This window comes from Nuphar pumila, chromosome 6 (assembly GCF_984573655.1).
Source record: "Nuphar pumila chromosome 6, dmNupPumi1.hap1.1, whole genome shotgun sequence".
NCBI lineage: Eukaryota > Viridiplantae > Streptophyta > Magnoliopsida > Nymphaeales > Nymphaeaceae > Nuphar > Nuphar pumila.
The window spans coordinates 12,465,550-12,587,022 of NC_143254.1; the positions used below are offsets into that span (position 1 = coordinate 12,465,550).

Sequence of the window (121,473 nt, forward strand, 5' to 3'; positions counted from 1 at the left end):
ACATGCTCTCAGGATCCAATTTAGACTCAAATAATCTCTCTCTCTCTCTCTCTCTCTCTCTCTCTCTCTCTCTCTCTCTCCATATATATCTATATAATACTTTTACTTTTTCCTGTTTTTTGCTCATCTAACCCTCTAGATGTGTTAGAATCTGACCTTTGGATCATGATTTTCTGACGTATATGCAAGATTTTACGGGGGTTGAAAAGTTAACGTTCTACAATGTTTGAAGTTTTTAAACATCAAAAAGCCATATTTTTACATGGAAAACTTTGATCTAATGGTAGATTCCTATTATGACCATGACAAACACATCCATGAAGTTAAATATGGTCAAATCAACTTTCCCGATTGAGTTCCAATTACCACTAAGGTTGCTGACACCATCCTCTTTTATATATATATATATATATATATATATATATATATATATATATATATATATATATATATATATATATATATATATAGTGATTGGTAGCTGCACACGTTATGTGCAAAATGTACATGCAAAATGGGTTTTCTAACCTTTTTTTATTTTTTTTTTAAATACTGTACGTACAGATGTCATCTATGTACTTGATTTTATAAGGATCAGTTCTTGAAGAGTTAGATTCGGACACATGGGTGGGTTTTTATAAGGTTCAAAAAATCTATGGTTCAAAATCTTTGTAAATTTTTGAGACTCCAAATATCATTTTTTTATCCAAAACACATAATCCAAGTGTGGATTCCTCATAAATCGACCATAACCAACACATATTATGGGGTCGGAACTGTGAAGAAAACATTGAAAGAGCAGAAAACCCCATTTAGCACGTATTATTTTGCACCTAACGTATGATCAGCTACCAATTTCTCTCTCTCTCTCTCTATATATATATATATTTTTAAAAATAGTCTTTTGGTTTGTTGGTAAGTTATTATAAAATTTAAAAATCAATAGTTTAAAATTGTTATAAATATTCAAAGCTTGAAAAAATAAAGTGTTGTTTCCTAACAGATCGACCATGTCGAACACATTGTAGGGTCAGATTTATAAAAAACAACTTGAAAATGCCCATTCGCTCATGATAGGCTGACATTAAACTAGAAAAGTGGTAGGCAGTGTCATGACCCGATTCTCAGAGGGGTCAGTCGTGCATATCCAGGTATGTCGATCAGGCCGCAGCTTGAAAGAAGAGGGCTTGCCTGGGGCTGCAGCACACCTGAAGGCCTGCTTGGTTAGCGGGCTTGCGCATGGATAGGGAGTTGCATGCATGCGGTGTGGATCGGGCAAGGTGTGTGGCAGAGGCAGGCGCACAACAAAAGGGGGCGCAGCGGGTTGGGGCTTTAGGGAAGCTGCAGCAGCGTGCGGCTAGACAGAACCATTGGGTCATATGTCACAGGGCAGGGACATGATCAAAGGGGGGGAAGAACACCTTGGAGCATGTCCCGGTGGAGGACACGGTCACGAAAGGGAGAGAGATAGGGACGTGTCCAGGTTAACACTTGAACAAACAAACATACCTGGTCCATGCTCGAGCTACATATACCACGTTGATGGACACAAAAAAAACGATGCACCATGATGTATTCCGTCCAAGCCTGACACAAAAGAATCGGTGGTGGTTGCCCGTTGTCAGCGGGTTCTATGTGAAGCTGTAAGCCAAGGATCAAATCCCGCTGGCACATGGAATCTGTCGTTGCTTTATCAAGCACGGAAGTTGGGTCGTCTGTCCTCAACCTGAAGTTTTACCTTACAGGGAGGCAGGCTCATTAAATAACCCGGTTCTCAATGACAGTTTTCCTAAGTTATTAAAAAAAGACACTAAACAGCCACCACCTTCTCATGGACAATGTGAAAATCAGCCCCTACATGTTGCATCCATGATTACAAATCTCAGTACGGAGATTTTCTGGGGAAAAGTATGATTTTGGTAATAAAGTGTAAATTTAATTTTTTTATACTGAGAATATATAGTGATTGGTTCCTCTTATAGACAATCTAAATTTTTTATTTTTTATAGATTTTTAGAATCTAACATTACAGATGTGATTACTAGGTATCAGCTTTTTGCATCATCTGATTATAACACATGCAAACTGGTTTTTATAAGGATTCAAAATAAATTGCTTTGATTTTTTATAATTTTTGTAGCTCATAAAATCATAATTTTTGTCAATCAAGCTTGATCCAACAATCAATTTCTATCAAATGATCTTCTATATAGATCAATACATCTGATTTACCAAACATACCTTCCTACAATGAAAATCAGTATTGTCCACACTTTATGGAGGGTTACGAAGAACCTCTCTCTCTCTCTATAGAGAGAGAGAGAAATCATAGGTTCAAACTTTATAGACTCAACCTGAGACCACATAGATGTGCTAGTAAAAACGAAATTCAATAGCTGATTCCTAACAAAATGGCCGGACTTGCAAAAAGGAATTGGAAGCACCTGGTTCCTGTACTCTAGTGACTATATATATATAATTCTCCGGTACATACCTCCATACAATGAGTTAGAACTCATAGATCCAAGATGTGATCTACATGTTTGATTTAGTCAAGATCGTCCCTCGGCCCTTAGACCACTGGATTCTGCTGTATAACATGTTTTTTTTGGCAAATCCAAAATTCAACTATTGAAAGCTTTTCAGCTTAAAAATATATATTTTTTGACTAAAAACCGTGATTAAGGGCCGATCTCCACTAAATCAAACATGTAGATCACATCTGATACCAAAGACTTTTGATATATATATATATATATATATATATATATATATATATATATATATATATATATATATATATATATATATAGAGAGAGAGAGAGAGAGAGAGAGAGAGCATGCTAAATGGTTTTTTGGATATTTTTTTGTTTGTTTTTAAATTTTGACTGTATAGGTGTGATCTATGGAGGAATATTTTATACCCAGAGAAATTTTATTTTTACACTCCCCACCACCCACCATCTTACCATCACCACCACCAGCACCCTCCTCCTTTCTCTCATTTTTTCATTCTGTTTTTCTCATGCTATACAAACAAGCTAAAAAAATTCTTTTGGAGAATTTCTCATATGAAAAAACTCTCATAAGCAAAACTTTTTTTCCTATGAGAGTTTTTCTCTCTTCCAAACGTGCCCTAAGTATAGGAGACAAGCAACGCGTTGCATGTGGGCACCGATTAAAACATTTACGCTAATTTTGAATCATTTCACGTGTGACCTTAAAATTTGTAGGATTATTAGTGATGAACTGGACTCTGTATTAGAGAGCCCAACTTCTTTTAATGACTTCTAGAATACCCCAACAAACAAATCAGCCGTCGTTGATGTATCTGACACATCCAAGGACTTCAAAAGAATTATTCTTTTAGGGCATGAGACTAAAAACCTTATTAAGTTCTATAGTTTATATTTGCCCATCTATCTGCCACAATATTGCATCCTATTCTCTTAGAAAGGCTTTCTAAACTTGCTACAACGCTGTCATACCTCTAAGACTTTTTATTTCAAGATATTTCTCTCAATCCATTGCAAGAATGCATCTTAATTATAACCAAGCTTTATACTAGTAATGGCTTTAGCTATAGCCTAGAACTGATAAGATCTTGCTACATTGAATAGAGGGATGTAAACGTTTGATGTGGCCAATACACTAATCGGATTTTGCTAAATGGATTCCGGTTCGAATTGTGAAAAACTCATATCAGATCTGCTTTTTTACATGTAAATGGATTTAGAAATCTGTCAAATTCTGTAGCAAAAAATCAAAACTGCATCCGCAACCAATTATAATCGGATATAGTTTTGGCTTGCCGAACGCAACTAGATGGGATATTCATTGACATTCCTAATTGAATAATGTGCATGTTATATAAAAAGTTAATCTGCTAAGTCCACCAGTTCAATCATATGCTTTGAAGCCATAACAAAATATATATCAGGTTGAGCATTTGGATCATTGTGTGTAGGAAATAACTACTAAGTCTTCATCTTGGACTCACAGCTTTTCCCCACCTATTAATGAAGTAGTGATATATTTTCCCTTTTGTTGCTAATGAATTTACACTTCTTTTTCATAAGGGCCATTATTACTATTTCCAATATTCTCACCTTTTTTTTTTCGATAGGCAAGCTGGGGTTAGGCAGACCCCCCTCCAGTTACACAACATACCATAGGGTTTTGAACTTACAACGTCCAACACATGGTGACGTGCACTAACTCCTAACAACTCCATTACTCTCACCTGCTTTCACTCACTCAACATTTTCAGGAAGTGCCTCCTTTCATGGCTCAAAATTATTCTAACCCATAATTTCTTTTTTTTACATTTTTTCCCTTTAAAATTCCTATAACAAGTTTTTCATTCACCATTTTATAGTTTCTAGCTCATTTTTTAGAGTCAAATGGGTAACGGAACTAACATAGATGCTAATGAAACAATGTGTATACATTTCTGAGAGAATGTGTTTGCTGGTATCAAAGTGATGGTTCAACAGTCGGAGTTGGCACATCTTAATCAAAGATATATATTTTGGGTTCAAATTTCAAACTAGCAGTTGAAAAATAAGAAGAAATTGGTGTTGAATGTGATGGCTTGATGGTTGGGCCTCACAATCCTTGTTGAGAGGTATCTACTTCAATGCCACTAGGCAACCATCCCCTACCATGACAATCAAAAAGGAAAGAAGAAGATGGACGAGCCTTCTCAAGTATTTCCACGTTTCTTCTTGTGGCAGGTTTTTCTGATGTTTTGAGTTCAATTTTAATTTCTTTTTGTTATAATGTGAAGAAACCACCATTTTGGTTCACACATCCACAGTGACAAAAGTTAAAAACGGCAAAATATTGAAAATAAAAAATATAAAAATAATTTTTATAAGTAAATATAAATAAAAATTATTTAAAAATAAAAACCATATGTGTTTTTCATAATAAATCGCTTAAAACGTAAGTATCATGTTTAAATCATGATATTTATGTTTTGATAAAAAAAAACATGAATTTTGAAAATATTGAGAGAAACTGCCGTTTTTAACTTTCAAGTAATTTCTTGTGATATTATCACCAGATTTTCATAAATCTCACGTCGTCAGTATGCACACAGCCCATTATGGGCCAAGAGGTGCCACACTAACTAGAGAGGAGATCCAGGGAGCCCTTAAGTGACCTGACTATGTGACACAACCAATCACATGACATCATTCAATGTTGGGACTGCAATCTGTTGTTGTGGGCGCCATGCAATGGCCTTGTTTCAATGTGGGTAATATAAAGCGTTAGGAGTATTCTCCCCCTACCCATCAAGGATAGTTTCTTCTTGACCTCATATATATATATATATATATATATATATATATATATATATATGAGAAAACTCATATATTCACATTTTTTGTAAAAATAATCTATGTTCTCAGATATGTATCTCTCTGATCCAATATCAAAAACATGTGTTTTTATAATTGTTGAAAATCTAAAATATAGGCCTATAACTTTATTGTTTTGAGTTCGAATAAAAAATCCCTATAGGGTTCTCGCTTTTTAGTTCTAAGACAAAAAAAAATATACACCGCATACAAAAGCAACCGAACAGTCTATCTTTCATTGGACATTTTTTTTCAACCACTCATTAGATCAAGGTGATCTTGACACACCCCAATTTATCTTTGTCATTTTTATTGTTTTTTTCAGATTTCTGACCCATATAGCCGAAAAATAGTATACAGTAATCAGGATAGGAGCAACTGGACTTGTTCATCTCATGTTTTAGGATCATTGTCGGGATTATATCTCAATGCTTGTTCATCATTTTCCAGCAAATCGGGTATCATGCTTAAAATAGTCCTTTTACGTTTAACTATTTGTGGTTTTGATTTTGGCAAATTGTGAGGTTTTTAGAAAAATACTTCATTTTTCCTGTACAGTGCGATGATTTTTCAGAGAGATTTTTGGTAGTTTTCACCAAATGTTAAGCGCCTGTACCTAAATTATCCATATTCAATCTTATATTGAGTAAGGAGCAGGCACCCCAATCCTTACACAGATTCAAGCCCAGGTACTGCATGTATATATTGAATTGTGATTTCCCAGTCTGGATTTGATTTCACAATAAGGTCTGACCCATCTGGACATCTTTTACCGCTTAAAATGAACCCATAATTTTTGGTCTGGCAAGGGTCTCATCTCTGTAATGAAATTGTAACACCCCGATCTGGAACCTCAAGAGTTCGAGTTCGGTTGGTATTACTTCCCAAAGGGAAGAGTGCAAAGCTTACACAAAGAAAACGTGGCTAAAAAAACTTTTCATTTTATTGCATAATCATCTTTTTCTTACAGTGTTCATCATTCATAACCAAAGAAAAGCAATTACATTATTCTCAATGACAAGGAAAGTAAAAATATCAATGCTCTGCTGAAGACAGGAAAACTGCTCACAAGTGATTGAATTAATGTCTCGAACCTACATTTGTAATTAAACAAAAATGGGGGTGAGTCTACAACCCAGTAAGAAATAATTTTAAGTAAATACACAATCAATTTACAATTGTAGTGGGCTCTAAGCCCCTAGTCTTATTTTACTTCTCGATACACCATACATGTTTGTATATTTTAATTACCCCCATTATCAATCTCAAAAACACTCTCTCTCAACTATCACTAGGCTGACTATACCGGTAATAGTCATCTATGGGCGTAGCAATCCTGTAGAACACCCCAATTCTACATGTTGGCCAGACAATGAACCATACACTCCTAGTGGTCCCCGGACCACCAGGCACTGCAGTGAACCACCACAGGGACCCCAGCGGTAGCTAGTCGGGAGGTCAAGCTCTCAATCTCGGCATGGTTCATGCTACATCCTAACCATGATGGTTATCAACCATCCATGATCCTCCAGAGTCACAAACCAGTGTGAGTGAAATCCTAAGTCATAACTAAGTTCACACATTGAACAATATTCTCAAATTCAAAGTTCACTTGTTCTCTCACGAGTGGTGTCATGACTAATCACAAGAATCTCATTCTTAATCTCGTGATGACGTTAGGACTCACACCACTCTCACTTAGCACGCAATGATGTAGTGTCTCTACATCATTAAATCACCGGCGACCCACTCTCCATGGTGGCTGCACTCTGGCCGCGAACCAGGTAGCCCTTGCCACAGGTCGTCACTTTCGAGATTTAAGGGGTACTGCATACTAAACTCTAAATATTCATTTATACTACATGAATGAACTAGATGCGACTCTAATCCAAACTTAACCTCATCACAATGCATGATATTAATGATCAAATAGATATGCAATCATAAACACAATCGCCTTCTATCATGCATAACATTTTAAAACTAACATGCATATCACAATAAACATGTATTTAAATTAACTCATAATGTCAAGCACGGAATCTATGCATGTCATGGTCTCACTCAAAGCTATCATACTAATCACATAACATCTATAGCACTACGATAACAAGCAATGTAAAAAAGGCTTATTCACATCTAAAGTTACTTATAATATCCCTTACCTCAACTGCGGACACTATGCTCTCTCCAAAAATCGATCCTCACAAAGCTTTAACAATGAGATCTGGTCATTAAAGCAACATATTTAGATTAATTCTTGAAACCTCTTACCAAATTACCAAATTATCCTTCCTGAATCTTACTCAAGAAACCACGGTTTCTGCATTACTAGTTTGACTGAATTTCATAGACCAATGAATTCCCTTCTTTAATACAAATCCAACGCACCAAATCTCACTCGATTCTGAGTTCGGAGTGCGAAGATATGTCCATTTTACTTAAATGGATCTCAAGTATCCAAATGGATATCTTGGTACATTTCGGATTTCGGGGCAATTCGAAATTATTTACTGATCTAATTTTGATTTGGATTCACACCCTGTCTGTTTGGATTCAGATCCATTACATAACTGGATCCAAAACTGCTTGACTGGATCCAGAAAAGTCTGACTGGATCTAGAATAGTCTGATTGGATCTGAACCGAATCCATTCTATTCTGACTGGATCTAGGATAGTCTGACTGGATCCAAAACAGATTGAATGGATCTGGACCTGCTTGACTGGATCCTGGACAGTCTGATTGGATCCAGATCTGCCTGACTGGATCCAGGATAATCTAACTGGGTCCAGGGCCTGCCTGACTGGGTCTAGATCCAAAACTGATCCAGTCAGATCTGGACCCGATCAATCTGGATCTAAGACAGGTCCAGATCGAGCTGGGTCTGGACTGTAAACCCAGATCCAGACTCGACTCGTTCGGTTCGGACCTTGGTTCAACTGGATCGGTTCAGACCCGATTCGGTCTAAACCGGTTTGGCTTGAATCGGTCCGACCCGACCCGGTTTGGCTTGAACCGCTTCGACCCAAACCGGTTCACCCAAATCACGTGACCCGGTTCGGTCTGGGAGCGACCCGGACCGACTCGGTTCGGTCTGGGTCGCACCCAGGCCGAACCAGACTTTTTTTTTTAACTCAGTCTGGGCGCGACCCAGACCGGTGGGCTCGGTCTGGGCGCGACCCAGACCGATGGGCTCGGTCTGGGTCACCCCCAGACCAACTTGGTTCGGTTCGGGTGCCCGGACCGAACCGGTCCCCCGATAAAAAGGGCGGAAGGGGTTGTGCCCCTTCCGAACACAGGTGCAGAGGGTCGGCCCCTGCCGAGCCTCTCTCTGCACCCACCAGCCTGAGTCGACCGTCGGAGTCAGCCGCCATAGGGGTCGGTCGACCCCTCTCCCTCTTTCTCTGTCAATTTTTTTTCTGAAACTCGTCGGCAGCCATGGCTGCCGGCTTTCTTTGTTTTTTACAGAAAAGAAACGAAGAAGAAGATAAGGAAAGAGCAGGGGAGGAAGGCGCTCACCTTGCCGCCGCTGCTGTCGTTGCCGTCGCCGGAACCCGGTAAGTGCCTCTCTCTTTCTCACTCCCTTTCTCTCTCTGTCTCTCCCTCTGCCGCTCGTTGTGGTGCGGTGGAGGGAGGCTGTGTGAGGGCTTTTATAGCCCTCACGCACGGTGAGGATAACCCTCACCCCCACGGATTTTGGGGGGTGAGGTTTATCCTCACCCCCTCCCGTTACGCGGTTTCCCCTTTGGGTTGGGGGAAACCGCAGTTTCCTTTTTTTTAAAAAAAAAATTGATGCTTATCCCCTCCGACGACTTTGCCGGAGGGGGGTTTTACAGAAATACCCTAACCATGTCTGGATCCAAATAGGATTTGTTCATGCCCTCTTGGTGGGTGCAGGTCCTGTCTTATTTGGTTGGTGACTGCTCCAGTAATGCAGTAGAATGTTAGTATTTTATTCAAACACATTTAAAAATGTTCCAATACCGGTTTGAACCAAGGGTTTGGTTGAAGAAGGTAGGCCGTTGTGCTCATGTTTGTCTGTCAACATCTATATACATCATACAACTGATTGTGTAGAAACTTCCATGTGATATACCAAAACCTGGAATATTCTTGGATTTTCCAATTGCCTACCATTATTAGGCAGCGTTTGGAATCGCCCATCTGTTCCTGTAAATAGTATAAATTGGAATATTGTGTTGTACTTCACAGTTCCATTGACCATCTTATCTTACCACAGTGGATTAATGCAAGCAATTTATGGAGAAAAAGTAAGGATGGGCTTACTCGACAAGCACCAAATGACCATGCTTTAGAAAGCTTTTGTGCGTCCCTATTCACAAGATGCTTTTTTTCTGTGTTGGAAGAGTTGTCACATTTTCAGGAACTAGTTTAACAAGGCATTCAACATAGGCCTTTGCTTTTGATTTATGGTTCACAAAAGATGGTTCAGGACCACCTACACTACAAGAAAATACGTTGTTAGCGACGGACGTTAGCGACGGAATCTTTCTGTCGCTAGTTAAAGATGGATTGGCGAGCGACAATATTCGTCGCTATTATTACTGAATCTTATGAAAGTAGCGACGGAAGATAGTCTGTCGCCTAGTCCGTCGCTAATTAGCGACGGATGTTGCGACAGACTATTTTGTCGGTACGATCGCACCATTTACCGACGACGTTAGCGACGGAACCTAGGCCATCGCTAAATAGCGACGGATGTGGCGACAAAATATAATCCGTCGCTATTTTCGTGAATTTGATTTTACGTTGGCTTAGCGACGGAATGAATCCGTCGCTAACTTTCGAATAACCCTAATCCCAGGCAGCTTTTCCTTTTCTTCTTTCGCTGCTCCTGCCGTTCGCCGCTCCCGCCGTTCGCCGTTCGCCGTTCGCCGCTCCCGCTCTCGCCGTTCGCCGGTCCCACCGTCCGCCGGTCCCACCGTTCGCCGCCCGGAGAAAGGTAACGCCCTCCCCCTCCCGGTTCACGCAGGGGGTTAACCCCCTGCCGTTTCCGGCAGGGGGTTAACCTCCTCCCGGTTCACACAGGGGGTTAACCCCCATTTTCACGCAGGGGGTTAACCCCCTCTCGGTTCACGCAGGGGGTTAACCCTTTGCCGGAAAACGCAAGGGATTAACCCCCTGCGTCCCCTGCCGTTTCCGGCAGGGGGTTAACCCCCGCGTTTTCCGGCAGAGGGTTAACCCCCGCGTTTTCCGGAAGGGGGTTAACCCCCTGCGTTTCTTGCAGAGGGCTAACCCCCTGCGTTTTTCGGCAGGGGACCCTTGCCCCCTGCCTTTCCGGTAGGGGGTCGACCCGGGCAGGGGGTCGACCCCGGCAGGGGGTTAACCACCTGCCATAACAGGCTGGGGGTCGACCCGCTGCCCGAACAGGGGGTCAGTTAACTCCCTACGTTTCGTAAGGGGGTTAACCCCCTATGTTCCGTAAGGGGGTCGACCCCCTGCCGGAACAACAGGGGAGTCGACCCCTTGCCAGAACAGTTTTTTTTCCGTGGTGACTTCATTTTAAAACAGTGTTTTTTTGTGCAGATTTTTCAACGGAACTCGCTTGTGCCCCGCCACCCGTGGTAAGTAAGTGACAAAAACAATGCAAATCGGGTAAATACCCGTGGTGAGTAAGTGATGCAAGCGCATCACATGTTATTTAATTTATTGAATGTAACACTTTATTGTTCACACACTCACTTAGTTGTTGATATCTAGGACTGCTTTGTTGGAGTTCGGAGATCATGCTGAGCATGATTTTAATGTATGAATATGGAAGTGTTCTTATTTTTGGAGTACGGAGTCCATGCTAGGCATGGTAGTAGTTAGTGGGATATTGGAGTGTGTTTGCTGCAGGTACATGTTTGAGATTTGTTTGATATGAATTATTTCGATGTATTGCAATGTGAGCATTAGAACACATATGAGCATGCTATAATCACATATTCAGTTTTTTGACTGCCTAAGAACACATATGAGCATGTTATAATCACATATTCAGTTTTTTGACTGCCTTAGAGCACATATGAGCATGCTATAATAACATATAGAGTTTTTTTATTGCATTAGAGCACATATGAGCATGCTATATTCACATATAAAGTTTTTTTGCTTGCCTAAGAACACATATGAGCATGATAGAATCACATATAAAGTTTTTTTGACTGCATTAGAACACATATGAGCATGCTATAATCACATATTTAGTTTTTTGACTGCCTAAGAACACATATGAGCATATTATAATCACATATTCAGGTTTTTGACTGCCTTAGCACACATATGAGCATGCTATAATAACATATAGAGTTTTTTTACTGCCTTAGAACACATATGAACATGCTATATATCATTTATGATAGAATCACATATAAATTTTTTTGCTTTGCCTGCCTTAGAGCACATATGCGCATGCTATATTCACATATTCAATTTTTTGACTGCCTTAGCACACATACGAGCATGATTGAATCACATATATAGTTTTTTGCCTGCCTTAAAGCACATCTGAGCATGGTAGAATCACATATAGAGTTTTTCTAGATGCCTTAGAACACATATGAACATGCTATAATCACATATTCAATTTTTTGACTGCCTTAGCACACATATGAGAATGATAGAATCATATATATATATATATATATATAAAACTTTTTGTCTGCCTTAGAGCACATATGAGCATGATAGAATCACATATAGAGTTTTTTTATTGCCTTAGATCACACATGAGCACATGATAGAATCACATATACTGTGTAATTTATTTCATTATATTTTGTTTATCAATACTGACTGTTCTTTTCTTGTGTAGGCTGCTAGCGATAATCAACGTAGTGGAGCTGAAGGGACAGATAAAGACAATGAACAAGAAGACGCACAAAATCTTGGCGATGATTAGAGGACTGTGTTGAAGAAGTTCTATTTTTTTTATGTTTTCTAATTGTAATTGTTGAATTGTAAATAATTAAACTTCTTAATTTTAAGGTGGAACGATTAATTGTTGTAGATTCTTGTTATATGAATTTTTTTGTGTGGTTTGTTTTTTATTTACAGGAAATATAAATTGTACAGGAAATAGAAATTGCTCGGTATTTAATTTTCACATAATTTTTTTTTTATTTTTTTTCTTGTTTGCGACGGATTAGCGACGGAACCATACGTCGCTATTTATATTAATCTAGCGACGGAAGTAAATCCGTCGCTAAGCCGTGGTCGCCGTTTAGTACCGACGGATTGGCGACGAAATATAGCTCTCGTTATTCCGTCGCAATTAGCGACGGACCTGGCGACGGAATAATTCCGTCGCCAGTTAGCGTCGAAATATTCGCGACGTAAGCATACTGTCGCCTCGTTGTCGCGAATCCGTCGCTAACCATGTTAGCGACGGAATGTGGTCGTCGCTAATCTACTGCTTTGTTGTAGTGCTATGGGTGAAGAAAATCAAGTTACACGGAAATTAAGCTTAACTTTGAGGCTCCGTGTGGCTATACTAAATCATATCCCATGTGAGCACAATTCATGTTTGATGCATGTCATATATATGGTGGATAAAAGGTGACCACAATTCAAAGTGCAACCAACATTTAATCAAAAGTCAATAACTTAAGGCCACCAAGTTACTTTTGACATGATTTTCAAATATGACAACTAACTTATTTCAAAAAAAAATATGACAACTAATTAAATTTGATGAACATACTTTATGATTTTAACTATGATAACTGGAGCTGCTTTATATATATATAATCTCACCACACTTCCCATTGGCCTCATTCAAAGTTAAAAGCAGTGCTTGAAAAAGTGATAGCCACCTTTCGGCACTGAAGATAGCAAGTTGACTTAATGTAATACAGAAAAGTAGGTTAATTAAATTGCGTCCTGATAATTATGATTCCTTCTTAAATATGATTGCAATGAGTAAGGGGCACAATTTGCTCGTAAGTGCACACAATTCTAGAGGCTATGTGGGTAGAACTATCCAAAAAGCAATCAACTAGAACTAGTATAATGAGTATTAATTAGTTGAAATCCTGCCCCTTGTGAAATCGTCCTCGTGAAAGCAAACCCTACTTGAACCATAGAAAAGAAGTCCTTAGATGAGAAGCTTAGAAGCCAAGCAACCTCAATTGAAGTCGACGTTGCTCACAATCATGGAAAGGTGCATTGCAGTTGGTGCAATCAAAAGTCAGAAACCAGACTTTAAGAAAAAGTTATCCTTTGCTTGAGCCTATCATGTCAAGAATTGCTTTGCTCTAGTGATTTATTGGTTCTTTAAATCTAACTTAATCTACTGACAAGGATTTTTTTAAAAATCTCAGTTTTCCATAGAAAAAAATTCTCTATCTTTGGAGATATATGACAAGTTTCTCTCTCTCTCTCAATTCGATTTTCACATGGATCACACCAACAAAGGGAAATTTTTAAATATAATTTTTTTCATATAAGAACTTCTCATATATATATATATATATATATATATATATATATATATTTGTTTCATCTGAGATATTTTCTCACTTACAAACGTGGGCGAGAACTGACTTAGGAAAAGGACGTAGTGCCTTATTAAAGCAAAGAGAATGACATGATCACGTGGGGAAGTTTTGCAATCAAGTTTGCTATTCGAGTGCATAACATTATAGTTAGCGTTACAGAACACTCAGAATTCAAGAATTTTTTATCGAAATTACTATTCACTGTATCCAAATGCTTAATTAGGGTGGTTCACATTAAATCTTCATGATTTTTTACTTTTGGAGAGAGAGAGAGAGATGATCAATAGCTCGAGACATGATTAAGAAAGTATTCTTTCATCACATGAAACGTGGCCAAGGGCATAAACTCGTAAACTTTTTAGTGCTAGAAGGGAGGTATCCACAAACTTGGTTATGTTGCCCTTTATGTTTGCTTTTTTTCAATACTTTCTACTAAGTTTTATTAGCTATCGATTTAATTGGCTAGTTTGGACATAGTGATCCGTGCATGTCCGGCACCCTGATTTCTAGTTTATACACTAACTAGCTTAGAGAATTCCCCACGCTTAAGCTACAATTATGCCATGTAAAATAGGTATATTTGCCCTTAAAGAACTGATATATATATATATATATATATATATACATTGGTGCCTAAAGTATCACTAAGAATTCCCCACCTCAGTTTTCAGATATCTAAGATAAATGCATACCTTTTTAACAAATTGCTCAAATTTCGTCCTGAGCAACTTTTTAGGTCACTTAACTCTAATGAACTCTTTTAAATGATCCCCAGCCTACAACAACAACTACGTCTTCATCCCAAAACAATTGGGGTCGGCGATATGAACTAAAAAAGAAAATCATTTTGGGTCTTCCACATGAATCCTTCTCCTCCATTCATTTCTATCCAATGTCATGTCCTCGATGAGGTTCAAAGCATTCATATCCTTTTCTATCATCTTCATCCAAGTCTTTTTAGGCCTACCCCGACCTCTTTTAACTAATATATTTTCTCATTTCTCCATCCTTCTAACTGGAGCATCATTAGGCCTTCGCCGAATACGTCCAAACCACCGTAAACGATTCTTTCTTATCTTATTTTCAATGGATGCAACGCCTACCTTCTTATGTATCTCCTCGTTTCGAATATTATCTTTTATTGTATTTCTACACATCCATCTAAGCATATGCATCTCAGCTATACTCATTTTTTGAATATGATGTCTCTTGGCAGCCCAACATTTCGTACCATATAGTAAAGCGGGCCTAAATGTCGTCCTATAAAACTTTTCCTTTAACCGCAATGGCATTCTATGATCGCACAACACTCCATTTGCACTTTTCCATTTCATACACCCAACCTTTATCCTATGATTTACATCTCCATCAATTTCTCCATACTTTTGAATGATAGATCCCAAATATTTGAAACAATCATCCGCCGGTATTTCTTGTTCACCAAGCTTCACTACACTCCCATCACTACTTTGTTGCTTACTAAACGGACATTCCATATATTCTGTATTACTTTTACTGAACTTAAAACCTCTTGCTTCCAATGTCTGTCTCCAAAATTCTAACTTAGCATTAACCCCAGCTCTAGACTCATCAATCAAAACAATATCATCAGCCAACAACATACACCACGGCATATTTTCTTGAATTGATCTTGTAAGCTCATCCATCACTATAGCAAATAGGAAAGGGCTTAATGCAGATCCTTGATGTAACCCAACCATTATAGAAAAAATGGTTGTCACCCCTCCACAAGTGCGGACATTGGTTACTACTCCTTCGTACATATCTTTAATTATACCAATGTACTTGAGAGAAACACCTTTTTTTTTATTGAGTCCCTAGCTTGTTTATAAAAAATGAACTCTTTAAAATGGCACTCTTAACCTTTTTTTTTCTTTAATTTATTGAATGCCACCTTTGGTAGCTCCCCATTTTTGTAGTTACAATTTAAGAAAAATAAGCAAAAAGGTCAAAATAACTCATAAGGTCATCTGGCAATTTCAGGAAAAGATATGTGATTGTCCAATCTAACCTCATGTATTGTATTGATTATACCCAACTCAAACCGGTGGACCCATGGTTTTGAATTGAGTCCAAAATATAGACTCATAGTGAAAATGGGTCGGGTCTTGGGTATTGTAAATGAAGACAACCGTCCTGACCAATTATGTACTTGGATCCAAATGGTTCTCCATATTTTAAAATTGAACCAACCTGACTATATACCCAAACTGATCAGTATCTAAACCTGTTTCATACCTAATCCATATGAAAGTTTTCAATTGGTAAATATTATATATATTCAATTAAACATTTAAAGATATTGATAAACTTAGAATTAATATGCATTGCATTTTAGTAATCTAAAATTTAATTCATATTTGCATATACTTCTTATTGCCCTTTTGTGATGAAAAGTCAGATTGAAGTCAATCCGGGAATAATAATCGAGAACTCATTGAATTTGATACATTTTGAATATGACATATCATTGGTTTTTTTTTAACTTAAAATATTTGGTTGGAGTGAATATGTTCTTTTATATTCAGATTTTCACATTATTTAAATAGATATTAAGCTTCTATTTTGTTAGCATATAATCTTTTTAATAAACAGCTGATTTCATTAGTTTCTATATTTTTTATTGGTAGGGAATTAGATCTAGCATACTGATTATATCAAGACTTGAGCTGAAGCCCGAACCTGTTAAGACCTGAACCGTTAAAACCCCAACCCGTTAACCTATATGGGTCTACTTTTTTCATCCATAACCAGACCCAAACTGACCCAAGTCAAAAGGGGTCAACTAAAGACCCGACCTAATTATACCCAACCCATGAAATGGAAAAAAGACTATCATATCCTTACAGCAAGAAGTGCCAACTAATTTCCTAGAATGGTTGCACATTTAGTACATTTTGGAGTTTTACCAATCTCCTCCAAGGGTTGAATTAGGGCTGAGAAAAAAAAAAAACATGCATTCTGTTCATGGCTCGGCTTAAATACCTCACTAGAACTTGCAAAATAAGCTCAATAAACTGAACATAAACAGGGTGTGTTCAGCTCGGCCCAATTCATGTAGACTCATTAACTAGCTAGTAAATAAATATATTTTACATCATGGTTGAAGTGTTTGACTTGCAAGCAAATAAGTTTAAAATTCAAATCCTATTGCTCACAGCTTTAAAACCATGTATTTATTTGGCAAATCTAGTTTGAATTTAACTCATTAGGTTTAAACTGAATTTTGAAAAATGCATTATTTTTGTAAACGAGCCAGCTCAAACTCAGTGAATGAAACTTGGGCTTCCATCAGCTCGAACTTCTCTTGGCTGACCACAAGAACAAGCCAAGCTTCAACACCTTCTATTTGGCTCCTTTACCAGACCTAATTTGAATACTTAAGATGTTTCAATTAGGCAATATTCTTTATTGTACATTAGGGCTTACATGATGACATTTTTTGTGTGGGGCTATATATTGATATGTTGTGCTTATCATTCTATTATTTGTTGGAATATTGCATAGTGCTGACGTGCACGGTTTATCTTTTCTTTGAAAAATCATATGCATATTTTACTCATTCAAAATTAGGGCTGGTAAATGAACCAAACAAAGTTGTAACTCAACTTGATTCGGCTCATCATGAAATCGTTCATGATCGGCTTGTATAGCTGGTGGACCGAGCTATAAGCAACTCTTTTAGCTTAAATGAGTCGAGCTCAAAGACAAGGTGTTCAGCTCGGGTGAGCTCATATAGATTTTTTTAAAGAAAAATATCATTGATAAATAGATAAGCATACCCAAACGATGAGATATCATTTGGTAAGCCAAATACATCAGAAAGATGGAATAAACAGAAAGATATCATTAGAACATAAAAGCATCAGGGTAAAACCATAAAAATAACCCCCCGCCCAGCCATCAATAGTCATTTCTGTATCGATCAGGAGCAGAAATCCACACATCTGAAGATCCCTTACGAGAAAAAACCATCACCCTGGACAAGGAACCCATCCACCAACCATGGACACAGGAGCAAGAGCATCTCAATCTATTGAATAGTTGTTGCAGAAATCGCACTATAAAACGTCCCCCTTCAATGATCATCTTTTTGAAAAAAAAAAGAAAAGAGAAGAACACTTGGTTGTTAAGAAGATTTAGGAAGTATAGCAGTCTGAAAAAGATCCAAACAGTCAGGCATCGACTCCCAAGAAAAAGAGATTCAATCGTCTGAATTCCATCAACACACACACACACACACACGCACACATCCATATATATCGTAGGGTAAAGCTTTAACATTACTATATTCCTGTTCAGAACAAACCAGACACACAAACTTTCATTCACCCCGACGATGACCAAGGTGCTGTGCGATTATCACTCCCCTGGGAAAAATTGCATCCTTCCATCTAATATTTACATCCCCCAATACTCAATTCCTCAATGTACTTACGAAAGAGCATTCCCAAAAAATGATGATGAACATCTTTCTCATGGCAATGGCAAAAGTGACATCGACTTGTCAAGTAAAATCCCTGCTTTTTTCAACCAATCTTCAGTTTTAATTTTATCATGAAGAATGAACCACCTTATTAGTGAGGCTCGATACGGCAAGCCACTCCCCTATAGTGCATTTTTTGGCATCCAAATGATTGATGGGTCATTTATTGCCAAGTATAGAGAAGCAGTGGAATAGCTAGCACCCATCTTTAGTAAGCTGCCAAATCAAACTATTCGGGGTCTGTGACAATGAGAGTGAGTGGGAGTAAGATATAATAGTGGTCCATTGTCCAAACACTTCCTCTGAAGGATCCCTTCGAAGAGTAATAATTCATTCATTCATTTGTATGCGTTAAATGGACAGCTTTTACCAAGGCATAGTGACCACGGGCTGCTTGCTATGACCTGAGGAAAATTCATCTCAAAAAGACTTTCACCATACCACACATCTTGCCAAAAAAGTACTCCCCGCATAACCAATACACACCCTAAGGAATTGATAAAAAATAGCTATTACTTTGATCCAACCCTTCCAAATACCTTAAACTCCCTGCCACCTATAATTTGTGCTCTAATTCCATGGCCAATCTGAAAGTGCATATTTTTTTCTAAAACACAATAGAAAGTGTGTTATCCCTCTTGCAAATCCTCCAAAGCTACTTAGCAAGAGGTGCCAAATTAAACTTATGAATGTCTCTAATCCGTAAACCCCAAAAACCAAAGGTTTGAAAATATAACACCACCCTACCAACGCGTTAGTCTTTCCATCCAAATTCTCATTCCAAATAAATTTTGCAAAAATCTTTAGAAGCCTTTTTTCTACCTTTCTTGGCATTTTAAAAATATGAACCAAGTGTAAAATCATGGTAGACATGCTACACTTAACCAGTGTTATGCGTCCCGCCTTGGATAATAAGTGCACTGCACAAGATTGGATTCATGCTTGGATCTGGTCTTTCATCCCACTCCAATGATATTCTCTAGAGACTCCAAGGTGGAGAGGAAGGCCCAAGCATGAAAAAGGTAAAGAACCAACTGCGCAGTTAAAAAATATGGCAAGCCAAAGCTTGCTTAGAGCCAACTCATTGTCATTGAATACCAAAACTTGCCTTTTACCCCCATTCATTTTTAAACCTGATATCTCACCGAAACATTTCAAAATTAAATAACTCACATTACCAACATGTTCTCTTTGGTAGCCTCACCAAATACTAAAATGTCATGTGAGATTAATAGAATTAGAAACCTTACACCCATGGAAAATCATGGTTTCTTGTACTGAATTTATCATCACTGATAATGCTTCCATTGCTAAAATAAACAATAAAGGTGAGAGCGGGTCACCTTGTCTCAACCTCTCTTAGGCTTAAAGTGATCGCCTCAAGAGAATCTGCCTGAAGTAGGCCCCAGCCCAAGAGATCCATTTATTACAGAACTCCATGCATTTCAAACAGTTTAATAGAATTTTCCAATCAAGAGAATCGAACGCCTTCTCACGATTAATTTTCAAGACAAAAGATGACGTACCTCATTGGTTTATGGAGTGGATGGTCTCGTGAGCCATAATGCATGACTCGTGTAATCTGCGGCCAGCAATAAAAGCAGTTTGTGTTGAGGCAATAATAAAGCTTAAATGAAGCTTTAATCTTGATGTCAAGGTTTTAGATATGATCTTGCAGCAAAAACTAATCAAAGAAATAGGTTGGAACCTCTCGATATCTTCTGCATTAACTTTCTTAAGAATCAGAATGATAGCCGACCTACCCAAGATATATACTTGGAATACTTGCATCATCATGAAAATTATTTATCATTAAAAGCAAATCATGCTCAACACACTTTCAATTTTTCTTAAGAACTCAATGGAAAAACCAGCCCAAAGACTTGCATTGGGAAGAGTCCACACCACTTTTCTAATCTCCTTCAAGCTAAAAGCAACCTCCAAACTGTCTCTATTAGCACTTTCTAGCCGAGTGAAACTCATAGATGACACACTATAAGGAACCATGACCGTAATGGAGAAATTGTTGAAGAAGTATTTTGTAGCTTTTGTGAGCACAGTAGGACCCTCCCAATGTTGCCCCTCAATGATTAAAGTGGATATTCCTCCTTATTGTAGATCGATGCACACATGAAAAAAAAATGTATTTACCTCTTCCGCATGCAGCCAATGTACTTTGCCTCTTTGTTTCAATCTAATATTTTCTTGGTAGATTTCATTGCCAAAGCCTCTCTAGTCTCTATCAATCTCATTACCTCAACTGAATTTTCCACTCTATCGTTCCTTTCTTGAATGGAAAGTAGTTGATCTTTCCATCCTCTCATCTTTTGAAATATTGTTGTGTGCCTTTCCTTATTTCATTCTATTAATTTCCCATGCATGAAAGAAAGTTTGGCAATAATTCATTGTGCAACCTATCTCGCCTGTGTATAACTGTTTAGTTATACACTGCCGGTCCCAAGCCCGGATAAAGGAGGAGGGTTGCGGTAGGCCTGTGACAGCCAGCATAAAAACTTAGTCATACCCTATGAAAATGAACCAATATGAGAATTCCGTTGAGGCGTTCCCTACTGAGCGACGCGCTGTACTCTCTAGGCCCGGAGGCAATGATAAATGGGCAAGGGTTGCTAGGTCGTCGCCCAGAAGCGACGCGTCACACCGGTGCCCGGGTGTGTTGTCAAATAGGCAAGGGTTCCCTCACTTTGTTGGACGGGTGGGGGTAAAGAAGTTAGTCCAAGACCATAAAATTAGGTTAGCCACTTGGAACATAGGGTCTTTAACTGGTAAGTTGGTAGAGTTAGTAGATGTTATGTGTAGGAGAAAGATTGATATTTTATGTCTACAAGAGACCAAATGGGTATGTGAGAAAGTAAAAGTGATAGAACCTTGGGGATATAAGATTTGGTATTCAGGAATAAATAGGAATAGAAATGGAGTAGGGATTGTTATGAGTCGTCAGTTTATAAATAATGTAGTTGAGGTCCGTAGGAAGGGTGATAGAATTTTACTTATTAAATTAGTATTAGGTACGGATATTATTAATATTATTAGTGTTTATGCACCTCAAGTAGGTTTAGATGAGTCCATTAAGCATCAATTTTGGGAAGATTTAGATGGAGTAGTACAAGGAATATCTTATGGAGAAAAGCTTTTCATCGACGGTGACCTTAATGGACATGTAGGCATTAGTAGGGATGGATTTGAGAGTATCCATGGAGGCTATGGTATAGGAGAAAGAAATGAAAGTGGAGCAAGGATTTTAGATTTTTGTTTGTCCTATGATATGATCTTAGCAAACACTTGGTTTAGGAAGAGGGAGTCTCACCTAGTAACATTTAAAAGTGGGGTTAATACGAGTCAGATAAATTTTTTCCTACTTAGAAAGAGAGATAGGGGTTGTTGCATCGATTGTAAGGTTATACCGGGAGAAAGTGTAGCTACACAACATAGAGTCTTAATTTTAGATCTTAGAATTAGACAATGCCGTAAAAGGGATAGACATAGGATAGATCTTAGAATTAAGTGGTGGGCACTGAAAGGAGCTAAACAAGGAATGTTTGTAGAGCAGGTAGTTAAGGAAGTTGATTGGTGTCTCGAGGAAGATTCAGAATCAATGTGGAATAAGATAGCGGGTGGCATGAGAAAAGTGGCTAAGGAGGTATTGGGTGAGTCTAAAGGCGGTGCACCACTAGGTAAGGATACATCATGATGGAACGAGGATGTCAAATTAGCTATTAAGGTTAAAAGAGAGTGTTATAGAAATCTATGTAAGAGTCATGATAATGAGAATTTAGAGAAGTATATGATAGCAAAGAAGGAAGCTAAGAAAGTAGTTCGAAACGCGAGGGCTAAGGTATATAAGGAGGTTTATGACAAGTTGGATACCAAAGAAGGCGAGAAGGATATTTATAGGCTTGCAAAGATGAGAGATAGGAAATCAAGGGATTTGGGTATGGTTAGATGTATTAAAGATAAAACACAAAGGGTTTTAGTCAAAGATGAGGAGATTAAGGAGAGATGGAAAGATTATTTTGATAAGATATTTAATGATAGTCATGATCAAGATCTTGGAGACTTCTTCATTCCTTTTCATGAGATAAATCGTGACTTCATGCGCAAGATTCAAAAGAAAGAAATTGCAGAGGCTTTGAAGAAAATGAAATCAAGAAGGGCAGTTGGCCCAGATGGTATACCTATCGAGGCTTGGAAATACTTGGGAGAGAAAGGTTTAGAATGGTTGACAAATCTTTTTAACTTGATTTGGCGAACAAATAAGATGCCTAATGAGTGAAGGAAGAGTACTTTGGTGCCTTTATATAAGAATAAGGGTGATATACAAGATTGCACAAACTATCGTGGTATAAAATTCATGAGTCATACTATGAAACTTTGGGAGAGGGTGATTGAGTCTAGGTTGAGGAAGGTTGTCATGATATCGGAGAATCAATTTGGTTTTATGCCTGGAAGATCAACTATGGAAGCTATACATCTTCTTAGACAACTTATTGAAAGATATAGAGAGAGGAACAAAGATTTGCATATGGTTTTTATTGATTTAGAGAAGGCATACGATAAAGTACCTAGGGACGTTCTCTGGTGGACAATGATGAAGAAAGGTGTTTCTCTCAAGTACATTAGTATAATTAAAGATATGTATGAAGGAGTAGTAACCAATGTCTGAACTTGTGGAGGGGTGACAACCAATTTTCCGATAATGGTTGGGTTACATCAAGGATCTGCTTTAAGCCCTTTCCTATTTGCGATAGTGATGGATGAGCTTACGAGATCAATTCAAGAAAATGTACTGTGGTGTATGTTGTTTGCTGATGATATTGTTTTGATGGATGAGTCTAGAGCTGAGGTTACTGCTAAGTTAGAATTATGGAGACAGACATTGGAAGCTAGAGTTTTTAAGTTGAGTAAGAGTAAGACTGAATATATGGAATGTCGGTTTAGTAAGCAACGAAGTAGTGATGGGAGTGTAGTGAAGCTTGGTGAGCAAGATATACCGGTGAATGATTATTTCAAATATTTGGGATCCATCATTCAAAAGTATGGAGAAATTGATGGAGATGTAAATCATAGGATAAAGGTTGGGTGGATGAAATGGAAAAGTGCAACTGGAGTGCTGTGCGATCGTAGAATGCCATTGCGGTTGAAGGAAAAGTTTTATAGGACGACTATTAGACCTGCTTTACTATATGGTATGGAATGTTGGGCTGCCAAGAGACATCATATTCAAAAAATGAGTGTAGCTAAGATGCGGATGCTTAGATGGATGTGTGGAAATACAATAAAAGATAAGATTCAGAACGAGGAGATACGTAAGAAAGTAGGTGTTGCACCCATTGAAAATAAGATGCGAGAGAATCGTTTACGGTGGTTTGGACATATTCGGTGAAGGCCTAATGATGCTCCAGTTAGAAGGTTGGAGAAATGGGAAAATATATTAGTTAAAAGAGATCGGGGTAGGCCTAGGAAGACTTGGATGGAGATGATAAGAAAGGATATGAATGCTTTGAACCTCACCGAGGACATGGCATTGGATAGAAATGATTGGAGGAAAAGGATTCATGTGGAAGACCCAAAATGAATTTCTTTTTTTGGTTCATATCGCTGACCCCAATTGTTTTGGGATGAAGGCGTAGTTGTTGTTGTTGTTGTTGTTGTTGCAACCTATCTCGCAGAGTTAGGCCCCTTATTCCACCATTCACAAATCTTATCACGGATATCTGTAATTATCAACCACCAAAGTTCAAAATGAAATCCCAAACTAACATGTTGGCTAATCTCCCCCCAAGATAACCAAATTGGTGCATGATTCGAAATTGAGACAGGATCCGCAAAGGCTGTCATATCATGCAGAGCTTCAATCATAGGAGATGAAATAAGGAACCTATCTAATTTGCCCAATATGGGTGGATTTCTCTTATTAGACCAAGTATATTTGGACCCTCTCATTGGGAGATCCGAAAGGTTTCCAATACCCAAGAAAGAAGAGAACCGATGCATATTCCTTGAATAGTTTACACATTTGTTTAAATCCTTTACTCTCAATAAGGCATTAAAATCTCCTCCCACACCAAAAGAACGAAGTCCTGATCTCAAGCAATTCTCTTCATACATTCTCCAACTCTGCCCAAAATAATTCTTTCCAATCTGAAGTGCATGGTCTATATATCGTAGTGAGTAAGAATGGAGGGTTTTGATTATGAAAGAACACTGAAATCGAAAAATTGCCAATAAAGATATTTGACCCATCTACCTCTCGCCCGCCCATTTGTAGGCTTCTGAACATAGTTGCAATTGTGCCATAATCCATCTACGCAATTTTTATCAACCGTTCTCAATTTGGACTCTTGAATACAAATAATATCTGATCAAGATAGAAAAATCTGCTTCTCGTGACTACCCAGGCCACGAATGTTTCACATTAGGATTCGCATTAATTAGAGACAAAGACAATCTCTTATATTGTAAATTAAAGGCCATTAGGGAGTTAAGTGCACCTCTTGGGTGAGGATAAAAAACATATATTTTATATGTGATAAATATTTTAAGCGTAATATATAAAAAAGCGGATGCATGAAAAATATATATACATGTAAAATATGAACTAATAAGTTTAATATATGAAATATATATGTTTTAAGTGTAATGTATATAAAAATTATATATTCTATGTATAAATAACGTATATATTTTTTTTGCACAAGTCAGCTCATGTTCTGCTTGTCTTGTTTAGGAGCGAAGCGAGCTTGAGCTTAGCTTGGCTAAGCACAAGTATGAGCCGAGTAACGAGCTCAGTTCACTGATAAATGAGTGGAGCCCAATATGCCCTGTTCGGTTGGTTGCGCTCATTTAGCAGCCTAGCACCAAAACTAACAAATGTAAGTAGGATAAAACCATTGAAGGAAAAGAGGCACATATGTAGACATTTATGATTAATTATATGCAGCAAAGCATAATTCACCTTTCGCTTTATTCCAATCGCAAAAAAATTTTGCACCTCGACTTTTTTCACACTAAGAACAAATGTTTGGACTTTAGCAATTATTAGAATAATACGAGAGAGAGAGAGCAACCATACATTTGTTTAGAAGGTATATATCTCCATTTATTTATACCTCATAATAGATAATAGACAAAGATACAGCTTCTTGGGTCTAGGCTATTTGGGTCCTACCTGTGTATGAAATGCCATTGGAAAGGGTATTATTTCCTTTCAATGAGACTTCACCACATCACCCAAATGATTGAGGCCTAGCTAGGGCCTAAAATGCCTAGGGGTCAACATTGATTGTTCCTCCTCTCTATTGAACTAACTGTGCTGAAAAGGACTGGACCTGCTTGCCGACACTCAAAGAGCAGTAGCCCTTATCCCTTCAATAAGTGCGTGTGGAACGCATGGGTCTCTGTATCAAAATGTGTGGCCAAACATATCCTTTTCAACCCCCAACCCGTTCAAGATCTAGTACAAGACTTTAGTTACACGGCTTTCAATTGAACGTTCGTTTGCTCGATAATTAGGGCATAGTAATATAAAACACCTCCCTCTCTCTCTCTCTCTCTCTCTCTCTCTCTCTCTCTCTCTCTCTCTCTCTCTATATATATATATATATATATATATATATATATATATATATATATATATATATATATATATATATATATATATATATATATATCACCAATGGGTTGCCAGCAAGGTGGTTGCCAGGATACTGAAATGAAGACACCAGATCAAACCCGGCTGGCACATGGATATATTTGTAGCTTTCAGAGGTGGGCCACATAGAGTAAGGTGATTGTGGGGCCCCACTAGGGATTTTCCTCACTTCGACAAGGGTTTCTCATTATATATATATATATATATATATATATATATATATATATATATATATATAGAGAGAGAGAGAGAGAGAGAGGAAAAATTGCTATAATCAATTGTACCCAGTTGGAATCCCATGTTGCAAGTTATTTTGACACAATAACCTCATAGATGTATTCAATTTCAACACAGTGAATTGAGTATAATTGACTCCTGGATCATGTTTTTTTTTTGACAAAAAACATGCTTTTATAAGCGGAGAAAAACAATGCATTCATAGCAGTTGATTTTTTTATAGCCATTAAAAATTGTACACAGGTCTGATTTCAGCAATCTAAAAGCCAGTTCCCACTAAATAAACCATGTAGATCACATCTATAGTGTTAAATGTGAGAAAAACAAAAACAAAAAAAGCTTTTCCACTACTTTGCTAGGTTGTATTTACAATGTAGCAAATATATTGCATTATATATATATACAAAAATTGTTAGCTGCTCACTCGTTAGATGCTCAAACAAAGGTCACTCATGCTGAGCATCCATCACGCCGGGTGAGCGACCTTTGTTTGAGCAACTACGCATCAATATATCAATATATATATATATATATATATATATATATATATATATATATATATATATATATATATATATATATATATGTGTGTGTGTGTGTGTGTGTGTGTTTGTGTGTGTGTGTAACACAATTTTTTGAGGCACTAACTTGTGAAGCAAATAAATGGAATAGACACTTCACCCGCAAGGTAGGACGGCTTATGGGTGCAACAGCTGGTAAAGAAACTATTTTCCTGTTAGGTTAGGTACCAATACCAACAGATATTTGGTAGGTACACGTAGATGTGCAACACATTTCCTTATCAAAGCAGTAGTGAGAAATACCAACGGGGCTCAGCTTGTCTGGTACGAGTAGTTAGTGCACGTCACCTTTGTGTTGGGAGGTTGCAGGTTCAAAACCCAATAGACACTCTGGTTGGAGAGTTTTATGTTAAGCATTATTCTCCAAGTTTTTTTCATTTTCATCAATTCTTTTGTATGTTCGCCTTTTTCCCCCTTCAATTTCTATGCGAGTTTATTGGAACGTTTTATACAACAATATTCCTATAGAAATCAAGCACAGACCCCAGATTGCCTTTAAAAAAAGAAAAGAAATTAAGCACTGGCCATAGTGACAAATCTAGTGATCAGATATGAAAATATCGTGAGAAATTACCTGAAAGTTAAAAACGGGAATTTCTCGCCATTTCTTCTTCAGAAACATAAATATCATGTTTTAAATGTGATATTTATGTTTTTATTGGCTATTTATCATAAAAAAAAATCACGTGTTTTTTTAAATATTTTTACTTTATTTTTTATAACAAATTTTTATATTTTTTATTGCCGAGATTTTGCCAAAAACAGTAGATTTACAAAAAAAAAAATCGTGAGTTTGTAGCGGATGAGATTTTGTCTATTTTTACTTTTGTTACTGTGCCACTGAATTAAAAAATTTAACAAGAAAATGTGTAATAATCAAATTACATAATGGCATAAAAATGCAGTTAATATGCAAAACAGTTTTTTTATGCAAACGCATTAACATGCACAATAAAATATTGTTCAAGAAAATAAAAAAACAGCATAGTTTGTGTCTTTGCTTAAACTCACTTTGCAAGCTGCATGATCTCTTCTAAAACGGATGCTTAAAGGGCTCGTTTGTTTCATGCAATTTTCATGAAAAATTGTTGAGCTCTGGCATTCCTTTTCCTCCTTTCTCACAATGAGCGAAAGTGTCATACCGGCATAAATAGGCCTCAGTTTTTTCACTACCTACTACTGTTCATGCACAAATCCTTCCATAACTCCTCCCTAAGAAAACATAAAATATTCTCGGTTTGATCGATTCACTTGAGAATCGGTATCAGCCGATTTACCTGAATCGTTGGCCAAACGATTCAGGGCGGATACCGATACCGACAACATTACCTTTTACTTAGGCCTACACACATGAGCTGCCTCCTTGGGGTTTCAAACTCGTGACAACGTGGTATGCATCACCCCAAATGCGACCGTGATAAGATTAGGTGCATGCAATCACATAGTACAAATGCAATGTGCCAATGCACCTGATCACCATACATTTGCTATTGGGCCCATGCCACTCTAACAGGCTGTATAACAGAAGATAGAAAGTGATCAAACGGGGGAGGCATATTGGTTTTGTGCAATGTGATTGCACCTGATCCTGACTGTCAATTCGCCGACTCGATGGCAGTGGATCGGGGTGGGGGACGGATCAGGACAAGGTCTTCACCCCTGCTCCATCTCAAAATTCTACCCTCCATCCCCGCACAGGTTTTGACTTTAACCTCCATCACAGGCAAGGCCGGGTGAGAGAAAGTGTAAGTCCATCACCTTAGGGGTTTTGATTTTAACCTCCATCCCAAGGCACATCATTGCTAGCTTTTAGTGTGAAGTTAGCAAGATAATAACTGCTAAGGCACATCATTGATAGCTTTGCCTGTTTTTTTTAATCTCTGTGCCATAAAGTAATACACGTTTATTGTAAGTTTTTTTCTCGCACTAACTTCCTTTTCGTTTTTCAATTATAATAACTAACAACCTGATTTCTTTCAAAAAAAGAAAAACTGACAACCTGATCAACATAAGTAATAAGCATAAGATAAACACATGAGTTAGAAAATATAATTAATGATACTAGCTAGCACAATTAAATAATATTCTTGTGCAAAATTTAAAATGTCTAAAATACACTATGACCTAAACATACCAGATACCAAATATTTTGTTATTGTATCGTTTATATATATTTAGCTTTATGTGAAAAACTTATTTTCTATTTGTAACTGTAATAATATAATGATTAAAATATCCTCATGACACAAGATGAGAGCAAACATGAAATACGCATGAAGGAGATGCATGCTAAGTTTTAAAAATCATTAGCAGAACATTCATGAATACATCAAACCACAAATTTGGATCGAATGTGGACAATACCAGATCCAACTAATTGGATATTGGCTAAGTGGACTCGAATATGGTGAAAAGCTCATAACATATCTATTTTTTTTTTCACTTTGAAACAGATTTGAATATCCATCAGATCCGAATATCTGTCAGTTTTGACAGCAAAAAATCAAAACAATATATATCTATGAAATATTTAAAGATCAAAAAATCATTTCTTTTTAATTTAAAAAAAATGATCTAAGTATCGCTTTCTAACAAATCAACCATACCCAACATATCTGCAGGGTCATATTACTGCAAAATTTAAGGCAATATTCAAGTAATCCGTTTACTCAGGTTAGTCTTAAAATTTAAGGCAATATCAATAAATTAAAAGCCCTGTCATGAAGTTGGTGGTGTGAAACTTCTGCCGGCATACAAATATCTTTAAAAAACACGTGGGCTGAAACTGCCAATGAGGCAATAAAAACATGTGATAAACAAGAATATTCATTGATGTCAAATGACTAAATACTCACATTAATTGGAAGATGGAGAAGAAATGCGGTTCATGTGGGTAACAGCCCCTTTGATGAATTAAAATCACACATCGTGCTGGTTGGAGCAGCATATTTATTTAATGAAAACAAATTAAGAACTAAAACTAAATAAAGGAAAAGAAAACTAACAATAATATCATGAACCACTGATATGCTTTTGTAGATTAGGGAGAGATTATCGTGGATGAACCATCTCACCCAAGTCAAGCCTTTTGACACTCGAAAGGTTTGCGTGAATGATTAAGCCCAATTTGCATCATTCACTTGTTTGGGGCTTAATGCATTCCGATTAGCTGGATAACAATGATTTTATTAGATTAAGAGTGCAATTTGGATTAGTCATTCTCATGGTATTTGCGACTTAAATCCATATTTCATGCATAACATACCTATACAAAATATGTCAAGTGTTATTAATGTGCTAATGTAATTTGCATCATTAGGATATGAAACATTAATCACAATGACACCCAGAGAAGATCAGTCTTGTTTTGCCAATTTCACGTTACAATAGTAATATTAAACATCAATACAGTTTATTAATATTACCAACATTCAGGATAAGGGTGTAGTGATACTTAACCACACTTGTAAAATAGAAAGACATCGTCACAAAGTTATCAACCTGATAAAGGTCCCCAAATGGAACTTTCCGAAGAATGTAGGGGCATTTTTGTCATCTTCATCTGAGGTTAGACCGACAGCTCACTCGAATCAGAGAGATTGGAAGTATGCTGGACTGAAGTGGCAACCTCGTGAGTTTCTTAACGTGTAGGGTTGAAAGTAAATGGAATGTTGCATACGGCCTGTTTGGTACTTCTCAGTACCCAAGCCTGAGCCGGCTTGAACAGTGAACCAAGCAGAGACGAGCACCGTCAACGAGGGACGAAACGTAGTCCACCCTTATCCTGAATGTAATACGCAACGGCTACAAAAACGTAAACGCCTCCAGAATAACGGACACTGCACTCTTGTATAAGGATGGCAGTGGACCGGGGCGGGGACAAAGATCTCCACCCTGGCTCTGTCTCAAAATCCTGACCTTCATCCACGCCTTCATCCTCGCACAGGTTTTGATTTTAACATTCATCTCCGTTTTCATGTCTTTCATCTCCGGGTCCAAACGCGGGGAGGCGGGGCGAAACTCCATTTTCTTTCAGTCTATTGTCATTTTTAAAGAAGGATTGGAGACGGTGGGGATCGAGAGGGGGACGAGGCAGGGCAGAGAAAAAATTAAGTCTATTCCCCACTTTCATTTTCGCACAGCTTTTGATTTTAACCTCCATCCCTGTTTCATGTCATCCATCCCGGTCTAGACCGGGTAAGGCAGGGCTGCCCCGTTTCCCTCGGAAGCAGATCAGGTCATGCTGAATATGAGCGTTTTTGCTCATGCCCTCATCGTAGCCGTCTGTTTGCATTTTGGATGAATGCCACGTGGTTTTGTTGATTTTTGAGCTTTTTTTTTTTTAAATGCAAATACGATGGCCACGATGTCAGCATCAGCAAAAACGCTCATGTTCAGCATGACCTGATCTGATTCCGTTTACCTTGGTCTACTATCATACTTGCTGGATCGAAACGTTGTGTAGGAAAATATCCAAAATGCCCTTAACGTGGAAGGCAATTGGTCTACGGTTGAAACTTTCCACTTAAAAAGAAACTCGGTTGAGCTTGAGACTCGGAGCTGACCCGAGCCGGGTTCAGACAGTAAAATATGGATGATTTTACCAAAAGCAATTCAAAGACTGACATTCTCGTTGGACTCGCGAGAAAATCAAGTATTCTTTTTCAAATATATCATAATAATTTAAATATGCTTACAATTTTGAAATTGTAATATATTTTTAATTATAAATGCATTGAGATTTTGTTAAAAAAACTAAATTTTTTATTTATTGCAAGTTTTTCGCCAGCCAAAGAAAATCCCAAAGCATGAGATTTGTGGTTATAGCTTGATGCATCCGATTCTTTAAAAATGTCATAAGCAATGTCATAGTGGCCAATCTCATGGCAACATTACTGGGTACATCACATTAGAAAGTAAGTCTCACTAAAATCAGCACCATGTGATTAGTGTTATAGACCTTTTTTTATAGGTAATTAGTGTTAGAGACCTGCTTAGCCAATTGCTAATTAGAGATGTAAATAATTCTTATTCGGGTTGAATGTAGCCAATACTAGATCTGACTAGTTGAATATTGGTTTAACGGATTTGGATTCAAATTTGGATGCAGAAAAGCTTGCACCTTGAGATCCGATTTGGATACCCATTAAATCCAAAGATCTACCAGATTGGTAGCAAAAATTGAAGTCGTGTCCCAATTCGAATATATTTTGGATATAGCTTTGATTTACTGAATCCAATTAAACCGAGATGAATTTGGTTAGATATCAGATAAAATCCGATCCATTGACATTCTGGATCTTAAGCGCAACCCTCTACCGAGTTTCTAAAAGTTCAAATAGTTCCGACTTCCGAGTTATCGGTCCGACTCGGTTATGCCGACTGCTTATAATCGAGATTCCAACTCCAAGCAAGTTTCGAAGGTAAAATCGTCATTCGAAAAAAAGAAACAACTTTTTCGTCATTTCATCAAATTAAAAATAAATTTAAAAAAAGAAAATCGTTGGGAAAAAGAGTAGACAAAGGAGAGTGCCCTATATTTGGGGGGAGTCTCTCTCTCTCTCACACACACAGAAGGAATCAGAAGAAGAAATCGACCTCCCCATTTCTATTCCCTCTTCTCCTCTTCGATTTTTCGGGGATTTTGAGGTTGTAGGATTCGTGTTTCGCGGCGCCTCCTCCTCGCCACCGGGATTTCCTCTACGTATTCTCCCCGTAGGTGGGTCGTATGCTGGAATGTAGAGCGTGCAGATGAATTGGAGATGCCTAACAGTCTGAGGAGCACGAGGCCGGCCCGGCCATGGAGGCAGGACTGCTCTCCTTGATCGTCGGTGCCGATTCCGGTGCTTTTTGCATGAGAGATCTGGTTCTGACTGTAATCTTTGTGAAGAACTGGTCGCGGGTCAAGAGGGATTGCGGACTAGTCATCCGGAGCAGGGGTCGGTGGGGGAAATGCGGCTGAGAGGCCGTACCGTCCAGTGAATTCTCGGTTTTTTGGGGTTCATTCGGAGCCGGAGGTAGCGAAATCTGGGACGAAAGCGGGAAGGTTCCATTTTGATAGGTTTGGGAACAATGCAGCAACAAGATCAGAGGAAAAAAGTGAGTTTTTTTATCGTTTTCAAACAGGTGTTTGTTTAATCGAGCTTTTTTTTTCTAGTGTGCATTTGGTTCGATCTGGCGGGTTTGTAGAGCTCAGGGATTGGCGGGTGTGCTGAATTGGTTGTTTTGTGCTCCTTCCTTTGTGGATGCTTTTGGTGGTGTGGATCTAATAAATTTTTAGGAATAATCCTGTGTATCTGTCTCCATCTTACCAACATGATTCCATTCTGCTAGAAGAAATAATTTTTGCAATTTTCGCATTTGATTCTTGTTATCCTGATGGTTTTTACTTTTTTGTAGATGGGTACCGGTTCGTTTTCACTAATATGCTTTTGTTTACACTTTTTTTTGGGTCACAGAACAATTGAAGTAGATTTTCTTTTTAGAAGGTTCGCATTTGTACTTTTCACAAGTGGGTTTTAGAAGAAAAGTTTGCTTGTGAAGAGCTGTTCCTTCCTTTTGGCTTACCTTGCTGCTATCAATAGCCATCGTATTGGGTCCTCAAATTTCCCACCGTTTATATATATATATATATATATATATATATATATATATATATATATATATATATATATATATATATATGGGTCCGTGCTAAATGGGGTTTTCAGCTTCTCCGGTGCTTTTTATGCTGTTCCGGACCAATAAATGTGTTGGGCATGGTTGATTTACTAAGAATCCACACCTGGATCATGTGTTTTCCATGAAAAAAATGATATTTGGAGCCTTGAAAATTTACAAAGATTTTGGACCGTTGATTTTTCTAACTTTATAAAAACCCACCCATGTGTTGGAATCAAACGCTTCAAGAGCTGATCCCTATAAAATCAAGTACATAGATCACATCTGTACGGTCAGAATTTAAAAATAAAATGAAAAATGCCCGAAAAACCTATTTAGCACGCTGTTTAGCACCAAATGGGTTTAGCACCGACCCGTTACTCTCTCTCTCTCTCTCTCTCTCTCTCTCTCTCTCTCTCTCTCTCTCTCTCTCTCTCTATATATATATATATATATATATATATATATATATATATATATATATATTATTTCACCCCTATGCTTGTTTTGAGGAGTTTCTAACATTTTTGCGGGTTTTTTGTTATGTTTGATCCAAGGGTTATTATCAAAAATGTATTATATATATATATATATAACATTCTCTTTTTAACGATTACAATACCATTTTCTTTTGTGTAAGCAGGAAAAAGTGATTGTAGTACTAGTGAGCTTTGGAGGATAGAAATCTCATTTCTGTGTTTCTTTCAATTATTGTGTTATTTGGTTTTTAGATCCATTTTCTTCTTTTGAGATGAGTTGGTTTTTTCATGAATAGCAGTTTATATTGGAAGCATTGCAGATGGAAAATTATACAGATAGTTTTTTTTTTGAGAGTGCTATGGGGTCTTTCTAGTTGGGATGCCATCAGTGATTGATGTCATTGGTGATGGATACGGTGAATGATCAGTGTTCTCCTTGGTGGTTAAATCCATTAAGTTTTTCTGAATCGTACTTGAACAAACTTTTGTTACAATTGCTAATTGGTTCTTAAATTAAATATAGAGCTATGTAACAGGCAACGACAGATAAACATTATGTTGCATGATTGTGGTTCTTTGTGTGATTGCTGTTTTTTATTGTGCAATATATCTCCCTTTGCTTGCCTTTTTTGTTTGCTTCCACTAAAGGCATTATCGGGCCACTGATGGACCCTTTACATTTCCTTATGGTTGGCCTGACTGGTTTCTCATTGCCTTCAGAGTACTGCAGAGAGGAACTTCTTCAGAGAGTATGGAGATGCTAACAGATATAAAATTCAAGAAGTCATTGGAAAAGGAAGCTATGGGGTCGTGTGTTCTGCCATTGATACACATACAGGGGAAAAGGTAGCAATAAAGAAAATACATGACATTTTTGAACACATCTCTGATGCAACACGCATCCTGCGGGAGATCAAGCTACTTAGGCTTCTTCGTCACCCTGATATTGTTGAAATTAAGCACATCATGTTGCCACCATCAAGAAGGGACTTTAAGGATATTTATGTTGTTTTTGAGCTTATGGAGTCAGATCTCCACCAAGTTATCAAGGCAAATGATGACTTGACAAAGGAACATTATCAGTTCTTTCTATATCAGCTGCTTCGTGCACTGAAGTACATCCACACAGGTATGCACTACACAGGCATCTTTTTCTAGGAGAGTTATGGGTTTTGCACATAATGATGCATTGTGCTAAAAGCACAGCCTTGCCTTCTGAACAATTAGTACTTGACATGTGCCTTACTTCTTCGAAGTAGAATATCATCTAACTGATGAAATAACTATGGATGTACACTTTTGTGAAACTTATTGGCATGTACATGTGTAATATCTGAATGTGATGAGGAGCATGCGTTAGCAAGTTAGCATTCATTGACTAGTTCTTTCACTCCCTTAATTTGCCTTTCACAAATTGGGAAGGCTTGTTAACAAGGTATATAGTGAAAACGTACATGATGAAAGTGTGGTAAAGCAAAAACAGAGTCACATGGCATTAGACTATATGAAAATGTTATTTGATTTGTGAGGAGGGTAACTGGTTGCCCAAAAGGTAAGGAAGTAAGCATGACAGTTGAGCACAGGAACTTAAAACTGGCAACAGTGACAATGAATGTTATGCATGTGTTCTTAGCAATAAACTGAGAGATACTGCAAGCATCGACTAAGAGAGACAAATTCTTAGGTTCATGTTTAGTGCTTTTTGACAGATGATGCAAGTTTAGTTATTTCCCAAGTGAGCATAGGGTTGTTTTACACTGTGCAGCCGGTGAATGATGTTTGTTTAAGTTCCAATCCTCTGTGTTGTTTCTCTCATTTATTATGTATAAACAAGAAAAAATCTGACTTTTTAGTGGGAAATGTTCACATTAGTTGATAGATGTCATCCTAGAGAAAGAACCTGATTGTCCTTGGCAATAAGGTCGAGAGTGAGGCATCTGTGAATAGAACTTGTACAGCTCCTTACTAGGACTTACATATGGAAGGAGTTTAAAGGTCAGGAGGCTCTTCAAGAACCAAAATACATATTTGGTTACCTACCTAGAATATAGCCCATCTTTGAGGTAATTATACCAAGATGCATGGCCACTGGCTAATAGATGTAATTTTTCCACTAGGAGGTGAATCTGTCGAACAGTCATTTGCCACTCACCAATACGTGATATTATGTTTGGTCTTTGTTATCTCAAAGTGAGAACTCAATAAGATGGTGCTTGCCTTTACCCTATGTATTTTAGTATATAGTGTCCAGAAGCACATGCATGATTGAGACCGAGGATGAATAAGTAATCTGGAGGGAGTGAGAGGCATCTTTTGGTTTGTATTGCATGTAATTTCACTAAATATCCTTGTGGAGGCATGAGTCACTGTGTAACTCAGCATTTGTTAGGGGCAAAAGGATGTGGCAACCTTGTTAACTTGTTAGCATCTACTGAAAGCTGTTCAGAAAAGTTGATGGAAGTAGTCTGTAATGAAGAACGAAAAAACAAAAAGAAATAACTGTAAAACTACAAAATATTACTCTATGCAGTAATGATGGGAACAAGGTATCAAACAGCATTTGATTGGAAACAAAGAAAGTTGTAGCAATAATTTTTTTCTAACCAAGGTTTTAGTCTAGGTTGCACTTACTTTTATTCTTGTGGTATATTTTATGCTATTTTAATAAGGTGAGGACCAACTTTGGTGCTTTGTTCTAGCTCAAGTCTGCTATCTGTTTGAATTAATAGAGCTTCCTGTTGTTAAAAATAATTTCATTGCCTCCTTGGCTCATATCTGTTAATCAGGACTCATTATATGATTTTCTCTGATGACTGTGCATGTGTTTGTAATCTGATATGGTGGTTTGTTCTTACTACAGCAAATGTTTATCATCGAGACTTGAAGCCAAAGAATATACTCGCAAATGCAAATTGCAAGCTCAAAATCTGCGACTTTGGCTTGGCTAGAGTTGCATTTAATGATACTCCAACAACAATATTCTGGACGGTATGTTCTTAATATTGCAATGCAATTAATTGTTTCACACTGCATTTATTGTTCTCTTAGTTATCATCTCCGCTGTTGTTTTGACATCATTGCACTTTCTTTCTTTTTGGATTAATTTTAAATCCATTTTCTTTCAAAAAAATAAATTTAATCTTTTGCAGGATTATGTTGCAACAAGATGGTACAGAGCTCCAGAGTTGTGTGGATCATTTTTCTCCAAAGTATGGGTTAGCCTGGTCCCTGTACTTCTACCAAATTTTGGATTTAAATGCATGAGAAAAATCATAATTTGTTTCTCTTCAATAACAATGCATTGAATTCATAGGAACGCTTGTATCCTGGAGCTTTTGTTGTTGACTGCATGCTGGATATATTCCTTTTAATTATGAAAATTTATTTTCTTGATTACTTGCAATTTCTTGCAATCCGATACAATTTATAAACGGATGTATTTCTTTGTTTTTAATTATTTTGATCTCTTCTAGATATATAAATTCTTCATCTTTTCATTTGAAGTCTATTAACTCCATAACTTGATGATTGCTACATTATCTGAAAATGATTCTTGGAAGAGTTTCATAATCACTATTGAACTAATATACTGACAAGTAAATTGCCTGAATATCTTATGATCTCTAATGTGCTTTCAGTTTGGAACTTTTGATAAAAATAATAATTTGTTATTCTAAGCCAGTCTCAGAATCTAAATTTCAATCATGGGATAGGTTGTCACACTGGCACATTAAGATAATGGCTTAATTCCAACTTGGAATGAAGTGAACTGGAGTTGAGGGAATCAGGAAGGAAATTGCTTGGAACTTAACATTGTACTAGTACTATACTAATATGGGAGTCACTAGTCACTGTAAACCATAGAATCTCATGCATGAACAAGCCAAAAAACCTGCATAATACCAATCCGAAGTTCAAGTCATTTATATTATGCATACAAATTCTCTCCTTGCTTAAATCCCACTGAAGCAAATTGTGAATTAGTGCTTGCTTCTTTCTTGCTTTTCCAAACCCCAATCCACCCACAGACCGCAGCCTTCTGTTTTTTGCTGAAATCATTTTAATCCAGTCTTAGAGAAGATATCTGTATATAGATAGGTGTAGAAAGATTGTCTGAAAATTGACAGGCATTCCGAGCTGATCCCTAGTAGGAATGTACAGTTGAGTTCCTGCAGGTCTTCTGACAATGCAAGTTTGACTTGATCTGGAATTTGGTAGTTGATCCCTAGCAGGAATTTTTAGTTGAGTTCCTGTAAGTCTTTGACAATGCAAGTTTAACTTGGTTTGCTTTGCAATTTATGTTTTATCATTATCAGTTGCATCATTGTTTCGAGTTACCATAACTAGGGTTGTTTTTCCCTCCTGTTAACCATTTCCTGTTCATTTTGTTTAGTACATCCGTTGCATGATACTTTTATACAATAATTATTTGTATGCTATTACTCTATCAGGTAAAAGTCTCTTTTTGGTTTTAAACTATAAATATCTCGTGATCAAGCAATGCATGTTCAGGTCAATACTCCAAGTTGAGATTCCTGTCTCATTCAGGTACCTGTATTGAGATTGGTGCTCGATTTGGTTAGCATATTCATACTGCACAATGGTATTTTATCTACATTTTGATCTTGTAAATGATCACGACCTTTCTGGTTTTGTAGTACACTCCTGCCATTGATATTTGGAGCATTGGTTGCATATTTGCTGAGGTTTTAACAGGGAAACCTCTTTTTCCTGGAAAAAATGTTGTCCACCAGCTAGATTTGATGACAGACCTGCTTGGAACACCTTCTCTAGATACTGTATCTCGGGTATTTATTATTGCTTGTAGTAGTCGCTTCAAGAATTAGTTTTTTCCAAATTGTGGTACAATCTGCTTTTAGATATCTAACTGTATTTGGTGTGTCTCTGTGATTCCAGGTTCGTAATGAGAAGGCTCGGAGGTACTTGAGTAGCATGCGAAAGAAGCAGCCAGTGCCTTTCTTACAGAAGTTCCTGAATGCAGATCCATTGGCCCTCAAGCTACTAGAAAGACTCTTGGCCTTTGATCCCAAGGATCGGCCAACTGCAGAAGAGGTATGCGTGATGCTCAACTCAAATAAAACAAATAATTTTAGTTGGATAGTGATTATTTATTGCATAAGCCATCCAAGTATGATCTTTTTAAGTAGATATGGACTGGTTGCATGATGCACATGTTATTTGTGACGAGTTCTGTTGTGTATGGGTATTCTTCTGAATTATCCCTCTATGCAGAAGCATGCATGTTCTTTATAGGCTAATGTTTTCTTCCATAGTATTGATGCACGTATGTCTGGGCAGGCTTTAGCAGATCCCTATTTTAAAGGTCTGGCCAAAGTGGAAAGAGAGCCATTTTGTCAGCCAATCACTAAGATGGAGTTTGAATTTGAAAGACGCAGAGTAACAAAAGAGGATGTTCGAGATCTTATCTTTTGTGAGATCCTGGAATATCACCCTCAACTTCTCAAGGACTACATGAATGGAACTGAAAGGGCAACCTTTTTATTTCCTAGGTGCTTACATACCCTTCTCTTCTGAAATTATGTAAAATTTACAGTACTGCCAATCATGATTCCTGAATTTATGTCGTACAGTGCTATTGACCAGTTCAAGAAGCACTTTGCTCATCTTGAAGAACATGGTGGTAAAAGTGTACCTGTGATTCCCTTAGAAAGGAAACATGTCTCTCTCCCAAGGTATGTAGGGTTGGTCATAGTTCAGTCATTGTCAAGAGTAAAGACTTTAGAGAAGCTCAACTCCTATATGAAGCCACATTTCCTTTATTTGTATGTTATGATTTAACTTCTCTCACTTCACTCACTATACCACCTCTGTTTTGCCCAAACAAACCAGCCATATTTTGTTGTAAGCTTGATTGGTTGCGCTTTTTTTTTCACAATGATGAATTGGTTTCCTCTACTTTCAGATCTACTGTTGTTCATTCAACTTCAATTGCTCCAAAGGAACAAGTACCTATGGCTCCATATAGAGATCGATCTGCCGAAAGCCAACATGCAGCTTCCAACAACTGTACAGAATCAGCCCGGATGTCTACCATTTTGTCCAGAACTTCTCAGGCCCCGCAGAGGGTCATACAAGGTAGACGTCTCGTACCATTATTGGACACTTTTAAAATTCACACAGGATAAGAAAATCCCATTTAAGGTAAACTGGGTAACCCACAACAATATATGTTGTCACAGGAAGCACAATGACATATATATATATATATATATATATATATATATATATAAGGATAATTTGCTAACCTCATGGATAAGGAACTTTCTAGTTGGGACTCATAGAGGGAGGTTTTTCTGACCAAATCTGACCCCATGGATGTGTTCAACATGGTCAAAATAGTAGGAATTGACCCTTGGATCATATTTTTTCAATGTGAAAATAATTTTTTTAGGGTTGAAAATATGGTACACTGTAGGCCGTTGATTTTTCAACCCCCAGAAAATCGGGCATACACATCAGAAAAAAATTATCCAAGAGGGTCAAATGTGCAAAAGAAATAAAAAAAATTTAACAATTTTGACTGGAGGGTTCCTTACCCCATAAGGGTAGGAATCATATATATATATATATATATATATATATATATATATATATATATATATATATATATATATGGTGCTATTGAAGGCACTGAACTATTCAGTATAAACCTCTTTCATATGTTTTAGATTTTTTTGTAGATCAGACCTTATGGATGTAGAAGGTTTGTTTTGTGTGTGTGTACATATATAGATGGAGGGAGAGGGAGGGAGAGAGAGATTGGTTCCTCGTAATGGTAGGAGGGTGCGGATGGTCTCAATTTTTTATTTTCTCAATCCTTTTTGTGGAATTTGGCCTTACAGATGTGCTCTACGTGGTTTATTTAGTAGAAATGGGCTGTTTGAATCATCCAACTAAGGCATGTGAGCAGGTTTTTATAAGGATTCAAAAATCAATGGCACCGAATTTTTATAAATTTTAGATCTCATAAAATCATATTTTTTCATCAAAAAGCATGATCCAACAGTCGATTCCTATCAAATAGATCTTGTTGAACACATCATCTATGGGGTCTGATTTATCAAAAATCAATGGCACCGAATTTTTATAAATTTTAGATCTCATAAAATCATATTTTTTCATCAAAAAGCATGATCCAACAGTCGATTCCTATCAAATAGATCTTGTTGAACACATCATCTATGGGGTCTGATTTATCAAAAATGGCTTGAAGCATTGAAAATCAGTATGGTCCACACCATGGTTGCCAATCGAGGAAGCGGGAGTGGGAAGCGATACGGGAAGTGGGAGCAGGAAGTGAGGCACTTTCAAAATTTTAGGAAGCAGGAAGCGTGGGACAACTTAGAAGCGAATCACGAACCGTCTCGGAAGCGACCTAGGAAGCGAACCGGAAGCGAGGGGGGAGCAAAAAAAAGAAAAAAAATAAAAAATAAATGAAAAAAAGAAGGAAGCGAGGGGGAAGCGCGCTTCCTAAAAAAAGAGACGCTTTCCCATGCATTTCGGAAGCGCGATGCTTCGCGCTTCCGAAACGTGTATCGGGAAAGCGCGCTTCCCCTATGGTATAGGCGCTTCCGATAACTCTGATCTACACCTTATGGATAGTTAGGAGAAACCAGTTCCTCTCTCTCTCTCTCTCTCTCTCTCTCTCTCTCTCTATATATATATATATATATAGAGAGAGAGAGAGAGAGAGAGTCACTAGAATATGAAAACTGAAATATGAGAACTAGAAATATGGGCATTTTCAATACTTTTTTTGCAAATCCAACCATGTGGATGTGCTTGGCATCATGAATTTGCTAGGAATAAACCATTGTATTGTGTATTTTTTATGAAAAATGTGAGTTTTGAATGCTTGAAGATTTATGAAGATTATGAGCCATTGATTTTAAAACCTTAAAAAATCTTGTTTATGCATCAAAATTGGATCATTCAGGAGTGTGGGTTCTTATGAAACCAAGCATTTACATCACATCCACACGGTTAGATTCAAGAGAAAAAAGACAAAAAAATCCATGAAAATCGTGGTTCACACATTAGTTCTCATATTTCCAGTCCTCTCTCTCTCTCTCTCTCTCTCTCTCTCTCTCTCTCTCTATATATATATATATATATATATATATATATATATATAGTGGTTCTGAACCATCATTACATATGATGGTTTGTTTACATGGATCTAGCCATACAGGTGTTTAACATGATTTATTTACTTAGGAGGTTTTTTTATGTCCAACCCACCACAAGATTCAATTTTGACGTGGTGAAAAACTGATGGCTCACAATTCATATGTATGGTTTTAAAATAGTATAAAACATTACACGTGAGTCAACTTTAACACATAAAACCAGTAAGTTGAACATGCTAAACATGATCCAAAGGTTGGTTTTGGAGATCAGATCTATGCAAATCAAGTGTGTGGTTCAGTACCACAGTAGAAGCAATCATGCATGCATGAATTAGCCCCAAAGGGGGTTGGCGTAGTAGGATTGGGCCTTGGTTATCATACCGGTGGTCAAGGTTCAAATCCTGTGGGCGTCACCTCCTTGCATAAGCAGAAGCCCAGCATAGGCCCTGGGGGCAAGGGTCCTAGCCACGGAGTTTTCTCCCCCTGGGGTCAATCTATGATCTTCCCATTGCCAGGCTGTGAGTTTCTCCGTGTAACTAAATAAAAAAAATCATACATGCATGAAATTGATATAGCAGAGACATGGATTTGGTGATATGGGTGCTCTATGTTACATGACAAATGCTCAAAACCGAAGAATATTCCAACTTCACAGTAGAAAGAATATGCTAAGGGCATGACTGTACAAATTTATAGCGTTAAAATACCCAAGAATTCATATAGTTCAAACATTACTTGACATGGTTATTCCATGATCATAAACTATGTACTGATGGTGCAGCTAAACCTGGGAAAGTTGTTGGACCAGTTCCCTGTGAAAATGGAACTACCAAGGATGCTTATGACCTAAGATGGCTGATCAGAAGTGCTGTCCTTCCTCCCCAGTATGCAGGTCCAGTCTCTTATGGTTTCCAAAAAGTGGGGAGATCGGAACACTATGAAAAGGAGGCCACCGAGCCAGGGAGGGAGTTCATAGCAATCAAGCCAAAGTGCATATCACATAATGCAGTTACAAAAGTTGCAGACGATATAACCATAGACATGAATGCATCGGCATTCTACCTCTCACGTGCTGCAAAATCTGAGGTGGGCGAGGATCGAATCATTGCCGAAGCAAACCATTTGCAGGCCAGGTCACAGTTGAATGGAATGGCTGTTGCTTCTAGTTCCAGAAAAATTGGTGCCATTCAATATGGCATGTCGAGGATGTACTGAGGATTGTCTTTACGTCCAGCCCAAGGAGAAAGCTGAAGGAGAAGATAAGCTTCAAGCTCAGAGGCTTCATTTTTAACGAGTGCATGAGCAGTTTTTATTGGGTTGAGAATGAAACAAAAGAGGGAAAGTCGTTCATCATGGAAGTCGTTCAGAATTTTGGTGGGGCCATTCCCGGTTGCATGTCAGAAGAGCAGACCTGTGAGTCTGTTATGGCCCCTTGCACATAGAGAGAAACTTGGAATCCTACGTGTATAATTACTGTAATCAAATTATATGTTCTACTTGAGTTCATCTTCCTGAAAGTTGGCCCCAGTAATACGTTAACTGTTCGTCTGTTTTCCTTTTAGGCTCTGTTGAAAACTAGCACCTGGGATGGGAGTTTGCATTTGGCACATACATTGTCAAACTACCTTTGTGGTGGATGTTTCTAGTTGCTGGGATGGCAGTCTGCATTTCGGAGAGGAATCAAAACTGACTCCCCTTTATATTTGTACTTAAGAGTGGATTTGGTACCTTTGGGTGAGGACCTCCCTAGTTGGAACTCATAATGAGAGGTTGTTTTGGCTAAATCTAACCCCATGATGCGTTCAGCATAGTCAAAATAATAGCAATCAACTCTTTGATGTTACTGGTACATTGTAGTCCATTGATTTTTCAACTTATGTCAAAATTTTATGCACATTGAAACAACATGATTTAAGCACTAAGTTCTATTAACCCAAACATGTAGATCACATTTGGAGGGTTAGAAGTGCAATATATATATATATATATATATATATATATATATATATATATATATATATATATATATATATAGAGAGAGAGAGAGAGAGAGAGAGAGAGGGAGAGAACAGTATATCAACGAACAGCGTCACGCAAATGTTGGCCAGGAGGATAGAGTGATGGCAGGGGAGGGGGCAGCTGTGGCTTGGGGTTACAGCAAAGATAGGACGGGGAGGGGGAAAGAGAGGCAGGAGTTCCGGTGGGCTTCAGCAGAGAGAGAACGGGAGGGGAGAGATGTGGATTGACGAGGAAGAATGGGAGGGGTTCGATGTTCAGCAGAGGGAGAACGGGAGGGGTTCGCTGTTCAGCAGAGGGAGAACGGGAGGGGGTCAACGGGTCCAACAGAGCATTTTTCGGTCTGATCCTTGCAGAGAAGAGGGAGGGTTTGGTAAAAGAGAGAGAGAGGAAGGGGGAGCGGCTGGGTTTGTGGGGGTTTAAGTACCCCAAACACTGGCCAGATTTTAGTCAAAATTGGGCAGCCAGCATTCGACGCTATTCAATGATACACCTCTCTCTCTCTCTCTCTCTCTCTCTCTCTCTCTCTCTCTCTCTCTCTCTCTCGATGATACACCGTTTGGGGGAGGGGGGCGCATCCTACACAATTTAGGTAGAAGCGATGATAAGAAATCTGACAACTTTTCATGGAACTGGAAAGGCATCCTCTATATATACAGTTGACCGTCAATCAGCAATGTGCAACATACAGACTTCATCAGGAGAGCATAAGTGCAAAGAACTGTAAATTGAAGAACGCAGAAAGTAAGAATTGGGCAGCAGGGGATGCACATCTACCCACTCATTGTCAACCTTCTGAACATGTGAAATCTGCTTCTCCAAGGCAAAAAATTGGAGTTGGTCCATCTGATTAGCCCACCTCCTTATAAATGCCATGGAGAATATCATGTCATAGAAAAATTCATCATCCTCACCACCAAAAATTTTAATTCCAACATCTGCTTCACATGCATGGGTGTGCCCCAAAAATAGGGGATGCCCAGCAACGGATCTTTTACTCAAGTTGAACACCTGCAAAGGGAAGGAATCAAGTAGTAATCTAAGCAGCAGGCTACTGGAAACACAAACAAAGAAGTCAACCAAGAACTTGCTCTTCCTCATTTTTCTGCACCTAACACAGAATCGGATATATAGGAAGTTCCATTGGCGACAAATATGGTCATCTCTTTCCTAAAGTTCTAAGCTGAAATAAATTGAAGAGCATGTTTACCAAAGATGGTCTGTAATAGTTATATTCAAACTGAGAGCATACACACTGAGAAAGGTCAGAAGGGAAGTAAAAATAGTCAGAAAACAAGTCATGATGTGTCCAAAAGCTAGAATATAGCAACCTTCAACTGGTAGACGCTTTAAACTACATCTAGAATCAATGAGTAAGTGTTGCAGAGCTTCACGATTTCTGTCTCTTAGCGGAAAATATTAAAAAAAGTGAAGTGCCATTTACCCTCACCACTGAACAATCCCATGATCAATCTTCTCTCTTGTCATTTCCATTCATGTTCAAAAAAGACATTCAGCTCTATAAAGCACCTCTGACAATGCACAGATGTTCCACCTGTCTCGTATAAATCCTAGGCAGTTTGTTTTGCGTTGAGCTGATTCTGATTCTAAACCGAGCTGGGTGTAGTCCGTTTACGAAAAACTTGACTCCAAAGATCAGGTCTGACATAAGCAGACATAGGAAAACAGGCGTTTTAAAGACATATCCTAAGGTAAAGAAATCCTTTGGCATTCCTTCTATATATGCAAGCTGGATAATATGTCACCTTGATACGCTCCTTGCCGGAGAGGCAGATAGTGGACTACCTTTCTTAGCATGTTCCAAGTCTAACTGCTTCCTAGGTGATGGGAAATCTGGACAGAGGGACACTGCTTTGTTCGAGGATTTGCAGACGTCAGTACAGGACATAAAGTGGGAAGAAAATGCAATTAACTAAGGCTTCAAAGGTTATATGTCATTGTTGATAATCAAAATAATTGCTACAAAATTAGTTACCATCCTCTCAGGGGTTTACTAGATCTGTTATGCCCATATCTGTGTACATTCCTAGTATAGACTATAGAGGTCATTTGTCTCTAACAGATATATTAAATAAAACAACTCAAAGTTTGCAATTCCAGCATGAAAAACAATGGGCATATTACGAGTGGTATGATCAACTGCAAGAATAATTGAACTGTGTCTCAGCGATGATCATGAATACTGATGAACTCAGTAACTAAGATCATCAAAACATTTATCAACATACCCAATCTGTCGTGCATAATACCTTGGATGGTAAACTTTAGAAATAAAAAGCTCCATCCATTTATTGTGTGTTCATATGTTAAAACATAATTAAACCAAGTCAGAATAACTAAAGAGGGATAATACTAGGTTCCTGTAGATTCTTACCTGCACATATTGTATACCAATTTGGCTAAGATTATTTACAATTTCACGGGTTGAGAATAAGCTAAACATGCTCCCAGATCCCACTGGTGAATGAAGTACTTCCCATGGAGTTTTCAAAAGCATCTTGTACTTCTTTCCTTCAACTGAAGAGTTACTAATAACTGGAAGCTTCTCTTCTTCAAATATCCAGACCTATGCAAAAGAAAAAAAAACACACGCAGTTACATCTACTAGAAAAAAAGTCCAAAAGAGAGAGGAACCAGACAATCAAGTCACTTTAAAGTAGAGTGAGAAGTGCTGCCTCAAGGTGTATAGACCTTGGATATAAGTAGATTGGCATGATTATTTTATAAAGCTAATACCAAAGAAATATGCTTTCAATATACAACAACAACAACAACTACGCCTTCATCCCAAAACAATTGGGGTCAGCGATATGAACCAAAAAAGAAATTCATTTTGGGTCTTCCACATGAATCCTTTTCCTCCAATCATTTCTATCCAACGCCATGTCCTCGGTGAGGTTCAAAGCATTCATATCCTTTCCTATCATCTCCATCCAAGTCTTCCTAGGCCTACCCCTACCTCTTTTAACTAATATATTTTCCCATTTCTCCAACCTTCTAACTGGAGCATCATTAGGCCTTCGCCGAATATGTCCAAACCACCGTAAACGATTCTCTCGCATCTTATTCTCAATGGGTGCAACACCTACCTTCTTACGTATCTCTTCGTTCCGAATCTTATCTTTTATTGTATTTCCACACATCCATCTAAGCATCCGCATCTCAGCTACACTCATTTTTTGAATATGATGTCTCTTGGCAGCCCAACATTCCGTACCATATAGTAAAGCGGGTCTAATAGTCGTCCTATAAAACTTTCCCTTCAACCGCAATGGCATTCTACGATCGCACAGCACTCCAGTAGCACTTTTCCATTTCATCCACCCAACCTTTATCCTATGATTTACATCTCCATCAATTTCTCCATACTTTTGAATGATAGATCCCAAATATTTGAAATAATCATTCACCGGTATATCTTGCTCACCAAGCTTCACTACACTCCCATCACTACTTCGTTGCTTACTAAACCGACATTCCATATATTCAGTCTTACTCTTACTCAACTTAAAACCTCTAGCTTCCAATGTCTGTCTCCATAATTCTAACTTAGCATTAACCCCAGCTCTAGACTCATCAATCAAAACAATATCATCAGCAAACAACATACACCACGGTACATTTTCTTGAATTGATCTCGTAAGCTTATCCATCACTATCGCAAATAGGAAAGGGCTTAAAGCAGATCCTTGATGTAACCCAACCGTTATCGGAAAATTGGTTGTCACCCCTCCACAAGTGCGGACATTGGTTACTACTCCTTCATACATATCTTTAATTATACTAATGTACTTGAGAGAAACACCTTTCTTCATCATTGTCCACCAGAGAACGTCCCTAGGTACTCTATCGTATGTCTTCTCTAAATCAATAAAAACCATATGCAAATCTTTGTTCCTCTCTCTATATCTTTCAATAAGTTGTCTAAGAAGATGTATAGCTTCCATAGTTGATCTTCCAGGCATAAAACCAAATTGATTCTCCGATATCATGATAACCTTCCTCAACCTAGACTCAATCACCCTCTCCCAAAGTTTCATAGTATGACTCATGAGTTTTATACCACGATAGTTTGTGCAATCTTATATATCACCCTTATTCTTATATAAAGGCACCAAAGTACTCTTCCTCCACTCATTAGGCATCTTATTTGTTCGCCAAATCAAGTTAAAAAGATTTGTCAACCATTCTAAACCTTTCTCTCCCAAGCATTTCCAAGCCTCGATAGGTATACCATCTGGGCCAACTGCCCTTCTTGACTTCATTTTCTTCAAAGCCTCTGCAATTTCTTTCTTTTGAATCTTGCGCATGAAGTCACGATTTATCTCATGAAAAGGAATGGAGAAGTCTCCAAGATCTTGAGCATGACTATCATTAAATAGCTTATCAAAATAATCTTTCCATCTCTCCTTAATCTCCTCATCTTTGACTAAAACCCTTTGTGTTTCATCTTTGATACATCTAACCATACCCAAATCCTTCGATTTCCTATCTCTCATCTTTGCAAGCCTATAAATATCCTTCTCGCCTTCTTTGGTATCCAACTTGTCATAAACCTCCTTATATACCTTAGCCCTCGCGTTTCGAACAACTTTTTTAGCTTCCTTCTTTGCTATCATATACTTCTCCAAATTCTCATTATCACGACTCTTACTTAGATTTCTATAACACTCTCTTTTAACCTTAATAGCTAATTTGACATCCTCGTTCCACCATGATGTATCCTTACCTAGTGGTGCACCGCCTTTAGACTCACCCAATACCTCCTTAGCTACTTTTCTCATACCACCCGCTATCTTATTCCACATTGATTCTGAATCCTCCTCGAGACACCAATCAACTTCCTTAACTACCTGCTCTACAAACATTCCTTGTTTAGCTCCTTTCAGTGCCCACCACTTAATTCTAGGATCTATCCTATGCTTTCAATATGTTTGACTAAATATGGTTTTGCCAATTGTTAACCCATTGATACCTCTTATGAATAGAAAGTTTTCTCTAGAAAAAGTGAAGCCAATTGCAAATCCTAAAATTTGTAAAAGCGTCCACTGTTGAGGCATGTAAAAGCTCTCTCTCTCTCTCTCTCTCTCTCTCTCTCTCTTGCCAAAAATTTATACTGCTTTAGACATATTCCATCTGCAATAAATACTCCACATGATGCACCTCCATTCTCCCTCTGATGATAAATGACCTATACTTGGTCCAGTGATTAAAGTATATAGGTAGGTCAATTCTTTCCCTTAGAGCTGTACTTGAGAGTTTTCTGCCTCATACGACCAAGCAGTCAAACTCTTTTATTAGCATACCATACTACCTGTCTAGCTGAATGAGACCCCTATTGGAGATCTATGCCATTTTTTCTCAGATTAGCCAAATCAAATAACTTAAAGAGGTTAAGTTAATCACGAGTTTCAAACTCTGATTCAGATCAATAATCAGTTTCACCTTATATATATAGTCACAAATATTAGAAACGGCTATATCTCGGCGAGGCTATTTCTCACGATATTACTGGTTTGGTGATAAATCTCGGGAAAATCTCAGGACTTAAATAATAACAAAAATAACAAAAATAAGTAAGAAAATTTCATGTTTAGACAAAAAAGTATATAAATAATAAAAGAAATAAGTAAAATATGTAAAAGAAAGAAGAAAAACATATTTAAAATAAAATAAAAAAAAATAAAAAAAGTAAAACTAATTGATAATATCACGATAATATCGTGATATTAGCACGCTAATATCATGATGTATATAAATTTCTGATATTTTACCTTTAATATCAATTTTCCATAATATCACGATATATATATATATATATATATATATATATATATATGGAGTAATGTTTGCTACCCTCGTGGGTTCCAAAACTCCTAGTGAAAAACTTCAATTATTTATTTATTTATTGCACATCTGATCCTCCACATCTACATGTTTGGTTTAGCAGAAACTGGCCCTTGGATCATGTTTCTTTGACTTGTATGTCTGATTTTCTGGGGCTTGAAAAATCAATGGCCTACAATGCAGGCCCAAAGAAAATACTCGTTCACAAGCTTGATAAAATGATCATCTGTACATATATAGGGAAAATATTTGCTACTAATGAAGGTAAGGAACTAATGAGCTAGAAATCATAAGTACAAGTTGTATCGACTCAATTTAACCACATAGATGTGTTCAGCATGATTTGTTTGCTAAGGATCAATCCTTGGATCGTACTTTTCTGATGTAAAAATGTGATCTTTTGAGTTATGAAATTTTGGCACATTGTGGGCCATTGATTTTTGGACCCCTTTAAAAATCTAATTACTTGTCATAATCACATGATTCAAAACAAGTTTCCTACTAAACAAACCACATAGTTACATCCATAACATTTGATCTACAAAAAACTGGAAAGAAAATAGTGATTTCTACTCATTAATTCCTTACCTTCATTAGTAGCCAATATTTACCCACATATATATATATATATATATATATATATATATATATATATATATATATATATATATATATATATATATATATATATATATATATATATATATATATATTTGTGTGGCATTGCATCATTTAGGAGAAGAATTTAATGTCATATAGAAGGAAGAATGTATAGCCCATTTAAGCATATATAGAAGCAAACATATTGCATTAGCAGCAATTGTTTCTGAAATAGTTTGGACAAGAAGTCTTCTTATGGCTATTGATGATTCAACAATCCACAGTTTATTGCAATAATAGAAGCATGCTAGCTTTGGCTGCAAATCCAGATTTCCATTATTGTTCGAAGCATATTCAAATAAATTATCTTTTTGTTCATGACAAGGTAGAATATGGAACCAAGGATGATTTTATCAGCCTAGAATATCATGTCGCAAATATTTTCCTCAGGGTTTTAAAAAGACAAGTTCAAATTTTTTTAACATGTTGTACATGTTTAACTACAATGTACAATTAGAAAAACTGGACCTAAATTTTTCTACCAAACTTGAATAAATGGGTTCATATCAAGGGAATATTTCTCCCAAACAATTTACATCTTTAGTGAAAGTTTTAGGTATTAAGAAGATTTGGGAGGATACATCGGTTTGCTAGACAAAAGGCTTCCTTTCTTAGGCAAGGACAAAAGGGATTTGATAAGGTTAACCTAGCAAACAAGAGAGACAAATACACTCCTAAAATTGCATCACCAGCAAATCAAAATGACTTTAGATTTCTAATGTATTTATTCAGAAAAAAGGAAAAGAAGAATAACAACGAATCTACACAGTGACTGAAAACACATTCTAGTTAACTTATCCATGACAGAAAAAGCTAGATATAGCAATTAAATAAACTTTTGATATGAAACAGTATACAAAAGGACATTCTGAAGCTTGATGATGAATTATCATATCAGAAGCGGCAAAGTATAAGTGAAGCCAGTACTTAATCTGATAGGTGAAGAGAAAGATATTTATTTCTAGTTTCAGACAAATAATTTCAGCTACATTTGAAAATCATGCAGAGAATAATTCCAATCTATAATTTCACAATCAAACAGCCTTAATCAATAATAGATCCAGATAAACATGAATTATGCTAGAAATAAGTTACACACTGATCCTACAAAATTTTTGAACAGATTTACAAAGTATCTCAAATTATAGACGGCTGACCTATGGAATGACTTAATAAGGCAGAAATCCATACACAAATCAAGTAAAAAAAATTGCCAGAAAAATACTTGCCCTTAAAAGATTCCAGAGAAGTGCAAAAAAAATTCAGAATGCATAATAGGCCCACATAAAAAATCTGGAGAAGTCATGTCAATTGTATAGGAGACAAAACACTGTAAGAGATCAAAGAGTTTCAGACCTTTTTCTTGTCTAAACCATAATAGTCGTGATCAGCCAAAAAATCCTTAAACATCTGCACTTCATCAGCAGGACAGACCACGACCAATGCAACAGGAAGATTCTCTTCTGTCTGTATGCCATTAAAGCCACATCATCAAGAAAAACATATTTATGGGGACACCCAAACACAAACTATATATATAGGTGGTAGCTGCCTACGACCAGCCTACTGGGCTCTTGAAGGGTTTTTTCCATGTTTTCCTTAAATCTGACCATACAGATGTGTTATACATGCTTGATTTTATAGGAATAGACTCTTGTATTGTCCAATTCTGACATGCAGGTAGGTTTTTATAAGAATTAAAAATCAATGGTCTAAAATTTTCATAAATATTCAAGGCTTAAAAAATCATGTTTTTTTATCAAAAAAACATTATCCAAGTCTCATTTCTTAGCAAATCGACTATGCCGAACACATCTGCAGGGTCAGATTTGCAAAAAACAACCCCAAAATGCCCATTCGCTCGCGGTAGGCCAGAAAAGTGGTAGGCAGCTACAACTTTTCCTATATATATATATATATATATATATATATATATATATATATATATATATATATATATATGACTAATTTGTTTAATTTTAAAAAGTTGGAACTGGCATCTGTTATCTTCTCTGGTATATCCACATTCCTATGAACAAGCTAGCAGGCCCTAAACCAAAAGCCAAGGGATCATTAATGATGAGATACGTGAAAGGGAAACTAAAATTTCTCTTTAGGCAAAATGACAGAGGCTAACATTCAAAGCAAAGTTTGTCAATAGGCACTCCCAATAATGCACACACACACATATCAATTTGTCCAACTTTAAACTAGTTATATTATTGTTACACTATTAAACCAATTGAAATGACCAAAACAATCATAAAGCAATACCATTTTTTCAATGTACATAGTTACTTTTCTAGGGTCAGAATAGTTATTTTCACTTTCACATTCAAATTACTGAATTAGACAATGTTATTTTTTGAGAAATGAATTACCTTTTGTTTCCCTTCAAAACAAAAGACTCATTCTATTTCTTTCTACAAAAGTTAATTATATCTTTTTCCAAATGGGTTGTTTTTGTCATTTCAATTAGTTGAACGTTGCCGACATTACTACAACTAGTTTAAAACATAGTCACAGATATCAGCGATATTTTGAAAATACCGTGATATGATGGAAAAATGATATTAAAGGTAAAATATCGTGATATTTTCAAAATATCGGAAATTTATATATATCGTGATATTATCGCATTATTATCATGGTATTATCGCAATATTGTCAATTAGTTTTACTTTTTATTTATTTTTTACATTTTAAATATGTTTTTCTTCTTTCTTTTACATATTTTACTTATTTATTTTACTATTTATGTACTTTTTTGTCTAAACATGAAATTTTCTTATTTTTGTTATTTTTTTAAGTCTTGAGATTTATCACCAAACCGATAATATCGCAAGAAATAGCCTCGCAGAGATAAAGCTGATATTGATATTTGTGGCTATGGTTTAAAATAAGATGTGTGTGTGTGTATCTACGTATGTATGTATGTATGTGTATATTTCCAAAAAAAACTATAGATTAAAACAAAATAAAAAGGAAAGTGCCCTATATGCGTGTTGCACACCCATCATAGTCTCTTCTAACGAAAGAAATGACTCCCGAGAAGTTAGTTGCCAGAACCACCACAACCTTGACACGCTCGCCATCTTATAGGACTACTAACTTTGATAAAACCAATCTATTACATTTGCAAGCTTCTATGATTTTCCAAGCTAACATAAGAAATGATTCATCTTAAACAGCAGCTGGGCTGTCACACAGACACTTCATGTAGCATGAGTATCATGTGCAGTTATAATCCAAAATTTTGATTTTATTCATTTTCTGAGGCTTGGCAGTGAGATTATCCCATTTAAGCTCTAAAATTTAAAGTTACTCTAAGATAGAGACAACTCTAAGAACAATACCTTACAATAGACAAGTTAGCCCAGGTAAACCAGCCAAACAAATTGAGATGGCCCTATTCAAGCTTGGTGGCTTGTTCTGGCACAATATCAACTCATGTAAGCTTCATTGTGTTATTCTAATATTGGTTTGAGCTTGGTATGTCCCAGAGTTACCGGAAGCTTCTTAGATAGTTGGGAAGCTCACTTCCCGGAAACTCGCTTCAAAAGCGCGATATTCCTCGCTTCCGAAACTTGATGAGAACCTCGATTCCCCACGCTTCTCCTATGCTTTCCACACGCTTCATTTATTCTTATTATACGTTCTGTTACTCGACTTTTCATGCTTTTTATGTGTTTTCTCTGACTCTTCTCACTCACTTCCATGTGCTTTCGCTAAATTGGTACTTGGTAGCCATCATTTTTAGATTTTGTTAAAAATTTAATTCTTACACTAAAAAATCATGAAATTTAATATTGGTCCTATGTCACATGGGTGCGGGTGAGGGGATTCGGCACTTCCAAAAAACCCGGGTGCGGTAGGGGCAAAAATGTAAATATATATATATAAGGGGGGTCCGGGGGTTCCCCACGGCGCGGGTCCCGCTGCGCGGTCAGTGGGTGGGGGTCTAGGGGGGCCGCCCCTGGCGGGGGGTTATAGGGGAGCAGCGCCCCCCCCCCCCCCCCCAAGATTTTTTTTTAAAATTCCGCAGCCCATTTCATAGGGAATTTTTTTTTTTAAATCCAAAAAAAATGGACCGAAATGACCCTGGGTGCGGTCAACGCACTCAGGGTCGGGTTGACCGCACCCGCGTCGAGTCGCATCGACGCGGGTGCGGCACCCTGCTAGCCGAATCCCTGTTACATAGTATTGGTCACTTTTATTTTAGTTTTTATTTGTGTTTTATTTTGATTCTCATTCAATTCTTATATTTTTTTTTTCTCGCTTCCCGCTTCCTATATATTTTAAAATGCATCGCTTCTCGCTTCCGCTTCCCGTATCGTTTCCCGCTTCCGCTTCCTAGTCAGGCAACCTTGGTATGTCCTACCTAATTTGAGTATCGGCTCGATATGGACCATATTATCTTTTTCTTTATTTCATGTTTTGTAGGGATTTATCTGAAAACAATTTCACAGGTAGAACTTTATCATCATCTTGTCCACAGTGGAACTTGTAAGGATACTCTTTTGTTAATATTGCATCCCTCGTCTTTAAGCAGCATCATTTGTTTTGCTTTGTGATAAAATATGCTGCTTCTCATTTCTTCAGGAACCTGATATCCAACTTCTCTTCCACAGACAACTCGTAAGCTATTTATTTTCTTTCTTCTAATGCAAACTATTCTGATGCTAATGACCAGACCAGTTCGAGTGACTTGATACGTATTGCTACACAAAGCATGATAAAAATGATGATACTCTAGTTTTTTTCTTCTAATAGGGCACCTGCATGCTTTAGAAAGGATTACCCCTGCTCTACTTTATCAAACTGTAAGTATGGTAACTGATCATCTTATAATTTATTTAGTGGATGGATGTGGAATTTCTTATGTTAAGACAGGTTTTTAGAAGAATCTAAAAATCAACATTCCATACTGCAGCAAAACTTTGCAAAAGAAAACAGTGAGAACAACTACATTGAGGAATCGTATTTTTTGACCTAAAATATTATAAAAGAAACTAACAGTAGAATAATACCTTCATTAGTTCTTTAATATTTAAAAGTAATGCCTGAAGTTCAAAACAGTTGGCAGAGGTTGGGACATTTTGCCCAAGGGAGCCGAGCTCCAAGTGATCCCCTTGTTCTCTTCCATCAGCAATTGCAAGAACAATAGCAACTTTCCCCTGCAAGATAAGTTCAACACCTGTTTCTCGTAGTTCCACACATCCATTTTGTTTGTTGCTACTTCCACAGTGGTGAAAACTGCTCATGGATATTTTCAAAGTCTTCTTCAATAGTTCAGCTGAATTTGCCTTAATAAATTCACCCAGGTAACAACTACTGCCACATTAAAAAAGAAAAAAGTAACACACTCCATCAGACGAGATTTAAAATGGAAAAACAAAACCATATCCTGATATTTTGAAAATCTCACAAACTTTCACTTACCATGATAATATTACAATTTCCCTCATGATGTTCCAAAACAAATTACACTAAAGCCAAACATATTTCATGTATAGTTTACCTTTTTTCTTTTTCTTAAAGCTACTAGAGCTTTCTTGCTGATTTTCCATGAAAAGCATTTTTATGAATATCTACAAAGATATCTGTCCCAACAAGCTCCTCAGGATGACATCTGTGGTAAAACAATTCCTATCTCTGTTGATCCAAAGAAGTAACTTATTAGATTATGTTTCACGTTCATGCCCATCCACACTGTTTATTGTTACCCTTAAAGCAGCACTTTGATGAACATGAAGGGAGATTTTATCCAATTAAAAAGTTCTGGTTGAACCACAAACTTATTCATTTGACAGACCCATAAAATAGTTCTGGTTGAATTACCACACTTGTTTCACTTGATAGTCCTATAAAACCAATACATTTCAGTAATTTTCTGACCTGAGAGATAAACAGCACAAACCAAACATTATAATATTCTCCTTTTTCAATTTCCAGCTGAATCACCAAATTATTCACCTGACATTCCCTACAGCCTATAGACAGTAAACAATTTGTACTTTATACAAGATGTAAGTTATAGAAGTGAAGACTAATAATACTTCTTTCTGTCAACGACAAGAACTTAAAAGAGGAACATCAAGAAAAAGGATAACACTTTTCCATCCACACACGCACGTGTGGGGGTGCACACATGTACATTTCATATTTCAGAGAAGCATATAATGGTTCACAGAATTTGAGGGCATCCAGTGGTTTTTTGACACTATAAGCACCACACCATTATTATGTATAACTAGAAAAGGAAAGTTTCAGCCAAGTCAACTAAGATCAAATAATCCAGCCATATCTACAGAAACATATTCTATAATCTGTAAAGATAACAAAACTGATAGAAATGGCACAAGTTATGGGGCAGTAGATGTGTCTTTGATATCAGTTTTGTACCTCTTCTTACTTGTGCAAAATAAAAGTACAGAGAGAGAGAGAGAGAGATGTTTCAACATTACCATGCTTTTGGTTTTGACATATCCTGCAATGCATGTTGAAACAACTTCAAATTCATATCTATGATCTGATTTGTCAGCAACAACTTTTGACTCTTATCCCCTGATGATAGTCCATCCAAGATGTGTTGCTGTCCAATTTCAGATAACTTTTTTTTCGCAGCAACAAGACGCTGTTGAGTCTTTTTCCTTTGCTTCCACTCCTATAATATGACTGTGCATTAATTGAGAACAAGAACTTATGCAGAACTACAAATACAGATCAGTCATCCAATGTATACCCCAGCTGAAATAGATTCTCCAATGAAAGTTTTCATCATGGCATGAGATAAAAAATGCAACCAGCATTAAGAAGAAACTGTTGCAATTCTTATTAACAATAAAATGACCAATAATAGAAATAATAAATCAATGAAAAAGTATATTTTAAGTGAATGTTATTGAGTGACTTCAATTGACTGGCTTGGCAATGTCCAATTTCTTGACTCCAAAGGGTTCTTCAAACTTATACAAAAAGAGAGGAAGATGATGTGTAGGAAGGAACAGAACGAATCTTTGTTGTCATCCTTTCAAAATCAGGAAAAGAAGAGCGCTACATTTCCAAGAAGTAGAATGAAAATCCCCAACTAAAGAATAAGACATTAAACAACAAATAACATATTCATGCCATTTTTGAATTTTTTTAAGGCAAATCAAATTTGTATCGGATTACCCTCACATAAATTTTAATAGCAGTTAGGTGGGTCATTAAAGCAGAAAAATAGTTATACTTGAGGTTTTCCTATCTTCATTATTTGATGAATATGACAGTATATCTCATACTATTCAAAACTGGAATACCTTATGAAGTAAAGTGTAAGGAGAAAGAGTATCAGTGAGGATTGTGCGAGTATATGTATGTACGTACACATGTATGCATGCATACATGTGTCAATAAAGAGGAGATATTATTTCACAAATATCCTTATAGATGATTTGTCTACAGCCCCACCCCCTTTTCCTCCTTCAAGTTCATGAATAGACTGGCCTTGAGAAACCAATTTTGATGCACAGAAAATGTTTTAGTAAACAAATCTTCAATTTGATCTTTGTCAAAGATAAATCTCGTTTTAGGCTATTCTTCAATTTTATCTCAAAGTATTTATCTGACGATTCTGACCCAATGTGGTTTGTTTTGTTGTGATGTACTGGATTAACTGATATTGCCATTGCACTTTTATTGTCAATATAAAAAAGAGCAAGTAATTGGTTGCCCTAATGTTGTCAGCAAATGGCAAGTCCAAGACATTTCTGCTATAGTGGCTGTAGTAGCTCTTTACTCAGCCTATTTACTAGATTTAGCAATTGTTCACTGCTTCTAACTATGACATGAGATCAAATGTTGCCCCAAGAATACACAATATCCTACAGTGGCTTGTCGAATCATCAGGTCTGCAACCCAATCGGCTTTTGGAAATGCAATAATGCATAATGGAACCAATGAAGCTAAGATACTTTATAAACCAAACCATCATCCAATGTAGCCTTTATGTATCTAAAAATTATCTTCATGGCTTCATGACAACTCTGTTTGGAAAGTGCATAAACTGTGAAGCTTGATTCACAGCAAAACACTATGTCTGGTCATGTAAAAGAAAAATAATGCAGTGTCCCTAAAGTATTTTCTGCACTTCTAGCGAAGACACTAACTTACTTTCACCATATATGAGGTGCATATTCACAGCCGCAGATGTCAAGCTGGTTTGCACTCTGACATTCCAAATTTCATTATTAAATCAATTGCATACTTTTATTGAGAGAGATTTAGACTTGTCTTGCAATCCATTTCCATTCCAAGAATTGACCAAGCTCTTTCATTTAAAATTTATCATGCAAGAGATGCTTGTCTTAATGTATATGATCTAACGAGCTTCTTGTAATAATCGTATCATTAACATTCAAAGGAATAAGAATGTGCTTTTTACCTCTTTGTATGAATAATGAATGGTCAACAGGCCTCCAGCTAAAATCATGAGCACACACATCAAAAACTATCAAGCCATGCAATGCATGTGACACTTGACTTTAATAGATAAATGGCCTTATTCAGTCGACAAAACTGTGTCTTGAGTTTCCACCATGATATTCAAGTAGTTGTTCCATATAAACTTCTTCAAACAAATCACCAATTCACCATGCAAGAATGTGTTCTTTACATTCAGTTGTTGCAATCCCAGCCATAATCCAACCGCCATAGACAAAATTATCCGTATAGTGCCCATCTTCACAACTAGATTGAATGATTCATCATAATCCAGTACATGTTCCTATGTGTATATTTTGGCTATTAATCTTGCTTTGAAGCACTCTATGCTTCCATCAGATTTGTGCTTCACTTTGTATTCTTATGAACATCTAACTATTAGTGGGCCTATTGGTCCTATCCACAATTTCCTAAGTCTAACACCTCTGAAGAGCCTCCATTTCTTCAATCTGCATCGATGCACTTGAGATTGTCCTTTGCTTGATATAAACTTGGGTTCAGCCACATCTTGAATAGCTGCCATAAGGACCTAAAATTCAGCTGAAAATGAATCATAACTGACAAGCAGTTGACTCTTTTTAAATGTTGAATTGTGGACTGATTAACATCATTCATGGTATAAAGTTGGGCAGCTTGTATTGACTGGGATTGCTCAACTAGTATTGACCAGAATTCTTATCTGCCGTCACATCCATAATAATTAGAATTTCATTCAATAGAGTCTGCCCCAGAGTTACCGGAAATGCCAAGGCAAGTGGGGAAGCGCATTTCGGAAGCGCGAAACGTCGTGCTTCCGAAACGCGCTGTGAAGCACCATTTTTTTGGGAAGCGTGTTATATCTTTTATGGGAAGTGTGTTTCCTTTTTATGGGAAGCACGCTTCCCCCTCTTTCTTCTAGTATTTGTGAAAATTATTCTTTGAGTGTACTCTTACATCTCTTTGTAGTGAGCAGGAGCAAGATTGGTATTGCATTCATATGGATGAGAGTTTAGCTGATAGCAGACTACTAGGAAGTAGATGCATAAAGTCAAGAGCAGGTTGAGCTGATATATGATCATTTCTAAGCATTGATTACTTGATTCAAGTTAAAAACCTAATCAAAATCCTTCTCTATTAGTTGAAACAGCCCTTATAGCTGGAGTAAGTGGTGATCCATACTTGTTAAGGTGAACCATTCATGTATTCTTTAGTTGTAGACTGGGGATCCTAGCTTAAGGCATACTCTTCAATGACTAGGGAATTGCCACAAGGTTTGATGTATTCTGCAGATCAAGCATTCACAAATAACATGACCCCACTTCATTTTCTTGTAATGCTTGAACTTGTATCTTAGGTCAATTGGTGCTATAAAAACAGAGCCAATCTGCTATTCTGGTACCTGAGGCTGCTACTACGGGGAAAGTGAATATTTAATCACTGGTGGGATGAGTCAGAGTTGGAACAGAGATATAAGTAGCATATATATTGTGTTTACTTTTATTTGCTAGTTTTGTCACTTGGCTCGCTTCCCCCATTTATGGTTCTTTTTTTTGTATTTTGTATATTTTGTATTTTGTATTTTTTTATTTTAATTTTAATTTTTTTTTCCTTTTCTCGCTTCCCCCTAGCTTCCTAGGTCGCTTCCGAGATGATTACTGATTTGCTTCTAAGTCGTCTCACACTTCCCGCTTCCTAAAATTTTGAAAGTGCCTCGCTTCCCGCTTCCGCTTCCCGTATCGCTTCCCGCTTCCTCGACTGGAAACCATGGTCTGCCCTGTTTTCTGAGTGAGCAGTTATATTTCTCCTGTTAATATACATTAGAACAAGCCTTATTCTCTGAGTGATGTACATGACTAGTTGTTGATTCTTCAAATTTCAAGTCTCGAAATCTAGATTCTTTTTAAAAAGCTGAATACTTTGAGTGCCATCTACTTGCTCTTTTTCTTTTTCACTTCCCTTAGTTATCATCACAAACAATGAAGGCATCAGATCAAGCTTGAGGCCTTGTTAAAATCAATTTAGACTTGACTATTGCCCGGTTTAGGCCCATTAGAAGGCAACCCAGTTTGCTGTTTTGGGGTTGGTTTCAAGTCCATTCCTTCCATATGAACTGCGAGTCTTCTGACCCATTTATGCCTGCAAGGACTTTGTGTCAATCTTTCCAGACACAATTAACCTAGCCTCATATTTATTCTCATTATATAATAGATTATTTGGACAGATTTCCAGAAATATCCTTAACGTGAACAAAAATTATAGAACTGCCTGTAATACCCGTGAATTTTATCAGATAAATAAACTTGAAATTATGTTCTTAAGCAGGTACAGGGATATTTTTGTCATTTTATTTGTTTATTCGTATTTAGATTTTGGATATTTTGTTTGGATCTTTAATGTTGGATCCCTAAATATCTTGTTCGGAACTTCGATTTTTCCATTCAGATCTTAGATATCGGATCACGAATATTTTAATTGAATAACCAATAAGGGATTTTAGGCAAATGGATCGGATCTCTAGTATTGGATCCTCAATATCATGATCAAATTTGATATGGGATCCAGGACGAATGTGTGAAAATCTCTATAAAAAGAGATTTTGTCTATAAACACAATACTAGAAACACAAAGTGTGCACAAAGGCATAAAAGAAGAACTCTCACAAGTGCACAAAGGCACGGATACAAATGCACAAACGTAAAAAAATATCAACTTCAATATCTTGGGTCCCAAAAGGGGGCTTTACAAAAGTGTAAGTTACAAGGGGGTAACACCCCATATTTATAATACAAGGGAGAGAGGGAATGAGGGAGTGTTGGGCTCCCAACGGCTCTAAATAGAGTTGTTGGGAGTCCAACAACTCTCTACTTTATGCTTTTTGACTTTGGTCAAAAAAGCATAAAGCCAAATAAGTCCAAAAATAAACTAAAAAAGAAAAAGAAACCTAACCTAGTTAAATAAACTAACCTAATCCTAACTAAACTTAAAAGGAAACTAAAACTATGAGATTACATATTAAATTATGTTACATTATTTAACAGAATGGAGTGGATCCATGATATTTAAATCAGATTCTTAATAAGAAAACTTCTATATCAGACTTATAACACTTTATGGGGATTCATAATAATCTATGCGATGTTCAGATCCACAATATTGCATTTGGATCCTGGACATCGGAGATTTAAATATGACAATGATCCAATTAGAAATTTTATGTTGGATCCATAATAGTGGTCTAGATCCATGTATGGTAATTCGGATCCATAGTGAAGAAAATTTTGGATCTTTAGATCCGTATTTCTTAAGAGGGTTTTATGATTTCGATGGATCTTGGAACCATAATAAGTGGTTGAGATCCATGATAATGTATTTGGGTCCAAAGAAATCTAGTTAGAGTTTATATTTAAATATTAATACCTTAAAAATCTAAAAGAAGATTCAGATCCGCGGATGGATCCGGATAGGCTCAAGAGTGGACCCAACTGTTGGTGGGACGCGGGTCACGAGTTTGGTCGACCCAAACCCGCACACGTATGTGCGTTAAAAATGCAATAAGGAAGGGATAATAACGTGTGTTAAAAACAATAAGTTAAAAAAAAATGTAAGGTTAAAAGAGAGGATTATGCAAACCCTAAAAAGGGTTTGCTCATGAGTTAAATAAGAAAGAGGCTGCGTGTTTTCACGCAGCCGCTGGAGAAAATGGGTAACCGACCCCTTCTCTCTTCCCCACGATTTCCTCGGTTTCCCCCTTCTCCTCCAACTCTCGCTCCTTCACCTCTTTAAATCCCCCACTCTCTCGTTCCTCCTCTCTCACTCATTACCTTCCTCCTCTCTCTGTCGCACAACTTGAGGAAGAGCGCACGACGGCAGGGGAATTCGGCAATAGGGGGAAAAGCTGCGAATAAGGTAGGTTTTACTATTTTTTTCTTTAGGGTGTACTGTGGGTCGAGCGTGGTGTGTGGGCTTGCCGTGAGCCCCAAATCAAGAAAAAAAAGGGGTTCTGAGTTTATTGTTAGTATAGAAGTGTTGTTTCATTCTTTTACTGTTCATGTAAGATTCATAATCAACGTCGATTGTTGTTTGTGTCTGAAAAGGGGTTGCACAATCCCCTCAATATCATGATGCCATGTTTACTTAAATATAGCAAAGAAAAATCTGCAATTACTTCTTCGTAGTTCTCGTTAGAAAAAAAATATGTAAAGATCGCTGGTAGTAGTTGCCAGTGCACGTCTTTTGTAGTGGGATGTTGCAGGTTCAAAACTCAATGTATGTTTGTATGTTGAATAATAGGTTGAGACTCCTATAGTGTGGTTTTCATTGTTGATAGAATCTGTCAGCAATACTTGAAATACTATCAAATATGGAGGGCCAATCTTGAAAACAATTTGTAACAGGTTAAATATTCAGATGAGGATTTGGCCTTGATTTATACGTGGGAACCCGTATTCGGTGGGTTTTTGTTTTTGATAAAAATTGATACATGATGCCTTTGTTCAGTCGGTTATGTTGGTACTTTGATTTAAGTAATGCGTGTGAGAGTAGAGTGTCATGAAATGTAAATTTTTCCATATTACTTATTTCTGAAAATGTTCATTTTAGCTACAGTGTTATGTGACAGCTAGAGAGGGATTGTGTTATTATGATCTTCAAAGTTCTTTTTTGTGAGGTTTTGGAAAATCTTGTTTTGATCAACCCTGTCAATGGACATCAAAGTTTCAAACACTCAAATGTTACCTACTGTTGTTCCCTTTTAAACAAAAAAAAAAACTGGTTTCTTGGAAACAGTCATATTGTGCGCTTTCTTTGGATATGGAGAGACTAAAAAAGGGTTTAGATGTTTTGACTTCAACAAGGATAAACTATATATAAATAGAAATGTTTGCTTTCTAGAAAACAAAAGTTTTTTTAAAATGTGCCTAAGAAAGACTATGAGGACTCTTTTTGCTTGAATTATTGCCTCAAAATAAGGATAATTCTCTATTTGAGAAAAATTAAGATGAAAGGCCTCAATCAAATTAGGATGATGAAAGTATTGAAACCGAAAGAACTAGCATAATTCAATATAGAAGACAAGAAAACGATAGTCAACCAAATGCCTTAGAAAGATACTCCACCTTAGAAAATCAACAATCTGGAGGAGTTAGAAGATCAAATAGGACTTCTAGACCTCTCATAGATTTGCCTCATATGAGCCTTTTTCACCACAGCTAAAATTTTGTCATATTTTGAACCTACTACATATAAACAAGCAAAAGAATATCCTAAATGGATAAAAGCTATGAATTAAGAATCTGGGGCACTCAAAAAAATCTATGACTTGGGAAATATATAATTTACCTAAAGATAAGAAAACTATAAGTTGTAGATGGGTGTATAAAGTCAAAACTAAAAGTGATGGGACCTTAAAAAGAAACAAAGTCAGGTTAGTTGCCAAAGGGTATGCACAAGAATACGGGATAAATTCTGATGAGACATTTGCACCAGTAGCTAGGATGACTTCAGTAAGGACCCTCATTGTTGTTGTTGCTATTAAGGGTTGGCCTATCTATCAAATGGATATAAAAAATGCATTTTTAAATGAAGACTTAAAAGAAGTTTATATAGATTCACCTCCTGGATGTGAAGTCTCCTCTGGTAAAGTACTTCGATCGAGAAAGGTTCTTTATGGTTTGAAACAGGCACCCAAAGCCTGGTATGATCGCTTTAGTTTTGTTATGTTAAAGCTTGGTTTTAAATCTTATTTACCAAAAAATCTGATGCAAAGATTGTTATACTTTTCCTGTATGTTGATGATATGATCATTACAGGTGAAGACAAACAAGGAGTAAAGTATATTAAATGTATTCTTAAAAAATATTTTGAAATGACTGATCTTAGATTTCTTAGATTTTTCCTTAGAATTGAGGTTGCTTATTCTCCTAGAGGATACTTATTTTCTCAAACCAAGTTTGCTAATGATATCATTGATAGGTCAAGCATTCCTGATGAAAAAATGGTGGACACACCTGAAGTTATTAATGCCAAGATGAAAATTGATGATGGGGTACATTTGGATGATCCTACTCCATATCATCAAATGATTGATGCCTTGACTTATTTAACTATTACTAGGCCTGATATTGCGCATAAAGTTCATACTGCTAACCAATTCCAACATTCTCCCACCATAGTTCACATGAGTGTTGTGATGAGAATTGTTAGATATTTACAAACCTCTACCTCTAGTGGTCTTTTGTTATCCTTCTCTTCCTCTCTTAAGTAGATTGCTTATTCTGAAGCAGATTGGGGAGGAGATCCAAATAATCAACACTCAACTATTGGTTTTTATATTTTTTTAGGTGATTCTCTGGTGTCGTGGAAGTGCAAAAAGCAACAGAAAGTATCTTTATCATCCACTGAAGTCAAATACCGTGCAATGGATATGACAGCATCAGAGATCGTTTGGCTGCGAAGATTACTCGAAGACATGAGCATTCATCTTCAAACATCTTCCAGACTCTGTTATGATAATAAAAGTACAATATACATAGCTAGCAACCATACATTTCATGAAAGAACCAAACATATAGAAATGGATTGCCACTACGTGCGTAAAGAATTTTTGAGGCAGACAATTAACCTACCTTATGTTACTTCAAATTATCAACTAGCAGACTTCTTCACCAAGGCGCTTTCATCACCTTGATTTTATTTTCTTCTTGAAAAACTTTTGGTGATCACACCATAAGTTTGAAGGGGGTGTTAAAATGTATTGTGTATATGATAAGATGTGTTGTATATGTATAATATATATATATATATATATATATATATATATATATCCTTTTTGTGTATGTAAACTGAAATACCCATCAAGGGTATTTCAGTCATTTCATCGTTGTAATAGGTGTCAGTCCACTAGGGATGGACTGACTTCCTTTTTTATTTTCTTTTTTTATTTTCTTTTTTTATTTCTTTATTTTTTGGTTTTTTGACTGTTGTAAAAGAGCTGTTGGGAGCTGGTCCAACAGCTAGTTGGGTCAGTCCCGTGTGTATTGGAGTGCCTATTTAAAGGCACTGAATAAGAATATTATTTTTACTTGTGTTCTTGCTCTCTTTTGAGAGATTTATGTGTTAGCCCTTAGTGGCTCATTGTAATTGGCCCATAAGTGGCTTGTGTATCTGTGAATGTGCACACTTGTAGCCCTTTTATGGCATTATGTTTGTGCACTTGGTATTTCATTACAGAAAACAAACACCAGAGGCACCATCAAAGAAAGCCAGCATGAGAAGAAGAAACACAAACAGGTAAGGCACTTTCAGATATTAAGAAGGTAAAGTACTTGTGCTCTAAATGCATGTCAGTGTTAGAGGCAGTTAGTATATTTTTAGAAGGGGTTTTGACTGTCTATAAACATTTTGAATTAGTTATGTAATTTCATCATTTCAACATTTATTTGGAATTATCATCACATGTATGAACCCTGTCTGCATAGATTGGATCAAAAGTGATCGAACTATTACTACATTCTCTTGTCTTGAAATGAGATAAGATTATTCATGTGTTACATGTCTAAGGATCTAACTTTAACTAAAAATCACTGGGTGGATTCTTCAATTCATGGTCAATGATTTACGCCACAAGATTTTATTGTTTCTTTCCACCTCATCTAGCACGTTTCAGTATCAAAACGGCCATAAGGTACTGGTCACTATTCAGTGGTTTTAGAGTAGGACTTGGTAATTTCAATATTAGTTGTAGTATTCTATGTTGGCAACAGGTGTGTCTAATATGCATAGAAGGCATACTATGGATGCTTGTCAGCACATAAGTCTAAAGCTACATCAGATCCAATGACAAGAGGACAAAGGGACAAACCAATGCTGTCTACTTCTAGTGATTCATTTATTACATGACATGCTACACTTACACCAGCTCTATTGGGCATTAATTTTCAAGGAAGCAAAGATAATAGCTGGTGCATAAATTTGGGAACAAACAACTACGTGGCAAGTGATTCAAGTGTGTTAAAGTAACTATTTGTCAACAATAAAAATGTCATGACTGTATGTAGCATATTACATCCCATCATGCTTTTTGAAGAGATGCATGTCTCTGTTAGAATGTGAATGCAGTTGCAGGCGATACTTTCCTCCAAACATAGACAAAATCAGAAACACAAGCCTGATCATGCATGCTGCTGATAGGACCTATCCATCTATTTTGTGGGAAACGAGTTCAGTGTTTCAATGTCAAATGCATCACCTTCATAGTTCAACTTGTAAAAAGCTACCATTAGGAAGAACATGCAGGCATAATAAGACACAGAAGAAAATAGGAAATGTGGAAAGCAATACATTTAGTAACTCATCCATAACGAGATGGAAGATGTTGGAAAGAAATGCAACTTCATTGAGTGATGCATGCATAATGAGATACAACAAAACACTGGCAGATGTGGGTAAGCAATGCAACTTCATTTAGTGATATATTATAGCAAAATCAGATACCAGCTTTGAGAACTTAAAGGAACAGGTCGAACCAGCTGCCTTCTTTCTTTCTTCGACCTCCCATGAGGATGCAAGTTTAACTCTAGAAGGCCCTCTGGAGGGGTAATCAACATATGCCTTTGGTTGATGTCTACATCAGGGACAATCGCTTCAACGAAAGGAACCCAGACAAGTTGGCCAGATTTACTTGATGTTGTATCCGATGAACAAGAATAATTATGAATCTCTTCAGCTGGGCCCAGCATCACTTGTAAAAGATCACTTGCACCAGAATTGAATACATCAACTACAGTACCCACAAGCTTTTTGTTATCCTAAAGGAAAATGAAAATGTCATTAGAGTTTGATAGGAACTCTTTTAAGTCATGGAAACAGGATCAACCATAAGAAGTCGGCAACCATTTCGATAGTATAGTACAGTACAAAGATAATTCAAAAAATTAAAAAGAAAAAAGAATGAATCCCCAAAGACAAAAGAAAAGCAAGAATACTTTAACTTCCTCCAAAAAAAGAAAAAAAAATGTGCTCATAAAAACAAATAAAAGGTTGCTTCTATTCAATACCAACTTATAAAGGCATTAATCAAGAAATATGAGCTCTCTTAACTGAGATGATCATCATCAAGAACATCAGTATATGTCATACATATATGGGTTTCTGTCTAAAGCTAAACCCCTGGTCAGCTTGACCTCTTTCATGTTGCAAGTCACTACCTCCCCCAAGGTTCCACCACCTTTCCTTTTCATAATTCCCTCAACATATACAGAAGCAATGTTTCACCACAGGTGTTATTTTATCCCTTCATAGAATATCCCCAACTATAGAAGTTGAGCAAAAATTTCTTTTGTTTTCGCTCTTATCACCACCACTAAACCTCCTCTACTATTTTAAATCCTGTTTTAGTCATTTATGTTGTTCTAGATATTTCAAAAAAAAATGGAACAAAAAGAATAGACTCATCATCATTTGTATTTTCACAAAGAATATGCATGTACGACCTTATTGGGGAACTACATATGCTTCCCTGTGCCTTATGAGGAAGAAAAATATCATATAGTAGTGCAATAATAGATGCCAATATTGAAAAGAAGTCATCATTCACATCTGGGTTTGGATATTGAATCCCGACCCAACTCGAGTTTATTTAGTCACATGTTCATTAATGGTTCATTGTAATTTAGCTTGCTATGTAATGGGTATTTTCGTACCCTAATATTTGTACCAGCCTATACTTAATGATAAGCCATATACTGCAGAACCTAATTGGTGATTCTGCAGCAGCCACGTTCTCTCTCCTATTTTATTCTCTCTTCTTGTGGTTGAATAATGAAACCCACGATTTATATCATGGTATCAGAGCAGAAGATCCAACCTTGAAGATCGTGTTCTTCTTATGAGCATCAAGCCGAGTTTCTTTGTCTTCTTCTGAGGTATCTCTCTATCGGTTCATATCTATTCTTCCTGCCTTCTCTTTCTTTCTATTGTTTTTTTATCATTCTTTTCCTTTTATTCCAAAATCCAAAGTCTTGGATTTGCTCACGTTAACCTTCTTTCTTTCCCCTGATTTCCTCTTCTCTTATGGTTCTTCTTTTCATATTGCTGCACGTGGTTTCACTTAAACAACAAGTTTACATAGTCACGCAAGATCGGATTTGATCTATGTGTGATTTCAAAGGTTGAAATCACGTCAAACTTGTTCCCTCTACTTTTCCAAATTGACGTCAGATCAGATTCTGATATGGATGTGATCTTAGATCTGCCTTGATTAACTGATATCACTTTTGAACTTATTCCCCTCTCTGCTTTGGATTTCTTCTCATTTGGAAAAGAAAACACGTTATTTTCAAGGTAACGTGCTTCTTACTGGTTGAATTTTTATTTATTTTTTATTCAGAACAATTTTTACTGCATAGTTTGGTTTTCTATCTCGGGTCTGCAGATAATCAAAAAAAAAAAAAGCAACCGAGTTCTCTGAAAGTCAAATATCTGTTCTGGATTTTATTTGTTTGCTCTACAGTAAACCTTCTTTCTGGCCTTTTTACTCTTTCTTGTTTTTGTTTTCTCTTGTCTCTCATTCTTTCTTGTTTTCGCTTTCAATCGACTATGGATCATTTTCCTCTTCTCAATCTGGTCTTTTTTCCAACTTTCTCAGTCAAATTGTGTCTGAGAAACTGAATAATTCTAATTTTCTAACCCGAAAGAGATAAATCATCACATTCATAAGAAGTCAAGATCTTTCTGGGCATCTGGATGGCTCTGTTCTTGTTCCTCCAGAGTTCATATCACAAGAGGGAAAGAATGGGGAGGGTGACCCTTCTATTACCTTTGTTAGAAATCCAGAGTATATATCATGGATGAAGCAAGATCAGGTTTTGGTTGCCTACATCACTTCCACTCTGTCACAGGAGGTGCTTGTGGCAATCCCAGATGACTCTTCTCAACTATGCAGTTATGGCATCGTCTTGTTCAGACGTATTCTCAAATTTCTCAGGTTAGAGTTCTATTTTTAAAGAAAGAGTTTCAAATGCTGAGAAAAGACTCCATGACTGTCATGGAGTACTTAAACAAAATGAAAACTATCACAAACCAGTTGGCCATCGTGGGTTGCGCGGTCAGTGACAAAGATATGGTGCATCAAACTTTGAGCGGGCTGGGACCCGATTATCATATGATGGTTACTTTCTTATTGTGTTTGTCAAACTTACCTACATTTGAAGATCTTCGTGCTAAGCTCTTACAGTATGAGATAACTTTGAAGAGATTCTCTGAAGATATTCACACTCCCATTAGAGCACAAGACGTTCTTGCCACAGGAGTTACCTATAGTCGAGGACATGGCAGGTATGAATCTCGAGAAATAGGAGGTCAAGAGAAGAATGGACAAGGAACTCGTGGAATATTACCTACACCCAATATTCCTCCTAATTTACAGAGGCAAAGGACAATACCCACTTGCTTTCTATACAACAAAAATGGGCACGTCAAAGCTAATTGTTGGTTTAACCCTCAAAATAGAGAAAAGCAATCAAACACAAGAAAGGGAACAGATAAATTGAAGAATAGTGGAGAAGTCAAAGAGTTGTTATTATCTGCCTTGGCTGAATTGAATTTAAAACAGAATGATCAAGGCACTTGGTATGTTGATTCCGGTGCAGCCACTCATGTCACTGGTGATGTTGGTAAGCTCCTAAATCTTGTTCCTTATGTTGGTAGAAATAGTATAGTCACTAGAGATGGGTCTCATCACCATATTTCGCACATTGGAAACTTTATTATTCCTATGTCCAACTCTTCTCTTGCTCTTTCAAATGTCATCCATTAATGCTTTAATTGAGTTTACTCTTTTTTCTGTTCGTGTCAAGGACCTTCACACGAGGGAAACGTTCGTTGAAGGAAAACGACAAGGGAATATGTACGTGTTCCAAGAGAATCCTTCCACTCGTATTCAGCCTATTGATTACACCTTGAAGCTCACATCACCATCTCTTTCAGTTCCTCTTGAGAGTGTTTTTAGTCTTTCTGAATGTATTGAGTCGAATCTTTGGCATGGTCGTCTGGGTCATTGTAGTAGTTGTTTTATTGAAAAGCTTGTTTCAAGCAGTCTTATTCCCAAGTCAAGTCTAAATTTAAGTGACGATAATAAAAATTGTTCTAGTTGTCTTCAGTGTAAGAGTCATGTTCTTCCATTTGATTCTATTAATAAAAGAGCTTCAAGACCATTTGAAATTATTTGTTTTGATGTTTGGGGTCCAACTCCAGTTCCTTCCATGTTTGGCATCAGATATTATCTCATCTTTGTTGATAGTTATTCTCGATATACATGGATTTTCTTTATGAAATGTAAATCTGAAACCTTAAAGTTATTTCAGAATTTTCATTCTTTTGTTCAAAATCAATTCTCTGAGAATATTATTTGTTTCCAATGTGATGGAGGGGGTGAATTATCTTCAAATGACTTTATTAATTTCCTTCAAACAAATGAAATAAGTAGGCGAGTGTCTTGTCCTCGTACATCTCAATAGAATGGGATTGCTAAACGAAAGCATCGCCATATTGTCGAGAGTGCAATGAGCATGATGCATGATGCATGATAGTAACCTTCCAGTTACCTTCTGGACAGAGGCTTTCCATTCAACGGTCTATGTCATAAACTGATTGCCCATGAATATCTTGAAAAACAAATCACCTTATTTTTCTTTGCATGGTGTCCATCCCAACTATCATGATTTGCGTGTATTCGGGTGTGTATGTTATGTTCATGTTGACAGTTCAATGCAGCACAAGTTTCAGGATAAGGCCTTAAAATGCAGATTTGTGAGGTACGTTGATTATTATAAATGGTACAGATGCTATGATCCCATGAGTAAGCGTATCAAAATATCCATGAATGTTGTATTTGATGAGTTAAATTTTGACTATAATGCTAACACTTTTCCTAAAATTGAAGTTTATCACCCTTGGTTGAACTCAGATCTCTTTTCTAGTGTTGATGATGTTTGTTCTTCAGAATGTAATCAAAGAGATGAGGAAAACAATGTCCGATGTTGCACAAAAGACTCAGGCAAGTGTGATTTATGAACCACTATTGGCTCCCGAAAGGTATAAAGACATTGTTTACTCTTGACGTGAGAAGGAGATACTCCCCAACTCTAATCAGGAGTCTTTTTCTGTTTCTATTTCATCATCTATTCTCATAAGGTCTACCCGGCCTCGACATCCTATTGATAGGTGGGTTAGTTATGAGAATTTCACGATGGATTTTTAACTCTTCTTAACCTCTTTAGGTAAGGAAGATCAACCCACAACATTTTATCAAGCAGTAAATTCTAAGAGATAGATTGAAGCTATGAATGAAGAAATGGAGGCTCTCCATGAATGTGGCACTTGGGATATTGTTCCCAAACCACACGATCGAAATATGGTTCGGTCAAAGTGGGTGTATAAAATAAAGTATAAGTTGGATGGTACTATTGAGCGATACAAGGCTAGACTGGTTGCCAAGGGCTTCACACAGAAGCAAGGACAAGACTACGATGAGACCTTCAGTCCGGTTGTGAAAATGGGTACTATCTGAATCATATTATCATTGGCTATTGAACACCAATGGACTCTCAGTCAACTAGATATGAAAAATGCATTTCTATATGAAACTCTTAGGGAGAAAGTATACATGGAGCAGTCCACTGGGTACACAGAAGGGAACTCCAAAGAATGTGCAAGTTAAAGAGAGTTATAGATGGTTTGAAGCAGGCATCTCGATCTTGGTTTGATAGTTTTTCTCTTGAAGTAGAAAAATATGGCTTGAGTCGATCTCTTCTTGATCATTCTCTTTTCATATTCAAATGCAAAGATATAGTTACCCTGTTATTGATATATGTAGATGACATTATCATTACATGTAACTCTAATGAACATATTGAGCAGGTTAAAGAACTCCTGAATCACATATTCAAGATGAAGGATCTTGGCAAACTACGATATTTTCTTAGAGTAGAAGTTGACAGGACTACTGAGAGCATGACACTTACCCAACATAAGTATATCATTGATGTTCTCAGCAAGGCAAGTATGACAGATTGCAAGCCTCTAAGCACACCTAGTGTATTTCATCAAAAACTCAATTCTCAAGATGGAGATTTGTATGAGGACCCTACAGGATATCGCAGAATAGTAGGGATGCTTCAATATCTCACTTTCACTCGGCCTGATATTGTCTATTTTGTCAATCAGGTATCTCAGTTTATGCATGAACCGCATATTGGGCATATGGAAGTTGTTAAACGCATTCTTCGATATTTGAAGGAAACAATTGGAGATGGTCTTCTGTACAAAAAGAGTATGAATGGCCATCACATGCATAAACTTCTTACATAAACTTCTTACTTACATAGATGCAAATTGGGCAAGAGATCCAGATAAGCGTAGGTAAGTCTCAGGATACTATGTTTTCATTGGCCTAAATCTTGTCTCTTAGAGCAGTATGAAACAAAAGGCCATCGCCAGGTCAAGCACAGAAGCTGAATATAGATCAATGGCAGTTGCTACAGCCGAAGTAACATGGATGAGACACCTGTTGACAGAAGTAGGATAATCGATATCTAGGTTTTTTCTCTTATGTGACAATCAAAGTGCCATTAACATGTCATTTAATCCTATCTACCACAGTCGTGCAAAGCATATTGAAATTGATCAACATTTCGTAAGACAGAAGGTTGAAGAGAAGGAAATTGAACCGGAATTCGTTCGGACTGCTGATCAAGTCGCTGACTTGTTTACAAAAGGGCTTATCAATGACAGATTTTGGACATTAAAAAGCAAGTTGTTCATAGTTTAAAACCATGTACAACTTGAGGGAGGGTGAAAAGAAGTCGTTATTCACATCTGGGTTTGGATCTCGGATCCCAACCCAACTCGAGTTTATTTAGTCACATGTTCATTAATGGTTCATTGTAATTTAGCTCGTTGTGTAATGGGTATTTCGTACCCTAATATTTGTACCAGCCTATACTTAATGATAAGCCATATACCGCATACCCTAATTGGTGATTCTACAGCAGCCACGTTCTCTCGCCTATTTTATTCTCTCTTCTTGTGGCTGAATAATGGAACCCACGATTTCTATCAAATATACCATGTAAATTTCAAACAGAGACAAGCATTTAACTAGGCTAGGCAGCCTCCAGAAATGCAAGATAACTGACCCAACTGATAATGAAGAACCAAATAACTAGCAATTAAGACATTAGAGAGTATTATGAAATCAACACTCAAACAATTTATAATTGTTCACTGGAGTAGGTAGAATGATCATATCATAGGAATGGCTAGATTATTTTTGTATCGTAGGCAATTATAGGCGCAACTAGAATGATCTACCATATATCTTTGGGAACTTTTCAAAAAGACACCTAATGTTTGAGCAATAATAAAAAGCACACCAAGTTTTGGATATTGTTAAAAACATGCCTAAATGCATGCTCCATTAATAAAATACGCAATTTTGTCAATTCAACTTGGGTAATCACTAGCCTAAGTTGAGTCAATAAGATAAAGTTACTAATTTACCCTCAAAACAATATTTTTATTTTTGAAAAAAAAAAATCAGACACACCTAAAGTTTTGGCAATAATCAAGAATACACCTAAGTTCTGGCAATTGCAAACACATTTAAGGGCAACTTCAACAAAAGTAAATGCTGGGTTTTTTCAATTAACCATAAGAATAGTTTAGGTGGATTTTTAACTATATTGAAAGCTCAGGTGTGTCTTTTATATTTGCCAAAACTTCAAGTGCTTTTTTTAAAATTTACTTGTATGTTTTGACTTGTTGAGAATGAATTGCATAATAATAGCATCGTGAGATGTCCCTTGCTAATATTTTTTATTATATTAATGCTCTAATGCAAGGGTTGCTAGGTCGTCGCCCAAAAGCGACGCGTCACACCGGCACCCGGGTGTGGTGTCAAATAGGCAAGGGTTCCCTCACTTTGTTGGACGGATGGGGGCAAAGAAAATAGTTCAAGACCATAAAATTAGGTTAGCCACTTGGAACATAGGGTCTTTAACTGGTAAGTTGGTAGAGTTAGTAAATGTTATGTGTAGGAGAAAGATGGATATTTTATGTTTACAAGAGACCAAATGGATAGGTGAGAAAGCAAAAGTGATAGAACCTTGGGGATATAAGATTTGGTATACAGGAATGAATAGGAATAGGAATAGAGTAGTCGTGAGTTTTTATAGATAATGTAGTTGAAGTCCGTAGGAAGGGTGATAGGATTTTACTTATTAAGTTAGTATTAGGTACGGATATTATTAGTGTTTATGCACCTTAAGTAGGTTTAGATGATTTCATTAAGCGTCAATTTTGGGAAGATTTAGATGGAGTAGTACAAGGGATATCTTATGGAGAAAAGATTTTCATCGGCGGTGACCTTAATGGACATGTAGGCATTAGTAGGGATGGATTTGAGAATATCCATGGAGGCTATGGTATAGGAGAAAGAAACGAAAGTGGAGAAAGGATTTTAGATTTTGGTTTGTCCTATGATATGATCTTAGCAAACACTTGGTTTAAGAAGAGAGAGTCTCACCTAGTAACATTTAAAAGTGGGGTTAATATGAGTCAAATAAATTTTTTCCTACTTAGAAAGAGAGATAGGGGTTGTTGCATCGATTGTAAGGTTATACCGGGAGAAAGTGTAGCTACACAACATAGAGTCTTAATTTTAGATCTTAGAATTAGACAATGCCGCAAAAGGGATAGACATAGGATAGATCCTAGAATTAAGTGGTGGGCACTGAAAGGAGTTAAACAAGGAATGTTTGTAGAGCAGGTAGTTAAGGAAGTTGATTGGTGTCTCGAGGAAGATTCAGAATCAATGTGGAATCAATGTGGGTGGCATGAGAAAGGTGGCTAAGGAGGTATTGGGTGAGTCTAAAGGCGGTGCACTGCTAGGTAAGGATACATCATGGTGAAACGAGGATGTCAAATTAGCTATTAAGGTTAAAAGAGAGTGTTATAAAAATCTAAGTAAGAGTCGTGATAATGAGAATTTGGAAAAGCATATGATAGCAAAGAAGGAAGCTAAACGAAATGCGAGGGATAAGGTATATACAGAGGTTTATGACAAGTTGGATACCAAAGAGGGCAAGAAGGATATTTATAGGCTTGCAAAGATGAGAGATAGGAAATCGAGGGACCTGGGTATGGTTAGATGTATCAAAGATGAAACGCAAGGGGTTTTAGTCAAAGATGAGGAGATTAAGGAGAGATGGAAAGATTATTTTGATAAGCTTTTATGGAAGTCATGCTCAGGATCTTGGAGACTTCTCCATTTTTTTTCATGAGATGAATCGTGACTTCATGCGCAAGATTCAAAAGAAAGAAATTGCAGAGGCTTTGAAGAAAATGAAATCAAGAAGGGCAGTTGGCCCAGATGGTATACCTATCTAGGCTTGAAAATGTTTGGGTGAGAAAGGTTTAGAATGGTTGACAAATCTTTTTAACAAGATTTGGCAAACAAATAAGATGCCTAATGAGTGGAGGAATAGTACTTTGGTGCCTCTATATAAGAATAAGGGTGATATACAAGATTGCGCAAACTATCGTGGTATAAAACTCATGAGTCATACTATGAAACTTTGAGAGAGGGTGATTGAGTATAGGTTGAGGAAGGTTGTCATGATATCGGAGAATCAATTTGGTTTTATGCCTGGAAGATCAACTATGGAAGCTATACATCTTCTTAGACAACTTATTGAGAGATATAGAGAGAGGAACAAAGATTTGCATATGGTTTTTATTGATTTGGAGAAAGCATACGATAGAGTACCTAGGGATGTTCTCTGGTGGACAATGATGAAGAAATGTGTCTCTCAAGTACATTAGTATAATTAAAGATATATACGAAGGAGTAGTAACCAATGTCCGCACTTGTGGAGGGGTGACAACCAATTTTCCTATAACGGTTGGGTTACATCAAGGATCTACATTAAGCATTTTCCTATTTTTTATAGTGATGGATGAGCTTACGAGATCAATTCAAGAAAATGTGTCGTGGTGTATGTTGTTTTCTGATGATATTGTTTTGATTAATGAGTCTAAAGCCGGGGTTAGTGCTAAGTTAGAATTATGGAGACAGACATTGGAAGCAAGAGGTTTTAAGTTCAGTAAGAGTAAGACAGAATATATGGAATGTCGGTTTAGTAAGCAACGAAGTAGTGATGTGAAGCTTGGTGAACAAGAAATACCGGTGGATGACTGTTTCAAATATTTGGGATCTATCATTCAAAAGTATGGAGAAATTGATGGAGATGTAAATCATAGGATAAAGGTTGGGTGGATGAAATGGAAAAGTACAAGTGGAGTGTTGTGCGATCATAGAATGCCATTGCGGTTGAAGGAAAAGTTTTATAGGATGACAATTAGGCCCGCTTTACTATATGGTACAAAATGTTGGGCTCCCAAGAGACATCATATTCAAAAAATTAGTGTAGCTGAGATGTGTATGCTTAGATGGATGTGTAGAAATACAATAAAAGATAAGATTCGAAACGAGGAGATACGTAAGAAGGTAGGCGTTGCATTCATTGAAAATAAGATGAGAGAGAATCGTTTACGTTGATTTGGACATATTCGGCGAAGGCCTAATGATGCTCCAGTTAGAAGGATGGAGAAATGGAAAAATATATTAGTTAAAAGAGGTCGGGGTAAGCCTAAGAAGACTTGGATGGAGATGATAGGAAAGGATATGAATGCTTTGAACCTCACTGAGGACATGGCATTGGATAGAAATGATTGGAGGAGAAGGATTCATGTGGAAGACCCAGAATGATTTTCTTTTTTGGTTCATATCGCCGACCCCAATTGTTTTGGGATGAAGGCGTAGTTGTTGTTGTTGTATTAATGCTCTAATGCAAAGTGAGGCTTAGGTGCCAATGACCATACTTCACCAACCAAGCCTGATCTTCATGATAAACCTAACATGGAGAAAGGATACTTCTCTTTATTAAAAAAAACTAAGATATTCTACAACCATATAAATAAATAAATGTTTCCGCCATCATAGAATTTCAAAGTCCCCAATTTCTCTTGCAAACTATTCATGACGTCTTCTGTTCCAATGTGAAATTGAAGCGAGTTGATAGAATTACGCATTGCTCTTTTATTCATCTACTAAATGATTATGTTGTAAAGGAGAGAGAACCATCTTCAGATCAAGAAATAAAATCTATTTATCATACAATCTCATTGAAACGAAGTACTACTTCATTTCAACACCTTCTAAGTGCCCACTGTATTCAGAGCCAATAAGAATTCAGTTCAGCCTTCATTTACTTGATAACTGTCATATCATACCCCTAAATTAAAACTTCAGCAAGGACTTATGAGTTATGACCCCATAAAAATGGGTCTTCACCTTATTAAAATAACATTACTTACAGACAAAAAAGACAGTAATTATCTGCCTCTAAGAGCAAAAGATACTTTGCATTAAACAAAAACAAAAGGTACCATATTAGATTTTTGCATCTTATAGATCTCACAGCCAGGCAATAAAAAGATTATAACAATGAAATTTAATAAAAGGAATATACTAAATTTTATAAACAGAAGTGGAGAGAGAAAAAAAAAACATAGATAAAATAATCAACTGGCCCTAACAAAAAAAGACGAAATGCAGGCAATATCATATACAATTAGGATGTATAACCAAATTTGATAGGGAGTATGAAGAAAAAGTTTTGAAGAACTTGAATCAAGTGGAAAGGAAGGTGTGTGGATGTTGTGACACCAATATGAATGAAAGAATCTCAATACTGCAATTCCAATTAGAAAAAAAAGTCACATAAAAATACAAGCATCTTTTTATTTCATTCAGACATTCAAACCTTCAAAAAGACCTTCATGCCTATGAGATCAGGGATGTAGAAGTCGCCATCCTCCAGTGAAGGCCTATCATCTTCCTTAACAAGTAGAGTTGAGCCCACAATTTCCTTTGCCTGTAAAAAAAAGACATTAATGGCATAAGTCATGATTAGATGTAATAATTGCATGAAAATAAGTTCCAATAAGCCTTTGGTTTTTATAGTTGAGTGCAAAAGTTGACATCTAGACCATAACCTGTCAATTAACTACAGCCTTACAAAGTTACAATCTTGAGGTATGAATCATACTTCAGCTCAAGGCTTATGCTTGGGATTGAGGATAACCTGTCACTTGTCAGTCAACTCCAAACCTACAATCTTGGGTCATGGACCTGACTTCAGCCAACAACTTTTTCATTTATTCCTTTTTCTAGAAATAAAAAATCATGTGAATCATCCGATGACTACTACTGCTACCACACATTCTCCTTCATTAGAACAACATAACTAACAACCTATTGGTTAAGTGCAGTAGTCTAACCTAATGTAAATAACTTTAATGAAACACAAAAGCATCAAAACTCAGAAGCACTTACTGAGTTTGTACTCTCAATATATTGAAATTTCATGTCATTATACTTAAATTATGGCCAGAAATATCAATGATTAGTTGAAGTTAAGGGATTTTCATAAGATTAGGCCTAATAATTTGGCACTTGTCTCACAACCAAGGGGAAGTACATGTAATTTGAAACAAGATTTACAGAAGTTTTTAAAGCAAGACCAATTGCAAGGACATTCAATAAGAAACATGGATTAGAATTATGAAGTGATGCCCAAGCTAGTTGCGAGATTGTATCCACATGCATTGTTGTTTTGCACCTGGACACCAGCGGAATCTTTGAGAGTCAAATTTATCAAATATGGCTGTGAGTGTGCTTTGGCCATTGATCTGGGCAAGTTCTTCCTCCATAGAAATTGCTCCAACCTTAGATTGACCAGCATGAGAACCTCAAGAATTATTATCACTCCATGAATGACATCCAATACTAAGGTAGATTTGAAAAGACAAGTAGCTGCAACAGAACACTGCTTGAACCAAATGTTCACGTCAACAGCAATAATTTCTGGGGAACAAAGACAGGACATATACCACAACCAAACCAAGAAAACATTCATATTGTCCTCAATTTATTTGTGATCTGTGGTTTTGACCACTCCCACTCTTGGGCAGTGGAACAACATATTCTTGTTCTCCTCCCCCAAATGCCAGTATCACCCTTTTGTTCTTTTATAGATCCTTAATCAATAAGTTAAGCATTATATGAACCTTAACCCATGCTTTTGTTATCGAGAATGTTATCTTCAATGCTACCACACTTATCTTTTACCATTATAATTAATAAGCATTTGATTTTCACATCAATGGGTGTCAAGAAGTTCCTAATTTGACGGAATTGTTTTCTGTTTCCGCGCAATGGAGATCTCCAGAGATAGACTGGAGTCGACAGTAATTTCTATGGCTCCCTATGTCCCTCTTAATTCAAACTCAAACCAACAAATCTAGCACCCAAATCAAGATGAAGCATTAACATTCCCAAAATAAATCTCCCTAACTACAACTCTTATACTTTAAATGCCTTCCTTCTGGTGTTGGATCATGCCAGATGCAAAGTCTCAAAAGAAAATGAAATTCAACTCCACACAGATATGTACTTTCTAGATTACTTGTTACCACCCATCACCTACCTCTGATAAATATTATTTTTTGTTTCCTGTTAGAAAAAATGATACAGGAGCAGAGCGACACATATCCAGATCCACACGGTCTAATGGATCATTTGAGATCCATGTTAGTTTAGTTTGGATATTTTTTATTTAGATCATTTCGTAATCGATATTGGATGCTTATGCCTAATCCATATCTTAATTAAGATAAGTTTTATCTTTTAAAGGTTATCACTTTAGGGACTCTATTAGGATTAGAATTCTTCCCTTATAGGGAAGGCCTAGGAGGTTCACAGTTCAAAGTTTATGAAATTATTGAAATTGTTATTCTTTCAGTTATTTCAATTTTCTATTATTTCCTGCAATTTCTTTCGGTATTTCATGTTTTTCTCGGTTTTTGAGTGTAGGAGTAACGTAGCATAATTTTATCGTAAATCGAGCCCTCTTGGTTTACATCTGTTGGCATTAGAATGTTCCCTCATAAATTGGGCCCTCTCGGTTTACATCAGTTAGTATCAGAGCCGAAATCCTTATCGTGTTTACGATACTGGATAATGATCATGCAATGGACCGCCTCGTGAAATCAAGGTCAGCACATGACGAAGCAATGATCTTTATGATGCAACATTTTTCGGATATGCCATGCTCGCGAAGATATCGATGTGCATGTTCGGATAAGAAACCACCAACAAATCCACTACCACCATCGTTGGTGACCTCTCCTCCACCATCACCTGGCCCTTCTCCTATCTCCACCCAACACCACCTTCAACGTCGAACTTTGCTCCCCTATCCACCACCGTCACCGACAAACCCACTACCACCACTGCTAGTGATTGTCTCACCACCATCACTTCCTCCTCCACTCACTCCACTTGCTCCACCGCTATCATTGGTGTCGTTGTCATCAGTGTCATCGTGGTTGTGCCCTACGCCACCGACGGAGGGAGAAGGAAAGGGAAAGGTCATGATCCTCCCTCCCCTTTCGTCTACTCTTCTCTTCCCAAAAGACCAAGGGTCGACCATCGGCTCAGCAACCTTCGGCGACCTTCCACTGGACGAGACCTGTAGGCAGGAGCCCGGCCCACCGAAGGGATGTTCCTTTCCGTTGCTTGCGGTGGAGGGCCTCCCACCGAGTGGAGGATGTCAGACCCCCAACTCCATCGTGGAGTCCCTTATTGACAGTGAACTCGTTGCCTGTGGGCTCCCAACTGTCGTGCATCCGCCATTCGGATCCCACTAGCTGGCACACCTCCTGCCCAACGGAAGCGACATGGGCGAGGAAGAGATGGTGGTAGTGAAGGTTGCCTCCTCCATCGTCGAGTTGCAATAGACGTCCAATGAGTGGTTTGTCATCATTGGAAGGATCCCGAATGACATTCAGTTGTCGGTTGAATCCAGCTTGTCGACGCCTCCTTTGCCTGCCATAGGCGACGTAGGAAAAGCCGACACAGTGGTTGTGTAGGGAACCTCCACCAGCGATCTCAGCTCGGGAGGAAAAAATCATTGGCGAGTGAGGGAGAGAGCCCCCACCGTCCGCGAGCTCGTCGGACGGGTCAGGCCGGTGGAGGCAACCCATCGGCAGTCGGCCACCTATCTCCATTACACCAGTGGTGACCGACGGGGCTCAGGAAACCGTCTCACGGGTTCCTAAACCAGGTAGGGCACCCCATGAGACGGTTCTTGGTCAAGTCGTCTCCCAGAACCGGTTCGCACCAGGAACCGGGTTATTACCCAATTCCAACATGCAGAACCTAGTTCCAGGTATTTGGGCCTTGGATTCAAGCCGGTTTCAACCCCAAATGCCCGGGTTTCCTAGTACTGTGGGTTTGGGTCAGAGTGCTCCACCCATGGATTGGGCCCAAACCGACCCCTTTATAACTGGGTTTGGTTTTGGAGCGCGTCGACAACATCGTTTGGAGCACAAGACGATAAAGAGAGGGATCCAGATTGTTTGGACTTCTTCATATTGGATCAAACCCACCTTAGAATCATTTGATCCAGATCAACAGAAGAATCCAGAAGGCTACGGATGGTTCGGGAAGAATAATTCGAGCTTCCAGATGCATATTAGAACAGTTTGGGCTATTCAGTTTGTGGACCCGCATCGATATCCAGTTTTATATTATGAACCCATAACCAACAAGGAGGAACGGGATTGGAAGAAGCATAAGTGGGATCAAGACTTGAGGGCAAGTTTTCACAAACCAGAGGAGAATGATGCAGGAACATAGTGACACACATCCAAATCCACACGGTCCATTGGATCATTTGAGATCCATGTTAGTTTAGTTTGGATATTTTTTATTTAGATTATTTTGTAATGGTTATTGGATCCTTGTGCCTGATTCATATCTTAATTAAGATAAGTTTTATCTTTTAGACGGTATCAGTTTAGGGATAATTAGAATTCTTCCCCTATAAATATGGGAAAGGCATAGATTCTATTAGGATTAGAATTCTTCTCTTATAAATATGAGAAAGGCCTAGGAGGTTCACGGTTTGGAGTTTATGAAATTATTGAAATTGTTATTTTTTCAGTTATTTCAATTTCCAGTTATTCCCAGTAATTTTTTTCGGTATTTCTTGTTTTCTCGGTTTTAGTAAGTAGGAGTAGTATAGCATAACTTTATAGTAAACCGAGCCCTCTCGATTTATATCAAAAAAAGCTCCGTATTTCTACACATACACAAAATTAAGTGAAGAAAAAAGGAAAACGAACACCATGCTCACCTTCTCAACTGAATCAATCCCCTCAAAACTAAGAATCCAAGACTTCTGTCCAGGGTGGCCTCTCCCGGCGACGAGCTCAACTTCGCGAATAACTTTCCGTCCCAACACCCGGCTCCTCAGCCATCTCTTCCCAGGCTACAATTACAAAAACCAAACTCAAAGATTGAACCAAAGAAAAAAAAGGGAAAACCTATCAATTTGGAATGGATTCCGCCAAAAAAAACACCTAAATACCATCTCGAGTCGCAATTCCGGAAAATCGGTCGATGGTTTCACCCGAATCTCCCCATTGAGGCCATGAACATTAGCGATATAGCCAATTTCAATGAATTCCGAATCATCTTCATCGGTTTCGACTTCATGAATCCCTATAACAAGAACCAACGAAGCAAAACATCAGAAAAAACCGAGAAAAGAATCCAAACAACTAAGAAGCGAACAAGTGGAAGGATGAAGTGGGGTTACCTCTACTCTGCAAAGCACGAAGAGAGAAGGAAGAATGCAACGTTTGGCCTGATGGGTGAGTGAGAAAACGTAGATTAGGACCATTTTGAGAAGGTGGGTGCTTGCTGAATCTGTGAGAAGGGAAGGTTGGTCTCTGAAAATGAGGAAGAGGAGTGGGTTTTGAAAGGAGGTGATTTGGAGATAAGCTTGAGCAGGCCATGGGCTCTCCCAAGTGGTGAGCATGAAGATTACTCTGAGTAATCGGATTTTTATAGCTGCTTGGAGATACGTGATGCCGTTAGGGGGCAAAGTGAATCGATCTTTGTCTGATTCCGACCCGACCGAAGGTAATTTGGGCAAACACGGTCCAAAACCCTAATCTCCATTTTCTGAACTGGTCGGATTCAGAACCAATAATGTTGGGTTCAGTTCGATCCGGGTCAGAATCCAGCAATGAATAGGTTTAGAAGCAGGTCGAAGCCAGGTCTGACCCGACTTGCTTTGTCTATTTCACAGAAAAAACAATGTACTCGACCAGTTTTCTACAGATCCAGTGTTATAGAAGTTTAGATTATATCCAGATCTAGAATTCTGTGTTCTGAATTGGAATTGAATCCAGAACCGAATCCATTTATTAAAAGTTGGAGCAAAGTCGAAGCAAGTGCTTGAGAAATGCTTGAATGTGTGAAACACATAGGAAATATAAAAAAGGAAGCCAATAAGAAATAACAATAGAATGGGTAGAGAATAACATATAAACTATAGTCAAAACTTAATTTTTGAATAAATTATGGTTGTTATAAAAAAAATATTGATTACATATGTAGATTTTGTAATAAAAGTATGAAAAAAGAATGTTGCAATTCTTTTAACATGAGAAAGACCATTACATTGTCAATGAAGTTCAGGCTATGTTTTCTTGCCTTGATTGGAAAGTTGTGTTGTGGTTTCCGCCGCTCTCATAATCTCTTGCTGTTTGGGAGAAGTGGCATTGCTGAAACAATTTATTGAGGATGGTGTTGACAGTCCCAACACCACATTTCAACACCTTTCATGATACAATGTTTTTGACAACTCCAACTCTCTATATCACACGTTGGCCAAACAATATTTTCGCAACACACTGAAACTGTGCTTCTATCTCATTGCAAGGTTCCCAAGGGTAACTTCAATTTTATAGAGAGAGACTTAGGATATGTTCAGGTGCCTCAACTCTACAGATTCAGAATGATTTCAAATCATTCTGATTTTAAATCCCAGGGCAACCCATGAGATTTAGAATCTCAAGGGTTGCTGTGATATCAAATCAAAATGATTCGGTTTCTCTGAGAAAGTGATTCTAAATGATCCAACGGAACGTCCCCATAGGCTTCTACAACAACAACAACAACTACGCCTTCATCCCAAAACAATTGGGGTCAGCGATATGAACCAAAAAAGAAATTCATTTTGGGTCTTCCACATGAATCCTTTTCCTCCAATCATTTCTATCCAACCCCATAGGCTTCTCAAATTTCAAAATTGAATTTCTCTTAATACAGTAGAACATTAAGGTTGTGTTTGGGAGCCGTGCATTGGGGTGCAAAAATGGTTTCCATGTTTTGTCAAAACATGGAGTTGAGATTCATGGTACTACCAACTCCAAGCTCATGTTTGGGAGCGCAACATGGTAGTTTGGACATTTTCATGAATTGGTGTTATCTCCCAAACATGTGTGCATTTCTTAAGTCAAAGATAGTTGACAATTTAATATAATTTTGGGTTGCTAGAGTCAAAGACAAAGTAAAATTTGGATGAATTTGACCATTTTCCTTAATGCAAGGAGTTTCAACAGGTTGGGCCTGGTTCAAACCTGGGTGGGATCTGAACCCAAATCTGACTTGCTGATGCTGGTACTGGGTCCGAACTTGGGTCTGATCAGACCCACTATAAGAAAAAATATCAGTCACATAAGAATTACATGAGCCAGACCCAGTTCATATAGGGTTGCAAATGGATCAGATATTTGTTCCGAGTCTGACATATTATGTCCAGATTTGGAACCTTTAAGATAAATCTGAATATGCATTGAATTCAGATTTGGATCCATTCAATCAGACTAAGATCAATAATTTAATTCAGATCTGGAATTTATCTGAATCAGAATCTGATCCAATCAAATTTTTTACGGGTAAATAGCTTGTTTTTCCTTTATTTTTTCCATATCTAGTTTTATCACTTGCATTTCAGATTTGGATTCAACCTTACCTCTTCGGATCTGATTCCGATCCAGATTCGGATTTGGTTCTACTCTTTGCATTTCAAATTTGGTTTTGGATCTTGCAGGATGCTACCTGAATCTGACTCGTTTCCACCCCTAGGTTCATACCCGATAAAATGATATTTTTTTATCATTTTCCCATTGAAAATTGCAGACCTTAACGAAACTAGAATGCAACCTGAGTTTGGTATGAAGTTTCCCAAGCCATACCTGGCTCCATGTACTAATTGAACCCTTTGGGTCTGACCTGGATTCTAGTTGGATCTCTTTCTTATCACCAAACCCTGACCTTATTTAGTTTGGTACGTTCTGTTTCTGGGTTAAACCGATCCATTGGCGCCCTAGATATAGGTACATGATTGAGCCATGAAAAAACTTTCATCAAACCCAATTGCATCACATTCGTTAACACCCCAATCCCACCCGTTGTACAGGGTACGTAGTTGTTTTGCAAGATGTGGGTTCTTAAGATAGTCAAAACAGTTCAGTTAAACATCATGTTGGATCCACTGCAACTCATCAGAATTTACAAACTATGGCATATAATTAACAATGGCGAGCGACTAAAGCACTTAATAAACATCAGTTAAAGTTTGCCCACCAAAGGAGTTTTTTAAGAAAGACCTAAATTAACAAACATAGCTATATGAACAACCTGCTGAAAATTATATTTACAAAAATTAGTAACCATTCAACAAGCTCACACAAAATTAAGTGATAAAAAGAATTAAAAAAAATATCAGAAATATAGACTTCAGCTCTCAGCTCCTGTGAATCTTCCAACAACCTTCCACACCTCTGCTTACATTACCGAGGACAATCCACGAAAAATTTACAGATCTCCTTGCAGTTTTGCACTTGTATTCTAAAGTGAACACCTATTTACACAATGGCACGGTTCCATCCTTGTGAGAATGAACTCTTGTTTGATTGTCATACGCAGGGGGCATTTTAACAAAAAAAAAATTGCCTTTTTGTATAGAAAATTCATAAATCCTAGGTCACTTCTTTCTTGGCTTTCGGTTTATTTTTTAAGTCAGTCCAATTCGCTTCCCTTCTGGCTTTGGAGATGATTTTTAGTTTGCTTCTAAGTGGTCCTGCTCTTAAAATTTTATAAGTACCTCACTTCCTGCTTTGGCTTCCCGAATAGATTCAACAACTCTGAGGCAGTCAGACGAAGAGATGGCCTCACCTGAAACTGGGATACCTGCTCACCTTCTTCCACCACTGCTGTACCTAAAAGAGAATAAAGTTAGTCTGTGTGCTAGAAAAAAAAAGAGGAAACAGCCACTAAGGGGGAAGGGGATTTGGGATGATATCCGATCTACTCGATGCATAAATAAAAACAAGGAAAAAGTGGGACTGCAAATGGCTGATTTGGTTTTGTTGCTCCCGAACCCTCTTTGCAAACAAAGAAAAAAAAACAAGAACAAGAAACTTTGCAAACAAACAAAAACTATGGTTTGACAAGGAGGAAACAGAAAATCGTCTCTGCACCAAAAAAGAAAACCTCTTTGCAAAAGCAAAAGAAATAAATAAAGTTAATAAACAGAAAAACCGAAAAGAGAACAGCATACCTTTGTTATCCATTGTTTTGGAGGTCGTAGCTGCTCTCCAACCCTGTTTGCAGAAGTTATGTCGGACAAAGAGGAGAAGGGGGTAGCCAAAGAGGGAATTTTTTGTTCATGGATTCCGTAAAACCCACCTCGTACGGTGGATGCGGAATCATGTGTTGGGAAGCCCATTACTCATGTTTTGATGAAACATGGTTCCCAAACGTCAGAGTGCATCGGCGATTCCGCAAACCAGCGCCCATGCACTCCGATAGTGTTCCCAAACACAGCATAAAGAATCATGGAATTTCAGGCATTCAAAGCAAGCTTCTTGGGAAACAGACTGATGGTTTTAGAAGCTTCTGATAACTAAAACATGATACACTTATCCGTTACAAATAGTGCTGAAGATGGATTTGATGTGGATACAGTTCCTGAAGGTATGCCTTGCTGCATATGTGCTCCCTAAGAGTCAACAAGTACAGTGCAATCATCCTAAAAGTAAACAACAGCAGCACTCTTCTACATTATCAGAATGAAGTTGGTAAATGCCCTTTATGCACCTACTGTTTGGACTTTTTGCAAGTGTAAATGCTTATCGTCCCAGCACCAACAGCTCTATAAAGTAGTAATGCCCACATGCTTGTGGACCTCAAATTCTCCAGCTCCTTCCCATCTCTGCTACTCTTTCATTTTAGGCCATTTTTCCAGCAACTACTACTGTTGTGCTCCCTAAAGATGCATTGCCCACAAAGTCTGGCTACCTACCAATCAACAAAAAGACTGGACCAACTAGCCTCTACACTTTCTATGAAGCCTCCCAGCCTTCCCCTGATTCTATTTCCCAGACTCCACTTTTCATCTGGCTCCAGGGTGGGCTTGGATGCTCCTCCATGACTGGAAAATTCTTCGAGCTTGGTCCATGGAGTTCTCTGCTTACCATTGCGCAATCAGGTAGAAGAATCCTCCGGTGCATGGAATCTCACTTTTCAGACTTTTGTTCGATAATAATGTGACTGAAACAGGATTCAGCATTGCGATGGAGCAATCCGAGATACAAGAAACCAATTTGGCTGCCCAGCATATCTACGTTCCTTTCCTGTGCTACTCTCAATGAATCCAACTTTCCAATCCCTAGCAAGAGTGATGCAGGAAAGTACATTCCAGCCTTTCCACACCATGTCCTGAATAAGAATTGGATGTGAAACCATACCACGGATAAATCTCCCGGCATGGGAAGGGATTGACTGACACATAAAGCCAAGTGGTGAGACATGCTGCATACTCCTTTAGCCTAGTCAATGGGAAGCAGAAGTCATATATGAAGAAGATTCAAATTTCTACTGTGGAACTAATCAATTCAAATTTCTATAGTGGAACTCATCAAACTTGAAAAAGGGCGGGAAGCAAAGGATATGAGAAACCAACGATTAAGATATCTTGAAAATTTTAGTGTAGTAGCCAAACTATATGACTGGAGGATCAGGCCCCATGAGAAATTTATGGTGGGGTCTTCCCCAGAAAATGAAGCTGTCAAAGCGGCATTCAGTATGCTCTTTCATGGATGCTGTAATCTGGTTTCCTTGGCAATGCATGAAGATGTGATGAAAAGTGTAATGTTTAAGGCTCTGGCGACGAGGATCAGGAATCAGTTTCTAATGGTGAAGATGAAAGCATAGAAGGTGAAGAATTCAGTTGGCATGCTCAAAGATGGCAAAAGTCATGTAGTGGTAGCCAGTGCAAGGCACTTTTGTTGCGGTCTGACCCCGCTACTCCCAAGATCTATGCCGCGTCACGTCTTTTATACTTGCACGCGAACAGCTGACCTGCAGCTAATCTCCTGTGCAAACCTAAATAGTCCCTTCACAACGTGTGTGCATGAACAGTCCTCAAAATTGAAGTTCCTCAATTAGCAAAGTGCAGGCCATCACTAGGTACGTCGGAAGAAACTAAGTGATTGTCGAAAATGTACGTACGGTTAGCTGGAAATTGGCTATCGCATCAAGAGGCTGAACTTCGAAGTTACTTTCAGAAGTGAATTCACCTCTTATTTTGACGTGGAAATACTCTATCTAATAGCCCTCGACCTAAGGAATCTGACGAGCTATCAACTGGCCAAAATAAATTTTGGAACAGAAAAGACGTTCAGGAAGCCTGATTTCCAGTAAAAACTAGGTGAACTTGATCGGTGATGCGATATTCTGACCCCTGAAATGATGATGGATATGCGCCAATTAAGCTCTGTGATAGACGGATGCAGGTGTATCATCCTTGCACAGGTGCATCTTCCATCGAAGTCCAGCGTACATATAAAGTTTCAGCATTTCAAAAATGCAGGAAATTACATAAATGAATTCAATCACAAGCATTTGCCTATTGACTTAGCTCGGCTGGGTCAATCACATCATAGGTTGTATATCTAATTCACCGTAATTTGTAGTTCAGGAAGCAATTATGAACAACTTCAACCTATAGATCGTTAATGCACTTATCTGATATGAGTTTTAAGAGGACCGTGAGCTTTGGAAAGCTCAGGCGATGCATCTGAGGCATTTTGCAGTCTCCAACAGTGATTTTCGAGGAATTAGCCGGCTGATCTCTGCTTGGCTCGGCTGCAAATCACGTTCTGGCCCAAATTCACGATCTCTGCCACTTGAACAGCAGATCTGAAACTTGATCAACTGTACAATGGCTTGAAGCAGCGATCAGATTCATCGATTTGGAGAATTGGGCTATCCGATCAGTTAACCATCCACTTGAGTCTATTCTCACGGTGAAGTATTAGTGCAAAGGCCTGAATCAACTTTACTAGAAATAAGAAAAAACTACAAAAGTAAGAGGAAACATGAATATGAAATGGTTTGAGTCCAGGACCGAGTCGGCGTCAGACCCAGTCCACCTAGAACCCCAAAATAGGTTTGGGTCCTGGACCAGGCAAAGTCAGGTCGAGACTCAAACCCGATCCACCCAGAAACTCGCTAATGGGTTCAAGCCCGGACCGAGTTCCGTCGGGTCAAGGATCAAACTCTATCCACTTGGAAACTTGCTCATGGGTCCAAGCTAGAACCGAGTAACGTGGCTCGGGATGCACTCTACTTATAGTGCTATAATGAAAACCCGACCCCCCACCTTTCCAAATCATTTTTTTTAGGGTTATGCCCCCTCCACCTTTCCACCATACTTCGCCCCGAATAGCCTCCACCGACGGTCAGCCTCAGCTGTTGACATTGGCCAGCTGTGGTCGGCCTTAGTCGTCCATCGATGGTTGCAACAATGAAAACAAAATAAACTAAAGGCGAGGGTGGTTTTTCTGCCTCCGCCACCCCCAACCACCATCGGCGGCTAGCCTCAGCTACTGACGATGATGGTCGACCAACGTCAGCCTTAGCCGTCTATCGGCGGTTGCAGTGGCTAAAACAGAAAACACTAAAAAAATATTGGGGAAAGGGACAAACATTGAGCGACGACCTGGTTTCTAGTGACCCTTCTCACAAGTGGCGACCACCACCAATCTCTGTGGGTCTGGACAACATCTGTTGTCGACTCACAGATGTTGAGTTATCAGCCAACTTCTCTTCCCTCATAGCCGACTTCTCAATCTGAACGGGAGTCCAGCGAGGGAGAAGACTTTTCTGGCTAGCCCTGCATGGATGTTAGTACACCCACACATGACACACACAACAAAAATGCAGTGGAGTGGCCCCATAATCCAATGTTAGATTAAATGGTCGGAGAGAACAATACTTAACAGAAGTGGCTATTGTCGATCTGAACGAAGCTTTGATGGAGGTGGGTTGTCGGCATTCTCCTCAACCAAATGATGCCCTCGATGAGCTCATGCCGCTATGTCGAAAAGTGAGCAGGACTCTTGAACCCCAGAGAGAATGAAAAACTGGTATCACCAATGTAACTCTCATCAAGCTCCCATGGTGGCCTACTTATAGTGTGAGATTGGGTAGTGGGAGGACCACATTTATGGTCTACTTGTTGGGATAAACCACCACATTGGTACTGGTTACCCACGATGTGGATAACGCTCCCGCACAGAAGGTGTTCCTTTCGTTAAACCCGCACAAAATCAGGGGGAAACAGTTGCACAAATTGTTCCCACTTTGTGCCTATAAAGGGGTATCATGATGATCGACAAATACATAGTGAAAAATTAGTTTTCATATACAGGGAAATACGAGAGAGGATTTAGAATCTTACATCTCCATCCAGAGTATTTTCATCCAGTCGCAGGAATCGGTCCTGCTCACCGACTGCATCCGGCAGACTGCGCTTGTGGAGTGCCGCAGTCCGGCTGAGGAGAAACCAGTCCTTGCTTCAATCAACCTCCACTTCAGTCGACCTCCACCACCAGTAGAAGTACTCCTATGGATGCCTCAGGTACGCAATCCTCTCCTGCTGATTTGTTGTTTTAACACAGTGTTTGCTTTGTTGTGTTTTCTCTGTCTCAACGCAGGGCCACTGCCATTAAAGGAGGCGATCCTGGACGACCCCAACAATGGGTTATGGGCCACCGGGTCAGACTCGGTATCCGATTAATGTCGGGTCTAACACAGATCCAGTTCAAGTCGAGTCTGACCCGAATCCAATTCAAGTCGGTCCGACCCGGATCCAGTTCAAAGTCGGGTCCGACCTGGATCCAATTCAAAGTCGGGTCTGACTTGGATCCAGATTGAATGGGTTCTGACTCAGCCCTTTATGGGACCGGTTCAGAGCCATTTTTGACTGGTTCCTTCCAGTTTCTCATCGGTTCCAAGATGCTAAGACTCTGTTTTCATAAATATAAGAAAATACATGGATTTTGGCATGCAATTATAGGGTTTTTATGAACCTTTGTTCATATTTGACACTGATTCATAAGGTTCAGAACCGGTTCAGACCCTTGGATAACCGGTTTGGGGCTATTTCAGACCGGTTCAGATTGCTTTCAGGTCGGTTCTTGTTTAAGGACCCAGGGTTTTACCCATTTAAGTTTGGCTTTTGTTATTGTTCATGCATTTATTTGAAATTAAGCATGCATAAATGATTGTTTAATATTGACATTAAGGATAGTTAGATGACTTAGTGTATTCACGTTGCCAAAGTGACTGAATACACGTATGTCGTCAAAGAATTTCAACACTATCATACAGTTTAAGCCGATATTAACATTGTACTTAGATTCGTGAAACGATAAACGACCCAAAGGTAGTTTTATCGTGTTTGGAATTTAAGTAGGGTGAAATAAGGTAAATGTGTCGAGATATATCACACATGTGTATCCAAAGGTACCTTATGTCGATGGTCTAACTTCACAAGAACCTTAGTTTTACCGAATATAGTAGGTAGGCGAAGTGGTTTTCACGTGTCAGAGCTCTTACCAAAGTAGGACTCTAATGATCCCCTTCACTCGCCTGAAAATAAGCATATTAAGGGCCTTTATTATTTTGCTTTTTCCATTAAATTTTTAGTCTCGTACGAATGCCTTTTTGATACATGTCTTTTGTCATGCAGTTTCGAGTTCTGTGATTTTCAATGGCTCTAGTTGTATAGTGTTTCTAGATGGATCGAATTTTAGTGATTGAAAAGAGAGTGTACTTTTTATATTAGGATATATGGATCTGGATCTTGCCCTAAGGATAGATGAACCCACTGCTCTAACTGATCAAAGCACTGCTGAAAAAAGAGTGCTTTTGAAAAGTGAGAGCGCTCAAATAGACTTAGCATATTGCTTTTGCAAACTAAGGTGGCTAAAAATATTCGTAGTGTCATACCACAATGCATGACAGTTAGAGAGTTTTTCAGTGTTATTGAAGCACAATTTGTGAGTTCAAACAAGGCTAGAGCTAGTATCCGGATGTCTAAACTCATATCTATGAAATATACTGGAGGGAGAAACATTCACCAACATATTTTGAAGATGAGGAACATAGCGTCTCAGCTAAATGACATAAAGTTCACCATCTCTGATTCTTTCCTAGTGCATTTAGTTCTAGCGTTCTTACCCTTGGAGTACGGACCTTTCAAAATCTCTTACAACACACATAATGATGAATGAATGTTCAATGAACTTATGTCCAAGTGTGTTGAAGAAGAAGAAAGGTTGAAAGGGGAGAAGGTGCAGAGTGCACATGTGGCTTCTCATGCATTCAAGGTAGGACGAAGTAAGAATGCATTTAAAAGAAATGCTAGGAAGAAGCCCACAGGGGATAAGACATCCCAAGGCAAGCAATCTGACTTTGATCTCATAAAGTGCTTCTTTTGCAAGAGGAAGGGACACAAGAAGATAGATTGCATAAAGTACAAAAAGCAATTGGAAAAGAAAGATAATTTGTCATTTGTTTCTCATGAATGTAATTTATTATAAATTTCTGAAAATAGCTGGTGGATTAATTCCGGTGCTACTGTTTATATTTTTAACTGTTTATAGTTGTTCCTGAGCAAAAGGGAACCAACAATGCATGAGAAGAGCATATATTCAGGAAACAAGATGCGTTCACATGTGAAGGGTGTTGGAACTTACAAGATTACTCTAGATACAGGCGTAGTTTTGGATCTTCATGATGTCTTTTATATTCCATCATATAGTAGGAACTTAATTTCAATTTCAAAATTGGATAAATTTGGATATTGTTTTAAGCTTGAAAATTCCAAATTGTTCATTTATAGAAATTCAATTGAAATTGGTTTTGCATCAGTTTATTATGGTTTGTATAGATTGAACGTGAAGATCTAAACTCAGGAGTCCCTAACTTCTGAATACGCATTGGTTGGAAATAAATGTAGCTTGATAAATAATAAATCTTACATGCTTTGATATCGAAGGTTGGGTCATATCTCTGAAAGGAAAATAAAGAGACTCATAAATGAAGGGATCTTGAAATCTCTAGATTTTACCGACAATGACCCATGTGTTGGCTAAGCATACAAACACATATAAAGAGGGTGTCAAACGCAGTAGTGAGATAATAGAGATAGTTCACACAGATGTATGTGGACCTTTTACTCCCTGTTACACAGTCGAAAAATATTTTGTCACCTTTATTAATGACTATTCACAGTATATGTATCTCTACTTGATTTTTGAAAAATCTGATGTTTTTCAAATGTTTAAAGAATCTAAGAAAGAAGCATAGAAACAAACCGATGAAGTTATTAAAATTGTCAGGTCTGATAGAGGTGGCGAATATTATGGTAGGTTTACTAAGATGGGGCAAAGGGAAGGACCATTAGCGTGATTTTTCAAAGAGGAAGGCATTGTGAATTAATATACCATGACTGATAGTGCCTATCAGAATGGTGTAGCCGAAAGGAGAAATCGTACGCTTAAAGAAATGGTCAGGGTCATGTTGAATTATTCAACACTTCCCGTAAAGTTGTGGGGTGAAGCCATAAGGACTGCGGTGCATATTTTAAATAAGGTTCCTATAAAATCTGTGTCTAAAACTCCTTACAAGTTATAGACAGGTAGGAAACCATCTTTATCTTATATGCATATATGGGGACGTATTGCAGAGGCTAAGTTGTATAAACCTCACATTAAAGCCCTTGATCCAAGAACAACCAGTGGATATTTCATTGGTTATCCAGAAAGATAAAAAAGGTACAAGTTTTATTGCTCATCTCACTCACCATAGATTGTTGAAACGGATAAGGCAAAATTCTTTGAAGATTTAGTAGGATTAAGTGCACTTTAAAACCTTGGTTTTGAGGAAGTACAGGATCCAGTTTTGTCACATGTTAAGAAAAACACTGAAAGATACCGCATTATTATTCCTAAAGATGATGTGGTTGATCATTCGATTGTTGATGCAAAAATCCAAAGTGAACCTATTGTGGACAATGTGGTAGAGCACGAATAGGATGATCAGGTTCAATCTGAACCTGAAGAACGACATGTTTAGGGATCCACAAGAATTAAGAGATCTGTCATACATTCTGATTATGTGGTGTACCTTCAGGAGCCTGATAATTTCATAGATATGGATGATGACTCGTTGACTTTTATGGAAGTTGTGGAAAGCAAACAATCTATACAGTGGATAAAATCCATAAAAGAAGAGTCAGACTCTATGACTAAAAATCAAGTGTGAGATCTTGTCAAGTTACCTAAGGGAGTGAAGCTCGTAGGGTGTAAATGGGTCTTTAAGACCAAGAAGGACTCCAAAGGTAATATAGAGAGACATAAAGAAAGATTGGTTGCTAAAGGATTCACCCAGATGAAAGGCATTGACTATAATGAGACATTTTCTCCTATCTCAACTTAGGAGTCAATGAGGATAATTTTGGCCCTCATAGCTCATTATGACTTAGAGCTACACCAGATGAATGTAAAAACAACGTTTCTTAACGAGGATTTGAATGAAGAGGTATATATGGATCAACCTCTTAGTTTCTCTGAAAACAATCATCTGGTTTGCAAGCTCAACAAATCAATATATTGACTTAAATAGACCTCCCGATAGTGGTATATTAAATTTTTTCAAGTCGTCGTAACTTTCGAGTTTACAAAAACATTATTGATCAATGTATATATCTTAAGGAAAGTTGGAGTAAGTTTATTATATTGATGTTGTATGTGTATGACATTTTACTTGCAAACAATGATATAAAGTTGCTTTCAGAGACAAAATAGTTTCTTGCATCACATTTTGATATGAAAGATATGTGTGAGGCTGCTTATGTTCTTGGCATTGAGATCCGTCGAGACAGAGCAAAAGGGTTTTTAGGACTCTCCCAGAGATCCTATATAGATAAGGTGTTAAAGCGATATGGGATGGAGAATTGTTCTTTTAGTTTAACACTCATATCAAAAGGTGACAAGCTGAGCCTAAAGGATTGTCTACAGGATGATATTGACAAAGCATAGATGAGTGCTTATCCATATGCATCAGTTGTTGGCAGCTTGTAGTACGCGCAGATATGTTCTCAACCAGATATTTCTTTTGCAGTAGGGGTGCTTGGAAGATTTCAGTCTAACCCAGGTTTACCCCATTAGAAGGTTGCCAAAAAAGTCTTGCGGTACTTGCAAGAGACAAAAAACTATATGTTGATGTATCATAAAGTTGATCACCTCGAGGTCATTGGCTACTTAGATGCGGACTTAGGAGGATGCCTTGATAGTAGAAAAGCTACTACTGAGTACGTCTTCTTATTTGTTGGGGGCGCGATCTCTTGGAGGAGTTGGAAGCAGACGACCATTGCTGCCCACACCATGGATGCAGAATTCATAACATTGTACGAGACTACGTCGCAGGCTATATAGTTAAAGAATTTCATATCACACTTAAAGGTAGTTGATTCTATTGAGAAGCCATTGATGATCTACTGTGATAATGAAGCTGCGGTGTCATTTTTGAACAACAACAAAAGTACTACGTCATGTAAGCATATGGAATTGAAGTATTTTATTGTTAAAGAAAGGACGAAAAATCATTTAGTGCATATTGTTAATATTGATACCAAAGAGATGATCATTGATCCTCTTAATAAAGGGCTAGCACCAGGATTATATTCTGAATATGTAATGAGGATGGGCTTGTTAAACTCTTTTTTGACATATGCATATAAATAAAGTGATTACTTTCAGTTCATGATTCTCATTATTTTTGTTGTTAATCTCATAAGGATTAGAGATTCAACTAAGAACCTATAGAATAGAATAAAAAGGTCATTTTATTCGTCAAGTTATTCCCATAAGATTTTCTGGTTAAGGGTTTATCGTCGGAACAATTGGAAAATGTTGGGATAAACCACCACGTTGGTGGTGGTTACCCATGATGTAGATAACGCTCCCCCATGGAAGGTGTTCCTTCCGTTAAACCCACACAGAATCAGAGGAGAACGGTTGCACAAACTGTTCCCACTCTGTGCCTATAAAGGGGTATCATGAGCGACCCCCAATGATCGGCAAATACAGAGTGAAAAATTAGTTTTCATATACAGGGAAATACGAGAGAGGGTTTAGAATCTTACCTCTCCATTCATAGTATTTTCATCTAGTTGCGGAAAACGATCTTGCTCACTGACTGCATCCGGCAGCCTGCGCTTGTGGAGGGCCGCAGTTCGGTTGAGGAGAAATCAGTCCTTGCTTCGATCAACCTCTACTCCAACCGACCTCCACCACCAACAGAAGTACTCCTATGGTTGCCCCAGGTACGCAATCCTCTCCTGTTGATTTGTTGTTTTGACACAGTGTTTGCTTTGTTGTGTTTTCTCTGTCTCAGCGCAGGGCCACCGCCATTAAGGGGAGGCGATCCCGGACGACCCCAACACTACTCTCATAACTGTAACCATAACATTCAAAAACCGATAAGCTACATCCGCTTTGTCCCTTGGTGTGCCCGGGTGAATATGAATCACATCTAGGTTGTATCCGATTCAAAAAATCCAACACCCTACTGATAAAAGGATTGCAAGATGAGTAATGGAGGAAGGCTACTAAGGTGGTAATGAAGATGAGGTTACTGAATTCGGGAAACCATCTAAATTGTATGTGGCTAAGGAGATTTCGGTGCAGGGACATTTTGCAAGAGAAAATAATGAGGCAGATTGTTTTCCTTTTTCTTCAGCAGACACTCTGCCTTATGGTTTTAATCCTAACCTTTGCCAATTAGTTGATTGTTATTAATGTATATGCTGATTTACAGTGCAGAAGCACGAGTACCAATATCAACAACTTTTGGGGAGCTCTCTCTCTCTCTCTCTCACTCCGATAATCATCAATAAATTAAGAATATCTGTAAGAAATACTGAGAAATATACAGAACATACTCCATTCATTTTGATACATCAAGGCAAGGTAACAGAAAAAAATTCCTAACGCATTTGTGCAGCTGATTCCACAAATTTCAAATCATAAAAAGCCAAACAAATCAAGCTGCTATTTTTTTTTCCTTATCCCCTCCTAGCAAGAATTTTCAGTATACAAGGAGCTAATTCAGACACCCACCTATGAACTCTACGCATTTTGATATCTTGCAAAAATTTTTAGTTTACATCAAGCGGGGATCATTCATAAGCCCATTAATTTATACAAGGGTGGCTACTCCACAACATCAGTTATTGGAAGTAATTCATCGCATGAACATAGCTGAAGCCGCTTTCTAGATCGATTCTTCTTCAGCTGTTAGAAATGCAACCATAGATAGTTATGCTTTTGCTGCAAAATATTATTATTTACAGCATTTTTAGCATCCTAAAACATAAACCTTCCAAAAGTTTGCACATCCAGTTGGGCTTTTACTCCGCCGTCAGTTTCAACTGTGAACCATCCTAAGATCTAAAGATGAAGTTTGGGATGGGCGAATCCAAAAGCACCTCACTCTCATCTTCCAAGATGTTCTAGCAATATCCAAAACCAGCATAAAGATTGCACAAGTCTCTTCCGAGCAAAGCATTTTTTTATTAAGAGTCATGACATGTCAAGCAGCTTCCATTGGAGCCTCCATCAAAGCTGTTTTTTGCTTTGAACCTATCCAACCAGGCCACTCTATTTTCAGCATCCGTTTCATGGCTCGAGAAAGTATTTTAAAAGAACAAACCATATAAAGAGGTCAAACCCAAGTCCATAGCAGTCTGCCAATCATACCGCTTAGAACATATACAGCACTGCTATTCACGTCTTACCAGTAATCTCCACATGAACATTTACCACCATCAAAATGATGAAATCGGTTAGAGTCCCTTAAGATAATCAATTGCCCAGTAATCTTAGATATGTATTTGATTGCATTATGGCAATCTGCACATACTCTTAGGTTCTTAATCACCCTGATAGGCCTTCCTGCAGGCACATTCAAAATCCCAAAAGCAACTGCTAGTTTTTCACTGTGGTACCTGAGCATGTGCTCCTTCTCTTCCTCTTCCACATCATGCAATACCATCTTCGTCGATGAGACATAACCTTTCTGCTTCATTTTCAGATCCAATTCCTCTAGGAAAGCATAGATACTCTCCTTTTCAGGGTGTGCAGTATCCCCAACAGAGAATGTGTGCACTTTGTTCTTCACCTCAATCCAACTGAAACCAGGCACCTTCTTCACTCTTCTCTCCCTCATCATGTCCCTCAACCTGTCCACATCAGCCCACCTACCATCTATTGCATAAAGATTAGAAAGAAGCACATACATTCCTGCATTATCTGGTTCCATCTCAAAAATCCTTTCAGCAGCAATCTCACCTAATCTTGTGTCCCCATGAATCCTACTTGCACCTAGCAAAGCACCCCACATAGTTGCATCTGGCTCAAAAGGCATATTTTTCATGAGTTCTTGGGCCTCTTCCAGTCTACCTGCCCGACCAAGGAGGTCAATCATGCAAGTGCAGTGTTGAGGAGTTGTTTCTATTCCATATTCAGCTTTCATCGTGTGAAAGTAATTCATTCCCTTATCTACCAAACCAGCATGGCTACATGCTGACAGGACTCCAATCATGGTGACATCATCAGGCTTAGTATCTGCCATCCTCATCATTTCAAAGACTTCAAGTGCTTGCAATCCAAATCCATGTCTGGCATAACCTGCAATCATTGTGTTCCAAGTAACCGCATCCCGTTCTAGCGTTCTTTCAAATGCTTCATACGCTTCATCTATGCTCCCACATTTGCAGTACATGGCAAGAAGTGCATTTCCTACAAAGTTACCCATCTCATATCCAACCTTCACAAGGAGACCATGAAACTGCTTTCCACACTCAATAGCTGCAAGATCAGCACAGGTGCTAAGAGCACATGTAAAAGTCGATCTATTACTCCGCTCTCCACTGCGCCTCATTTCAATAAACAGCTGCAGGGCATCTTCTCCATGACCATTTTGAGCATAACCAGCAATCATTCCAGCCCATGAGATAGAGTCCCGCTGAGGCATCTTATCAAAAACCTGTCGAGCAAGATCCACATTACCATTCTGGGCATGACCAGTGATCATCGTGTTCCAAGAGCTAATGTTAGGGCAAGGCATTGCCTCAAAAAGCTCCTGTGCTTTCACCATTTGTCTGTTCTGGGCATATCCTGCAATCAAAGCATTCCATGAAACCTCATTTCTCTCAGGCATTTCATCAAACATTCTTTGAGCGTCCACAAGCCTGCCATTCTGCACATAACCAGATACCATAGCTGTCCAGCTGAACACGTCCAGCACTGGAGCATTGTGAAACAGCTTCTCAGCTTCCAAAAGTTCACCATTCTGCGCATAACCAGTAATCATCGTGTTCCACGAAACGGCATCTCGCTCGGGCATCCTGTCAAACAATTGCCGTGCATCATCCAATCGGCCCTTCTGAACATACCCACCCATCAACGCATTCCAAGAAACAATATCCCACTTCGAATTCGACTCAAAAAGCTTACTCGCTGACTCGATCCGGCCATTTTGAACGTACCCCGTGAGAATGGCATTCCAAGAGATCGAATTCCGAACGGGCATCCTGTCAAACAATTCCCGGGCGTCACCGATATACCCGTTCTGGGTATACCCCGAAATAAGCGTATTCCAGGACACGATATCTCTTTCGGGCATTTCATCGAACAACCGGCGCGCAGCTCTTAGGTTCCGGTCCCGAACATACCCAGCTATCATCACGTTCCAGGAGACCAAATCCCTCTTGGGAACCCTTTCAAACATCTCCCGCGCAGATTCTATCCTACCATTCGAAGCGTAGCCGGATATCATGGCGTTCCACGAGACCGTACTTCTCTTAGACATTTCGTCAAACAGTTTGCGAGCGGATTCGCACCTCCCGTTCCGCATGTGGTCGCTGATGGCCACGTTCCATTTCACGATCTCCGCATCATATGGTGAGGAGTGCTTCTTGCGGCCACCACCCCTCGATGGTGATGCGACGGCTACATTTCTTGAAACAGAACGCAGCCGCAGCGCCAATTTTCCGTTGGCTCTATGGATCATGACCACGATCGCATTCTGCAAGCCAAATCCAGCGGGAAAGTTTTGTCACTTAAAATCATGGGTTTTTTTGTGGGGTGAGGTAAAAGGGAAAAAAAGCTATAAAAGTTCTTTTATGCAGCTCCACTACGCTGACCATCCATCTCAACGTTTCTCCAGATGGACAACGCACACATCTCCACTGAAAATGCCAAATCTCTCGAGTCGAACACCTTGGGTTTGTGTTTGGGCTCAACTTGTTTAAGCTAAACGAGCTGCTCATGAGTTGGCTCACCAGCTATATGAACTGATCGCCAACGAATTCGTGACGAGCCGTGCTCTCGGTTGGTTTACCAGCCCTACTCCCATGTGAGCTGGCGTAAGGTCATTTTCCTTCACAAATAGCATTTTCAGGGGGCATGGGCGTCGTACACCCATCGTTCTGCGGGCTGTACGGTAGTGTATGAAACCTCGTACATCCGACTAAGCACCACGATGCGCTCAGCCGGGACCCCAAACACGCATTGTAGCTACAGTGCATGTTCAGGGGAGAACACGCAACACCCTCTCCCCCAGGAGTGATCTTGTGGCATTTTTCACTCACCACTTACTCTCATTTGGGGATGCAATACAATTGACTGCCCAGAACAATTGACCTCTCTCGGGGTCGGTAGCCACAAATATGGATACAAACATAAATACTAGCAATACGCACTTCGTATGACACTTAAATCACAAAATGATACATTCCTCCAATAAGGTTCCATGAACCATAATCATATATTGAACTTAAACATTTATCGCATGCTCTCAATATTTTTTATCATGTAGCATTTCAATCACATCATACAGAAACATATTACACTACGCATCGTATCATTACCATCAAGAACATTGCATTCCTCAAATAGGACCTTGAAGCATGTATCACTAAGTATGGTATCTGTTGAGGACCTGATCTCCAAAGGATTTTCTGTGTATGTATGATTAAGATCGAGTAATCCGGCTAGAGCGGTAGAATCTCTATGAGGAAGTACATTGTCCAAGAGCAGGTAGCCGCAAAGACGGTGAAATTCCTGTGAGGAAGTGTGTTGTCCAAGATCAGGTATACCATCTAGGGTGATAATTCCTTGTGAGGTCGTACATTTCCCAGACCAGGCGATCTGGTGTGGAACTTGTGAATTTTGATTACCATAAAAGTTATGGTGAGCTGTGATCTTCTAATATTGATTAAAATAACCAGTTATGAATCTATAGATTTGGCTTTCTGTTATAACATGATTATATGCTGGACTCAGATGTGAGAATTATATCTTTATTAATTTTAGATCTTGATAAAAGATCATGTTTTGGACCTTCTATGGAAAGGTGGGCTTTTCTGAGAAAGTATGACGCCTTAAGTGAGTCATAACAGGTGACACTTGACCGCGTAAGGCCTTCAGGAATATGAATAAATTAAGGTTATTCAGGACAAAGAGTTTGTTAGAAATAGTGAGAGCGACAAACGACGTCTTGATAATGATACAAAGACCCCCATTCAAGGAACGAAAACAAGCTAGAGCAATTTTTCGTAGTGTCTCTTCATCCTTGTCAAATCAAGTAGAAGATAACGAATAAACATTCTTATAGTCTTCTGCTAAACCCTTTTTATGGCTCTGTATAAACTCTTACGAAGACAAAAGTTTATTAACAAAATCACACATACATTTTTTTTATCGGGTTGTTGGCTTCAAACATTTCTCAAGAACTCATTATGTGTTCTCCTGGTCACTTTAAAATCATACATGTTTGGGATCACACAAATGTTGTGCATCCTTATTAACATCGATTAACTTAGACTGTGATCTCTGCATATAACCTTCACATGAAATTTTGAGGACGAAATTCTTTTAAGGGAGATAGGATGTAAAGCCTGTAAAAAAAATATATGTCGGACACGTGCCGGGCACATGTCAGACACGTGTCGAGGTTGGTCCATTGTGTCAGATTCGAATTTGAGTTCGGACCCGAGCCTGACCCGGGCTCTTGAACCTTCGAGAGCCTGCATCTTTAAAAGATGTAGGCTGAGAGGGGCGAGGGGTAAAACCCTGCCTAGTCTCTCTCTCTCCTCCCGTCTCTCCTATTTCTGTCGGTGACTACCGATCACTAGTGACCTCCTGTTAGAGATCCTTCATGTCATCATTCTCTCTGTCTCCTCTTACATCTCGTCCCCCTTTTTCCCTCTGAGATTTCTTGGCAATCAGTGCCTCCTGTGACCGTGGCCTCCGGCGACACTGCTGTCGACATCCTCCCCCGACCTTCCACCTTCGTCGCAACCCTCCACCTGGTGTTACGACAGCCCCTGCGAGCGACCCCTGACTCCTCTCTTCTCTGACTACCTAACGTCGGCGAACCTAAGAGCATCTTCTTTGTCGTTTGCTCCCCTCTCTATGTGCTCGCTCTGTTCCACCGCAACCTTTCCCCCTGCGAGTCTCGGTGACGAGACCCTCGATTCTTGACCTCATCAGCTACATCCTCTCCTTTCTCCGTCCCTTTTCGCCTATCAAAAGAGGTCCCAACACCGCAGCCACCACCATTGCCTATGCCATCCTTGGACTCCCCCGTCGTCGTGGTCTTCTTAGGTAAACCCCCCCCCCCCCTTTTCCATTTGTTGGCGATGGACCAAAGCCACCATCGTGGGTGGCTCTGGGTCTACCAGGAGGGAGGTGCCGAGCACCTCTCCTCGTTGTCTTCTTTTTCTCCCCGTCTTCGCAGGGAAGGGGTTGGGCCCCTCCCTGCTGTCCTGATTTCACATAGGAGGGGTCGAGCCCCTCCCTAGTGCCTTGTTTCTGCAGGGGTGGGGCTGAGCCCCTCCCTGCCTTTTCATTTCCACAGGGTACGGGCTGAGCCCTATCCTTGGTCCTTCTGTTTGCATGGAGAGGGTCGAGCCTCTCTTTGCCCCGTCTCTCTTGCGTTCAGCATGTCTGTTGCCCCTGGCTTGCTTGCTCACTCCTTCGGTCGTTGTGATGGTTTGCGGGTGGAGTTGCAGGCTTGCTGCTCATGCATTAGTGCATGAGTAGTGTTGGCTGTGATGCCCGACATCGTCATGGTTGGGAGCTATGCTAGCTTTCCACGAGGTGCTTGGGAACTTGGCCTCTTTGCATGTCCATCGTGCTCATATCTATGTGCACGACTGGTGTTTTTTGGATCTTTGTGTTGCTTTTCCCTTTGTCGCAGCTGAGTCATGTACATACTCAGTATTGCAGCTTAACTGCAAGGTTCCTTGTGCCTCGCATTGTCTTGCAGTTTTGTCTGGCCACACTACAGCACGCTTCAACATGCTATTGTTGTTGGTTCCCTTGTTGCTATGTAGGCTCTTGGATGTTCGGTATGTGTTGGCTCAGGTGGGGAGTCAAAACAACTCTCCTACCTGCACTGACATTTTCAATGTCATAATCGGTGGATGACACTTCGCAGTGGCTCGACCTTTGGGACAGTACTGTGGTGTTTGCAAGGGATGCTCCATGTCTCTATCTGAGGCTGGGCCCCCAACCGCTGCAACCTATCTGACAGAGCAGAGCCCTCTACCCCTTTTTGTTTTCCTGCCCTTACTGCCTTCTGTACGCCCCTGCCTCTATGCCTTTCGCAGGACTGGCATGTGGCTGAGCCCCCTACTCCTCTCTGTTGATCGGGCATACAGGGAGCAAGGTTGCCTGCCTCTGCCCCTACCTGCCATCTTCTGCCAGCAAGGCCCTGGCAGAAGGGCCTTGGTTGTTTCAGCAGACAGAGAGCCAAGAGTTCCCTGCCTTCGTTGCAGGGAGTTGAGCTCCCTGCCTAGCCGTGTATCGGGGTTCGGTTTGGCGACCATTACGGGTCTCTCCGGAGCCACCTATTGTTTTTTATCATGCCATGCTAATGCTTTTACGCTTGCAGGTTACACGACAGAGCCAGATCGCTCTCCGAACCTTGAGTGCATGCTTACCTACGCCACAGGCGTACGATGACCCACAGCCCCTCAAGGTAGGGGATTCTTGCATAAAAGGACAATGAACGGATAAATGCTAAAATAAGGAAAGATAATTAAAAATGAAAGAGGACAATGATATATGTATACGTATAAAATATATATGTATGTCTTTTAACTCAAGGACGCGGTTTCACGATCCTTGTCCTCTTTACTTTCCTTGCATTTTCCTTTTCTGTTGTCACCGTATTATATGTGCCCAGGCTTTTAATTCCTGTCTTTTAATTCAAGGACGCGGTTTAGCGATCCTTGTCCTCTTTACTTTTTGACACTTTCTTTTCTGTTGCCCTGCGCTTTATGCGCCATGGCTTTTTACTTGTCTTTACTTTGTTGACGTGCTATATGTGCCTAGGCCTCTGTTGTGCATTTACTTTCTGTAGTTTCTTTTTTGTTGCCCCACGCTTTTTGCGCCACGGTCTTTACGTTTTATCTCTTTTAATTTCTGCACTTTCATTTTTATTGCCCCACGCTTTATGCGCCAAGGCTTTCCTTTCTGTATGCTCTCTTACCTTTCATATTACTCGCTTACATGTCTAGTTAGCCGATGTACGGTTTCGTACCTCATGCACTGCCTTGGGTATGTCACTTGCTTGTGTGATTGATTGGTCGAGGTACGGTTTCGTACCTCGTGCATTACTTTCAGTATTCACGTAGTTGCTCAGCTGTTTAGTTGAGGTACAGTTTCGTACTTTATGCACTGCTTCTGAGGTTTTGCGCTCGACACACAGTTTTGCACTTTGGGAATCGATCATACTTTATCGTCACATTGTAACGTGCACGTGCTTACTCTTTTGTTAGCTTGCACTCACTGAGTGCAGCTTTGAGCATATTTCAACCTGTTCATTTGTCTTAAAAGACACGATGCACACTTATGCACTTGGTTCTTCAAAAAGGATGACTTTTAGGCACCAACCTATTTTCGAAACGTATAGTTTCATAAAGCAGATTTTTAAAGCCTTCTGTGAGATAGCGACTGAATATCCCAAATCGATGCATTTGGGAGACATGTTTTACAACTTTAATTCGTGTATTCGATGCAACTCAGATAACCCTGTTTAAGGGCATGTGCATGAGATGGGCGAAGGTTCTACTGAGGAACCTGCGCCATCTCTAGATCATTGTTGCATCACCTCTAATGCGAGACCTAGCTATTGGGTTTTCTGGCCAAACTAAGATAGTTGGCACTTTTTATTTCTTCACGAGATTATTGTTGATGGATTTCTTCTGAGAAATCCATGTCCCTCTCCTCATAGTTGTACCTTTAGTCATGTACGATATGTTTGGACTACGAGGAGCAGGATGATTTCACTCACCACTTACTCTCATTTGGGGCTGGCAAATGAGGAGAATGAACTGAACAAGGCATTTGAGATCAAGCTCAGCTTGGCTAAGCTCTTAATGAGACAAGTTGAACACGAGTTGGCATGTGTAGAAACAGTCTTTTATACATAGAAGGTTATATATATATATATATTACCTATACTAGAGAGAAACCTTTTTTTTAGAAACAGTCTTTTATTCATAGAAGGCTCGGCTCCGTTCGCCTTCAATTCTTTCTTTTGAACCTTTTTTTAGAGAGAACATAAATTTTATTGTTGTAGCATAAAAAATTAACAGGTACAAATTACAGGAGTGATAAGAAAACACTGACATGTAAAAAACACTACAACTTCTTTAAAAAAAAGTAAGAAGCACTACAGCAAAAGAGCACAACTGTAGAAATATTATAACTATACTATTGAGTTTTGAACCTGCAGCGTCCCAACACAAGGTCACCTGCACTAGATGCTTTTACCAGACAAGTGGAGCCTCCGTTGGTTTCTTTTGAACCTTACCAAACAATTTTTGACATTGAAAACTCTCCAGCTCTAATCCGCATCGTCCAGTTCCCAAGCATTGCCTTATAATGATAGAGAAAGATGGATAAATTAACTGATTATTCGCCATAGTTGTTCTTTTTCTTTTTCCTTTTTTTTATTTATTTCTTAAAGAAACCACATCTAGGATCAAATACCGGATTGTATTGGCTCAACTTGTCATACTTAAAGTCATCATTCCAAAGGCAACCCTTAATTTCAGGGCCTATGTTGGAGACGTCTAAGAGGAGTTTGCTCATCTGGCTTGGAGACGGCTCATGATGTCCCAAGTTGAAGGGGGCATCACGAGTATGAAAGCTAAGGAATGCAATCTTGTCGGTAGAACCAAGATGGGCAAACTCCTTTATGGGTAAATGGTGTTGGATCCTGGATTGGATCTAGAGTTAGATTCAGGTAATAGATTTAAAATATAAATCTAGGTAATTAGATTCAATGATCTAGAGTAGTGTGCTAGGAATCCAATGACCCATTTATGTAGTGGGCCATTGAGATATGAACCACTATTATAGTATAAGACTCGTGTTTAAAAAAAATTGTTTGGATCCAAGTTGGATCCGATCAGATCCAGAAGGGAAGTCAACCTTGCTGTCGACATCCCCCTTTTTCTCCTCCCGTCGTTTATTTAAACCCTCCCACAAGGGGGTTTTCTTTTTAACACCCGACCCTCTCGTCTTTCTCTCGAACGCTGGCACACCCTGACCCTCTCATCTCTTTCTCTTGCACGTTGACACAATCCGACCCTCTCGTCTCTCTCTCTCTTTCTCTCTCTCTCTAACCTTCCCTTCTTTCTCTCAATGGCAGCAGCATCACTCAATTTCGCCACCCTGCCGGAAGCAGCAGCACCACTTGGGTGCCGCTCTTCCCTTCTTCTTTTTTCAGAAGTGGTGGCACCACTCGGGTGACGCCCACCCTTCTCTTCCTTGTTTTTTTCCAGCAAACCAGAGCCACTAGCGGTGGTGGCTCTAGCTCTCTAGAAGGGAGGGTGTCGAGCACCCTCTCCTCTTCTCCTTCTTCCCCTATCGACCAGGTGGGGTGGCTGAAGCCGTAACTCTCAACCCCCTATTGTACCTCACCGACTATGGCCCTGACTCCCTCCTTTTCTGGAAAGACAAGCGGGGTTAGACAACCCTCCCCCCGTCTGCCACTCACCCTCTCACTGGGTTGGCCAGGTGGAGGAACCGAGTCAGTTCCACCCGACACCCACCCCTCTATTTCACCGCCCCAGGTTGCCATTGTGCCAGTCTAGGTTTGCTTTTCGCCAGGGTGCTCCAAATTGGGTTACACCCTGGAGCTCGGCTCGGCTCGGCTCAGTCGAGACTCCGAGCTGCCCTACCTGCGCTCTCTTTGGCCTGCCTTGTTAGGGGTCGTCGAGTTGAACTTGGCTAGCTTTGAGCCCAGCTTGGTTCGGCCAACTCGAATTGGGTTCGGGTTCAACCCGTGCGACACAAACCTTGCTTATTCTATTAAATTAATTTTGTTGCATCATTCTTTTTTGCAGCGCGATAAAATATCTTTTAGCGCACTACATCAGTGCAACAAACGAGATATGCTTACCGAGGCACAAGCCTTTAAGAACCTATGCTCGGAATCGTAAGAGATTCAAACCATCTCTGAGGTAGGAGAAAGTTGCACACGAGAACAAATGTTAGAATATTTTTAACTTATACGTATTATATATATATATATATATATATATATATATATATATATATATATATATATATATATATATATATATATATATATATATATATATACTTTTAACTTAAGGATGCAGTTTTGCATTTTCTTGTCTATTTAAATTATGTCATTTACTTTGTCGTCGCGGTGTAATGTGAACAAGCTTATACTTTACTATATATGTATTCTATATACATATATCACTTTATAAAGTATGCAGTTTTGCGTACTTCTGCCTTATTTAGATTATGTGTATGTATTTAAAGACGCAGATTTGCGCATCCTCGCCAAGTCTCTATTTAAAAAAAAAAAAAGATTTCACATGCGAGATTTCAATCTCGCATTGTTCGCTGTCTTGAAAAGCAAAATAAGTATTTGTCTCAAACCAGCATAACGGAAAGGCTTCGACCATGTAGCCCTAGGTGGTACGTATGTCTGGTCTTTCTTTTTAGTATCTGAAATGACTGGGATATTATTCGACCTAATGCATGGGACTTTGAAATTTCTATATAATATTAGGGTTTCTTTTCAAGAAACAGATATCCTTCTCATTGTAGTGATACTATCAGACATACACAACATGTTAGTACTATGATCATTGAGCTGGAGATTTATGGTAACCTCGTAGTATAAAAATATATGATGATTAAAAGAAAATCACATAAATGGTGATGATCGTCTTCACAGGCAAGATGCGCGATTTGGTTTAAAAGACCAGAGCATGTAGAATAGGTAATCAGTTAAAATAGAACCTAACATACCCAATCATCTCTTTGGTTCCATCAAGAGAGAAGATGTGATGATACAAAAACTTTGATGGACAAGTTGTTAACAACTATGCTCCTTGAGTAGCAATGACCCAGTGTCCCTGGTCATTGGAGTTAGGGGACTGGGCAACCAAAAATTATCCTAGGTGGTAGATCCTAATGACTTCTGTAAAAGTTCATATGCATCCCCTTGAACAAGTGCCCTCTGAGAATTCTCTCTCTGTCATTGACCGACCCCTTAGCAGCAGACTCAGCTAATTGTTCGGGGTATCAAAATACATAGAATAACAAACTCCCAGGCAGTATACGTTGTTTCTATATTTTTCTTGTACGTACCCTCAGGACAGTTAATTATCAAAACAAGATTATCATGCTCATTTTACTTATTTTGAACTGCACATCACGAAAGAAATAACGCATATGTTAGTCTTATTCTAAATTTTGATATCTATACACCTACCAGATTTTTATAAGTCTAACCCATTTTATAGGATACAGGTGATGATTAGGTTGATATGGCAGTAGGGGTGGCAATCGGGTCGGGTTGGCGGGTTGGCGGGTCAGCATACCTCAACCCGAACCCAACCCGTTTATTAAACGGGTCGGCTGTGGCAAACACGAACCCGACCCGTTTAATAAACGGGTAACCGGACACGACCTGCCAACCCATTTAATAAATGGGTTGGGTCGGGTAAACGGGTTTTCAGGTTTGTGGGTCAGGTTGGCGGGTTGACGGATCGGGTTGGCAGGTTGGCGGGTCGGGTTGACGGGTTGGCAGACGAGTTGGTGGGTCGGCGGGTCGGGTTGGCGGGTCGACCCACCCGCCTAACCCATTTATTAAACGGGTCAGGCGGGTTGGCGGGTTGGAATACCCCTAACACGAACCCGACCCGTTTAATAAACGGGTTAGGCGGGTCGACCCGTTTATTAAACGGGTTCATTTTTTCCAAACCCGAACCCGCCTATGAGGCGGGTTGGCGGGTCGTGTCAGGTTTTGCCACCCCTATATGGCAGGCAATGGTGCGACGTGATGATATCAAAATCCCACTCTTTCTCTATTGTTTCACACCTGAGCATGTTTTATAATTTTGCATAAGGGTTTCTTTTGAATTTTCTCTTTTGTATAAACTTTAATTATCAAAAACCTTGTTTTGAATCTATGTGGTTTTAAATGCATGTATGGATATACTAATCTATTACGTAAAGGAAAGTTCACCTGTAATGTGCCCAAGGTTCGTTGATTTGTTATTTCAAACACCATTTTTTGCTAAACTACTATTTTAAACTCTGAAAAAGGATTGAGTGCAAAGCTTTAAATTTTTCCTAAAAAGTTTACAAGTTTAAAATTTTGGGGCATTACAACTTTGGTATCAGAGCAAAAAAAAATACAGTGGTTCTTGATCATCCGACATCTTCATCGCGATGTGAGTATAAGTTTTCTTTTTCCTAAAATTGTTATATTAAAAAAAATACCATGATACATTTTTGGATAAGACTAAAAAGAATTTTTTCGTTCTCTTGAAGCTTATGTCTGACGACGGACTTGGCAATAAACATACATCCATGCAAGGCATGGATCCACCAGCCAACGTGGAAAGAGCTCAGAGGGGTGGATCATGTAGGATGCGTGGCAGCCCAATGCGAGGTAAGGGATCAGTTATGGGAAATGATGGACGCCCAACTACTTGGTCAAATTATTGGACTAACAGACCACCTCCACACATCTTCAAGGATCCATGGAGACTCATACTCCCTTTTCCTTACCAAGCATTGTTAGCGGTTGCATGGGCTGCAGTGCACTTTAGGGATGGCAGTCATGTTTTGTCACAGGTACTAGTCGATCAACAGACTGCATCAAGCACAAAAGAGAATGAAGGTCCCTCGAACACCCAGAACGAGGGTCTCTACTGTGGAGAATTGAGGCATTCCATTGAGTTTTGTCACCTTAAGAAAGGTAATGACAAAAGGTAGTTGGTAGCGAAGGGACTTGAGGATGCATTTTCCTTAATTGAGGGTGCTCTAAGAATACCCAGGCATGTTGAGGTATCATCAGACTCAACAAGCACGCAAATCAGCTACTCGCCCAACTACTCACAAGACTCCCCAATCTACACCCCTTTATTCACCAGACTCACCACATTATACGCCAACAACACCCTCCTACAAGCTTAGAGCACTCAATAAAACTTCAACTTTACCCCGCTCTCCTCTGCATAGGATTAAGCGCACTGGCAACATGAGGAATTATGTTAGACGTTACTCAAATCGTTCCTGAGGGGAGTTGGTACTTATAGTTTTATTTCAGAGTTGTGAACTCTTTTTACGACAAGTTTTTCTTTCTGTATTATCAACCAGTGGTGTTGGGTTTTTGTAAGATGTTTCATAATATATAAGAATTTTATCCTTTTTATTTTGAGTTCTTTAAATCTTAACTTGATCATCCTTTGCTATAAATAAAGAATGACACAAAGTGCAAATGACAAATCGACTGACGAATGGTCTGAACAATAGGGATTCTACGTGGATTCCCTTAGCACCCTAACCAATGCAATCCAAGGTCAGGTTTGCGCTCACAGAGATCAGATTGCATCTTCTGAGGCCAACCATCATAATTCTATCACTTATAAAAAAAAAATTAAAACTTGCCCCCCTGACCTTCACTGGCAAGGCCAATCCTGAGCTTGCCGAAAATTGGGTTGAGGAGATCGAGTGTACTTTCCAAGTACTATCGATACCAGAGTAAAAGAAGATAGCTTTTGGTATATATCAGCTTAAGGATAACGCCCGCAAATGGTGGGATGCAACTTGGGGTATCCATTTTCTGGGAGCAATAGTTATACCTTGGGAAGCTTTTTGTAGTACTTTTATAGCGAAATATTTCTCCCACATGTGCGAGAGAAGAAGAAGATGAAATTTTTGGAGTTATACCAAGGTAACTCAAGTCTGGTGGATTACACCATGAGGTTTCAAAACTTAGAACGATATTGCTCTAGCCTGTTCGAAGATGATCGCGAGCGGGCCAAAAAATTCCTTCAAGGACTGATGGAAGGACTCTGTCATCGAGTCTTGATCAGAATGCCCTTGACTTTCTCTGTGGTTGTTGCGGTAGCCACTCTTTTAAATGATGATTGTGAGCGTTCTAAGGGTGTCCTGAACAAGAAACTACCTACTGTTGATGGCAATCAGAAGAGTGTTCCCTCGGATGGCCAAGTTAAGCGACCACCTTTTCAAAGGCAAAACAATGGAGGAAGGAAGCTTATTCCTCTGACCAAGAGACAAAGACCACAAGGTAGTCCTCAACTCCGACAATAGTCCAATGATGTCTGCCCTAAATGTAGACGAGTGAATAGCGAGCAAGCATGCCTTCGTGAGATAAGAGGATGCTTATACTATGGCAAAATGGGCCATTACATATGGGAGTGTCGTAAAAAAGAAGCAAATGACCTCAAGAGAGACACTGAAGTACCTCAGCCCCCTCGACCTCCTCAGCAGCAACAACTCAATACCTACTAGAGGGTGGCAGGATGAGTATATGCCACCATGGTCGAACAACTGACCAAAGGAGAACTCGTTTAAGGCACCATTCTAGTCGCTGACTAAGTGACTTTAGTACTTTTGATTGTGGTGTCACACATTCTTTCATTGTGGTTAAATTTGTTAACCAATTCTAAATACCTGTAAAACCTCTGAATAACATTTTGGATGTGTACAACTCGATTGGGAAAGACACAGTTTGTGGAACCTACATGCCGAATCTGAATGTAGTTTTGGTAGACCAACATTTGCCTGCATGTGTGATTCTGCTTGATATGACTAAATTTGACATCATATTAGGTATGAATTGGTTGCATAAGTATCACGCCAAGGTTTTGTATCATGATAGAAAGGTTATGTTGTCTCAACCGGGTGTTCTTAAGGTGAAATTCAAACTTTCAAAGCATGTCCTTACGGACTGAGTTATATCATTAATGAAAGCACAAAAGTACTTGCAGGATGGATGCACTACCATCTTAGTCAGTGTCATCGTGTTAGAACCAATGCTTATACCAATAAAAGATCTGAAAGTAGTCTGAGAGTTTCTTGATGTATTTCCAGAAGAGCTACCAGGACTTCCTCCTTATCATGAAATATAATTCAACATCAAGTTGTTACCTAGAATTGCACCAATCTCTAAAGCACCATATCGGATGGCGTCAGCCAAGCTCGAAGAGCTCAAGAAGCAGTTGCAGGAGCTAATAGACCAATGATTCATTTGGTCCAGTGTATCACCTTGGAGAGTACTTGTGTTGTTCGTGAGAAAAAAAGACAGATCGTTGAGGTTGTGCATAGATTATTGTATGCTCAACCAAACCATAATCAAGAATAAGTACCCGCTACCTCATATCGAGGATATGTTCGATCAACTATAAAAAGCTAAAGTTTTTTCAAAAATTGACCTTAGATCTGGGTATCATCAACTCAAAATTAAGGGTGATGATATTTCAAAGACAACCTTTCAAACCTGATATATGCACTATGAGTTTATAGTTATGCCTTTCGGACTCACCAATGCACTTACAACTTTTATGGATTTGATGAATAGGGTGTTCAAGCCATATTTGGATACTTTTATGATCATGTTTATCGATGATATCTTGGTGTACTATGAAAGTTTGGAATAACATCATGAACACTTGAATATTATTTTGAAGACCTTGCAGAAGCAACATTTGTTCACCAAGTTCTCCAAGTGCGAGTTTTGACTCAAGAATGTTATGTCCTTAGGGGTAGAAATGAATCAGTGTCATTGGTCATCGGAGTCATGAGACTGGGCTACCAAAAATTATCCTAGGTGGTAAATCCCATTAACTTCTGCAGAAATTTGGATGCATCCTCTTGAACAAGTGGCCTCTAGGAAATTCTCTCTCGGTCATTGGTTGTTCCCTTAGGAGCGGACAGTCTTAGTTGTTTCTATATTTTTTCTATGTGTACCCTTGGGATAGTTAATTATCGAAACAAGATTATCATGCTCATTTTATTTGTTCTGAACTGCACATCACGAAAGGAATAACTCCTATGATAGTCTTGTTTTGAATTTTGATATATATGCACTTACCAGATTTTTATAAGTTTGACCATTTTATGGGATACAGGTGATGATTAGGTTGATATGATAGGTGATGGCACAATGACTTGATGATATCAAGATCCCACTCTTTCTCTGTTGTTTCGCTCCTTAGCACATTTTATAATTTTGTATAAGGGTTTCTTTTGAAATTCCTCTTTTGTATAAACTTTAATTATCAAAAATCTTGTTTTGAATCTATGTGGTTTTAAATGTTTGTATGGAGATGCTAATCCATTGCATAAAGAAAAGATTGCTTGTAATGCGCCTAAGGTTCGTTGACTTGTTGCTTCAAACACCATTTTCCGCTGAACTACCATTTTAAACTCTTAAAAAGGTTTGAGTGCAAAGCTTTGATTTTTTCCTAAAAAGTTTACAAGTTTGGAAATTTGGGGCATTACAGATAGTGGTGGACCCCACTTCACATTGAATTCTCAGCATGTTTGGGAATCCAATGGGATGGTTATGGCTGGGTAACGGCTACCCAGGATAGGATAAGTATCCCATCCTTGCCTCTGTAGGTATACAGACAAAACTCAATAATTACATCGAGGTATTCTCTCTGAAGTAGGTCATTTACAAGAAATCTCTCATCCTTCTTTCTTCTTTCCTCTTTACAACTCCTCCTCCTTTGCGCACATCACAATTCAGATCCTTTAGTGGTATCAGAGCTATGGTTTCAGTATGCTCAAAGACTCGTTATCGATCGGCACAGGTACAACCCTAGTAAGAAAACCTAAGAACCCTTGAGATTAGTCTGTGGTGCTTGAGGAAATCAGCAGTTTCAGAGAGGACCCTTTCCATGAGCTGGCAGTGGGTCGATCATACTTGTCAACCTTTGCTGCGGGTGTGAGGCTGCAAAATAAAAAAAAAAAGACTTTTCAGGTTGATCTCGAGAGTCTCAAATGTCAACGACTCAGGGTTGTTCACGAGGATCTCGAGTCGCTAGTCTCACTACAGGTTGAAGTCTCGATGGCATAGATGACATTGAAGAGGTTGGGCCAGAACCGAAAGCTCATGGTGGAGGTGTGCGACGCGCCAAAGAAAAGAAAAGAAAAGGGGATCAATGGATGCCTCATTGACAAGGTGCAACACTGGTGACAGAGGGGTAACCAACCCAGCCAAGAACTTGACCCGCAAGCCGAGTCGCTTGTCACACTCATTGATGCCCCGATAGAGAAAATGTCGTCTGGTGGGGATAAACCTCATATTGTACCCATTGTTTTTGGTTTCAAGCTAGGAGGACGAGCCGTCTCTCCGCTGATCCCAGATATGGATCTTGATCCAAAGCTGAACCCCTCAGCTAAAGAAAGAAACCAAAGAGAAAGATGCCCAAAGCAAAGTTTTTTTTTTGTTTGGCTCACCTGTGATGATCATGGTGATGGGGCAGAGGGAGAACAAGCCTACAACTTTAGTTTGTAGGGTCCACAACACCTTGGACAACACAATGTGCCTCCACAACTTGCTAGTGACCTCTATCAGATCCGCAAATCCAAAAGAAGGCAAAGATCTTGAACCCTCGCGAGGCCAGGACCTCCATAGGATGCCAGAAGACACTTTAGCGGTGGGTCGGGAATGACAGGTTAAAGAATCACGATGCCATAGATGGGGAACTCTGAGCTACTGTAGAGAAAACCCTTCGTCAACGTCCTCTCCTAGCACAGTCACCCTCTGCAACTATATCCTTCCCTGAGTTTCTTTAATACTATCTAGTTTAAAAATGGTTGCCATGCTAGCATTGAAGAAGGGCACCTCTCGCTTGGGCCTCACCTCACTAACAAGGGCCCTCTCGGCCTCATCCCCATCTGCTTGTGCCTTTAACACCTCTGCTCATTTGCGCTCGGCTGAGAGGGACAGATGGGAATCCCTTGCTGCGGCGTCAGGGTGCCAAAGCTACCGACGAGCAGTGGGGCTCTGGTCGGCTGATCGCTGAGAGGCAGTGGCGCTCGCGTGAGGTGAAACAAAAGCATCCATTGTTTTTGGTAGAGCCTCCGGTGAGAGGAGGAAGCAGCGATACTAGTGGTACTTAGGTGAGAGGGGCATATGGGTATCCCATGTTGTGACATCAGGTCACTGAAGTTGTCGATGAGAGGTGGGGCTCAAGTCTGCTGACCGTTGGGAGGTGGTGGTAATCCCCCCCTTCGTCGAGTGGTGGTGCTGAAATCCACGGCGACGACCATGAAGAAAATAAAAAAAATGAAAATTGAAAAACTAAAAAAGGGGAAGAACTGTTAGGGTTTCTTGAAGGGTCGAGAACCCTTCGGGTTTCCTCTTTTATTTTATTTACTATTTTTTCATTTGTTTAGTATTTTCTTTTACTTGGTTGGTCCATAATAGTTTTGATATTACTTTTAAGGTTTCTGATTTTTTCATAATAGAGGCTCTATTTCTGAAATTTCTAAAAATAGGCCTATCCACTAGTTAATACCCGAGACAAGGACATGTTTAATGGTTTGTTCAAAACAACCCTGAATTTTTCTGAAATTATAAAAAACCACCTAGAGTTTTCTATTTAACTTAGAGATTTCTGAATATTATGTTCTGAATTATTGATTTTACCTCAAACTATTTCTGACTTCTTTTAATTTTGCAAAAAAGTGCTTCTGGTTAGTGGAATACCTCTCAGAGCGTTATCCAAACATGTTTGGATCTAGCTAGTACAAGTAATTTCATAAAAACTTGGTTGAATCTGGTAAAACTTTTTGGATTCTAAATTTCTTTGAGTTATTACATTTTTTTATATATGCTTAATATTATATTCATGTTTTTTATCATATTATATTTGGATCGGGTATGATTTATATTGATTCAGTTTTTTATATTTGCATTTGAAACATATGGTTATGGATATAGATTTTGATTATGGTCAAATCCTTTATGATTTGGGGTTTTATTTTGCATGAGATCCATTTGAATTCTAGTATGGATCATGTTGAACTTGATGAGAATATCTTAAGTCACATTTGAATATGGTCTTATACAAATCCAATGGATTTGGATTTAGATCTTAAGTAGATTCGGTAATGGATCTGAACTTAGATATTCACAAGCTTGTGGTTTGACTAAAGCCTTGAAATTGGTTTTAATGTTTGGCATATCCAAATGGTAATGAGATAATTCTCATTATATATGAATTTGTTGCATATCCAAATTAGATTTGGATATGGAGCTTTATGCTTTACTTTATGATGAAAAATCAACCTAGTCTATGAATATCCACATGATGATGATATATCATGAAGAAAAAGTCCAGCCAGTGTGTGTAAAACCTCATAATGTCATGGCTTAATGCAAATATTGTTTAAATGCAATGCATTAGAAAAGTGGGAGCTGAATTATAATTTTATACATGCATTTGAGGATATTTATTTGTATATGATGATAAATAATTATTATAAATAATACTTCCTATAGTATGCTTGTATGAATGCATGAAAGAATATTTTTCATGTTTTAAAAGCTTATGGTGTTAGTTAGTCATATTTATGACTATTTGAATCTAGATATACTGATCTAAAATGATCAGGGGATGATCAACGTGTGATAGTGCACATGGATAGTGTGAGTATAAACTATGGTGAAAGTTTGAAAAGTGAGAGTATTTGCTATGTTCGGCAAATCATGGATTCATGAATTAATCAATTTCATAGTACTCCACTAATGTACATGTAAACATGAAGATGTCCTATGATATGGTCATGAAAGAGCCACAAGAACTCCATGATTGTGTAAGACCCACATTATGATGTATTTACTTTTTCTTTAATACTATGGACTGCAGGACTCAGTATACAATGGATGGTGAATACTTGAAATAAACTATTACACATTAAATGTTATAATAAAATTTATAACATTATAGAAAAACAACCTAGTTTGTGAATAGCCTATAGGAATATATCATGAAGAAGAAATCCAACTAGCGTATGTAAAACTACATGATGTCATATAGTTATGAGTATAATACATAATGCACCGGTTATAATACAACGTGGGTGTTCGCCCCATATAGCCAAGTAGAAGATGTTGAATCTTGGTATAGATCCAATGTGGCTAATGGGTCTCATATGAAACTCATATGTTTAATGCATGTAGTGGATCTAAAATCTGGATCTAGGTAATTAGATTCAATTATCTAGAGTAATGAGCCAGAAATCTAATGACCCACTTACATAGTGGGCTATTGAGATATGAACCATTATGATAGTGGTGGACCCCACTTTACATTGGATTTTCAGCATATTTGAGAATCTAATGAGATAGTTGTGGCTGAGTAATGGCTACCCAGGGGAGGATAAGTATTTCAGCCCTTGCCTTTACAGGTATACAGACAAAGCTCAATAATTACATCGAGGTATCCCCCTGAAGCAGGTTATTTACAAGAAATCTCTCATCCTTCTTTTTCTCTCTTCACAACTCCTTTTCCTTTACACACACCACAATTCAGATCCTTCAAATGAGACTTGAGATTTATTTTTAAAATGGAAAAGTTCTCCATCAAATCAGGTAATCTTCAGGTGAGGTCACCGACACCCTAGCTCTACGCACACCCGATGGCAGTCAAACCTGTGACGAAAGGGTCAAGTGAGACTTGAGATTTTATGTTGACTGTAAACAGGGCACAAGTCAACTGGTTGTACTTTTCAACAAACAGAAAACCAAGGGTTTACTCCCCAGTTATCCATAAAAGGAAAGAAAGAAAAATTATGCATGGGAGACAGGGAATTATCTTCCCTTCTTACCAACTGCCTGCCACCAGCAACAGTAAGTCGGTGGGAAAGCAAAGTGATTACTCTCATAGCTCTCACCTAACTCCTGACATACTGTCACAGGTGACAAAGGATGAGCACCCCCTAATCCTTCCCATCAAATTCCTGAGTATTATTGGTGAGGTGGGGAAGAAAGAAGAGATGATTTTGTGTTGTCCTTAAATAAGAAATTGATGAAAAGGTTTTATTTTGGTTTGCATGGTTCAGCTCAAACTTGCTTATGGTAGAAGAAAAAGTGGGTTATTCTGCATCATTGATGGTGCTCTGACTTGCACCACTTATCCAAAAAGCTGTCATAAATTGGGATACTGCATTTTACGTTTAAGCTAAGTGTATAGACCTAAGGTTGGATGCAATTTTTTTATCCATAAAACTGGGATAAGTTGGGTTATTGCATGATGAGGCAAAACACATCCCAATCTATCCTAGCTTCTTGATTATTGCATTAGTGGATAGGTCTAAATCCAGGATAAACTTGAGAAAAGTACCAAAATCTTGAAATTAATCGTAATTTGGATGTCAACCTGCACATATATGTGGTAATTTTCTGTTATATATATATACTAGTATCTTAGCCCGTCCATACTTTCGGGCTCTAGAAATTAAACGTAGTAAAAAATTGACTATTGTTTCTTTTTTATATAGTCTATAGAGAGAGGGTGTTGCGTGTTCTCCCCAAGAACATGCACAGTAGCTACAGTGCATGTTCGGGGTCCCGACTGAGTACCGCTTGACATTCAGTCTGGTTGGTTTGGAGAGAGAGAGAGAGAGGAAACATGTTACATATAAAAAAAGAAAAATTGACTATGAGACCCTCGCAGACGCGAGAAAAACTCAGGTCGGCCCACGACCACCTTGCTTTACGTGGCCCACCTCTGAAAGCTGTGAACACACCCATGCACCAGTGGAGTTTGAACCGGTGCCTTCCATCTCAGCAGTCAGCACGTCAGGTGAACAGCAAAAATTAAAAAAGGACTCAATTAAAAAAGCTTGATTGCGAGATTTGTGGGGTATGTTGTATTTCTCAGTAAAATTGTATGAGAGTTTAATCGACTCAATTGATCTCCAAAGCTAAACATATTACGCGTCGTACATACGTTGTCCCACCAATTTCAGAACAAGGTGAACGATGAAGGATGACAGCAAAAAACCTTTTCACAGACTCAGTTTTTTTTCAAATCCATACTTCTCTTTCAGAAACTAAAAAAAGTACCCTCATGACAGGTACACTGAGAGGCAGATCAGAATTTCGAGGAGATCAAATAGGCATTCTTGGACCCTTGGTCAAGGACAGGAGAAACTTCAGCTACCAAGAAAATGATTGTGATCGCCTTTGACTTAACCAAATGATGAAAGATCCCTATAATTTAGGGGGCTGCCTAACCAAACTATCCTAAAGCAAGCATGCTGGTGCCAGACTTGTATCAGTCTCCAATCTATGGTAAACAAGACTCCAAAGATGCATGGGAGCCGTAGGGTCTTGGTCACAATGTCAACATTTTTTGGCCGTGTCCTTCGTGACACAAAAGGGACATGCTGACACGGCCCGAACACATGCGGCTAGTATGTTAATATTTGCAGTGGTTTTTAATAATCTTAATTATATTTTAATAATATATATTTTATATATTAAAATAGCAAAAATAAT

General features: G+C 38.4%; 3 protein-coding genes across 4 annotated transcripts; 1 reads left to right on the forward strand and 2 right to left on the reverse strand.

Moving 5' to 3' along the window:
• The first annotated feature begins 32,432 nt into the window (after positions 1-32,432).
• On the forward strand, positions 32,433-43,708 carry LOC149833989 (mitogen-activated protein kinase 10-like). Its single transcript, XM_090011154.1, has 10 exons — positions 32,433-32,962; positions 34,723-35,131; positions 36,863-36,990; positions 37,152-37,211; positions 38,661-38,810; positions 38,920-39,075; positions 39,322-39,533; positions 39,615-39,716; positions 39,947-40,119; positions 42,955-43,708. Exons 1-10 carry the CDS (start codon positions 32,936-32,938, stop codon positions 43,386-43,388), a joined length of 1,851 nt encoding a protein of 616 aa, XP_089867280.1. The 5' UTR covers positions 32,433-32,935; the 3' UTR covers positions 43,389-43,708.
• A 1,102-nt stretch (positions 43,709-44,810) lies between these two features.
• Positions 44,811-84,201, reverse strand: LOC149833990 (16S rRNA processing protein RimM family). 2 transcript variants are annotated; one of them, XM_090011155.1, is made up of 10 exons: positions 83,966-84,201; positions 83,735-83,868; positions 83,501-83,635; positions 79,064-79,174; positions 67,706-67,987; positions 57,185-57,384; positions 55,748-56,051; positions 52,074-52,184; positions 46,585-46,776; positions 44,811-45,200 (listed from the first exon to the last, which is right to left on the reverse strand). In XM_090011155.1, exons 1-10 carry the CDS (start codon positions 84,162-84,164, stop codon positions 44,856-44,858), a joined length of 2,013 nt encoding a protein of 670 aa, XP_089867281.1. In that variant the 5' UTR covers positions 84,165-84,201; the 3' UTR covers positions 44,811-44,855. The 2 variants fall into 2 exon arrangements, with proteins under 2 accessions (XP_089867281.1, XP_089867282.1); XM_090011156.1 differs by lacking the exon at positions 46,585-46,776.
• Positions 84,202-98,630: 14,429 nt separating this feature from the next.
• LOC149833991 (Tetratricopeptide repeat (TPR)-like superfamily protein) lies at positions 98,631-101,649 on the reverse strand. Its single transcript, XM_090009253.1, has one exon. The coding sequence runs from the start codon at positions 101,647-101,649 to the stop codon at positions 99,370-99,372; it is 2,280 nt and encodes a 759-aa protein (XP_089865379.1). The 3' UTR covers positions 98,631-99,369.
• Between the last annotated feature and the right edge of the window lie 19,824 nt (positions 101,650-121,473).

Bases quoted from the DNA above. Each gene is read 5' to 3' on its own strand.
- LOC149833991 (XM_090009253.1), bottom strand. From the start codon at position 101,649: ATGATCCATAGAGCCAACGGAAAATTGGCGCTGCGGCTGCGTTCTGTT.
- LOC149833990 (XM_090011155.1), bottom strand. From the start codon at position 84,164: ATGGCCTGCTCAAGCTTATCTCCAAATCACCTCCTTTCAAAACCCACT. The intron at 83,869-83,965 runs GTAACCCCACTT...TTCTTGTTATAG, and splicing joins TCGTGCTTTGCAGAGTAGAG to GGATTCATGAAGTCGAAACC. The intron at 56,052-57,184 runs GTAATGTTGAAA...TTAATGTGGCAG, and splicing joins ATGTCAAAACCAAAAGCATG to TAGTTGTTACCTGGGTGAAT.
- LOC149833989 (XM_090011154.1), top strand. From the start codon at position 32,936: ATGCAGCAACAAGATCAGAGGAAAAAA. The intron at 38,811-38,919 runs GTATTTATTATT...CTGTGATTCCAG, and splicing joins CTCTAGATACTGTATCTCGG to GTTCGTAATGAGAAGGCTCG. The intron at 40,120-42,954 runs GTAGACGTCTCG...CTGATGGTGCAG, and splicing joins CCCGCAGAGGGTCATACAAG to CTAAACCTGGGAAAGTTGTT.